This window comes from Aplidium turbinatum, chromosome 2 (genome assembly GCF_918807975.1).
Source record: "Aplidium turbinatum chromosome 2, kaAplTurb1.1, whole genome shotgun sequence".
NCBI lineage: Eukaryota > Metazoa > Chordata > Ascidiacea > Aplousobranchia > Polyclinidae > Aplidium > Aplidium turbinatum.
The window spans coordinates 21,786,261-21,924,804 of NC_137473.1; the positions used below are offsets into that span (position 1 = coordinate 21,786,261).

Sequence of the window (138,544 nt, forward strand, 5' to 3'; positions counted from 1 at the left end):
GCCCGATATCGTAGGGGAGTGGAGTTGCGAGCCGCCTTCTCGCGGGACGCGAAGGGAACGGTCCGTCGGATTGTTAAAGGAAAAAACTGCGACCGTCACTGCGAAATTCCCCCTCAAGAAATTGAGGAGAGATTTCGACGTGACATGACCGCTCCTAAAGCTGGGAGTTGCTCGCGGATGCCTGAGTGGATGAACGCCCACCGTTACGAGTATGGCAATGTAAACCTCTCCCTCATCGATGGCGGTGAAGGTCCCATTAAGGCCCGGGAGGTGGAGGCGGTCCTCCAGTCGCTTGATGTCGGTTCCGCCCCTGGTTCTGACGGATTGTCCTACGGTTTCTGGAAGACCCTGGACCCAAGAGGGGGACTCTTGGCCAGCCTTTTCGAGACCTGCCGGATCAACCGTCGTGTACCGGACCAGTGGAGAACCAGCAGGATCACACTCATATGCAAAGACCCTGAGGGTGATCTGCACGACGTCAGCAACTGGCGGCCCATCTCCATCTGCCGAAACATATATAAGATTTACGCCGCCGTATTGGCCCGACGCCTGCAGCGATGGGCGGTGGAGGGGAATGTTATCAGCCGAGAGCAAAAGGGATTCATGCCCACGGAGGGCGTCTACGAGCATGTGTTCATGCTCGACACCATCCTCTCGGATGCACAGTCACGCAAAAGGCCTGTGTCGGTTGCGTTTCTGGACATTCGAAACGCCTTTGGCAGTGTCCGGCACGAATGCATAGCCGAGGTCCTGCGTCATTTCGACGCCCCCACAGACCTTATTGAGTGCATCTCCGACATATACGTCGCTAACACCGGCACCGTCCGCTGTGGCAATGGTGAAACCGACCGTATCCCTGTGGGGCGGGGAGTCCGTCAGGGCTGCCCGTTGTCTGGGTTGCTATTCAATTTGGTCATCGAGGTGCTCCTCAGGGGCGTCCGTGACAAAACGGATTGCGGCTACAACCTTCCTGCTAAAGAAGACGTCAAAGTACGTTGTATGGCATATGCGGACGACATCTGTCTCGTTTCTTCCGATCGCGAGCAGATGATCTCCCTCTTATCTACTACTGATCCCTTCTCTTCCTGGTCCGGGCTACGGTTCAACCCACGCAAGTGTGGCACCTTATCCTATAGGAAAGCGTCGGCGTCCCGTCTGCGGGTCGACCCGGAACCTTTTTCCCTAGCCGGGGAAGAAATCCGAGTCATTCCCAAAGGCGAAACGTACAAATATCTTGGCGCTCGAACCGGTTACGCCTCGGATGCGTCCCTTACCCAACCTTTCATCTCCACCCTGGAGAAACACATTTCCTCTTTAATGAAATCTTTCCTTACTCCAAGCCAGAAACTTCTGGCACTTAATTCTATCATTCTTTCGTCCGCGTCATACCATCTGCGAGTGTGGCGCTTCAGACAGTATGAGCTTCTGAAGCTCGATCGACTGGTATTGCAGTGTTTGAAGGTGGCGTGGCGTCTTCCCAGGTGGGCGTGCAGCGCTTTCTTTTACTGTAAGCCTGCATTGGGGGGCTTTGGTGTGTTGAATCTGTGTCGCGAAAGCGACACGCTTTCGATAGCCCAGGCCTTCAAGATGCTGACGTCTCCTGACGACCGTGTTTCTGCCATCGCTTTCGGGCAGCTTAGGCGTTGTGCCAGTCTGAGGTTCGGCACTCCAGATCCTACCCCGTGCCAGCTAGCCAGTTACTTGAATAAGGACCCTCCCCCTGAAGGTGCCCGTTCTCGACCGTGCCCAACAGGCGAAAGCTTGTGGGCCGCGTCCCGGCGGCTACCCGTCGTCTAAATGTACGTTGGTCCGCACGCCCGGATGGCGGTCTCGAGTTGACCCCGGGGAGCTCCAAAATCACCCCTCCCCTAAGAAAAAAAGTGGTTCCGACCCTCCACCAACACAATGACTTGTGGTGGAGGAGACAGTGGGAATCCAAACCTGACCAAGGCAAGAAGGTCAGTGCCCACTGTCTGTCCGGATTTTCGAACTCTTGAACTCGGCGACCGGAGCTCCTGGATCACGCGAACCGTGCATTTGCTTATAAAGCCCGCCTAAACCTACTTCCCTTGAAATCAAAACCAAGCCATGGCCACCCATATAAACCTGCCATATGTCGCGCGTGTGGGAAAGCGGAAGAGACTTTCCCGCATATATTGAACCACTGCCCTACCGTGATGCCTGTTGTCACGGAACGACACAATTCAGTATTGTGCGAGATCGTGAAGCATGTACTTGCCGAATGGCAACCCTTGCTTACCATAGATAGTACGGTTTCACAACACGTGGCAGCGGGCGGTGCTGATCTGCGCCCTGACATTGTCCTGCAACGCCCTGACGGTGTCACGGTTGTATGTGACGTCACTTGTCCGTTCGATTACGGCGCGGATTCCCTTCGAAAAGCCGCCGACAGGAAACACGACAAGTACGGCGAGTTATGTGTAAACATATTGGAAGACAGGAAGCGCCCTTGCAGGGACGTCCTGTCACTTCCGTTCGTCGTAGGCTCCCTCGGGAGCTATGCTCCGTTGAGCTCTCGGGCTTTGGCGGCCTTGGGTGTTCCTGCTCGTGGGTAGCAGAGGTGGCTAGAAAAGTGGCCTCCCTCAAAACCCGCCAGTAATTGTATGACGTCATAGTATGTTAAATCCATTGTTTCATTATCAATTTACCTGTAAACAATTGTTGTTTCATCAGCATGCTGCAGCTCAATGAAGAATACAATCATCATCAATAAAATAAAATAGCAATATATGAATTAAGTATATATTGCATATCGTGAATGGACTCATATCATCTATCAATGACGTAATATCATTAACAACACTGGATCTGTATTTTCATATTTCAATATATTAGATTATCACACACTACCTTCTCCCGATATGCTGCTCTTTCCCGCTCGGATCAACCTCGCGTTGCTCTTAACTCATCGATAAACATGATTTCCTGATCAACTCGATGCAACCTCCAAAGTTTCATCCCACTATTCTATATTTTTCCTGGTAACGTAGCCTAGTCATATCTACGCTTCGATCGCTAGTCCCCCGACCCATCTGGGCGAACCTGCCTCAACGTCTGGCCAGTGCACATCCGTGCTCGTTGGTTCAACGTCAACACTTTTTCGGTAGGTAAAGCATACAATATATTCCCACTTACCATCTTTTTTTTTGCACCAATTAATTGAGCCTTTGCTCCAGATTTTATATAATTTTCGTCTCCCACGAGTATTCAAATCGTCCTTGTAGCTAAGCTTCTCTTCCTCGTGGGAGACCCCAAAGTTTATCCGCTCTGCCTACGGGCAGACCGGGTATAGGAGTTAAACGTACCTGTGTTACGGTCACGTGATGGAGACGTGGGCGCTGCCTGGCTTTATAAAACTTCTGTCGCCCGGCCTGTCGTGAGCTGACCTTTTTGCGTTTGCAGAAAGCAAAGCCCGTCTCCCTGGCCCGTTCCGCCATTCTAACTTTTGCGGACGAGTCGCACAAAATTCTAGATCCACACTTTCCTTCCACAGGTACCTAGATTCCCCAGCCTGGCCCCCGCGACCTAAGCTGGTGGGCTTCCTTCCGGGTGCATCGCCACCTCATAATCACGCCGCTCCCCGCCTCCACGGGGCGTGGCAGGCCGGTTTTTTAAAGTCTCTGACCTGGCTATGTTTATTGTGTTCTTCTCGCCGTGTCAATTATTTTGTACTCGTGCGTCGTTGATCAAAATAAAACAGTTCATCATCAAAGTGTCCCACGACACCGAAAAAGACCCAGGTCAATCCACCTCGAGACGGGGCGTTCAAGACCGATGTACCCCGAGGCCGGGCGCCTAGACAACCCAGGAAACAGGGACGCTTGAGAGAAGCAACGAACTCTTCTGCCAAAGATCAGAGGCCGCTTTCCTTGCGAGACAGGCCGAGAAGTCCAGACCGCGTTTTGCTGCATCCAAACCAAGCAAAACGTATGTGTCAGATTCGTCGCTGACCAACCAAAAGATCGCCTGTCCTGTATGCCGAGCAACAGGCTGGCACAAACCTGGTTGCAATGCAAGAGAAAAATTCCGGGAAAACAGTAAGAAGAGAAAGAACCCTCCCACGAGCGACGACGGCTTTACCACCGTGGGCAAAGGAGGGAAACACAACCCAAAAACCTCCATGCGCAGCATCTTCTCATCAGATGCTGAGATATTGGATAAGCCCATGTCCAACACAGAGTCCAAGACATCGACTCCAAAAGAACCCTTGCTCAAACGGAGATGGGTTTCCCAAGCAGCATCTCCCAGGACGACGAATCCCAGAGACCACGACGCATCCCACGCCAGCTCCAAGGATGCGCCGGTCTCAGTTGACAAAGACAACTTGTCAACTGACTCGGAGTCCGTTTCTTCGAGAGAGATCGCCAACATCCACAAACCACAAAGACTCTCCCTCTATGGAAAGATTTCCATCATCAACTCTCTCTTGGTACCGGTCACTTTGTATCTCAGTAGAGTGCTGACGCCAACGAAACAACACATCAAAGAACTAAACAAAATTCTATTCGGCTTCCTCTGGCATCCTTCGCCATTTGAACAGCTCCAGAGAAGCAAGACATTTCCTCCTGTCAAAGACGGAGGCATCAACATGGTGGACATCCAATCAAAATTCCAAACTGGTCGCATAGACAGAATTAGGCACCTCTTCCCACTAGAAGACGCCACCGAAATCTGGCACGAATGGGCCATGTTCAATTTGAGCTAGAGAATGAGACACAATAATCCTCATCTGTTCTCCAACAGCATTCCGCATGCCCCAATTCTAAACGAAATGTATGCGGATATCTTCAAGTCATTTTGCAAACTTAAAGGCTTGAAACACGACTGGGAAAATACTTCCTACAAAAACATCTATATCAATCAGAAAACGCAAAATGAAAAGAAGATTGACAAGATTGACCAAAACGGAAAGAAAATTCCTTGGAATGAGATCCTCTTGAAAAACAAGGAAATCAAACTCCTCTTTCCACCTCACTTATCCTCGATGTCCTTTCGGATTGCACATGGAGGATACAAATGGGGAGATTTTAATAGATCAATACATTCCGACAGAATAACAAATTGCAAATTCTGCAGAAAACCAGAAGACAATGTGGCCCACGTCCTCACCAAGTGCTCATTTGCGCTAGAAATATGGGAACGCCTGAAACAACAATATCTTGACCTAACCAACGAAGACATGGAAATAACAAAGAACATGATCCTCCACAACCAAATCCCTAACGGACAGAAGAACAACCCGATTCTTTTGACCATGATGAATGTCGCCAAACACACCATCATCCAAAAGAAGATATCTCTGGACATAGGCGACACATACATACAGGACACAAAACGGTCCACCATTCAAGCCCTCTGGGTCATCATGACAAAAACGAAAGACATAACACAAAAGCATAACATTCCTTTGTCATCTGACATTTCTACTCCTTCTAAACCTCTTCCTACGGTCAGAAGAAAGAAGAAACAGTCGAGATCCACTTTTCAACCGCCTCTCAGTCGTCCTCGGTGGTAGGGATGACTGATTGCAGCGTTGGGTCTCACTAGCACAGTACGGTCGTAGATCATCTTTGAAGAAGCTTAGACAGCCAAGGGCATAACAACCCACCTTTAACCCGTCCCTCTCACTCATCTGCAACGGCCTGATGCCGGAAGAGTGATTGCAGTGGGAGATCTTTAACCGTCCCTCTCCTTTGTCCCACTCGCCCTAGGATGACAGGATTGCAGCGGTCCATTCCAAGATGACTCTGGGGTCAGCGAAAGCTACCCTTCCTCTGGCCGCTCCTCTCTGGCATCTCCGCCAAATGAGATGTCAGACTGCAGTGACCCGTTTTTTCTACAAACAGGTGCACTTTTTCAAGCGGGCAACAAGAAGATACACACACACAAACAAATTCAAATAAAATAAAAATTAATTCTCCACCAAAACGCGCTAGTTCTCATGCTTGACCTGCCATCTCCTAGACTGCTCCAAGATCAGCAAGAGGAAAGTCGAGACAGGCAGATCAGCTTGAGGCAGCCAATAACCAAACATTTACATCCACAGATTACCATCTACCGCGGTGGGTCCCTTCGGTCGTAGTGAGTCCCTCGCCTCCCTGGTATCTTTCATGTAAGTATGGTGTGCCTGCTGAGTGTTTGGGTGTGTGGACGGCTCCCGGAGCGGACGCACTAATGATGAGACAGGAAACAAATCCATTCCATATGGAAAATTGTAAACCTGCAAGATGTAGTGGTATCCATCTTGAACTCTAAGCGTTGCGCGAAAAAAAAATCTCGAATGTACCCTCTGCTTCTTGTTGTGAGCACCTTCATAAGTTTCTTTATAGAAGGCGGCTTCCTTTCAAAGCGTATGGGAAGGAGCTACAAGCTGTGCGTGCCAAGAGCCTGCGGCAGCACATATTCAACGTAACATTCTCTGCTTCTGAGAAAGCAAACAAATCCTTGCTGATGAAACAGCTGGCGCTAGACCATAAGACGCCGGTAAAGTACAAACATAAGGATATGACCTACACGATTAGAGCATCGCGACCAATGCCACCATGCGACGTCATCACCCTATATCCAGTGCCAGGCGAGTGGTCATTGGATTTAGTAAACGAATTTGCTTGCCAAGTAGAATGGAGAAAGGTCTACTCAATGACCGAAGGTAGACATAAGCAGCACCCCACCATGTGCAACGAGTTTCTGCACATGTACCTGCAGAACACTCAGCTCGCTAACATCCCTGAAAAGGTGGAGATCTTTGGTGAATGGATCTCCATCACCAAGCCTGGGTAGGGAAATTTGCCACTCTGCCTGATCTGCAAAGTCCGGGGCCATCTAACGTCAAAGTGCCCCAAGAAACCAAAGAAAACCCAGGCCGATCCACCTCGAGACCGGGCGTCCAAGCCGACCAGAAATTGGGCGCTTGCAAGATCGAATCGCTCTCGGGACAGAAGCGCCGAACTCTTCGTCCAAAGGTTGGAGGCCGCTTTCCTCGCGAGAGGCGAGAAAGTCAGGCCCCGTTTTTTCTCACCTAAAGCAAAGAAAAATTACGAATCAAAGTCGTCACCCACCAGGCAACAGATCATCTGCTCTGTATGCCGGTCATCAGGCTTTCACAAGCCTGATTGCGGAGCTGTACGACCAAAGTTCCGGAAAAACAAAAGGAAGAGTAAGAACCCCACCTTGAGCGATGAAGGCTTTACCATCGTGGGCCGCGAAGGGAAACACAACCTTAAAACCCCGTGCTAAGCAGCCTTTCTTCAGCTGCTGAAAAGTTAGATTAACACATTTTCAACGCATTGGAGTCCAAGACAACGACTCCAAACGGATCCTCGAACAAGCGGAGGTCGGTTTCTCAACCAGTATCTCCCATGGCGACGACACCAAAAGACCACGACGCATCCCACGCCAGCCCAAAGGATGCACCGGTATCAGTTGACCAAGACAACCTGTCAACTGACTCGGAGTCCGCTTCTTCGAGAGAGTCTCCGCGGGCTGGACTGCCCGGCACCTCTCCTCACCACCGAAATGTCTTCAGTTCGATGGATGAGCTCACGGACTCGGACGACGGCCCCATTGTCCACACGGCCTAGTCTACCTTTTACTGTAAACTTTAATCTGCTTTTTTCTCTATCTATAATCATGTTCGCAGGTACGGAGAGTGACCATTCGGACGCCGGACTGGGCAATCTCAAGGTTGGTTGAATGAGCATCAACCGAATATCCAAGAAATATCCTCTTAACAAAGATTCTGCCCCTGGATCCGATGGTCTCGGTGCACTATTCTACCAAAAATGCTGGCATTTCTTGAAACACGACAATTTGGAAAAGCTTACAAATTGCTATTTGAGGAAAACTATGATTCGTTCCATGAGAGAAGCAAAAGTGAAGAAGCTAATCTTTAAAAAAGGTGAAAAAGAAAAGCTCAAAACTGGAGACCGATCTCTCTCCTCAACATAGACTACAAGATGTTGAGTAAAATCCTCTCCAACAGACTCACACCCATGATCACCAACCTGATTTGTCCAAATCAGAAATGTGGATTGCCAAACCGCAGAATAGAGCATGTCACAATGAACAAGGAGCCCTGGTAAAATCACAAGGTACTGGTACTGTACTGGTACTGGTATCCTTGTACTGGCTCCAAGGCTCCTATCCAGGGCTCCTTGTACTGGTACTGTACAAGGAGCCCTGGTAGCATCACAAACACAACACAGGGACTAGTATAATATTATGATAACTGACTTCGAAAAAGCTTTCGATAGAGTAAGTCACCCTTTTCTCTATGGAATTTTGAAAAAACTCGGTGTGAAACCAATGATGATGAACTACCTGTCTTTGGTTTATAACAAAACAAAAAGCAAGATAGAAATAAATGGAGCTTAACCAAACGAATCAACATCAAAAGAGGCATTCGACAGGAATGCCCCATCAGCATGCACTGTTTCATAATCTGTGCTGATGTGCTCACCAGTCGCATAGAAAAAAAACAAACTTATCAAAGGTTTTTGCTTTTCCAAGCTAATACAACAATATGCGGACGACACCACATTTATAACAAGAGACATTCCATCTCTCAAAGAACTAGCCTTGCACCAGACCATGTCCGGCCAGAAATTCAACCGGAGAAAGACCCAGATCCTGGCGTCCAAACCTGATCTGACCCACCTGGCGTCCGAACCTGATCTGACCCACCAAGCTCAATTGCTTTTTCTTGAAGCTGCGATCTTGAACAGCATCAAGATTCTGGGCATTTGGTTAGGAATTAACAAAACAGAACAATAAAAGTTTCAAACAAGCCGCATCGACAGAATTCTCCATCTCCTTCGTATAGAAGGCGCCACCAAAATTTGGCACAAAGGGGCCATGTTTAATGTGAGTTACAGATGGAGGCACATCAACCCTCTCTTGTTTTCCAACAGCGTTCCGCATGCCCCAAACAAAATCTTTTTTCGTCCCCGAATAAATGCTTTATAATTACAATACAAAGATACAAAGCGCAATATCTTGTGCAAAACAAGCTATATTTGCAGGTGTAGGCTACACTTTCCCTGTTTTATTAGTAGCCTACATTATAAGACAGTGGTCGTCCGACTGGCACACATCCAAAACTCAATTGGCCCACGTTAAAAAATTCAACTGGCACAAAGGGAAAACCTTCGATTACTATCGTGTTTGTCACAGAACCCCCACTCACAAAAATTTACATAAAAACAGTGCTGTAACGTTCCTGTGGCACAACAATGAACAAGAAACACAACAACTATCATTGTTTCTTTTTCGGCTATTTTAATTTTATTATTATTTATTAGCATCAGACCAATAGGTCCATGTTTACTACCAAACATGCAAAAAACAAAAAATACAATTGACGAAACGTCGAAATAAAAGCAGATTGTCCCTTTATTCATATTATGGTGGTTCAGCTTAATTTACACAAGTAGAACGCATCATGTTATTTAACTAAATGCCTGGTGAACAGCCCCATTCAATTTTCAATCACAAAAACCCAGTTAACAGATCATGCTGTTGGGGAGAATTGTCAACGAGTAAACTGCAAATGGCAGTATTGAATGCGGAAGAAATTGACTGCACTCAACATTTTGTTTGATTAACTGGCCTACTTGGAGTTCGAATACAGCATGGTGATATGAAAATGTAGAATGATGCATGAATACACTTCAGCAAGAAATCAATTTGCCTAAAAAGCGAGGAACCTTTGTAGAGCCCTTTAAATTTGCAGAACCTCATCTCTCATATTTCGCGAAACCAAGCACTGATCTATATAGGCCTACAGTATATGCTTCTCTTAGACTGGTCACCGATTCTGTTCAGTTGTAAGCTCTTTTGTTTCCAAAAAAAATGTTGGCTTTCCATGCGCTTTGCTCTTTGTCAAATAAGGATTGATTAAACTCACCATCTTCGAGATGGTGCTTATCTGGGATGCTATAAACAGAACTTCCTTTATTTTTGTTTTGCTCATTTTGTGTAATTTTTTGGCTGAGACAGGCCTAGATGGAAACTTTTACTTTGCTTATTGCCTTAGCGAATAGCGAAGTTATTCTTAACTCTATTTTACAACACCCCTAGAAGAGTCGATAGAGGCACATTTCACTGAATACAGTAAATTTGTGGCTGAAATTTAGAGAAGTCTAAGTGCTTCACAGTAGATAAACCTACTAAACGTAGGAAAAAGTCTCATGTCATAATCTTTGTTTGCTGAAATGCGTAATTTATGCATTGAGCATAAAGATTTTTTTTTTTTGCTTTTTGCGTTATAGCCTACATACGAAGGTCTACGACAAATAGAAACGCAACAAACGAGTGCAGTTCCGCATTGCAACATTTTAGTAAGCCTAATTGTCATTTTATGAAAAACGTAAAAAAAAGTAATAAAAAAACAGAAAATATAAAAAAATTGCTTATTTTGTGATGCTTGATGAAAATATTTCTACAAGTATGTGGCCAAACATGCATAAATTATCTTGTGCCGGAAGTGCTGACAAACGTATCTTCACGGTCCAAAGCGCACTCCAACGGGAGGGGGGTCTCCGACACAGCATAGGCTGTTGCTTAAAAAGTCTGTGCTGATGAAGCCACGCTTGGCTGCACACTTGCAGGTAACCATCCTCCAGTTGCGACAGTGCTTGTAGCGACGGAGCACACGAAGGAAGGCAGGATCTTCAACGAAATCGGCTTGGCTTGATGCGGAAGAAAATGAGTCGTCGTCACAAAGAACACACGAGCGTCTAGTAGAGTCTGCCTGGGAATATAATACCTGATGTAGCGAAGAATTTCCACGTTACTGTTGTATTTCTAAACGTTTATGTTTTATGTGGAGTGACTAGTCCTGTCTTGTATCCTATTACACGTTCAAAACGTTGCGCCGTGTGCTACACTACGTTGCGTTCGGATGAAGAAACAATGTGCGATGAAGTTTAGTCTTCATGGTGGAACTTTTTATTGAAAAAAGAATGCAAGTGTAGCTTCATTCTGATTTTATCTCGAATCATTATTTATACATGACCACTTATTCGGGACTTCAGGTAAAAAAACATCAAGAAAATAATTAATCAACATAGAGTGTGTAAGCAGCAGGTCAAACAAAACAGCAAATACCACAACATATTGCTTTTGCGTAATGACACACATGACCATACTAGTAGAGATGACCGGCTATGTCACATTTTGAAGCCTTAAAATACCGGGCCGACTGTTTCGTAGCAGTTCGGCAGACAAAACACATTACTTTTGCCTTATGAGTATGTAGACATGAATCGCAGGTTTGTGGACGTTGACTCAATGTAAAGAAAGTTTGTAAATTGAGAGCTGAAACATTGCGCAGCTGGACATTTTGCTTGATGGGAGTGAACCATGAAGTAAGCTCATACGCAGTTAGTCACAGCATAGGCAAGTCTAGCAGCTAGAGTGAAAAGGAAAACAATAAAGTCGCACAATATGTGCACTTGTGCAGTTAGTTTTCATGTGATATTCTCAAGCAACATAGCACAGAAAAGTAATGCACGGTACCGAAATTATGCAGCTGATTACTGAGCAAATCAAGCTTCTGATATGCAATGGCTACAGGCGAAGTTGTATCTTCACTTCAGCATACTTTTTAATTGCTACTGTAGCCTACTTTAACTTTGTAGTCAGTTGACGAAAGGAAAGCAGGTCAACTTCATGTTTGCAAAACTAAACCAGATGAACCAATCGTTTTCTGTCAGCAAAATATTGTAACTCTTTGACTAATGTATGAATCGTAATGCATGTCTTAGCATGTAGGATAGCCTATACAGTATACAATTATACATGACCACGAATCGGTCATGATCTGAAGTTCACATGTTCAAGTAGATGATGGACTTGTTGTTTCATTGCATTTTATAGGAATTAAGTTACAGAATGCCTAACAAATGCGTTGCGTTTGGTTGCAAATCAGGCTACTTTACTTATGTTACCAATATTTCTAAGTTTGCTTTTCCTCTGGATATAGTGTAGTTTTGCTGGCGCAATGGATAAACTTTGTTAACCGATCTAACTGGAAGCCTACAAAAAGTCTATTTTGTGTATGAAACATTTTGAAGAGAAATTTAGAAGTTATGGTAAAAGAAATAACCTCAAGTGGAAGCTAAATCCAGTTCCGACAGTTCACTCAATTCAAGCATTAAAACGCCATCACTCCATCAGCTTTACCAACTCCAGCACCTCCACGAAAAGCACCCAAAATTCATATAAAACAACTTGATGAACTGGTAGACTTTTCGCAGAAAAACAGAATATCTTATTTTCAGTGACATAACTGAGGCACACTGCCCAGATGGTTTCCAGTAGGCTATACTGTCGGGAATAAAACTTTTTGATTTTTTACAACATTATTTCTGACAAGTTGTCTGGCTTTCCAAAGGTTGCTGAAGCTGTTAGTAGATCGAAATTTGCATGTGCAAAAATATTTGTTGAAAAGGGATATTCAATTTTGGAAAGAGGATCTAGCTGCAAATGATCCATGCATTTCAAGCTTTAAAAAGTTTCAGGAAGATGTGGATGAAGTTGCCAATGAAATGTTTAACGCAACATTATCTTCTAATAGTGCAGAAGTTGGCTTTACAATAGCCGGTTATATTGCAAAAAAACTTGTTAAACGCTCCAAATGTGCAAAAGTTTACTTACAGCTAATTCTGCAGCTAAAGCTCCTTTGTACTTTCAGCTTTTGTCAAGGGGGGCTTCAATGTGTCTTCTCAGCCACTTTCTGATTTTGTTTATAGTGCTTTTGCTGCTTTAGATGTTGTTGAAGAAAAGGTACGCAAATGTGGATTGCCTTGTCGAAAAGCTATGTAGTAGCCTATGTTTTCAAAAAATATTTTTTCTCCGGTGTAAAGTTTGCATGTGACACACTGGTGGTCTGGGGCAACCACTTTGCATCGAAAATTGTTGTTAATATTTATTATAATAATTACCAAAAGATTATAAATGAGTCAAAAAGAAAGGATAACATTGTAGCATTTAAGCAAAGGCAAAAGTAGTTTAAGATTCTATTGTAGTTATGGGATGTCTTTTTTCCGTCACCACGATCACTATCGTCTTTGTAGTTCCCCCCCACTTCATTGAATAAAACATATATCATTATTTTCGCATGTCCTTACACTATTTCTGTTGTAAAAAAATAGTCTGTGCTGTTTGTTATTGCTTATTTTGAGATGTTTGTTCACTTACAAATTATTAATTTGCACCATTCGTTATGTAGTTTGGTAATGCAATATGTCTAAATGTAAGGTCAGGCACCTGTTAAATGCATTAAAAACGCCTAACAAGTCTGAAAAATATCTGCCTTGTTATACCCCATGCCAGTAAGAGCAGTTTCTTTGTTCGTCAAAATTTCAAATATTTTTCTATCGGCCCGTTGTAAAAAGGCCTTCATATGTGACATAGCCGGCCATATCTACTAGGTAGCCATGTGACACAGTAGGGGAGACTGGGGTTAGTTGGAAAGCGGGGTTAGTTGAAAAATCAGCATTTTTGCAACTCCCGAAAACTTTTTAAAATATTTACTGCCACCATGTGATGTAGTTTGTCAAAACACACAATCCATGTTAGTTTCGATTTGCTGAGTCCAGGTATGCCTGCTTGAGCGAACATTTTTTATTTTTTTAGCTATGAAGTAAAATTTTTGGCTCTTTGAGAAACATCTTATGCGTCCATGGCGTTAAAGATAGACACACGTTTTTTGGTGTGTGTTAGCTGTAGTTGTTCCACAATACTGAGAAATAAATAAATTTTGGTCAAATGAACCATGCTTGAATATTTTAGGAAAATTGTTAGTCATGTCCTGATGGGGCTAGTTGGAAAATTGTAGATGGGGTTAGTTGGAAAATGTTTTGAATACTTTTGAATTTTTAAATTGTGCTTTTGAAAGTAGTATAAGCTCTAATATACTTGTTTTTAGCACATTGTAAGGTTTTAGTTTGAACTTTGAATAACTTGGAAAGTAGCCTACAAAGGACATAGAGTAAATAAATTAAAAAAATTATTTTTTTTCAATGGCGTCCTTGAAAAAGGCTCATGGCCTACTAGAGTCCATGGCCTCCAGGATGAGAAACCCTGGTTTAAAGTAATTGGTTGTTGAATTTATTGCTTTTTTACTTGAAAGAAAGTAATTTATTTGCTTACAACGACATGTAAATGTTAACCTCATGACGTTTTCCAACTAACCCCATGATGTTTTCCAACTAACCCCAGACATGGGGTTAGTTGGAAAATCGTTGTATGTTTGTTTATTTTAAATTTCCATTAAAAGCTGAATTGACTCAATACGTATTTTTGGTTGTAAGATACAGGACACCATAGGTGATAATTTAAGCCGCTTCAAGTTGTCAGGTTATGCACCAGTTGTTTTAAATTTCACTTTAAAAGAAAAACTTTCCAACTAACCCCAGTCTCCCCTAATACTCTTTTCATACAGATTGTAGACAAACCAATAAAAGTCGCAACACCTTCCTCTTTTCTCCTCTCTAATTTATAAATCAATGGTAGTTTCTAACTTAAATCCTGATTGGCATGAAGCAAGAAGAGATACACAAAAAACAACCATAGTAGCCTACAGCTCAAATTTAGTGAAATTTTTATCTTTGAAAAGCTGCTCATTTTGGTCGTGTGAAAATGTCATGCAAAAAACTTCTTACGCAGTCAGTCAAAATAAAGTAAGTTCAAAAAAACTTCAAGAAAACTTTCACGCACAACTAATAAAGACATGAAATATCTAATAATTTTAAAAGTTTATAACAGTTAAAACCTTAATGTTTTTTAGATATTTAGAAAAGCATCCCCAACAAATTTGTTATTTAGATTGAGAAATCAGTCATATCACCAAGCGAAATAACACGATATAAGCTGAATTAAATTTTTTTCTTTATTAAAGACATAGGCAAAAATTTCAATGCCAAAATCGCAGAGTCGTTTTTGTTTGAGCAACGTTCACAAAGATAAAATTTTTAAAATTTATTTCCTTTCCAAAAAGGGTAGGCTAACTGGTTGTGACAGTTGAAAAATCTCTCGGCAAATTCATTGCTTCCATGGTACGCAAAGACGTTCTGTACTGACGCCACAGTAATCGCTAAAATTAAGAAGAGGGGTTTGAATGCAAATTTAAGAAAAGTTATACCGAAGGTCTTAGAATATACTGTTGTATCCTAAAACCATGGCTAAAGTTATAATTGAAATTATCCTTCCCCCTACTAAAATACAAACATGTATGTCAATATGAATAAGGACTTCATGTGAAAAATTATAAAGTTCTAAATGAGAAACAGAGTCAACATAATTATGGGTTCAAACCCATTATGATCACCAAACTGCCAATATGACGATGATAATTTGAAATCCGGGAAAAAATGTTGGCTGGAAATGGGTGACTGGGACATAATTAGAGAAGGACATGTCAAAAATGAAACCACGATTAGACAGTGGGAAGGCCTTTTATCCTGGTCCTTCTCAGTTTTGATTTAGACCACACTAAAAGAGCCTGGTTTACAGAAGTGGACCTTCGTTTTGACTTCTCGTGGTGCGTGAACCAACTATGGTTGAATGGACAACCATCAGCTAACTTCTTGTAACGCAGTGCTCTTGGAAAAGCAAGAAATTTGTCGACGTATTTACTAAATTCCTCATAATCCGTATCTCCTAACGATTTTTTTACAAGTATACGTTTATGCGTCGGAATAGCCAAAGAACCTAATGATGGCGAAAACGAGACATCGGAGTCATTGTTTGAAGGATCACAAAACGTCTGATTATTTGATTTGTTTGGCGATTTGAGTTTAGTTACTGGGTTAACAGTTGCGTGGTTAGGTGGGTAATAACACGTCACAGCAAAGCCACTCCGTTGTTGGGAAACCCATTCATGGATACCTGAAACGCGGGGGTGAGAACCCGCAAGTCGAAAGTCCTGAATCCCGTATGTGACGCCTCTCTTCTGCATGGTGTTTCCTGATTGTTGATTTGTCTGTTCTACGTGCATGTTGTAATATTTTTGGAACGGAAGGCTTAGCCCAATGGTTTGCGGACTCAGTGTGACCAATCCCGGAGGGGGTGCTGGGTGGATAACTGCAGAACCCCCTGCCAAAACGTCGCCTCCTGGAACACCTGATACAGGAAATGTTTTAGGAACTACTGCTTGTGGAGGGGGGTAAGGGTGATTGATTTTGCTGGGGAGGTAGCCTCTGTTGGCAGCCGCGACAACGCTGCTGTATGCGGAGCCAAGGTTCATCATCCCCATGGTCGAAGCAGCTTTAGCTTGAGGAGAGCTGACCAAGTGGGAGCCATTGGATATTTGATTTGGAGAATCTTCGCTTGCTGGAAGCTTGTAAAGAGATCCGTTTGCTTTGGCGCTGACTCGGTTTTGGGGGTATGGCTTCACAGAGGTGGTTTGTGAGGAGGAAGTAGTTTGGTTACCACTGACAGTTGTGGTGGGACATTTGGGGAGGTTAAAAGCGTTGGGTCGGCTCGGTGTGTTACTAGCTTCGCTCGTTAATCGCTTCATGGTAGTTTGCATCTTTATCTTAACAGGAGTCTTGGCACGATCCTGATGGTTACGCGTTGACTGCGAAGTATTGTTTGATGCTTGTTGCTTCATCCTGGACTTAGGCGGCTTGTTGACCACATGAAAATAGACACTGGTAGCCCGTCCTATCGACTTTGAGGCAAGTGATGAGTTTTCAGTGTTAGCGTTATTACTTTTGTTATTAGGATTATTATTGGAAGAGCTGGACGCTTGGCAAATCGGACGACGCACGGGAATGGATGGTTTCTTGATGGTTACTCCGTCAACCTAAAATATATAAAAATATAAATCAAAGGAACAATCAGTTAGGTTAAGTGGATATGGAAACGTATTTCTACGAAGATCTCTTCAAAAAAAACACCCACTGATGGTATCTACAACTCAACTACAATTCACACTACACTACAATTCACCTAGTGCTGCATAAAAAGGTGAGTTTCATACTTGATCCAAGCATCGGGGAGATGAGAAAATAAATTCCTTTCTCTAGGACACCTTTTCTTTAGCAATTATACCCACCCCATTTATTACACCTTGGGTAGAAGTGAGTGATGTTTTTCAACAACCAGCTTATGCCAGGAGTCGAACCAGGATTGCAAAGCAAGCGCCTGATCCGCTACTCCATCCCACCTCTACACATTGTGACGTTAAAAATTGCCTTCTTGCTTAGATTATTTTGCAATTTTTTTGTCACCACTACATGGTCAGCGGTGGGATGGCGCAACGGATAAGGCGTTGGCTTTCCAATTATGCAAACCTGGTTCGACTCCAGCTTCTGCTGGTTGTTGAAAACACCGCTCACCTCTACCTAGAGTGTAATAAATTGGGTGGGCATAATTGTTGCATGAAAGGTGGCCGAGAGAAAGGAACTGGCCACCTTACTCTCCTTTGTGCCGAAGGCTTAGTACAAGCTTAGTAGGCCTACTTGGCTTTCCCAAGATGTGTTCCAAATGTGAAAAAATTGAATAAAACATGGGTACGCATCTTTTTGGGTCACCCTGTACAATGAGAACCTTATCTTCTCATACCCGACACTTGAATTAAGTATAGGACAACCTTTAACATGGTTAAAACATGGTCACCACTAACACTAGCATGCTAAAAGGATAGGCCCGACGCTTGAAAGGTTAAAATAAAGACGATTGGATTTCCCATGATTATTTATGAATTTTTGTGGAAACCAATGTTAAGCAATACCTATTTTATTGCAACAGTTAGGAACAACTTTTCCATTAAGATATACGGTAAACAAAGATAAAATAGTCTTCTACTCGTATCGCATTCCTCGAAAGTGTTTGTTTGTGGGAATCTTTATCCTCCGAAAGAAAAAGCGTCTAGAAGAATAATAATTGCAGAGACTTTAAACCACCTACGCAAGCCTGGTCAACGAAACTAACAAAACGAAATTTTAGTTGGTTGCTGTTGAAGTGGTGCTGTCTATAAATCATTTAATTCGCCAGGTTTTGCTGAATAAAAGGCTATCGTTGTTTAAGTGCACACCAGGAAATGCAAATCATCTTGCTGTTTGAAACTGCAGTTTGTTTGCCAAGAATAAGGAATAAGGAATCTGCTAACAATGTATTTTGTCCCGAGCATTCAGCAGGTCACTTTCAATATGTTTCCTTACGGCATTGTCAGTTTAATTTGCTGTGAGAATCAAATTCAAAGCCATCATGTTCATGCGCGAGCATGATCAGCAATGGAAATCATCTAACAACGAGGGCGATTTAATGTCAATAATTACATTCTGTTTGCTACAACGTTTGGGACATAACAACAATAAAACAAGTATTTCTATAAAAAGAGGTTTCACTGTCGTAGAGTCAATTAAGAAAGTTATAAAATTAATTTTTGTTTTGGGTTAACTTTATTTTCACATGTTTATGACATAATTTCTAAGTAAGCTTTTAATTTTTTTTAAGTAAGACTAAGAGTAATTCAAAGCAAAGAAAGTGCTCTAGATTTAAGGCCTACGAGTTGTAATGTATTTGTTCAATTCGTTTGTTAGTTGTAGAATAAAATCAATAAAGTTACTACCCTGAACCATATACCTTGGGGTGACACCTGGGTGACATTAGATAAATCGCTCACATACCCCCACCATTTGGTGGCACTGCGCAAAAAACTGACATCCTGCGTTGCGCTATTGCTCGGCAGGCTCCAGCTGAGGGCTGACACTTTGCGTATAGCCGCCTTAGCCATTGTCTACTCTTCAGCAGAGTACTGTGCACCTGTTTGGTATTGCAGTGCTCACTACCACAACATCGCCGTTGTTGTCGTGTGAGCCTCTGGGGCCGAAGGTTTATCCTTTTACCACCCCAGATTCACGATGCTCCCGTACTACACTGGGCTAGTAAAGAGCAGCCAGTCTTTGGTTTCATCATCCATGACACGCAGACCTTCCACTGTGTTAGGTGGCTTGAAGATGATACACTCATTGATGATGTGGTCGGTCTTTTCCGCGGCACCACATTCACAGGAGGAGGAAGAGGCCATTCCCCATTGGTGCATGGTTGAGTGGAAAAGCCCAACGCCAGCACGGAGACGGTTGAGGCTCACCCATATCTGTCTTTGTAGTGTCAGGCCAATGGGGCGTGTGTCGGCGTCGGAGATGAACGAATAGAGTCTGGTGGTGCTTGACTTCTATTCAGAATTCCATTTATCGTCCGCCCAAATAGCTACAGAGATGTCTTGTTCATCAGCTTCGTTGATCAGAAGTTGAGCGGCTGGCACGAATGGGTGTCTTGATTTGAGTCAACTGGGGTGCTCGTTTGGGAGAGCAGAGATCTTGTGATGGAGAAGCCAAAGGACTGGTTAGGCTCCAGTGCCCGTCGACCGAGGGACAGAGTGGATTCTTTGCGACGAAGTTCAGCAGGTCAGATGCCAGCGAGAATGGGGAGATTGTCTAATGGTGTGGGACGCAGGCATCCGGTCACTGTGTGCAGGGCGCTGTTTATGGCAGTGTCGATGTTATAGCAGTAAGCTCTGCGGCACCAAACAGGTGCACAGTACTCTGCTGAAGAGTAGACAAAGGCTAAGGCTACTATACGCAAAGTGTCAGCCCTCGCCCCCCAGCTGGAGCCTGCCAAGCGCTTGAGTAGCGCAGCGCGGGATGTGAGTTTCTTGCCCAGTGACTTCAAATGGTGGCGGTATGTGAGCGATCTGTCCAGTGTCACCTCAAGATACCTTGGTTCGGGGCTAAAACATCGATACTGTCATAAACACCCCCCTGCGCACAGCGAGCGGAAGCCTCTCACACTATCAGATAATTTCTCTATTCTTGCTGACATCCACACTTCTGAGCTTCGTCGTGCTGAAGACATTCTGTCTCTCGGTCGACGGGCATTGGAGCCTAACATTTTCTTTACTACAAGGTTTTTACTTCTTCAAACGTGCACCCCATCGACTGAAATCAAGACACCCATTCGTGTCACCTGCTCAACTTCTGACTACCGAATCTGACGAACAAGACATCTCTGTGGCTAATTGGACGAATCATATATGGAATTCTAAATGGAAGACAAGCACCACCAGACTCAATTCGTTCATTCCCAACGCCGACACACGTCCCATCGGCCTTACCGTCTCATCCTTAACCGTTTTCGCACGAGCGTCGAACGTTTTCGTTCAATCATGCACTGATGGGGAATGGCTTCTTCCTCCTCCTGTGAATGTGGTGCCAAGGAACAAACTGCAGACCACATCATCAACGACTGTACCATCTCCAAACCGCCTAACGGAGTGGAAGGTCTGCGCGTCTTGGATGATGAAACCAAAGACTGTCTGCTCTAATAGCCTTCCAGTGTATTCCGGGAATATCTTGAATCTGGGGTGGTAAAAGGATAGACCCTCGCCCCAAAGGCTGGTACGACAAAGAAGAATAGTTATCTTTTTAAAGTCTAAATCGGTTACGGTGGTCAATTTTTCACATTTTTAGTTGGATAATAGTCTGTAGGCTATTTATTCATTTAAAAAGTTGGATCATATCTGATTGCTTGAACGCAAGGGTAAGATAGAGTATTTTTTGATAAGTTGACAATATACGGGACGTGATCATCATCAATACAATAATAAAATAGCCTACTGACCGTGTATGTTTCTTGCTATTGCTTATATGCTATGTTTGATGTTACAAGTCACCCTCTCCTTTTGAGGACTTTATGTGTAGGCCTACGCTAACCAAAATGCTCCCAAACATAAAGCGAGTACTCACATTAAGCGCCTTTCCTACATACAGAGGCACGTCCACCGTTGCTTGCTTGTACATCAGCTCAAACAGACCTACGTCACAATTCTTGTCTCGTTTTCTATCCAAGATTACTGAAATGTTAACATTCAAAATCAAAAGTAACACTTACTACATTCAAAACTTTGTAAGTGAAAATTAATTTCTGTTAACCTCCATCACTGACATATTGCCTTGTGTAGGCAGGCCTATCGATCATATTCGATAGTGAGGAAATCTCTGGTTGATCATTTGAATCTTTATCGTTGAACCTTATTTTGTACCTTAATCCTGGTACTTTCACTTATCAACAGAGGCTTTAAACAACTGCCACAGGTCAGGTCACATAAACAAGTCTCCGTTAAAAATTAAATGATGCCTTGTTGTCTATGAATTGTTCCATTCACTCGGTAAATGCAGAACTGTTCTTGAATTGCGTACGTCAAGCGCACACTTCGGCACTTGAATCAGCATTTCTTGGTCTTTTCGTTTCTTTGTCTGCAAGTTAGGTGCATGTCCAACTGCGCTATGAGGGCCCGTGCAGCGTAGCGTAAGATCGTGTCGAGACGAGTCCCTACTTCATTTTCTATAATAAATTTATAGGCCTAGCCTTTGCCAATTTATTTGGTTTAAAACACCAAATCATAGCATCAATACGTTTTGCCAGTTACTTTGTGGCCTTCAGTAGCCTAACCAGGGATGCCGACTCGAACTTGAAGTAGCTCCAAGAAATCGATTTTAAATTTTCTACTAATTCAGTAACTTTAGAAAACAACTAAAAGCTTCTAGACATCTACATCATCAGAAACACTATCAGCTCAATCAGCAGAGCTACTGCCAAGAGTGAGAATAAAAAGGGAAATTTAATACCGGTATCAAGAAAGTTTTTGTTGTTTTCACATTTCAGATGTTTAATCTTTCCATTTTGCTGAAAGTGGAGTTAAAATTAATGCACATCACGAAACATGAAGATGAGTACGGACTTGCAAATACTTAGCAAACTTCTATAAAAATTGTTCGAGTAAACATTTTTGGAGGGACTAAATAATCTAAAAACTGCGATAAGCTTATTATTTGGCCAAAGAAATATAATCTTGTACTTTTCCAAACATGGTATACCTTTCAGTGTATCTTCTTGTACAGAAGCACATAGCTTGCTTGTCACTGATGTTGACCTGGACATTGTTGGACTGGAATTGACTTCAATCAACCAAGGATTGTAATCTTCATCGATCATGAAGTCTGCGCCGTACAATTCGAACGAGCTCTTCCTACAAGAAGAAATCTCTTCACGAACTACGTACGAAGCAATTAGTGAGAACAAATTGCTTCCGTATGAAACGTTTATCATAAACAGTTTATCCGGTTTTACTGACCAAATAACTGAGATTACAACGACTCGGCAGAACGAGATAATAAAGTAAAATGTGACAGGCAGTCTGTTGTTATTTAACTTCCAATAAAATATTTTAAACTATCGAATTTAATGACTGTGCCCAAAGTTCATAACAAACATTCAATACTCTTCAGATAAGGAAAAGTCAAACGAAAAGGAAATTTGAGTTATCAAGCACCTGTACTCGACAGTATCCTGCGCAGTCTGGCATATGTGGATGATCGCTTTCTTCATCCCAGGAAACACTTTGTCCTCCCACAAGGTATGACAACCCCTATTCCTGTAAATAAACCCAGCACAACAGTGGTAATGACGATTTATTACAAAAATTTTAATCAATTGTTAATTTAAAGGAGTGATTACACCTTTATTCTTGTGAAGTCATCTTACACTTATTATTGTGATATTTTTCTAAAATAGAAGTTAATGATACTTTGCTCATAAAAATTAACGAATAGAAATAGCTAGTGTAGCCATCTTGGCATCGTCAAGCATAAATGAGAAGTTTATTTAATTCGATAAAAGACAATCCTTTTTCTTAAATATCAACGTGTAAAAAATTTTGGACTTAGTTTCACCTGAGATAATTTTTGAAATCGGTATCCGACCACATGTTGTCGTGTGGCAGTAGAGAGCTACGTTTTGGGTCAACTTCAAAGTTCTTTTGTACCGAGTAGTTGCACAGGTGGATGCATCTAACAGACGTAACAAGACGTTTGAAATGAAAAACACAACAAACGAACAAAAAAAGTGAAGTATAAAATGACTAGTAACAAAAGTAGCCTACTAGCCTACAATCTAAATATTTAACAACTGTATCAAGAATGTGCAATTCTTTGGATCGATGAAAAGGTTACATGGTTTTAAAGACCTTTGGTATCAGCCGGCAAGGATTCTGCAAAACGTTTTAAAAATCGAATGTTTCGAGTGAAAAATGATTTCAATATATGCAAAGTAAAACAGCGAGGTAAAATTGATTCACACAAGATGTAATCTAAATTGAACATAAGAATGCGAACAGCATTGACAATTAAGAACGATGTTAATAATAATAATGTTATGGTTTTATTTATAGTGCCTTACAACAGCTAAGGTCTTTTCGCGACAGTGCTCATTTTTAATTTTATATCAGGTTCACGATGTCATCACATTATTACCCGACTTATTCTCACTGCGTTATGCGAGAAAGAACACAATCGGAGGCCTCTGACCTGAATCGATCTCAGATCTACAAAACACCAGAACCGAAGGCGAAACCATTCGGCCACTAAGCTGGTTAAGAGCGGTGTTGTGGGTGGTGTAAAACTTGTGGTAAGTTTTTCTCATTAATTTCATTGCCCAGTGTCTAGCGCCTGTCGGCCTCTGACGTGATTCGTGAAGCTTTGTAAACACTTCTCCAGAACTGTTTTTCGGGTTAATGATTTGATAACGTTGGATGCGTCGCACTAAAGTTACCAGTTACCTTATTATGCTGCTTGTTCATGTTTCTTTTTTTCCAGATAAATACTGTATGTAGCCTATGTCTGGACAAATCGTGTTCGTGATACCACTGATATCACCGGCATAGGGTAAAGACGCACGTGGTTGTCCAGGTTTGTAACTTTGTAGCAATGTAGTTATCTTCATGCAATGTTAAATGAGATGTTCTACTGGTACAAATTAAGCTAAACTATCACAAGATGTATACAGTGACAATCTGCTTTCATTCCGACGTTTCGTCAATCAGATACGACTGACTTCGTTAGGGGGCTAGATCAGGTAGTGACTACCTGTCTAGCATGGAAAAACACAGGACATGTTGCTGAAATCAACTAAACATGCAAAATAAAAATTCAACTTCTAGACAAAATTATCGCGCGCAAAGTTTGAAATAAGTTAGAAAAAAAAGGGGGACTTATATGTTAACGATCAACAAGAAACTTAAATAACAACAAGAGAGGAGAGTGAACAGCATGAGTCATGAATCGAGTTTTGTACGCACTACTGCACAGTTTTACAATCAGCATGAAACCAATTTAAAAAACGTCAAATAAGCACTTACAATAGTTTTTGTAGATAGCAGGAAAAGAGATGCCATCATTGCGATTCATTACATGAGGCTTTTGACTGATGAACCAACTTTCAGAAAACATTCGCTTGTTATAGCCTAATCACTTTCAACTTTTAGAATTTTAGAATTGCTCCAAGTTATTTTATGATCTGAAGTTATGGCATGCATGCAAGGAGCATGCAATGTTGTTACTTGGATTGAGCCTGACTAGAATTTGCACGATTGCTCACATCCTGGGGGAGCAATCAGTCATTATTTAAAACTACATCGGTTAACTTAGAAAAGAAATTTAGTGTTGAAGTGTTAGTTCACAATTAGCAGGAGTAAAAAAAATAGAAATAACAATGGTTGTACACGGAATAGAGCAATGGGCTTACGGAAGCTAAATCTTTCATAATTTAATTGCTAATGTCCGGCATTGTTTATCACCTGTCAAAGAAAGATATCAACTTACGGCTCTAAGTTCTTGAGAGTGAAAGGTCTGGATGAGAAACGAAGGTAACTTTCTTTGTAGATCCACACCGTCACAGGATTCCAGTCGCTTACCAAGAACCACTGTCGGACATCGAACTTTGTTCCATATACCAGTAGTGGACGCTCTATGTATTTCTGCACAACCCATCTGCTGTCTTTGATTAGCGTAGAATCCCCAGAAACCAACTTAAGAATCTCATCAAGTTTATTCATGACGATGATGCCTGCAAAGCTTAACCACGTCACAGGCGAGTAAAGGCTGGTAAAAATAGCCTAGCATACAAATACATCCATGATAAATTGCAAAAAGCGAACGTAACGTGTAGGTTTTATTTATTTGGCCTTTTTATATTATTTTGCATACACCTACAGTATATTAATATACCGTAGTGGCATTGAGTTTTAGAAACTTCTCAAATGCAGGCTAGCAATAATTCACTTGGGTTTTCAAATATGTGAATATGGTAAGCATTTTTCTCTCTTTTGTTTCCGGAAAAGCTTTTCATACATTCCTAATAGAGAAACTTTTTAAAACCGTACATTGTCAAAGACAAGAGACGAAGGAACAAATGAGTATCTAGGCAAATTTAAGGCCCCGTTTTATCACAAAATTTCCTCCATTGCATTGTACCTGCGAGCAGAGGTGGGTAGTAGCGCGCTACTTTTGTATAGCACTGCTGCTGCTAGCCCGCGTACATTTCTGTTGGACTATAGCGGCTGCAGTAGCGACGCTACTTTTTTAATGTAACGGTAAAGAAAAGACGCTACATTTCTTTCAATTGCACTCCGCTATTTACTAGTTTTCAATCTGAAGTGAAAAAATGTCTTTTTTTGAAGATTTTTTTTGGAAACAATGCGATAAAAAATTGAAGGAGAAATCATTCGACTATTGCGGGAAACATCAAGCCACGCTGATACCCACAAGAGTGACACAAACTCTCAGGAAAGAGCATTTTTGAATAGTTGAGTAATCGAATCAATTTTAGAATAGCTTCTATCCTATAATAGTTTCGAATTTTTTTGTGAAAAAAAGTGATTTTAAACACCAAATAAAGTCAAAGTATCACTTGGAGCCTAAATTCTGCCCCTTAAAACTTGAAATAAATGCTGAGCAGTGTTCATAGCTTTCCAAATGTTTTTCTGTTAAACGTTGTCTCAGTTTTTGATGGTGGTTACCTCTGCAGTGGAAACTAATAATGTGGACAGTGGAGACTCACGCAATGCGGTAGCTGCTCTAATACCTTAGCGATTTAGCGAAACAACGTGACATCCACTGACAAGATTTTATCTGCTCTCATTGATAAAATACAGTTATTCAAAAGAGGTGAAACTAACCAACAGACAACGGTTTTCGTACTTATTTACCATTTTCAAACGTTAAAACAATAAAGAAAAAACAGATTTTGCTATCTAGAGTCACGCAAGAAAAATGCAGATTAATTTTAGTGTTGATGTGTTAGTGAACCAAATGATTACATTCACCAATGACTACCGCAGCCGTGTTGACCAGACAGACCAAATAGACAAATACTATAAGTTACGTTACATCATACTAATTATTATTGACTTTAATAAATTAAACTAACAATGTTATATTAAATTACCGAAAAGTCGTGCGTTGGACAATGTTACTTGTTTTACTTGCGGTTCTCCCAAAACTTCTGTTTCAACATTTTAAAAACAAACTTAGTTTTTATCTGAAGCCTCTTAACAAATATTTCTAACCAAAACTTCGTACTTTTCTTGCAAAATCAAAAAGTTAGGATTATAAGTTTTCCTGACGCCACCTTAAAGTTGCAAAGTGTGAAGGATCGCCTCAAATCCGGTATTATTTTTTTTGTTTTTCTTTTACTATCTTGGAAATACAGAATGACCTTAAGTCAAGCACCGAATTGTCGATTTACACGACATTTCTTTTGCCAGGCTGCAAAAGTCACGCATGAACCATAGGCGTTCAAAAATAAATTTTAATTTGCTTTTTACTATTCGCAAAATATTCTAAATGCAATTTAAAAAGAATGAAAACATTTCAATTTATATGAAATGATAATCACAAGTTGATTAGAGGTGAAGAATGTGAATGTTCATTATTTGAGGGTAGCGCTAGCTGTCAGCTACTTTCAAAATTTTGATCTTAAAATTTAGCCAAAATATGCCAAATTCCATCAACTAAATGCAATGAAATTATTGCTGAGTGAAGAGATTCCAGGTTATATAGAGCCGAAATCTCTGGCAAAAACTAACTGAATTCGATTATAGCAGTTCTGCGGGGAGACCTCAAAACTGGCTCCTACGATGACAATCAGCGTGGGTGCGCTTTTGCAATGTGCAACCTATTTGCTGCGCTGCTTGCTCTCAGTCCGTCACTAAAAACATTGCTATGCCCAGACAGCAAATCAAACATTTTCTTTTGATTCAACGTCTGCAAAGTGCAAACCTTAAAAACGGTTGCTTTGCTGTCTGGATGGTTTTATTTATTGTCGCTCGACAACATCTGAAGTCTTTTAGCGACAGGGCTCATTTATAAATTTAATTTATATCAGGGTACGATGTCATCGCATCATTTCCTGACTTATTGTCACATCGTTATGCAAGAAAGAACACAATCAGCAGGGTTGGAAGTCGTTAGTCAAAAAGCAATGACTATTTCGCTATTCCATAGTGCCCAAAAAGCAATGATTTTCCGCTATCGATACTTAAAAAAAGCAATTAATAACAATTACTAAAAATTGACTGGCCAAAAACAAGCAACCCGCAAACTCAAAAAAAAACAAGCCCAAACTTACGGGAAAACCGCAAGGTTAGCAACACTGTTTACAACTCTCCCTGGTATGGTTTTTCTGAACTGTGTTGCCGCAAAATTTTCCTTAATCCTTTAAAGTTCGAAAACCGGAAGGGGACTAGGTCGGATAGTAATCCGAAATCTAAATCTCGTAAATTCGTTTTGACGACGAAGTAAGTAAACAACAAAAGATAATTCAGCGGTTCTCCTGAATATCGATTAGTGAAAAAAAATAATGATTTCGTTGCTTGCATAAAAAAACACTGAATAACGCGCATTCAATATTTATTTTTAAAAGGAATGGGTATAAGCATTCGATATTCAGAAAGCAACGAATAACGCTATCGAATAGTGACCACTAATCGTTACTTCCAACCGTGACAATCAGTACCGTTTTTAAAGTCTTCAGTTTGACCCGAACTGGAATCGAATTAAGATCTACCGGTATGAGAGCCGAAAACAAAACCATTTGGCCACTGAACAGTTTCACTCCAACAATGATAAATAACGTAAATGTGACGTGAAAAAAATGAGATTACACACTGAATCCTATTTTTAGAAATGAAAACAATGAAACCACTCCATCCGCCCCGATAGCTCAATTGGTTAGCACGTCACTTCTGGAACGAAGAAACTTCAAGATCAAGCGGCGCTGGTTCGACTCTCGGGGTGTGCGCTTGAGCAACGCACGTTAAGGACTGCTCTCCATTCAGCGGCATCTAATGGATGGAATAGTTCCCCGGCAACAAGACTTCAACAATCGGAAACTTCACTCTGTCAATCTCGGTGACCGGGCCTGCGTCAGTGATGCGAAGCCTCTACAAGTATGCGAAACTGCCAGGATTAAGCTCTGCAAGAAGCTTTCCAGTCCGAGGATAAAGATTCAATCAATCAATCAATCAAATAACGTAAATGTGACTTGAAAAAAATGAGATTACACACTGAATCCTATTTTTAGATTCAAATTATTCAAATAGTTTAAGGATTCGAACCCACTATTCTAAATTGCCCATTTCTAGTCCAACACTAGTCACGACTCTGAGGATGAATTTTTGGGTGTATTGGTGCCATCTCATCAAACGTCTCTACGAAAAAACAAGTCAATTGTGGAGGTTTGTCTTTAGACAGAAGCGAGCCCCTGAGCTTTCCCAGTGTCGATTTAAAACGTCTTTTCATTACGTACAACTCCTCATTCGTTTCAGTGCTGCGGTGGAGACCCCTTTCTCTGTTGGAAAAGACGTGTTAAAGCCCAAGGGAAAGACTCATGGACTCGCATTTCTAAATGCTCGTGTTTCAAAAAGACGCATAAAACTAAATTTCACCAAGAACGTGTTTGGTGTAAAAAAAAGTTAAAATGGCAGTGTAAACGAATAATACCATTCATTTACATGGTCATTTTGGCGTTACAAGGTAATTGAAAATTGCTTCTTAATGTCACTTCAGACAAAAGCAGCAGGGAAAAGTAGAGGTAGCGCGAGCTACTTTTGTCGTAGTAGCGGTAGAGAGTAGCGCACTACTTTTGTTGACTGGTAGCGGTAGCGGGTAGCGCGCTATTTTAATGCAAGTGGCGGTAGCGGGTAGCGCGCTATTTTGGTGCAAGTAGCTGTAGAGGGTAGCGCGCTAATTTAAAAGTAGCGGGTTTCCACCTCAGCCTACGAAGTCACGTACCTCTGCCTCGAGACTTTGCTCCCGGTTTTATAATCCACGTGTTCTTGCAACCCTCAATGATAAACTGTGGATTCCTCTCTTTGATTATGGAGAGCGCGTCTTCACATTGCTTTAGATAAGATCCGCTTTGGCTAATCGTTGCTCCTTCACTATACATCGCAAATCAACAACATCAACTTAGGGAGCAATTACGGAAAATAAACAGTAATCTGACTTGTTAGTTCAACAAAAACAAAAGCATATCTCCATTAGCTGCCGTGAGGTATTTCAGAGGATATGAAAAACATCCACTGTTTTTGTCATAGCACATGCACTCGTCATAGCACATGACTAGGGAACTGCGTTCCGAAAGCTAGTGCAATTTGCTATTGCTACAGCGAACTCGCAGCAGCAGGCTAAAACAGATCGTTAAAATCTGCACTGTGAAGTAAGCAACGATCATGCTGCTAAAGGCGAAACTCAATCAATTGCATTGGCTACCTCTGTTTGGTAAGAGTTACAAATTGGTGAAAAAATATTCACTTATTTGTGATTATGCACTGACGAGTGTGATAATCTTTTAAACACGTTTTGCCGCGCTCGCAGTGCCGTTAAGAGCATAGCTTGGGAACCACTATCAATGAGATCGTGGTTCCCTAATTCAAGACACTTATAAAAAAAAAATTGCACCATATTCAAAAAATAAGCGGTGATTTCTTAAATACCCTGGCCTCTTGAAAAGGTTTTGGATCCCTATGCCGGGCCCGGGTTCAAAAGCACCCCTGAACCCCTCCAACGCTACTGCTGGCTACTCGAATTTCTGTCTTTTCACCATGTAAAGTATTTGCATTCACATTTTCAGCTTTGTCCAAACTTTGTTGCGCTGTGCTTGAAACAAAATATTCAAATAAACTGCTTCTTTGCTAGATTAGAGGTAAAAAAAACTTAAAGCTTCGAATTCTTACAACTAGCTGAAATAATTTATATAAAATAAAACAATTTTTCAACACATGAAATGTAGGTCGACTTCCCCAACATAGAAACTCAACTGTATCATTTTGTGTGAAAACTGCTACATCTACTTTTTCATTCTAAACTGACAAAGGCCTTTGTACTTATGATCAGACCTTGCTACTGAACATCAACAAAATGTGTACGGTAAACTTCCATTGCTCAACAAGTGGAACAAAAACGTTTGAGCTAAATTTTATCCCCCACAACAACCTTACATCAGATGTTTTTGTACGTGGAGATGTCACCACATGAGCCTGGTAAAAATTATGGTAGACTTGGGAAAATTTAAAAACTTTAACTTTGTTTATGGATTCACAAGTTTACCTAACCCCAAAACTGATGGTTTCATGAAATTGGTGTTCGAACAGATTTTTGTATCAGCAAGACATTTTATTAAGTTGATCAGAAGGGCATTACGACTCCTTAACATCGCACAACATTAATTACAATATCTATACTAAAATCCGATGGTGTTTATACAACACCGAAAAATTTGTTCCCTTTGTGGAACAATGGCAGGATGCTATAACCTTTTTATTTCGAACCTACCTGAAGCCAAAAGCTATTTTGACTTCATCACATACCTATCAAAAACAATTACCAAGAATGAATGAATTTGAAAAGATGATAGACTACGTTATGTCGGCTGCCATATTTTAATTAGACTCCTCGCGAAAGGCCTCATTAAACTACTGCACGATTGAATAAAGTTGGTCAAAGGTTTAACTCACTGAACAAGTTTGCCATAGTGGAAGATAAGTTGATCCCAGCTTTCATCTGAAACATGAATAACAGTTTCATCTTGATCAATATCTTCATGGTTTCGTTCCGCTCCAAATTGCTTGCACACCTGGATCGCCATTTGAAGGATGGAGACAGGAATGACATGGGAGCCTCCTGGATATTAAATGGTGTAGTAAGTAAAGTCAATGATTCCCGTGGAAGAAAATAATAGGAGTCATGTGTGAAAGAAAGGTAACAGAAAAGTTGAAAGGGAATACTCAGGGATTCATAGTACAGGGATGACTAACTCGGCTGGATATCTGACAAGCAGAGTGTAAAAGTGTTGCCAAATATTTTTTTAATTTTTTAGAAAAACTAATTTTTTGGCATTTTTAAAGAGTAGTGGTCGCCCAAAGCTTGTCCGTATAAAACTAACCTGAAGTTTAAAGTTGCACGAGATTGAGTTAAAGTAGTTTGTAATTGTGTTACTTTGCAATAAGAATGTGTTGAATTTATGTACAAAACTTAAATAAAACTTGCAGGTTTAAAAAAATATATTACTAACCATTTCAGAACAAAAAGAATTTGAGAAAATTAAAATACACCTCAGGAATAAAATGATTAATGTTTTAAGTGTTGAAGCCGGTACTTATTTTTCAAGTAATATGTTTTATGCACAAGAAAGGTTAAATTTGCAACAAATATAGCATTTTGATAAGTGAACAATAAAGTTGCTTTAGATTAGCTTTAAAATAGTTATTTACGGCACGTTTTGGGCAGCTACTACTTTAAAAATGCCAAAATAATATTTTTTCTAAAAATTTAAAAAATATCTGGCAACAGTTTTACACTTCGCTTGTCAGATATCCAGACGAGTTGGCAATCCCCATACTATGAATTCCAGGGGAAACTTTATAAAACAATGGTAAAACCAGCAATGTTGAATTAGATGCAGGCGGTAGCCCTGATGAAAACACACGAAGGGAAAATGCAAGTGGCAAAAATAAAAATGTCACGATGGTCTCTGAGGTTGACAAAGAAGGATAAAGTAAGAATTGAAATCATCAGAGAACGAATGCAAGTTGGAGAGACGAAGATTATGTCAAAAGAAGAATAAGACAATTGGTAATTGGTAAAAGAAAGCGAGAAAGGCCGAAAAAAAGTGAATAGAGAGATTGTGAAAGAATATGGAAATAGTGGGAGTGAAAGAGGAAGATGCTGCTGACAGGGTGATATGAAGGACTGCAATCTGCACCGGCTACCACACTTGAAGTGGGAATAAAGCCAGAAGAAGTAAGTAAAGACAGTTTAATTAACGACAATGAATATTGATCAACAAAAATCAAACTCCAAAGAAACTCCAGTATTTGCATGTTTAATTTCGCAGTATGGAAGTTGCTATACCCTTATTCCCGATGAAGCTTTCCTTCCAAATATCAAACCAGAATCAAAAATATTTTGCTGATTATTTCATTGCAACCAAACGTTTCTGATGTTTGCAGGGAGATTTGCATTCTTCGGAAGCGATTTGTGCAACAACTAGTTAAAATTCCATCTAATTAGGAAGTGTTGTAGCCAAAAAGTGCAACTGGTTGAATGCCGACAAAGTAAGCTACGGATAATTGAAGCAGCACTGCACTGATTTAATGTCATATACAGGCCCGTAGCAAGGGGGGGTTCTCAGGGTTCCCGGGAACCCCTCCTTAAGCAGGAAAGGTCCACATTTTGGAGAAGGTGTAGTCAGGGCCGGATTTAGCTGATGGGGGGCCCGGGGCACTTTTAGATCGGGGGCCCCCGGGCAAAAAATTTTTCAAGCCTACGGCGCGAAAAACCACCTCTACGTCTACAGTAGCTTCAGTCCAGTATTGCACAGCATTTTGCAGAAACTTTAAAGGCCATAAGGAAAAAAATAACACAAAATCACATTTTTTTTCCACATAGGGGGGCCCTTCAAAAGTCGGGGGCCCGGGGCAACTGCCCCCTCTGCCCCCCCCTAAATCCGGGCCTGGGTGTAGTGTACATACGATCACAGGATCAGCTAAAACCTTTCAGATAGTTCTAAATAAGAGGTTTCTGGAAGATAAATGGAAGATTGAAAACATTTTCGTCCTGGACGCGTTAATGACGAAAAATAAAAGGATTGAAAATGATTGATGTAAAATAGTAAAGTCTTAAAATTTGATCATTTCTGCAATGCTGCGTCATAATGCCTTGTTGCGCTACCGAATGTGACGTAAGTTGTTTAACTCGTATTTTCTCGGTTACAGAGTTTACGTAATAGTTATTCATTCTTGCATTTCCTTGTGGATAATTTTATTGATAAAATCTTATAAATATGAATACAGTTCTCGTGATAAAGGATAGTTGACGTGAGAACAGGCAACGGAATTGTGGACGTGTATTGGTTTGGTGGATAGTGTGAGATACTTTAAGCTGAATTACAGTGAAATTCGCTGAAGCTTAGCCTACATGTATTTTCTCCCATTGACCATTTCTTTAATAAAAAGATTCCATAGACCATTGCAATTGATGTCCATTATGTGAACCAATAAAAATCTTTTTGGACCACTAAACATTCCAGGTGGACCACCAGTGGCGCAAATTGTTAGTATATTGCAAATTGTGCAGAAGCTTACATGACCTTAAAAGGGCATCTGCCCCCCGCTTCCGGTGCCCCTGTCGGTTCCACTGTAGATTCAAATTATCTGGTCATGTGAACAGGCATAACTGTGTGTATTGGGCTGATGAAAACCCTAATTTAACCATAAAGACCCAACTTAACCAGCCTGGTGTTACAGTTTGGGGCGCATAATCTAGCAAAGGTGTTGGAGGACCTTTTTTTTAATGGAAGTGTGAATGGAGAAAATTATTTGGAAATGCTTCGTGAGGTAGTAGTGCCACAACTCCACCCCAAACTTAACTTTTCTGAACTCTTCTTTCAGCAAGATGGGGTACCTCCATATTATGCCTTAAGAGTAAGAGATTATCTTAAGGAAGTCTTTCCACAGCGTTGGCTTGGAAGAAGAGGTAGAGAAGAGGTGTTGTAAAGAACAAGGTGTATGAGAAGAACCCCAAAACAATAAATGAATTAAAAGATTACATTAATGACGCATTCAAAGACATTGATGAAGATCGCAATTTGTGCCGCACTGTGTGTCAGAGTGTTTTGGACAGATGTGAAGAATGTTACTATGTTGGTGGAGGACATTTTGAGCACTTAAGAGATTAAACAGTTTCTGTGTAAGAAATAACAAGCATTCTTGAAATTTAAAAGTACCCACATGAAAACAAAATTTACGTTTAGATCCAAACCCTACTTTTTATAACTGTAAGCCTACTTTTGGCCAACCCTGTATATTATGTACTGCCGCTTGTTATGTTTTTGATTGCTTGCTTGTGGACACGCCAAGAAGAAAGTATTTTCAAAGGTTCATATTTTTGGATTTGGGAACCCCCCCTTGGAAATGTCTGGCTAAGGGCCTGCATTTGTACAATAGTTGTATGCCTACAGTTTGTGACCTTAGATAGCCCATAAAATAATATTCGTCGACATTTATTTTTATCGTAGAGTAACAGTTAATTACCATAACTACACCTTAAAATAGCCTGGCGCAAAAAACATTGAAAGAACCATCCATGAAAATTTCCTGCGTACGCCACTGTTGGCACGGTAGAAATACAAACAGATATAAAACGGTTAACTCCGCGTTGACGCTATTGCCCACCTGGAGGAGGAAGCTGCCCGTTTTCCAATTCTTCAGCGTCTTGGCAACTGGCATTGTCTACATGTCTCGCCACAGCAATCTTGAGAATCGCGCTGGCAGCGCTCAACCGGAAGTCGTCTGCAAGAGATTTGTGATTACTCGTAAGAAAACTGCATTATTAAACATACAATTACAAAGGTTGCATAACTGACATATTTTGTTTGGCTGAGGTTATGACGACCGATGAAATTACTAAATGTTACAGGTAATTAAAAAATACAAAGAAATCTTTTTTGTTTGATTTTGACAAATTTACGCTAAAATAGCAAAAACACTTTTTCGATCCCACTGTAAAGCAATTTCATTTTCTCCACTGTAATAAAGTAGTCGATGTTTACCAACCGATAAAATCCAACTTGTCTTCGTCGTTGCTGAGTCTGTAACATCGCGGAAAAAAAGTGTCTGAGTGACCTTCACTGAAGCACGACATCATGCGAAGGTTTATACACAGACCAACCTGCAAACAAAAATGTAAAAAAGACATTGAGCAGTTGAGCTTGATATTTGAATTTTTTTATCGTTTGAAATGCTTATAGATCCAGGATAATAATCCAGGATAATAAGATCCGGGCACTGATACTGTCTGCTTTGTAAAGCACTGAGGAGCAACGTATATCTGCGATGAATAGAACGCTATATAAAGACACACGCCAGTATTATTTAATGCGATATCCTCTATTTTTCTTCACTAACGCAATTTGACAATGGTTTTTGTGGCAATCGAATTTAGCAAACACGTATTTTTTTTGTGTAAATAAAAAGTAAAACGGTAAGTGGCCAGCATTAAAGTCTATGAATGTTTCTCTTGCTTTCAGGTATGCTTTTCTTGATTGTAAGCCTAATAAAGCTTCTGGGAACACAATTAGGCTATTGTAAACCCAGGCTAACCCCTCGTTTGAATAAACGGTCAGGTTTTCGCTGGCGGCTAGCCTAATTTTTAGTAGGCAACAGTTTCCACCGTTTGTTTTTGGAGACAGCTTGCTAACATGAGCAAATTGCTTCAGTTTTATGTTGAACCGTTTATAAAACAAAATTTATTTCATTTTGAAAAAAAAATGTCTTCTTTGTTTTTGTGTAATTCGTAGGGATTCGGTTTCCTTATATACCGGTACTTGAAAGAAAATTGGAATGCTAATGCATGAAAATCGAGCAACGCAGAAAGCGTCAAATAAGTAAAAAATTGCACAGCTTGCGTAAAAAGTGTTTGTTTAAGATATGCTGACTGCTTTCACTTAGAGATGTTTCAAACAAGACACAACGTATTTCAAAATATTGTTTCGTTTGATAGTTACAGGGTTTGTAGAGATTTTACTTATTTTTGATCCGTCTTTTTCTGTCGAAGAGTAAAGATAAATCACTATAACGAGTTTTAAATATTCTTTTACTACCAAATGCAAACTAACCATGGCTACCTGGAGATGCGGTCTGATTTGTCACATTTTGCAGATTTTTATCACCGCTAATGCTAGTGTTTGACTGGTATTTTCTGAGATGCTTTTACTTTTTGCTGTCTCTTAATGATATAAAAGCTTTTTGTTGTTTTGGGGAAGCAGTAGCAAATGAGCAAAAATAAGTTGAAAAACGCTCAATCAGACTGTTATTGAAAAATTAACAGTCTGATTAAAATCCTTAAAATCAAATTGTTTTTGTTTTTCAACATCTGATGATGTTACAACCTATTGTGTCATCTGGGGATAACAGTAAAGAAATCGAAAAAATGTAATTTTTAGAAAAATTTATTTAAACAGTCGTCCAAAGTTGGCAAAATCTGGAAATTTTTGCAAAATGTGACAAATCAGGCCGTATCTTTAGGCAGCCATGATCTAACGAAAAGGTGATGTAAATGTAAAAGGTGATGTCACTGAAGGTTATTCGATCGTCTCGTAGTCCTCATCATTATCACAATTACAGGCCTACGTTTTGTGAACTGCCATTGGCCTATTTTCGTTTCTGCCGTAACGCAAATGTAGATTACCATAGTTTAACATTATCTCGTGCAATTTTTTTTCCAAACTCTCCCATGAAAATTTTCCGCGCACGCCGTTGTTGTCATCACAATAACTTCAGTGCCCACAAAAACGCAAAAGGCACAGCATGGGCTAAGAAAAAAAAAAAAACAAAAAAAAAAAACGACAAAACGCCAATGTGATGACGTGCTAGACTAGAGAATGGAGTAAATAATCTGAATAAGTATGGTTTTGGCTTAAAAAAGGCAAGACAAAAATAATTTACAAAAAGTGAAGAAAGTAAAAAATTGTTTAGAAAAGCCATTAGTTAAGAACCTTACCTTGGTGGTAAAGTTGGCTTTTGCATAATGATTCACCATCTGATCCTTTTGAAGAAACCTCCAATCAATAGAAGCAGTTCTGGTAGTCCATTGAAAAGTTGGAACTTCGTTCCGAACCATCCTTCCCTGGATGGAAGCAACAAACCAGTGGAGAAATTGACAAATTTAAATAAATTTTAAAAATTAAGTTGAAGCTTGAAATTAAGTTCAAAAGTTTCCAATTTTTATTATTTCCAACAAGGGCGATCTCAAGCAAATTATCTGTCAAATGTGTTCAGTCCAAGTTTGCTCAGAGTTGCATGAAAAGCAATGCTACGAGAATTGTGTGCACTTTGTTTGGTTGCTTCCAATTTCAGATGAATTGATGAATCGGCAGCAAGTTTGACTTTGCTTTGGCATTTGGTTACTACAGAAAAGTGACGTTCGACGAATGACCATGATGGATAGTTGACAAATATTAAAATAAATAACTGTAGCAGCAAATTGCCAGTGAGGAGCATAAATCAGCTGTATTCATGACGGATGCTATTTATCCCATCCAGCAACAGATGTTTATTATTTAGCAAAGACTTTATACTGTGAAGAAAGGGGCGTACTTCCCGGCTATCAGCACAAGGCTGAGCACTCACTGGTATAGCAAGCAGTTGCGATTCGCTAACCATAACGGTATAGCTTCCACGCTAGCCATTCAGACCATCCAATCAACAATATGTTTTTCGGCAGCCGATTTGTAGCAAGAATTGACAGCGATAGACACGTGTTTCGCCCATGAGACTGGGCTCATCAGTATCGCACCGTAGTGTTAAACTGTTTTATTCGCATCAACAGCGCATGGGTACAAATAATTGACACGGCGAGAGAGCACAAACAAACATAGCCAGGTCGAAGACTTTCAGAAACCGGCCTGCCACACCCCGCGGCGGCGGGGAGCGGCGTGATTTAGGGGTGACGATGCACCCGGAGGGGTAAGTCCACCAGCTTAGGTCGCGGGAGCCAGGCTGGGGAGTCGAGGTACCTGTGGAGAGAGAGTGTGGATCGAAAACGTTACATGACCCGTCCGCAAATTTAGAATGGCGGAGCGGGCCAGGGAGACAGGCTCTTTCTGCATTGCCCAGAAAGATGGCCTGCGACGGGCCGGGCGACCCGTCGCGTGTGGATGCTGGAACCGGCAGTAATTGACCGCCGGGCGGCGCCCATGTCTCCCTCATGTGTTGAACTGTTTTATTCGCATCAGTGGCTCACGGTACAAAAGATTGACACGGTGAGAAAGTACAAACAAACATAGCCAGGTCGAAGACTTTCAGAAACCGGCCTGCCACACCCCGCGGCGGCGGGGAGCGGCGTGATTTATGGGGTGACGATGCACCCGGAGGGTTAAGTCCACCAGCTTAGGTCGCGAGGGCCAGGCTGGGGAGTCGAGGTACCTGTGGAGAGAGAGTGTGGATCGAAACACTATATGGCCCGTCCGCAAATTTAGAATGGCGGAGCGGGCCAGGGAGACAGGCTCTTTCTGCATAGCCCAGAATGAAGCCCTGCGACGGACCGGGCGACCCGTCGCGTGTGGACGCTGGAACCGGCAGTAATTGACCGCCGGGCAGCGCCCACGTCTCCTTCACGCGTCCTCGCGCAGGTACTTTGACTCTTATACCCGGTCTGCCAGTAGGCAGAGCGGATAAAATTGGGGTCTCCCACGAGGAAGAGAGTCGAACCATTTAAGGATAATTTGGCTCTCGTGGCAGACGAATATTCAATAAAAATGTAGAGCAGAGGCTCGATGAATCAATATACTGTAATAAAAAAAAAATATATATATATAGGTTGGAGTGTAATTAATACTCACTGGAGAAGAGTAAGCTTTCATTCGGCGAGCACGGATGTGCACTGGCCAGACGTTGAGGCAGGTTCGCCCAGCTGGGTCGGGGAGGCTAGCGATCGAAACCAGAGGCACTGATAGGCTACATTATCGGTAAAAATAGAAAATTGGGGTAGAAGTTTTGAGGCTGCATCGAGTTGATCAGGGGATTGTGTTGATCAATGCATTGAAAGCGGAGCGATGTTGATCAGAGCGGGCAAGAACAGCGTTACAAGGCGAAAGCAGCGTATGACAGTTCGAAACAATTGATTGATTAGTACATAGAGAATAGGCTGGCGCAAAATCTCGAAAAAAAAAATTGTTTTCTTTTAAATTTTTCGTCAGTTTGGAATATTGTTCCTTTTGGTAAATGTATCTCCTACACCAAATTTCACAAAAAAATATTAACGTTTGACCCTGGTTCACCTGGTTTGAATTTTTTCAAAATATCGAGTTTTCGCTTATCCCTGAAACTGCTCACTCGCTATCTTCTAATGCACTCTAGCATCTTAATGGGCACAATAAGAGGCAGTAACACAAACTTGTAGCAAGCAAAGTGGTTTAATTAGTAACTTCATGAACACTGACACGTGTATTACTCTCAAAATGTCGAATTCTACCACATTTCAGACATGATTTTCTTTGTGCACCCTTCACGTAGTAAATATCTACTGCTTTCAGTTTTTTGAATCATTTGACGATGTTTATCGATTTTCATAGGCCAACAAAACTTTTCTTTATATAAAGGCAGGACATGTGAGAGTCATTTCAAGGTATTTCGAGGCCCCTGATTCTGAAAATGCACTAATTTTTCTCGAATTAACTTTAGTTTTTGAGTTACAGCAAAAATATTTTTTTCGCAATTTTGAGCCCCTCTTGTTTTAACGTCGTGTCGTTTACTACATAGACAAAACTGAAAGTAATCCCAGGCACATTTCTGAGTTGTATAAACGCTATTTGGAACCAATCACGTTGATTACAACCCAAACAAACAGCTATTTAACGTTTACTGGCCTAGTAACAATCAAAATATGATGTGAAGTAAGCCTGAGGATACAAGATGTAGAATATATAACTTGTGTTTTGCATTAATATATTTTGTTTTTTGTTTGTTTATATTTATCCTGCATTGCGGGAAAGCGGACTTGAGCGCTATGCATCGGTGTACGCCTTCCGACAATGTCTGTTTCCGGTTGTCTACTTTACTTATGACTTAAATTTGGTACTACCCATTACTCGAAATCGATCACTGGGTAGAGGCAATTATCGTAAAGTTTCTTGCCTAGAGAAACAACAGCAAGTGCGGGTGGCTGGAGTCGAACATGCAGGCTTTCGACTGTGAGCCCAACGCGCTAACCACTCGCCATTGCTGCCGATTGTTGACTTCAACAGTCATTGTTGACTTTGTTGTTGACTTCAACAGTCTCAGACTTACTAAGTAAGCTACTAAGTACAAACAAAATGCATACATTGTTTTGCTTACCGTAACAAACTAGACAAATAAGCAAAACAAGGCTATCGATGAACAAACGCAAGTCTTGGCCTACTGAGCAACACCTATCAAGGTACGAAGGCCATTTATATAATTACAGAATACAAAGTTATGTTCTTCAGTAAAGTAGCTGCTTAGAATTTTATCCTTGCTGCGGAAGAACGTAATCTTGGCCTTGGAGTCAAGAATGCCATGTTGATCGAGATGAGGAGCCAAGATTGCAGCTACCACTTTTGATAACTAAATCTTTAACTACTACAGTAGGTGGTAGTAATGGTTTTGAGAAAAAAACTTGACCTTGCTCCAAAACATTACTAAAGGTATTGAGGTTACTCTCAGTCATGCCCGTTTTCCTATTGTTTCAAGAAAATCTCCACTTGAAACTAGAGAGGGCAAACAAAAAACAGAAACAGCAACGTCCAATCGTCCATGCAATGACTGCCTTGCACACTCCATGTAAACATGATGTTCCAATTTCCTTCGAACATCCTCACCGTGCAGAAGTATCAATTTTCATGGTGATACCACGGCTCTCTTTATGCCATGGCACTCTGAACTTCTTAGCCTTGAGCCCAGAAACGGGTTTGAGTGCAATGTTTGCATACTTTAGGAGGAACCCAGGACTTATCTTGATCACCCAGCTTCATGTCAAAGTAATAATAATAATGCTTGTTTTTATGTAGCGCTGTATCTATCGCAGAATGCGTTGGTCCTCTGCGTTGCCTCATGCAGCAAAATATATCTGGTTTGTTTGTACAGCATCCTACTTGTCAAAGGCATATTTTATTAGCCTATATGCAATTTATTTAGCCTATAGACCAGAAAAAAACTTCTTGCAGCAAAAACTTGGCCTTAGCAAAGGCTTAGAATAAAAATTCATTTGTACAAGTATCCAGTTCAGTAGGACTACCTTTTCAATATAAAGCTGCATTCATAAGCACATGACTTTCGGGATATTTTTCTTGTGATGTAGGCCTACTGATTCACAACTGTTTTCATTGTGTATTTATGTCTCTCTTACGTTAAACACAGTTCATTTCAACCTTTGCTTGCGTTTTGAACTTTCGTGCAATATGAACCAATTGAACTAGACAAGTGCAATTATGACATCATAATGGTAAACAGGGCTGAAAATAAGTAATTTGCTAATTGAAAGCTTTTGAGAAATGATTTTAAAAATATTTTCATTGTCGAATATCTCGAAAACTAGAGCCAATTCGAAAAAACTAAGTGCATTTTCGGAATCAGGGGCCCTGAAATACTCTAAAATGACTCTCATGTTTTGTGCCAAAAGTTTTTTGTTGGTCTATGTTATAGATTCACTGATTGCGAAAAGACTGTAAAATTATCTAAAATGACAATAAAAGCATGCACTATTAGTGACTCTCAGACTTGGAGTAGGGTGAAGATGTTCCATATGGAAGTTAACAGAGGAACTGACGTCAAAATCACGTAATCAAATTTTGAGAAATCCTCTCTTGAGATACTTCTAAACTACTTCGAAATTTACTAATTTTTCAGAAAAATTCAGAATTTCTCCTTGGGTGAACCAGGGTCAAAGGTCAAAACCCAACAAAAATTTTTGGTTTACAAATATCAGTGAGCAAAATGGAACATTATTCCAAACTGACAAAAATTTTAAAGAATATCAAGGAAAATGAGCCACCCTAATAGAGAATCTAGTGATGATTGAAATTGCTTAATTGCTATTAAACCAGTCTCAAGTCACAATGTTCATGAGGTATTTTATTTCCTTCCTTTTTACTTTAGAATGATTGTTTTTGAAGAGACTGGAGTATCATATAAAAGAAATGGCGCAGGTTTATAGAAATAAGGTGATGACATAAGGTGATCAATTTTAAGCCAATATTGTTATAAGGTTATAACGTCTAAACGGTTTGCTGTCTTGCGCGCTCGGATACTTACTGCAACGTTATTAGGGAATAAGTTTCTGATCGCTGATGTCGTCTTTTCTATGACGTAGCCCCTCCACAAGTGAGCCCGGCGTTCCAAGCTTTCCAGACGCGGAAGGATCCTTCGATTGAGAGGGAAGCCACTTTTCTAGCCACCTCTGCTACCCCACGAGCAGGAACGCCCAAGGCCGTCAGAGCTCGAGAGCTCGTCGGGGCATAGCTCCCAAGGGAGCCTACGACAAACGGAAGTGACAGGACGTCCTTGCAAGGGCGCTTCCTGTCTTCCTTTATGTTGACACATAACTCGCCGTACTTGTCGTGTTTCCTGTCGGCGGCTTTTCGAAGAGAATCCGCGCCGTTGTCGAACGGACATGTGACGTCACATACGACCGTGACACCGTCAGGGCGTTGCAAGACGATGTCAGGACGCAGATCGGCACCGCCCGCTTCCACGTGCTGTGGAACCGTACTATCTATAGAAAGCCCGGGTTGCCATTCGGCAGGCACGTGCCCCACGATCTCCCTCAATACTGAATTGTGTCGTTCCGTAACGACAGTCATCACGGTAGGGCAGTGATTCAATATGTGGGGGAGAGTCTCTTCCGCTTTCCAACACGCACGACACATGAAAGGTAGGTAACGGCGGCCATGACTTGGTTTTGTTCAAGTGGCATTAGATTCAATCTAGCTTTGTACGCAAATACTCGGTCCGCGTGATCCAGGAGCTCCGGGCGCCGGGTCCAGGAATTTGAAAATCCGGACAGGCAGTGGGCACTGACCGTCTTGCCTTGGTCAGGTTTGGATTCCCACTGTCTCCTCCACCACAAGTCATTGTGTTGATGGAGGGTCGGCACCACTTTTTTCCTTATAGGAGGGGTGATTGTGGAGCTTCCCGCGGCCAACTTAAGGCCGCCATCCGGGCGGGCGGACCAACGTACGTTCAGGCGACGGGTGGCCGCCGGGACACGGCCCCACAGGCTCTCGCCTGTAGGGCACGGTCTAGGACGGGCGCCGTCAGGAGGGGGGTCACTATTCAGATAACTGGCCAGTTGGTCAGTCGTGGGATCTGGAGTGCTGAACCTCAGACAGGCATGACGCCTAAGCTGCCCGAGAGCGACGGCAGAGACAATGCTGTCAGGTGACGTCAGCATCTTGAAAGCATGAGCTAGCGAAAGCGTGTCACTTTCGCGACACAAGTTCGTGTTGCCCAAACCTCCCAATGCAGGCTTACAGTAAAAGAACGCGCTGCAGGCCCACTTGGGAAGACGCCACGCCACCTTCAAACACCGCAAAACCAGTCGGTCAAGCTTCAGAAGCTCATACTGTCTAAAGCGCCGCACTCGCAGATGGTATGACGCGGACGGGAGAATGATGGAAGTGAGTGCCAGGAGTTTCTGGCTTGGGGTAAGAAAGGATTTCATCAATAAGGAAATGTGCTTCTCCAGAATGGAGATGAAGGGTTGGGTTAGGGATGCGTCCGAGGCGTAACCGGTTCGAGCGCCGAGGTATTTATACGTCTCGCCTTTGGGGATGACTCGAATTTCCTCCCCGGCAAGAGAGAAAGGTTTCGGGTCGACCCGCAGACGGGACGCCGACACTTTCCCATAGGAAAGGGTGCCACACTTGCGTGGGTTGAACCGTAGCCCGGACCAGGAAGAGAAGGGTTCAGTAGCAGATAGAAGAGAGATCATCTGCTCGCGATCGGAAGAAACGAGACAGATGTCGTCCGCATAAGCCATACAACGCACTTTGATGTCGTCTTCTTTGGCAGGAAGGTTGTAGCCGCAATCCGTTTTGTCACGGACGCCCCTGAGGAGCACCTCGATGATCAAATTGAATAGCAGCCCCGACAACGGGCAGCCCTGACGGACTCCCCGCCCCACAGGGATACGATCGGTTTCACCATTGCCGCAGCGGACGGTGCAGGTGTTGTCGACGTATATGTCGGAGATGCACTCAATAAGGTCTGTGGGGGCGTCGAAATGACGCAGGACCTCGGCTATGCATTCGTGCCGGACACTGCCAAAGGCGTTTCAAATGTCCAGAAACGCAACTGACACAGGCCTTTTGCGTGACTGTGCATCCGAGAGGATGGTGTCGAGCATGAACACATGCTCATAGACGCCCTCTGTGGGCATGAATCCCTTTTGCTCTCGGCTGATAACATTCCCCTCCACCGCCCATCGCTGCAGGCGCCGGGCCAATACGGCGGCGTAGATTTTATAAATGTTTCGGCAGATGGAGATGGGCCGCCAGTTGCTGACGTCGTGCAGGTCACCCTCAGGTTCTTTACATATGAGTGTGATCCTGCTGGTTCTCCACTGGTCCGGTACACGACGGTTGATCCGGCAGGTCTCGAAAAGGCTGGCCAAGAGTCCCCCTCTTGGGTCCAGGGTCTTCCAGAAACCGTAGGACAATCCGTCAGAACCAGGGGCGGAACCGACATCAAGCGACTGGAGGACCGCCTCCACCTCCCGGGCCGTAATGGGTCCTTCACCGTCATCGACGGGGAAGAGGTTTACACCATCATGCTCGTAACGGTGAGAGTTCATCCACTCGGGCATCTGCGAGCAACTCCCAGCTTCAGGAGCGGTCATGTCGCGTCGAAATCTCTCCTCAATTTCTTGAGGTGGGATTTCGCAACGACGGTCACTGTTTTTGCCTTCAACGATCCGGCGGACCGTTCCCTTCGCGTCCCGCGAGAAGGCGGCTCGCAACCCCACGCCCTTACGATATCAGGCTCCGTTCCCGCGCGAACCCCCGCCGCCCGACCGAGGAGAACCCCCGTTCGAACGACGGCGAGCCGCGCGAGCCCGGGCGCCACGATTGAAGCGTGGTTTGCGAGGACGTGTCCTCTTGGGCGGCGAAGTGCCAACGGTCCACTCTTCCAATTCAATGCAGAACTGGTCGAAATTTATGCCACCCGCTAAAGTAAGGTTCACTAAACTGCAAAGAGTCCGCCTGGAGCTCTTCGTCTTACTTTCCCTGACAAGTTCAACAGGGTCTTGGATGGATCGTTGAGTGTTGGGTGTGGTGGACATCCCTGGGGTAGTCTGCGGGAGTCCGGAGTCAATCGTGGCTTGGTTGCATGCCATGGCGTCACTTCGGGGTCGAGTCAAGGTTTGGAAAGGGATAGTTGACAGGAAATTAGAGTGGGTGGTTTGGGTAGGTGGGGTAAAAGGCTGGGCTTCAGCAGACAGCGTCGAGGTACAAGGTTGTATTAGAGGGATGGAAACAGGATTAAAGGGTAAGGAGGAGTGAGATGGGTAGCGTTGGAGAGACTTGGAAGAAGAAGTCTGCATGTGCGGCTTGGAAGAGCTGATTGAGTCCCCAGCTTCAGCTCCGGTGGAAGCCGGCAGAGGCAGAGAAGAAGAAGAAGAGGGACGCGAAGCCGGCTTGGATAAACCGAGCGAGTCCACTGCCACGGCTCCGGTGGAGGTCGGCTTGCGCAGAGGTACATGTAGAAAAGGGTTCGCGCTAACAGTAAGGCCGTAACAGTCCGTGGTCGGGCTATCGGGCGAAGAATTGGAGGAAGAGGAAAGAGATTCGCTGTTCGACGAGTCAGACGAGTCGGAAGAGTCCCCACTTTCCGACCCAAGTCCGGCCGAAGACAGACGAGGAAGAAACAACACATCTAGGTCAGGCAAGCTGTCAGTGTCAGCAGGGCTGAGCGAAGTCTTGCCTGGATGAGATAGAACAGTACGGAAAAGTTCAGGCATAAAGTCAGGCGGGGGGGGGGGCAAAGTGGAAGTGCTGTCTAGGCCTTGGCGCCAGAAGACTTGAGAACGGATGACAGAGGAAGGAGGAAGAGGGGATGACCCCTCGACCGATGCGCCTGCAATTGAGGGCCGGCGCCTTCCACGCCTGACAACAGAGGCGTAGGAAAGCCCAGGCTTGGTCATCATAGGGGGTCTGGTTTGGCTCTCCGAGGGTGTCGGGTCATTGCTCGGCCAGGGAAGGCAGGTTGGCAATTGAAGGCCCTCGGGGCAGGATTGCCAGTGCTCTTGGGCCCCACCCAGCTTGTAAGCTCGAGGGAGAACACGGCAGCACCTGCTGCAGGTGATCAGGAACTCGGCGCGCGAACCTTGAAATGCTCGCATATGGTCCTGATACGCCTGCACATCTCGGTAAGGTTGAGATGCCCTCCTGCAAGTGGAGAAAGGACAGAGAAGGGGGAATAGATTTGGGAGGGTGAGGTGAATAGGGCAGACGGACTGCAGTCTATTTGACCTCGGAAAGGGGGGCTCGAAATGGGTAGAGTAGCCACGATGTGGAGCGGAATTGCGGATCAGACACTCGCCACCGTGACGAAGTGACGAGTTCGCAAAAAGCAGTGAGTCTACCGGGGAGGCTTCACCATCTGGGTTGAGTGAGTGACCACTCACAGGAACCTGCTTCCTCGTCGGCCAGCCTAAGCTAGTGGACTGAGAAGGTGGGAAGGAGAAACCAACACCGGCCAGGTTATCTCTAGAAGTCTTCAAACCTGTACGACTTGAAAAGCGAGACATGGTTTAAATAAAATAGTTCTAAAAAGCTGGTTATTACAAATTGTTTAAAGTTTAAAGCGACGTTTCTATGTATGGGGCGCTGTTTGAAAAAACACAATTTAGCAATTTTGCAACACCAATTTAGCAATTTTGCAACACATTTAGCTATATTGCAACAATTTAGCTAAATTGCAAAAATACGATTTAGTTATATTGCAGCAATTTAGCTAAATTGCAAAATACGATTTAGCTAAATTGCAACAATTTAGCTAAATTGCAAAATACGATTTAGCTAAATTGCAACAATTTAGCTAAATTGCAAAATACGATTTAGCTAAATTGCAACAATTTAGGTAAATTGCAAATACGATTTAGCTAAATTGCAACAATTTAGCTAAATTGCAAAATACGATTTAGCTAAATTGCAACAATTTAGCTAAATTGCAAAATACGATTTAGCTAAATTGCAACAATTTAGCTAAATTGCAAAATACGATTTAGCTAAATTGCAACAATTTAGCTAAATTGCAAAATACGATTTAGCTATATTGCAACAATTTAGCTATATTGCAGCAATTTAGCTAAATCGTATTTTTGCAATTTAGGGTGCAAGTATAGAATCCGACACCCTGGTCAACATGACGTCACAAAACGGACGCAACTACTACATAGGGGGTGAAAAAAAGGATCCTGAAAAGCGGCGGAATGAAAGTGATAAAGCGGAATGGACATGGATTTTTTGACAATTTTACTGTGTTTTTACAATAAAAACTTTAAACCAACGTCGAGTGTTGAATATAACTACCTAGAATGACATAAAATTTACCACATAGCATAAATTCAACTAAAAATTTACCCAATTAAACTTTAAAAATAAAAATATGAAACGTTTGCAACTAAATGTGTTGTAGCTATCTAATTTCTGCTCGCATTTTAATTTTTACAATAAAAGTACCAATCTAACGCAACTGCAAAGAGTATGTCTTGCTTTATGCACCTGGAAAGTTTCAGGTTTATATCTTATCTACAAAACGGGCAATCGTCGTTCAAACGTAGCCGCTCGGCGACACTTTTTTCCAATGCATTGTAAAGGCGAATCGATCCTTATTCAGTAGGCTATACGCCACCCCCTGTTTGCTGTGATCGGTAAATAGTGCTTCAACTAAACTTGCTGTATTTTTGGCTGTCTTCCCTCGCCAATTTTTGTAGGCTATCCTGCATTGAATTCGTGTGTCAGTTGTTGATGGTGCTATTGAGAGGTGTCGCTTGTGGGCTACAGCTTTAATGTAAAATTTCCAAATTCATTTAGCCTATTTATTTCTCTTAAATGTAGCCTATGATTATTCCTAACGAGGACACTATGTTGTGTCGAAAACGTTGGATTTAGTAGTTTTTTCTTGTTGTTTTTGTGTGTGTTTAATCGAAAATATTAAATCCGATAACGTTACTGGTATAGCCTATGTATCTGGTACAACAAGTCAAGCTCTCTATACCAAGGCTCAAACATAACATCTTGTTAAAACATAATCAAATTAATCATCTGACCAAGAACTTTTTATTATTAACTTTTGCATTCACCACATGCCTAGCAGAGGAGAACGAAGTCACTTTTTTTTACTCCGGCTCCGCTCCTGCTCCGAAAGGATTTACTCCAGCTCCAACTCCGAAATTCATTTTGAAGTGAAATAAGCGTGAAGCTACTTTTTTCAAGCAATTTTTAAATAACACAAAAAGCCCAAACACACCTGGGCTTTTTTAAAAAAGCCCGGGTTTTTTTGAACCTTGCTTTTACTACCCTATGCCCCCCCACCTGAAGAGGAGAATAACCAACTTTCAGGCTTTTATTCAATTTAGGGTGCTATCAACAGAACATTTTTGCATGTAAAGCATTGGACTGTTTCGGTACCCCTAACAAGGACTTTTTTGTAGCCCTAAAAAGAGCCCTTCTCCTTTACAATGCATTGAAAAAAAAGCTTCACTGGGCGGTTAAGTTTAAACGACGATTGCTCGTTTGGTAGATGAGATATAAACCTGAAACTTTTCAGGTAAATAAAGCAAGACATAGCCTACTCTTTCAATTTGTAAAGGATTAATGATTTTCTTGTAAAAATTGAATTGCTGAGAATTGATGCAAATTGGTGAAGTTTAAGTTATTACAAGATAAAGATGGTACTTATTTTGTGCTACTGTTTAATTGAAGCAAGACATACTCTTTGCAGTTGCGTTAGATTGGTACTTTTATTGTAAAAATTAAAATGCGAGCAGAAATTAGATAGCTACAACACATTTAGTTGCAAACGTTTCATATTTTTATTTTTAAAGTTTAATTGGGTAAATTTTTAGTTGAATTTATGCTATGTGGTAAATTTTATGTCATTCTAGGTAGTTATATTCAACACTCGACGTTGGTTTAAAGTTTTTATTGTAAAAACACAGTAAAATTGTCAAAAAATCCATGTCTATTCCGCTTTATCACCTTCATTCCGCCGCTTTTCAGGATCCTTTTTTTCACCCCCTATGTAGTAGTTGCGTCCGTTTTGTGACGTCATGTTGACCAGGGTGTCGGATTCTATACTTGCACCCTAAATTGCAAAAATACGATTTAGCTAAATTGCTGCAATATAGCTAAATTGTTGCAATATAGCTAAATCGTATTTTGCGATTTAGCTAAATTGTTGCAATTTAGCTAAATCGTATTTTGCAATTTAGCTAAATTGTTGCAATTTAGCTAAATCGTATTTTGCAATTTAGCTAAATTGTTGCAATTTAGCTAAATCGTATTTTGCAATTTAGCTAAATTGTTGCAATTTAGCTAAATCGTATTTGCAATTTACCTAAATTGTTGCAATTTAGCTAAATCGTATTTTGCAATTTAGCTAAATTGTTGCAATTTAGCTAAATCGTATTTTGCAATTTAGCTAAATTGTTGCAATTTAGCTAAATCGTATTTTGCAATTTAGCTAAATTGTTGCAATTTAGCTAAATCGTATTTTGCAATTTAGCTAAATTGCTGCAATATAGCTAAATCGTATTTTTGCAATTTAGTTAAATTGTTGCAATATAGCTAAATGTGTTGCAAAATTGCTAAATTGGTGTTGCAAAATTGCTAAATTGTGTTTTTCCAAACGGCGCCCCATATCTATGTTTTGGAGAGTTAACTAACAATTTAAATAACAAGTGACAGATTGCAATCGAATTGAGGTTTGAATCAGAGATTTGCTAAAGAATTGACAAAAAAAAAAAAAACAATTTACGTTGATTCTATGTTAATGAATAATACTAAAATGGAAATGTCGGTTAAAGTTGAAAAGAAAACAAAGTTTGATTACGAATTAGTGAGACAGATTGAAATTGAAAAAGGATAATTAATGCTTTAAGAGCAATTGTTTGAATTTTCGATTGTGATGTCACGATTAAACTTTATGCCAGCTGGCAGAGTGTCGATACGAGATACTTTACGGCTAAAATACAGGACAACAATAAAATATACAAGTCAAAAGGTCGCAAAATTGGTAGAAAACAATCAGTTTAGTTCAAGGATGAAAGATTCCGGATAAAAAGAAAATATGCACAACGTTTAATTTAAGATTAAGAAGAAATAAATAAATTTATATTGAAAGATCACTAGCAACACTAGGATTTTCGAAGAATTAATGCTAAAAGGCTATGATAAAGAAAATGGTCAAAATGGGTGAAAATTTGGGTAAAATAGATGGGTCAATTAGCTTCTTTTTACAGAAATTTAGAAAGCACACAAGCTGGTTACACAATATAACTAAAATTATTCGAATTGATAAAAACTGACAATATTGATGCAAAGATGTTCAAAAATTAGGCTAGGATTTTTTGGTTTTTAAGTGTTGCAACTGGAATTGAATTTATTTATGAAAATTACTATAAAACAACAAAACACAAATAATTACAGTTTTTAAAGTCTTTTTTGATCTTCTTTCTTCTTAAACCAAAAATTAGTGTGATCTTCGGGGTAAAGATGGGGGTAACAAGCACGGGCTGGAATTGCGAATCCCGGTGCTTGATAGGGGTAGGAAAGGTTAGCTAGGGTAAAGATTGGGTATTAAAGTACTCCGTGTTGATTGGGTAGGGTACTAAAGACTTGAGGTTGACGAATTTCCTTTCTTTAAATTATCGAATGGTTCGAGACTGAGTAGGTCACCGTACTTTTCACTGGCAGCTAGCAAATTTACTGTTTCTAAAACTGATAATTTTCTTTTTGCTGAGAATTCGTAATTTCAACTTTCCTGACCAAGTTTTGATTTCGTTTCACTGCACCAGCAGGCGCCAGGGCAGAGGACATTGTGAAGAAAGGGGCGTTCTTCCCGGCTATCAGCACAAAGCTGAGCACTCACTAGTACAGCGAGCAGTTGCGATTCGCTAACCATAACGGTATAGCTTCCACGCTAGCCATTCAGACCATCCAATCAACAATATGTTTCTCAGCAGCCGATTTGTAGCAAGAATTGACAGCGATAGACACGTGTTTCGCCCATGAGGCTGGGCTCATCAGTATCGCACCGTATTCTAGCCACAAATTTATTCGACCACCGCTTTACCAGTCAGTTTAACTCTTATCTTACAAACTTAAAAACGTTTTGGCAAAGTCAATTATGCTGCTGATTTCAGCTCAACAGAGTGCATTTGCTACTCCACTGCATTTTTAAAGTTTAGAAGAATGGAAGTTTATAGACTTTTGGACAATGTATGTAATTCAGTAGGTTATTGAACCCACGCTTAAATTCAGAGGTGACCATTCTGTCAACTCACTAACCAATTCAGTTGAAGCGGCGACCAGTCGAAAGTCCACAAAATACCCCAACAACAATAAATTTACGGAACAATCCAAGTTTGCAGCACCATCAAGTGTTTCTCAAATGAACTACAGTAGCTGAAATTCTCAAAACGCTATGACTGGACTATCCCAACCAGCAAAACTAGTTCTTTTTACATTGATTTATCGTCTGCAGACGTTGAATCAATGTACAAAGGACCAGCTTTGCTGACTGGTATGGTACTTACCATTATGCCATAACAATCGTTTGGTTCGTTTTCTTCATTTTCATGAGAATCAAACGAGGGTCGAGGGCTCGCGCCGATCCCACTGTCTTTAGGTGTGTCGTCGTCTGCAGATGATTTAAATAAAAAAAATCTTGGGCACTGTTGACTCCAAGCCTATAAGGACAAGCCTAAATTCAATGCATCCCTTTTATTCAGTCTATTATCTTACTGTGAGATATAATTTAACATCAGATGGTGTAGTTGAAAAATATAATTTTTAATATCGTTCCAATGACGTTTTCGAATTTCTTGAATAACAATTGCAATCATATTTACGTCATACACAACAACAAAATTGATATGTGTTTTTGTTCGTTTAAATTCAATTCCGCAATGGGGAAAAAAAAACAAAAACGGAAACCCGTGGAGTAATGGTAGTAAACTTTTTCGGGGGGCTATGACGTTTACGGTGTAGAGTTGTCACTTAATGAGACAGCTCTACAAAAAGTAGGTTTTATTATTTTTATCATCCCCAATTGTAGATTTAGAAAAGTTACAAAAGACATATTTAAAGTAAAAAGTAAAAACGGTAAAATTAATAGAATAATCGACGAAATGAATCAAAATTTTTACGTGATAAGCATCCCAAATACTGCGCCTTCTCGTGGCCAATAGTATATTGCTGTTACATTGAAATCACCGGCTGACAAACGTCACAGTAATGTACCGTCATAGTCATCATCATCGTCATCCACATCTGATGAATCTCCTGATGGTTTGTTAACTCCCTTTAGTCTGAGAGGCAGTTTGAATTCTTTTTCCACCCATCCCCTTTCTCGGAGTGCTTTTCTTATGAGAGGATACGGGCCATGTATAGAGAAGATCTTTTTGTTCTGCCACCAAGAAACGAAGAACCGTAATTAAAGGGTGATAACAATAGTGCTATACACATCTATATTCAAATTTTTTCAAGCTGCGCTAATCCCTGCGGAGGCGATAATCACTGCCTATATGTGTACAATACTCAGTGACGATCGGTGAGGGAAAGCAAGGAAAGCAGTGCTTACCTGAGCGAAAACTATGCAAAATATAATGACTGAATTCTAGGTTTAACTTCTTATTATTTTTATCAAGTCTATTTTAACTTGAAAATTACTGTGTTCATGACTAGAATTACTCGTAACGCTTGTGAGTAGTCTAAGTCCTCACCAAACCGCATTTCTTGCCTATAAATGCCAATTAACGCAAACGCTTTTGTTAGAAACCATCACTGAAGCTCCAGGGAAATCAACTTTCAAAATTGCTTACCCTACATTGAAAAACGCCTTCGTTTTATCCAATCCTCAATCGTTTTGCAAAACGACACCAGCTGCTTAGCCAATCAGATGTGTTATCTGGTGTTATGGTTAAAGTTGCTTTCCCAGTGACGTCATGCGTATCTCATAGCGGCTGCTTTTGGTTTCAGGCGAAAGGAATACAGCCTCTACGCATGAGTGATTTTCGGGCTTGTAACTATAGGCTACTGAGTACGCTGAAAATAAAGCTGGTTCTCTTACCAAAAAAAAAACATAGATTCTACAATAAGACATGCAATTCCAAAGGGTACATTAACCAACCAGTACTGAAACAGTACAAGTGTTTTTTATATTCTTTGGGTCAATAGACTGACATCACAAGTTCAGAGCAAACATACTTGTGTTCTTCAAGAATGGACTAGCTTAATTTATAGGCTAATTATTTGCTCTTTACTAGTGCACCAGTCCAATGCATGTCGTAAATGCTTACAGATGACATTGACAATAAATTTTTGTGCTCAGTCTAAAAAAGCAGCCAACATTCTAGACTAGTCCCAGTTTGATTGATTGATTGAATCTTTATCCTCGGACTGGGAAAGTCCGAAAATTTTGTTTTGGAAATGCTCTCAGAGCGCACCAAATTGGAAGTGTTTTTCAAAATTTTCTGGGGGAGGCCCCCCAGACCCCCCGCTGGAAGTGTTGCCTTCGGCAACACGCCTTCGGGCTTCGCCCGACGGTTACGCCCCTCGTGCCTACTACCTTGCTGAAACATATTTCCAAGTTGCTTTCCCAATGGTTTAAGCCACCGAACGTCACTGACAATACTATATAGGCTACAATACATAGCCTAACAGCTCTAAAGAAGGAGTGGAATCTTGCTCAATTGAAAAATTCACTGACTGAGAAGCCACCGTTGTGACAAAGCTTTCACTATGAAAGCGTTGGCTTTGCCTGTGGTAAACTATCCAGAGGATTTTATTTTTATGGCATCTGACATATTCCGTGTGTCTGTATCACGCCGATATGTATTAGAATTGGACTTCAGCAAGTTTAATGTTTTCGGCAAATGACTCTGTTACTGTGAGCGACAAATATTTTATTAAATTACATTAAATTTACATTATTTTGTCTTGTAACTTTCAAGCCATCTGTTTAATGATACATGGCAAATCCAAGTGTGAAAGTCTCTCTACATTGTATCGAATTGTAACCCCAAATGCCTGTGATACGTACCACCAAAATGTCAAAAGTTTGCAATTCCTTTTAAAAAATATTTTGTTAAATTTAAAAAGTTTAAAACCTTTTTATCACATAGTTATTTTTGTTGATTTGTTTGTTACAAGAGCACGACATCATAAAGCGCCAAACCATTAAAGCATATGTCATTTTGTACCTTTACAGCTTTCTCTGCCAGCATCTTGGCTTTCTGCAATCGGTCAAAGTTCGCGTATGGATCGTTCCCCCCTCTCTTTCGCATCCCACCACCATACACTCCTGATGACGCCATAGATTGTGTCATGGTTGATGGGAAATAGGTTTTAGCCCGTGGAGGCAAAGGCGGGGGTAAGGGAGAAGTAATTGGTTCCATGTTAGTATCTGAATTCATTAAACACATTAAGCTTTGAAACGCCAACATGTAATCGATCTGCACTCAGCTCAGAGATAAGTGCAGAGTTTGTTTTTCTGGCATCTGATTGCATCTTTTTTCAAAATATAATCCACTTTACTTTAGCTTCAAAAAAGTAATCCGCTCATGTTATTCTCCGTACCACCAATTAATTGAATTAATATTTTCATCAAGGTAAGAAGTTTTTTCTATGGCTCAATTCTGATATAAACTACTTGATTGTTGTTAAGAGTGTAGCTTATTATTGGTTAGTTTGCAGTTTCAATGTTCAATAATACCAAAATTATTCCATTTATTCACAAGTCAGTAATGTCAGTCGAGCAAAAAATGCAAATAAAACAAGTGTACCAATAGCACTCCACAGGCTATAGCAGCCCTATGCTAGTGTGGCCAGCAGCATCCTGCGAGTTCGACATTATAAAGCATTCACTTTGAATAACATCAAGTAAGCTCAACAGAAAAAACTAAGAAAAATTTATTATTTTTATAGACAAACTATAAGCAATCTATTCCTGAAAACACTAAACTACTTTAAAACATAAGCAGACGAAATTTAATAACTTGGCATTTGACATGATAAAAGAAACAAAAACAACAAGTTTTTTTGCTTTTTATCCAGCCTTCGTCAAACCTTTGAAAACAACTAATTCTACATTAACCCATTAAATGCGTAACTAATTTTTGCGACTTGCTTTACTGTGCGTATTCAATTTGGCGACTCCCATTCTTTTAGTCGCATTGTTACTTTGTAGAGTGTTGGGGAGTTCCCTGCCATCAGCGCAATAACTCTTTGCTTCATTATGTGTTTTCGATTATTACAAAGAAATCAATATTGGACTATTGTTATATTATGTAATCGCATTAATGCTGCATTAATACTACCATGCCGTAGTTGCCATTGGGAACAATGTTCCTCGGATTCTTCACGTACTGTAATAGCCGTCCAGACAAAGAAGAAAAGCACAAAGCGAAGTTAAACTCCCCCATGAAAGGCAATGGTACCAGTCGACTATTGTCCTTTTCGCACATGAGAGCGGCTAACTCAAACGACAATTGTCGCGATGCAGACTTAACAGGTTAGAATTAGATACAAAATAGTAGAGAATATACAGGATTACACAGAAAACCGCCCAAACATTTGAGGTAGCTGCTTTAAGTTGCTCAAATACGAAATAATAGAGAAAAGATTACACAAAAATAAAAACGAATCGAGCATTTAAAAAGAATTTTTTTATAGTGGGCTACTCAGGAAAGACAAGTTTTTTGTGTAATCTTTTCTCTATCATTTCCTATTTACTGCAGAATTAGTTTCTTTCAAAGACTTGAGAAGAGCTAGATGTATAGCCGAAAACATCTGCTATGTTTGCTTATTTTATCGTTGCCAAGTTCATGCTGAGTTGCGTCTGCTTATCATGGAAAAAAGTAACCTTTCTAGCAGTAAAGTTATTTGCAACATTTCGCTTGATAAAAAAGTGTGGTGATGCTATGGCATCATAATGGCTAAAAAAACTATTTCAATAAATATAATAAAAATGATCGTAAACATTGGTAGTTTTCTTCTTCTGGCTTTATCCCCACTTCAAGTGGAGTCGCCCGGTGCAGATTGTAGTCCTCCACATTTCTCTGTCAACTGCATCTTCTTCTTTCACTCCCACTATTTCCATATGTTCTGCCACACAGTCACTCTATCTTCTTTTTGGCCTGCCTCCCTTTCTTTTACCTTCCAATTGTCTCATTCTTCTTCCGACATAATCTTTGTCTCTTCTTACCACGTGACCCAACCATTCAAGGCGTATCTCTCTCAACCTATCTTTCAGTTCCCCGACTTGCATTTTTTTTCTGATCATTTTATTTTCACTCAGTCCACTTTAATCAACCACAGAGACTATCGCAGCATTTTTATCTCAGCCACCCAGCATTTTCCCCATGTATGTCTTCGTCAGGGCATTGCTGCTGGTGACTGGGCTACATATTTTTTCCATGCGTGTCACCTCGAAATCAGTTAACATATTGAAATTGTACAGCTTTTAAAAACATTGAGGCTGCTGAACGTCACAATGTTGAGAATTTTATTGAAACGTTTAGAACTTACCCATGAGTTCCAAGACGCTAGATTGTCTGCGAATGGAGTTCTTCGGAAGCTTTGAACGTTTCTTCAAAATGTTATGGTCACCTGCAAGCAACACAACAATAACTGGGCGATAATTTTTTCTTAGTTTCTTGAATGTTAAGCCCAATTTTCTTTTAGTATTTGGAGTTTTGATTTCAAAACTGTAATCAGTTTCGTTTTTGACGTATTATGGTGTACCCCCTCCTTCTGTGAGGTTGAATTTTAGCTACTTTTCATATAGCCTACTGTAACAAGACCAGATTGCATTTAAAGTTTATTAAAGTATGTTATTTGCAAAATATCAACATTATTGTGTATCTAATAATGATATCTTAAGCAATTCAAGACATTCAAAGACAAACTCAAGAAATGTGCAAAAATATCAGGTACGTCTTGGACGTAATCAAAAAATCCTCATCGCCTCAATAAAAAAATTCTCTTATTCATCAAGCTTTACATCATCAAAAAATTCTCTCTTGGAAAGCTTTTTCTATTATAGAGGTTCAGGGCAGTTTTTTTTGCAGGTTTCAACTACAGTATAAGCGTTCATGATTCTGATCCAAAAATCATTATGGTGACAGTTGTGTATAATTAATGTAAAGGAAACAAATCAATAGTTTTTTTTTCAAGTCTAAACCTTAAACCATTTGACTATTTAATGATTGCTTTCTGTGTTAGGTAGATCGCCCATTTGAGGAAGTGTTATAGTACCAGATCGCCTTTTCCAATTAGTTTTTCCCACTTTTAATGCAAAGGTAATCAATCATAGTTACAGAAAAGTGGATTTACTTTGACTTAAAATTAGCAAGATATTTCTTTCCTCATTCAGTTGCTGTTCCTAAATTTAGCGACTTGCCAGAACTAACAAAAGGATATCTCGACAAACAAAAAAGGCCAACAAATCCTGAAACTGATAAATATTCCAAGTAAGTAGCCAAAAACTACATCAACTGAACACCATTGGGTGCTTGGAACAGATATGCTAGATATTAAATTATAAAATAAAATCACGGGGGCAAGCAACAGCATGAACTTGTAGGCCCAATTTTTAGCTACTTTTACAATCTTGATTCCAACGCAAACTTAAAGTACATTCTTTATTTTTAAACCACGTTGATTACTTTTCAAAGAATCTTGCTGGACATAAATTGAGGGTAAACGTGGCAGGCTAACAGTTTTTTCCAAGATATCAGCGTAATGAAAAAAGATACTGTACCAGGGAAACTAAAATACCCCCATGATGGCTAATTACTGCTCAAGCAGCAAAAACACTGCCGCGATTTTATACATTAGCCAAAGTCTCATAAAATAAAGATTTATGATATTGCATAATATGCTAGCATAGAGTAGGCTATAAGTCAGTGGTTCTCAACCTTTTTGTCTTGGCGGATTCCTTTTGGTGCCTTCGAAAGAGTCGTGGACCCCTATACAATTCCAACTGGATTTTTGATATATCGTGTTTCCTAACGGAAACAAATGTTCCATAAGTTTTGAAACGACTCAGAAGAGTTTGCTGAGCTCGCGACGCACTTATGAAGATTGATGACATAGAGATAGTTCTGTTTTGAGCTATATGTTGGCACACATACTGTATAGGATCAAAAATCAGTAATCTATAGCCTAATTATGCCGATTTAATGTTTTCTATTAATTTTATCAAAAGTAGTAGAATTTTTGCGACCATGAGAAACAATTTTCCCTTTTTTCACTTGTAATCAATATTTTGTTGCAATCACAATCATGGAAAAACTTTGCGTGCTGATATACTGGCGACTATAACGTTTGCATTTCTAAGTCAAACATTGATCAATAATCTGCTGTTTCTAAAAAATTAAGTTGGACATACTTAGCCTTATAAACGATTTAACTCTTTTTTATAAATTTATATTAGTTAGGAAACCAAACCTTTGTGCGACACCTTTTGAAACTTCAAACAACTCACTTAGGAGTTGCAACCCACAGTTTGAGAATCACAGTAATACACAAATAAGGTACTGCCATTTTTTTAAATGTCGTGATGTATCAATCATGCTGCAAGCTCAGAAACTTTTGCGGGCCACTTGAAAACGATTCGAGAACCCCGGTTGAGAACCACTGGTAGGCCTAAAGACCTTATCTACTGCTATTTTTTACAAATTTCATGCGTTTATGATGTCTTTGAATGGTAGGCTATACATTGTTCAAAATATTTCTAGCACAACTACTTTAATGTTTTGAAAAATAAAACACACTTTAAAAACGTTTTCAAAAACTCTGTTTTTACTTTGCTTTTTAGGTTAATGAAAAGTACACAAAGTCTGGCGTTACAGCAGAAATTATAGCCCACTATATCTTGAAAACCAGGGCTGCTGGAAAAATTTAAATTATTGTGTTTTGTAATCAGTGCTCCAAAGATACCACAAAGTAGGTTTAACATTTCAAATATTAACTTATGTGCTGACCAATATTATAAACAGCCTCTGCACATCGTTTGAGTTGTAAAAAGAAGGCAATCCGATCACAACACTAGAACGGCCGAAAAAAAAGTATACCTGTAACGCCCGCTGGTGTCGAAATCGACACTTTTCACAAAAACATACGAAAAATTAACAGTAAGGGTTCGTTTTATTTTACAGTGATAAAATATCTGAAGCACTTATTACTTTTGTCACCTATTTGCGCTGCTCATTTTTTGGTTTTAGACGAAAGTTATGACCAGGGAGGTTATGACGTAGGCTACCAGGTTTTGATCAGTTCGAAGCTTGATTGTATCTGTATCTTGACTCTGTACGATGATCTAAAAATTCAACAGCGTGAAGACATCATTATCATAAAAATAGCACAAAGTTTTCTTATTCAGGAGAAAAAAATCAAACAAACCAACAAACACTTTACGCAGTGCAGCCTTTGCACTCTGTGACTTTCCAGTCACCATTATCACATTTCCCACAAGTTGATTTTCGACAGTGGCGGCATATGGTAACTGTATTGTTTTTGCAACAATGTCCAGCACATTTTTTGCGTTTTCTAGATGCTCTTCTTCTCTCTGCGGTGTTGGCTTTCGTTTCAGCACATGAGCAGTTCTCAAGTTCTCAATGAGCTGGAAGATAAAATCACGTCGGCTAATGTCGCTGCCGGAACGTTTTTCTAAAAATAATAATCCAAGAGTTCAAAGCTGCAATATCTAGCATATTTGTCCAAACTGCAATAGGTCATCTTTCTCTTGCTGCATATGTGGTGTATTTTCTTGCTATTTGGTCAAGCACATCAACTGCTACTTTGTTCTCGCTATAATATCACAGAGGGTTTCTTTTTCTCTGTTGCATCGATACTGGGCTGTCACGCATAGTGAAAAGAACATTTGCATTTTTCTTTTTTTGCACTGATAGTTTACAAGCATGCAGCTGTTCATTGAATTGTAGAAGGATTTGCTGGAAAATCTTTCTCCTCCACCCTTGGACATCTCCTTTGTCAGTTCTTTACTGTTAGCTTGAACAGTTCCAACAATTGTTATATTTCTTTCCTGTAGCAAACCAGCAAGATTCACCCTAGTAAAAAACTTAACTGTTGTGACGTTGTACCCGCCTTGTTTGTGTAAATTGGTGGTGATCCTCAGCACTACATCCTCGGGGAGAAGCCTTCCATTTCGTTGCTCTCTTTCAATAGCTCCGAGGTATGATAAGTACGGTACGGTATTGCATAGCCTACGTATTTGGAATGAACCTCGGCTAACACCCAGAATTTCATGCTAAACTTGTCTGGTTTGTTTGGCATGAACACGATAAAAGGACATCTGTTTTTTATTGGAAGTATCTGAAAACTCAGTACGATGACCTAAATTGAAGCCGAGATGGACAATTACCATGAGAAAGGCTATAAATAGCGTAAGTGTGAAAACTATTGAATCAGTTTTTTCATGCAGGAAATCTTTTTTACTTTACAAATCTTGTTAAATTTGTATGCGGTGTCGATTTCGACACCTAGGCCGTTGGAGGTATATCCGCACATTGTAGATAACATAAAAAGATTTTTTAGAAAAATAATACTAAACTATAAACTGTAAGTATAATTGGGAAGCTACTAAAAGTTTGAAAACGTTACGATAACAAGGCCCAAAATAGTGGCGCACTAAATTTCTAAAAGTGTCGATTTCGACACCTCGGCCGTTCTAGTGATAATACTCAGTTGCTGAACGTTCATGATCAGATGTGATCCTCCCATCGATTTTCAGCAACTCTTATCAGAACGGATTGGCATCTTTTACCAACCTAGCCAGCCTACACGAAAATATTGGATAAAATAAAGTGGAGATAATGGAATTTTTGAACAAATCCCATAACTTAGCTCAAAGGAATGACAGTCTAAAGTCGTATTAGCCTAACTAGCAATAATATGACTTATTTGGCATTATGAAGTGACCAAGTAACCATAAAATTATGTTTTGCTAAAAGCTACATTCGCTTTAATCAAGTATGCATATTTGTATAATGTATATAGCCTACACTCTTTAGGAACGGAAGTTACAACATTCTGAACAAGTGAAGGCTACTCTTTTTCGTACGAGCTAAAATATTACGTAACAAACATACTTGTGCATGGGCGGCTCTGTGTGAGTCGGTGTTTAGCCAGATTAACCTGAACAAGAAGCGAAGTAATAAATGACAGTCAACAAGAGCCTTGTTGATTATCCAGTTTAATTCTGCACTTTTGACAAGGATATCAAACAGGGAAGTTACTGATCGCCATGTTGGTTCTGAGAGTGGAGTACGACAGAAGCGTACAGGAACAGGATCCGAACCGTATTCGCCCAGATTTTAAATTTTTTCAACGGATTCGGATCTAATCTAGATATCGTTGTTTTGATAGAAGCCGGATCTAGATCGAATCTAGATCTTAAATTAGTGTCACTTCTTCAAATTTTAATCACAAAAACGTAAATTTCGAATAAATTTCTAGCAACATTTCCAAACCCGGAGAAAGTTTTGAACCATGGCATTTGTTTTGTGGGTGTTTCTGCGTAAAGCGAAACTACATAACTTGCTTTGCCTAGCAAATGCCATGCCTTAAATATTTTGTAAACATCAAAAACATTTTTACAAGGAAAATTAATTTGAATCTGAGATAACTAGAAATTGCAGGATTCGGATTTCAAAAGGCAAAAGCCGGATCGGATCAGGATTATAAAAAACTTGGATCGATAGCTACAACTTTGGAGTGTGATGCCTTTGGAGTGTGCCAAATCTTATGTCGTCTACATTTCCAGACAAAAAGCTATTTTTAGTCAAATAGATCAAAATTAAGCCAATGCTTTCCAGTCTAGTCTCAACTAAAATTTGTAAAAGCTGTAAAAATGAATTTAAAGTGATTATTATCAACTCATTAATCAGGTGTAAGCCTGAATACCATCAGAATAACTTATCAAAGTAATGATAATGCTTGCATTTGATAAAGGTTTGATAAACTTAGACCAATTATACCTGTAGAAATGATAACTTAAAAAGAAATTACAAATGTAGAACATCACACTCATAATAAATTGACTCATCCTGTCATGCTGCATTAAATAAACTGATGATTTTACACAAAAGTAGCTAATTTGGTGAATTAACACATTGTCAAGTAGCAGCTTGATTGCTTTGAACTGCTTAAAATTCTAAACACTATTGCAGTGATAAGTTGAAAATTTGAAGTTAAAAAGAAGTGTTTTTAGAATTTGTTTTTTTTTTGCAAATTTTGAAATTGATTTGACAAACAAGTATTAATTTACTTTTAAGCAAGCCAAGAATCGGTTTTGGGCTAAAAAACACCTGGCAACACTTGTTCAAAGAGAGGGTAAACATTAGAACATGATTTAACCCAGAAGAAAAAGAAGCATAAGCTGTGAGGAAAAAAATTCCTTGCTGCTTATTCTTCTTTTTCTGATCATGTTCTAATGTTTGTCTACTCTGAGAAGGTAGGCTACTCTGAGAATGCCGCAATCGCCTTCACACCCTGCCTCTACATCAATCGGTCTAACGTGTCCTCTCTTGTCAAGTCCACCTTGCTGCTTTCCTCTTCACCTTCCTTTTTCCACATTTTTTTGGGTCTTCCTTGTTTTCTACGACCTTCCACTCGCAATTCCAGCGTTCTTTTCAAAACATAATTGATTGATTGATTGATTGAATCTTTATCCTCGGACTGAGAAAGCTTCTTGCAGAGCTTAATCCTGGCAGTGTCGCATACTTGTAGAGGGTTTGAATCACTGACGCAGGCCCGGTCACCGAGATTGACAGAGTGAAGTTTCCGATTGTTGAAGTCTTGTTGCTGAGGAATTATTCCATCCACTAGATGCCGCTGAATGGAGAGCAGTCCTTAACGTGCGTTGCTCAAGCGCACACCCCAAGAGTCGAACCAGCACCGCTGTTGATCTTGAAGTTTCTTCGTTCCAGAAATGACGCTTCATCATCTTCATCTCTTCTCAAAACATGCCCAGCCATACCAACTCATTTCATTCGTCTTCGCCAACATCAACATTCTCATTCAACCCAAGCAAGTTCATAAGTTCTGCGGTAGGCTATTCCTTTTGTCCATCAGCTTCACACCACACATTGCACTCACCATCGCTCTTTCAGTTCTTTTTAAAATCACCAATTCATTTTCCTGTAAGCACCATGTCTCACTTCAGTACAACATTGCAGATCTCACCTAACAAGTATAAATATTTCCTCTCATTTTCAACGGAAATCTTCTACCACACAATAACTCTCCACTAGGGTGCGGTGAAAAATTAAAATTTTAGAATTTCAACAAAAAGTATGTCTTAAATGGTGGCCCTACACCTAAAAACATGTCTGATGGTGTTTTGGAGTTGTTGCACCCCTAACTGTCCGTGCAACCTTGGAAAGTTGTATGCGAAGGCCCCAAAATTAGAAAAAATAGCATAACTCATGATCCATATGTCGTAGAAAGTTAATTTTTGGCTCTGTGGAATCAGAAACACCATGTTTTTATTTGTTCCAAGAGAACTTTTAACTCTAAGAGCAATAGAATTTAAGTTACGCGTAAAAATCGAATTTCAGGCCCAAGAGAACGAGAAAAGTTCAGAACAGAAATCAGAGTAAACGAAGAGAACTTTTTTCAGCTGATTGATGCGATTTATTTTGATGGCAGAAAGGATTTAACTCTAACCTTGGTAAAAGAACAAATCGGAAAAACTTCAATGTCTACAAAATTGGAAGAACACTACGTTGTTGTTGTGGGTGAGCCAGAGGAAGTTTATTTGACACGCTTTACAATAAGCAATAGTAAAGGAGAAATACTTGCTGAAAATTTGTATAATGTCTTGTCAGGAACTGATCTGGAGCATAAACTAAAAATTATTGATTTTGATGGAACTGCTGTGAACACTGGCGATATCAATGGCTTTATTGTAAACCTGTAGAGACACCTCCAACGCCCATTGCAATGGGTAATTTGTTTACTTCATTGCAATGAACTGCCATTACGACATGTTTTCTCCTTACCAGATGGTTGCACAAAAAGTCCTGACAGCTTTTCAGGTGCAATTGGAAAAGAAATTGGCGGTTCAGTTTCCGAATGGCTTATTGCAGAGTTTCAGCCACTTCCATATTCCACATTCCCGACTTTACCAAATGACGTTACTGATGATCTAAGTTCAGACCAATTCTACGCTTATAGAATTTGTTGGTGCATCATTTTAGGAGAAGTGGATGAGGATTTGAGATTTATGGAAGTAGGACCTATCGTGCACTCTCGGTGGTTAACTCTTGGATGTAGAATTCTTTGAAGATAATTATGTTTCAACTTCAACACCATACAAGAACCTTAAAGTTTTGGCTGAATTTTGTTTGAAAGTATATTTTTCCTCTTGGTTTGACATCAAACTGAACAACAAGATTTCTGATGGCAAGAATTTCTTCAGAATGTTGCAGCGTGTTATCAAATTTTCAAATCAGCAAGTAAAAGATGAGGTCTTGAAAACTCTTCAAAGAAATGCTAATGTTGGCCACCACGAAAACATCTTGCTTGCAATGTTGTATGACGAGGATGATGATATTCGAAGACTGGGTGTAAATAAAATACGAGCATTACGAAATGGTTCTACTTCTGGAAAAGGTTCTGGATGGCATCGAGAAGAAGAAGATGTGATTGTTGAAGATGTTGATAATTCCAACTAAGCAATTCGAAAATTTGTTTTACCAAAACTTAATGTCAAGGCAAAGTCATATCATGAACTTACTGATTTGGTACTCGAAAGCATCACAGAGCCACCTGCTGTCAAGGACTTAAGTGATGCTGATTTAAACGTGCTGTATGACAAACCTTTGAGTTTAAAGCATCCTTGTCACAATCAAAGAGTAGAGACACATGTCAAGCTTGTTACTGAAGCTGCAGGAGCAGTAGCTGGTTTTGAAAAACGAGATGGCATGATACGCCAGCGAAATCAAATCAAGAAAAGTTTCATACTAAGCATTAATTTACTGTCGACAAACTCTCTTAGAAAAAAAAATTGACAACACATCGTATAGTGTTTACTGATGCACTGCCTATGATTGTGTAATGTATTGCTTATGATTAATGTCCCACACGTTGATTAGTCAAGTGACAACATTTAAAGAGCTTAGCTTAAGTACCGGTAATTAGCCTAAACTACAGAGTTTCTTGTCCCAAAGTATTTGAGCGCATCATACACAATTTTGCATCATTGTTTTGTAGGCTACAATACCAGTATACTATAAGCCAGTGCTCCATTATCAAAATTTGAAGTGTAAGCTCAACAGTCAAGCACTGACAAATGACAGAAATGAAAATTTTTCTTGTTTAAATTTTGTCATTGGTTTGTCCAAACTTGTCAATTTTGTGATATTTTTTTCCACAATGTCTCAAATTTAGATATTTGAGCATAACTTAAATTCTATTGCTCTTAGAGCTAAAAGTTCTCTTGGAACAAATAAAAACATGGTGTTTCTGATTCCACAGAGCCAAAAATTAACTTTCTACGACATATGGATCATGAGTTATGCTATTTTTTATGATTTTGGGCCCCCCGCATACAACTTTCCAAGGTTGCACGGACAGTTAGGGGTGCAACAACTCCAAAACACCATCAGACATGTTTTTAGGTGTAGGGCCACCATTTAAGACATACTTTTTGTTGAAATTCTAAAATTTTAATTTTTCACCGCACCCTACTCTCCACACTCTCTGAATTTCACTCAACTAAACCTTATTCTTGCAGTCACTGCCGCTTCACAACCACCACTGGCATTCAATCCATCTTCTAGATAGCAAAATGCATTCACTCATTCAACCTCGTCATTCAGCTTTTCAACAGGACCAACCATTCCTTGTTCAATCTTCTTGCATCTTTCACATTCAAAACAATCTCCGTATCTGAATGTCACTCTCTTCATCTTTGCACATCTGCCATGCACCCACTTCCTGCATTTCGTACACATAACATAATTTTCTCTTACTCTTTTTCCACATACGCCACAAGGGTTGATGTTGCTCATTGTGGTTTCCCTTTCCGTTCCACTTATTACAATCTTTGTCTTTTCGATGTTGACACGCATACCTTTACATTGAATCGAATCCTTACACTTCTCAATTTTTTTCTCAGATGTTCCATTGTGTCACTCAACAACCATTAATACTTAACAATAATAGGTACTTGGTACTCATCAATCATTAGTACAATGTTAAAAGCCTACATTTTGCAACCTATCGTAGGCCTTCTTTCGTTTGTGCTTGGAATAAAAGTTGGTCACCAATCACCATAGCTCTGTTTAACAAAGCATCATGCAAATTTACTTTTTAAGCCCATCCCATGAAAATTTTCTGTGTAAGCTAACTGTTTCTAACATATAACAAATCGAAATTAATGTAACTTGTGTTCTTCTGGTGACTATAGGCTACTAGGTTAACTCCTGATGTTAAAGATGGTACCTAGCTTTTATTACCGACATTTCGTCAGTCAGCACGACTGACTTTATCAAGGGGGCTAGAACAGGTAGGCTAAACACAACCTGTTCAGCAACGATGGCACAACACAAAAACATACTGACGAAATGAATAAAGTAGCAAGAATCAGAGTTAAAAAAACGCAAAAAGATAACCGCTTGTTTAACTGAATGCAGTGAATGCCTAAAACTAGTAGGCTACTTTCAAGCAGCGTAAATTTATCTATATTTAAGGCCAAGGTCAGGAAAATCGAAATTACTTGGTTTCGAAAGGAAACGAAACTGTATGATTTTTGAGTTAAAATGAAGAGAAGCATATCAAAACTTTGAAGTATTTATGTCTCCAACAGCTCAGCCTAAATATTGTAGTTTCAAAGCAAATGCAAAAAGGAAATAGCTTTTCTAGGACTAGCCTACAGTCTTAAATTACCACTGGACTTACCTTGGACCGTTTGGGAGTTTGTTCATCGAAGGAGGCTAGTTGATTATCTTCATACTGCAACACAAACAAGCGTCACAAACTTGTATCAACTTTTGAATCATTCAATCTTCTCTCCATTTGAGAAATAAACAACCATGGCATGTAGCCTACGATGAGTACGATGTGCCAAAATATACAAGGGAGAAAAACTCCCAAAAATCAACACCAACCAACAAAACAGAAATAGCCTACTATACCTAATGTTGAGTTAACATCATGATAAAGGGATTAATTATAATGTTCCAGTCCGCAGCCTGTCAACTGTTTAATGTAAATTGATAATGGTGTCATAAAATTTTTAAAATAATGCTAACTTACTTGGCAGCAATAGAACATGTGTTAACGTCTGCTGGTAGGCTACATTTTGCATGTTGTGGTTTCTGTCATTATGTCAAGCACAATTCTAATGATCGTAGTGCGATATTTACACCTAATTCACGCAAATCATAGGACTTTTCAATACAAATCTATTTTGAAAGTATTTACAATATCATATTTTCTTTGAAAAATAAACAATATCATGTCGCCGACAACTCGAACCGAAAATGAAAGTCACAAAATGACAGATGGCCTACAAGTATTTCCGAACGTAAAAAGCGCCTAAATTATGAAGTAATTGACCTTGCGCCACGTTCTTCAAAGAATTGGCAAGTAACCTATTTTGTTATGGGGAGGGACTTAGACCAAAATTTTTGCTCAAATCCCCTCAAAATGTGGAGACATGCAAAAACACCAAAAAATCTTACTTTTAGCGCTAAAAAATAACGTTTAAGCCTACTCCTTTGAACATGGTGTTAAAATTTTGGATGTTTTTAATTTTTTTGCTATTTGTGCTACTATAGCCTTCCACAGACCACTTTTCTGATATACTGTAATAAAAAAATGCCTATTGCTTCGCTGAAATCTTCTAGTTTCACATTAATTTTTAATGCTATTCTTTTAAGGCAGACTTGCAAATTTAGGCTATTGTATAGGCTAAGTGTGAAATTAGGGGTGGCTGTGTCTTTTTTCAACCTAAAAGTATTGCAGGATTTTGGAACGTATGAGGATGTAGGCTATCTGTGGCGTAACGCAGGCTGCTTTCCGTAGGCTGTAGACTACAATTTGTCTGTAATACAGGTATTGACAATTTCTGCTTGATTAAAATTTACATAGCTGTCGACTTCTTTTGAGAATCAAATGGCCCATCCAACGATTTGAGAACTTAAAGATCTTTGTGGCGTCTTAAGTCTTGATTTCTTATATAGGGTAGGCTACGGAATGTAATGAAGCCTAGTACGCTACTGGTAGTCTAACAGTTTTCTGCAAATATTCTTGGATATTTTAAACGCCAATTAATACACAAAGATGCTTCTTTTAGTAGACTATACGCTTTTTATGGATGATCCAAACAGCAAACTATTAGTATTTTCTTCAGAGATTTAAAAAATAAAGCTTCGGTTGTTCTCTGGCCCCTCCACGAATTAGTTCATATAGTTAATAAGTCAATAGCCTACTTCTAAAATCAATACTGTAGGCACAGTTTTCAGATTTTTTCTGTCTATGTAGTCTAAGCATAATATGTTTGGGATTCTTCAGCACATCATGCAGTAGGCTATCTGTACTTGGATTTTGGAATGCAGGTTTCAGTTTAAAGTCAGTCTATGTGGTATCTTCATCCATTCGTCCCTTCTTTAACTGATGAAACCATGGTTTCATCAGTTAACGCCTGCAGGCGTTTGTCCACGCAGCAAGGGTCCGGCAGTTTTTGCAGCTCTTCGGCCATGCTTTCCGGTTGTTGGAGTTAATTCTATACAGATTCTTTGCAATGATGTCTTCTATCACCAACTCTAGCCATTTTTAGTTTGGTTTCCCAAAATTTCTTGTGGATAAAATTTTTTTGCCGTTACTAATGCCTTGTCATCAGGCATAGCCTACGTTCCACACGCTCACAGCATCGCAAACGGTGGCTTGTAAGTCCTCTCCTAATTTAGACAATGCGTCAACAATCACTAGCCAGTTTTTACCCATGAATTGTATTGCGGAGTCTACATGTTTTTTCGGGCATCATCCACGGTGATCGTCCATTTTAAAAAGTTTATTCTGGAACTCCGCACAATTCGAACGCTGTTTGCTTTGTTCTTGTATGTTTGCATCTAGACCGGGCCAATAGACAGCAGTGCGGGCGAGTTACTCATCTTTTTCATGTCAAAATATCCAAGATACAATAATTCAAGAACTGATCTTTGTAGGCTTTGGGGAATCACTAGTCTCGATTCATATAACAAACATTTATGCTCCACTGGCAATGGTCAGCAATTTTCTAAAAACTTTTTGATTTTTAGGATATGTTTCTGACCATCCCTCACGCGTATATCTCATGGCTGTAGATGTAGCTGGGTTTTTCACCGATTCTTTGCGAACAGATTCTGAATCAGCTAGCTTGAGCTGGAAGCTGATCACTTTGATGGTATTGACAATATTGATGTCATCTTCCTCATTTTCGTTGTCAAACTCATCAACGTGACTACTAGGCTCAGGGCATCAGTGTTACCATGTTTTGAGGTTTTTCTATACTTGATAGTGTAGCTGTAGACTGTAGCCTATAGTCCAAGAATTAGTGCTCATCTTGCTAAACGATTAGCAGCTAAAAGAGGCGTGGCTTTAGTGGAACTGAACAATGCCAAGAGTGACTCGTGGTCGGTGACCAAAATACACTTGCGAGCATATAAGTAACCTACTGGTGAAAAATACGGAGGGCAAATACAATCGACAATGTTTCCTTTTGAATGTGACTGTAGCCTATTTTCTTTGGGTGGTAGATAAAATTTTGAAATAATAGCGATTGGCTGCGCACTGCCATTGGGGAGGCGATGGAATAACACAGCTCCAATTCCAACTCCAGATGCATCACATGCTATTCCAGTTGGAAGTGAAGGGTAAAAGTGAGCTAATACCATGTCTGTGCTTAACATTTCCCTAAGAGTAGTGAAAGCTACTTTTTGCTTTTCTCCCAACTTCATTCAGTATCCTTCATAGTCAACTGGTAAAGGGGTTCTGTGATAGTAGCAAGGTTAGGTAAGAACTTACTATAAAACTGAACGAATCTCATCAATGATTTGAGAGTTGAAATGTCATTTGGTTGAGGCATGCCGAGTACAGCATCGACTTTGTGTCCTTTGGAAATGACTTGGTGGGATAGGGTATGACCCAAATACTCGACACTATTCTGTGCAAACGCACATGTTTCTAACCAGCAACGCAGGCCTTTGTCTCGTCTCTGCAACAATTGACGTAAATTATGCAATGTTCTTGAGCATTATCATGTCATCGCAGAGCACTGGCAAGTATGTCATCCAAATATACAGCAACATCTTTCAGGCCTGAGGTTAACTGGGATATGATCTCCTGGAACTACCCTGCGGGGCTAAACTAATGCCGAAGGACAAGGGCATTCGCAGTATAGCACTCCTTTGTGAGTGCTAAGTGCTAGTCGATTTTGGCTTTCTGGGCTGAGAGGTGTAAGTTTGTATGCGTCGGCCAAATCTATTTTTGTGAAACCATAGCTTCACCCTAGCTTATGCAGCAATTATTCAGATACTGGCATTGGCTATCTGTGGGTCTCAAGTTGTGGCTTGACAGTGACTGAGTAATCCTCACAAACTCTAAGAGAAGGTGCAATTGTCCAGGCAATAACGTTTTTCTTATAGGTATCACAGGTGTGCCATAACCATTGAATTGTACAGGTTTCCACACACTTCGAGCAATACCTTGCTCATAAGCATGAGAAAAACCTTTCTGTATGGCAAATGGCACTGGACGTGGTTTACAAAAAATGAGTAGTCTACACTCTACAGCATCAGACTTAAACTAAATGTCAAGTTCAACATCTTTTAAAAACAGTCTAATTTACTTTTAAATACATCAGGGAACTGGTCGCACAGTTGTTTACATGCACTTTGTAACAGAGATGTACGTATACGCCGCATACTTGCGTCGTAGACTTTTTGTTTGCGCTAACGCTTGCGGCCACATTTTTTTGTATAGTTTGCGCTTGAGGCTACGCCGTAAAGTTTTCGCGTTTTTTTTAGCGCTTTTATAGCATAGCGTCAACGCATACTTTTTAATGTATTTTTTTCTCTACAGCACGCCAATACCTTCCAGCGCTGCAGTTGAAAGAATGTTTTCAATGGGCAAAGACATATTGGAACTAAAACACAGCAAAATGTCAGATGAACACTTTCAGATGCGTGTGTTTCTTCGTGGAAATTCAAAATAAAACTTGTTTGTTTCGAGTGGTTTATACCGTGTAAATGTTTTGCACCCAGCAAACAAAATTAGTTTACGCTAGTGTATGCGCTGACGTTGACGCCGCCAACTTTTTTTACAAGTTGCGTTGACGCATACGGCGTATGGTTTTTCGAACGTTTGCGTTAACGTTGACGGCGTCAATATTTTTTGTATGCGCGTACATCACTGCTTTGTACACTAGTCACCATCAGTACATTTATGCACAGATTGTGTTGTCAAGTTACAAACTTGCTTGGGGTATACAGTACTGTATATACTCTACAGATATTCCCAGTCGAGTAATTGCATTGCTACCCAACCAGTTCAATTTTGGCAGTTTAGTAGCTTAACTACAAAATTAACATCATAAGTACAAGCTTGAGTAGAGTTATTGTGAGAAATAGACGCCAGTTTTGGTTTGAAAACATCAAGAACAGGTAAATAATGCCCAGAGGCTTATTCATACCGTTTTTCAACCATTTGAAGTGTTGGTTTACCCAATTTAAGCCAGCTAGTTTTTGATAAAAACCTATTCAAAAAATCCTTTTAGAAACGAAATCGAATTGAGTCTTTAATGTATTTTTCTTGTGAAAAGTTGCATGTAATTTTTTACCGCGTTTAAATTTTTACTTTGTATCAAACAACTTTAAAAAAAACTCGCTGAGCCACATGTTGTTTTATGGCAATACACAGCGCTAGGAGCTTTATCGGAAGCAAGCATGTGGCAACTTATGGGTAACAAAAGCAATAAAATGTAAGAAACAACCAAGTTTGCTGTTTAACCGGTGCAAGCGTGATTATAATTCATGTTTTAAAATCTAAAGTGTGGGAAAAGTTTTGCCCTTGGTCTGAAAGTTATTTGAATAACTTTTGGACGTCACACAAATTTGAAATTTACCGCTGCTGATAAATAGATAAATTAAGAATAGAAAAAATTAATAAATTGGTTGCTTGGTTTGAATCTTGAACCTCCGACTGAGAAAGCCTCTGATAGGTTATTCCTAGCAGTTTCGCATACTTGTCGAGGTTTTGAACCCCCGACGTAGGGCCGGTTACCAAGATTGGCAGAATGAAGTATCCGATTGTCAAAATGCTGTTGTCTATCAATTATTTCATCCACTAGGTGCTGCTGAATGGAGAGCATTTCTTAAAATGCGTTGCTCAAGCGCACACCCCGAGAGTCGAAACAGCGCCGCTTGATCTTGAGGTTTCTTCCTGTATATAGTCGGGCGTTTGACTAGCTAAGTAAAATGGGCAGATTTTTTTCTTACTGCACACAACTTCTTTTCAACGTGTCTTTGCTGCCTCTCCAGAAAGTCCAGTCCGAGGTTTTCGACCATCCTGGTGCTGGCCGTGCTCACCCTGGGGTGGAAAGTGAACTCGGCTTCATTGCATAATGTCTGTCGCTTTGTTGCTTTCACCTGTTCGTTAACAGTAAAGTGATCAATTGTGACCAACATCTGGCTGTTACATTTACTGAAAGCTATACGTTGTAAAATTTAATATTTTTAGTTTTAGCTCTACATTCTTTTGAAGCTTCAATTCTTGCTTGTTTAACTTTTCTTGTCCCTTACATTATTATTCTCATCCTCCTTGTTTTTTATTACTATTGGTTTGGGTAGCCGCTTTAACGTGTTAGCTCTCAGTAAGACCCAATGACACCGTCAACCCATCAGAACGTTTAAGTGGCTACCATCCAATTGTGACATTTCTAACACTCAACCAGAGAGTTGATCCTTGCTTTGAACTTTGTTTGGTAATTACAGAAGAAAAAAATAGTTATTGTTTGGGTGTGAATCGAAATGTATACCCTAGCCCAGGGGTGGGCAAACTACAGCCCGCTGGCCGCATGCGCCCCGCGAGACCATTTTATGCGGCCCGCTGGCACTTGCAGAAACTCCTACTCATCACTTATTGTTTTAATTAACCCTTTGAGGACCATAAACTTTTGAGACATGTTTTATTGAAATATTGATGATTTTTACTACAAGTTTATCACTTTAAAGAGGTATTTGAAAAAAAATTATTTTTTTTTTATTTCAAATAGAAGTTACGCTGTGGTACATATGTGTACGATTGGTCCTGAATGGTAATGTGTTTAGCATCATTGCTGGTATGGTTTTACACAGTGGCGGCTGGTGCTGTTTGTGAGCAGTGGGGCTGCAATGAATAGTGGAGGGGGGGCGAAGCCTGCCACTGAGTTCGCCGAAGGCGAACGACTTCGCAGGGGGGTCTGGGGGGTCTCCTCCCAGAAAATTTTGAAAAGTCGCATTAAATTTGGTGCGTTCTGAGCATGTTTTTACCCCAAGTTTTGAAAAAATGCTTTCAAACTTTGTTGAAAAGTTGATATTCCTAAGCTGTATTTTAAAAAACCTAACAGTATTGCTTTGGTGACAAACTTTACTAGTATTGAGCTTAGTCTTGACTAGCCTAGCCGTTGCATACAAGGTTCAAGTGATTTTGAGATGCCCTAGGCTGGACTAGCACTTCCTATAACCTGTTAAATACCCTAACTCTACAGCTAACACTTCTACATTCATGGCTCATCGCTACTCTGCGAAATAAAAACAAACTTTAAAAAGTTTGTAAAGTTATTTGGTTAGGTGGGACTGTTTTCAGAGGCTCACACGGCGACGACGACGAAAATTATAATTGCTTGTATAGACAGTATTGACATAATTCGCGCCAAATTATTGAAAAATTTTCAACCGGAAGTAATGCTATCAGTTAAATTTACCTTTGCATGTAGGTCTAAAATACATTCCTAAAATATTACGTGTTATTTACATTAAAATTTCACAACAACAGTCTTAATTTTTATGTTTTTCCCGAATCACCATATCCCTCCATTAGACTAGTAGAATTTACCCTTCAGGACCTTTGGTACACATGTGTACTACAAAAGTTTAGCATTGTCTAGCAACATTTAAAAAAAAAAATTTTATGGTTCTACTGATGGGATAAGTCAGATTAATCACTAAACATTGATGTAGAATAAAAATTATATTTTTTTTACATTTTTTTCTTGTCTTCTTGATCTTTCAAAGTTTACCGCTTCAAACCCTGACGAATTCACCAAACAAAACCAGTTAAAACAAAGCTTAAAATACAATTTCCAAAATTTTTTTATTTATAAATAGATTATCAATTTAAGAAGCGTTTAGAGACAAATACTTTTTGATAACTACAAGAAAATGATTAGACATCGTGGAAAAAGTTTATGGTAAACATATGTACCAACGGTCCTCAAAGGGTTAAACAGGTTACATGACAAAATATTATTCCCTTTACGAGTGTGTTTTTTTCTTCACTTTCAGTGCGTATACACACAACACACGTCAGTCACGCATGTATTGCAACATGCTCTCACGCATTGTTTGATTCAATTGTTTGATCATAAAATACAAATACGGTAGCGGCTACCGTAAGCAAGGCCTATGAGAGGGGGGTACTACGGAGGGTAAGGCATACCCTTGAGGGCCCAGGCCTGTGTTTGTTGGGGGGCCCGAAATTGTAATTTTATAGTTTACGCGCAAAAATGTTTGGTTAAAACCATCCTAAACAACTAAATTCAAGCATAAAAGTTGTTATTCTTTAGCCTTGGGGGGGCCCGTAATGTAGCAAAAGTGCCCGAAAAGGTAATTGAGTGCATTGCGAGCAAATTAGGGGCCCAAAGTGGTGATTTAATGTTTTACGTGCAAAAATGTTCTGCAAAAGCACCCTAAATTAAGTCATAAAAGTTGGTTATTTTCCTGTCCGGGGGAGGGATGCATAGTGTAGAAAAAGCAGGTTTGAGAAAAAGCCGGGTATTTTTTTTTTTGTGTTTTTGAAAACTATTTGAAAAAGGTGGTTTCACGCTTATTTCGCTTCAAAATGAATTTAGGAGTTGGAGCAGGAGCCGGAGTCAATACTTTCGGAGCAATGGCGGAGCTTGAGCAAAAAAAATGACTTTGTTCACCTCTGCTAGACATGTGGTGAATGCAAAAGTTGATGACGAAAGGTTATTGGTCAGATGATTAATTTGGTTAGGTTTTAACAAGCTTGTACCAGATACATGTAACACTCAGTAACGTTAACGGATTTAACATGTTTTATTAAACACACAAAAAAACAAGAAAAAAACATTAAATCCAACGTTTTCGACACCACATAGTGTCCTAATGAGGAATAATTGTCGTCGTCAATCTCCGTTTGCATTGCATGTCCCACCTCCCAATACCGTGATGGTCTATGACACCCTTCCACATACGATGGTCTCTGCCAACTCTGGCAGGAAATCCTAGATAGGCCAGCCCAGACACAGGTCTTGCTACCGGAACCCAATGTCACCACAGTTCATTGGGAGACAATCATAATAGATCCGCCAATGTGTGAAATCGGGCTGGGGGCTTTCAACTCTATCAAGCCTGCACCCCGTTACCCGTGATATCATCGCCATTGGGATTTGTTTGGTTAAGGTCCGAATTGAGACAAAGGCCATTCGCTTGTGTGGTTGTTTAAGGTGGTCGTGACTACGCGAGGGCTACGCACACACTTTTGGCCAGCTCCATGTCTACTGCGGTTCAATAAGATCGAAACGTGCAGCTTCAGGGGAGCTGGTTGCAACGGGCTGCCGGGTGTTCTGTTTATCGAGGCCCACCTTACATGATGCCTGCCCATCAGACACTGCCCTCTTCCGCCAAAAAATGCCGTTGGGGACTTTTACGTGTGTCTATTACCCCCAGGAGTTGCTAGAAATGAGCCTAGTTTTTAGCCTGGGTTCACCTCTAGTCTACACCGCGTTGAGGCATCTCCATAGAGATGGGGGCTGAACAAAGTCAGCTCCCTAGACACTCCGATTTCGTGGAGGCTACATCTAAGTAGAGGCTACACACTCCGAACCAACTGTAGGCTACATCTAAGAGATATAGATAAAAGAATTTGAAAATTTTTCGTTGAAGCTGTACAAGCGACACATCTCAACAGCACCATCAACAACAATACTGACACACGAATTCAATGCAAGATAGGGCTACACAAATTGACTTGGGACAGATCAAATGATATGCACAAAACACTAAATAATAGTTTTATTGCAGCCTAATACTACTATTGCGCACAGATGTCCAATTCTGCTATAAAATGTTGTATGGTGTGCAATACACACATCAGGCGTTTTGCCCATGACAAAGGGGGCCCGGAGTGAGTGGGGCCCGGAAAGACTTTTCGTACCCCTAGTGAAAATTTCTCTCAGAGGCCCTGACCGTAGGCCTACCAGTACTTCTACTACTTTCCTCCTACGACCTACATCTACATACATATGCGAACAAGCATTTTCTTGTTTAAAAATAAACAAGTCGAAGAACAGGTCTTTGTTGACAGACACCAACTTGCATGATGTTATGAGGATATTTATCAGCAAACTTGCTCCCAATTTGCAGAAGATTGTGAAAAACTGTGAACAGTTGCACAAGTCTCATTAACTTTTGTGATGATGATTGCATAGCTTTAAACGTAACTGAGTGTGAAATACAAAAATTGTGTTTAATATGAATATGCGTTTATTTACAGAGCGGATAAATTTTCCTACTTTGTAATGAGAGTGTGCGGCCCCCCGGCTGCAACATTTTTTCAAATGTGGCCCTCAGTACAAAAAGTTTGCCCACCCCTGCCCTAGCCTAACCTTCTAGGCCACGCTGGCTGTGGCGGAATGTTGACTTAATTTACTTTCTTTCAAAACTGTTTACGTTTTTTCTGTTCTACTTCTATTTTTGATCGGTTGAAACGATGTTCTACTTGTGCTTCTGATTGGTTGATTACGTCGAAGCTTTACTGGCTCTCACAAAAGTTTTTATGTTAAAGTGGCTACCGTTTAAATTAACTCGAGTCAGAGCTTCCAAATTATAAAGCGAATAAATTTATATTTGAAAGCTGTGGTTTTAAAAAGCTTGTTGCTTATGTGCTCTTTTGTTATTTCACAATTAGACGCAATTATTGGTTATTATGACTTTCATATTTTTTTCATTTTCAAGTTAAGTTGTCCAAAGTTGAGTTTTGGGTCATTCACTAAGATTTTTAAACTTAGCAAAGTATGGTAATTTTCAAATTTTGTTTCATTATAACCGAAAACTTTTTTATCTTATTTCATTTCGAGATCGCAGCAATTTGATTTCGTTATTCGCTTGAAAAAAATGCTAATGCATGAGAATCGTAGGCTGCATTGCAGAAAGCGTCATGAAGCAAAAATGTGAGGGCTTAAGAAAAAACTCTTCGTTTAAGATATAGGCCTAATGACTGACTATTTTCACCTAGGGATGTTTCAAACAAGACACAACCTATTTCAAAACATTAGCTAATATGAACTTAAAAAATTTGCAATAAAAAATAGAAACACCAGTTAATATTTGGCTTTCAACAATGAGAAAACTTTGAAAATCTTAACTAACCAGTTTAGTTTATCTTTGTATTTGACCGCCTTTGAACTTATGAAGGTGATAACCACCAACGATGAGACTTTGTCGTCCTGACAGATTAGTTAAACACAGTGACGCAGCATGACCATTTTTTGGGTTAACAATGACTCTAACACTGATTAAATTTCTTAAACCTTGTTTAATGCAAAATTCGTAGTAACAAATCGAAAGCCATTGCTGCCAAAAGCTTCACATTTCTTGTATCCAGTCTCCAGACTTACACCAGGAAGTGAAGGATGCAGATTAGCTCAGTTGGTTAGCGCGTGACTTCGTGAACAAAGAAGCTGAAGAATCAAGATCAAGCAGTGCTGGTTCCACTCTCTTTAGATTTGGTAAATTTCAATATGAATCGAGATACGTTGTAATGTGTGAATGCTCTAGCCTGCTGAAAGGCTACAACAAATTCAGCTATAGCCTACTAACTTTCAAGAAATAAATTATTGAAATCCTTCTGTGGTCGTGAATAGAAAAATTTGAAATGCTAGGCCAACTTAAACTTTAAACAAAACCTCTACCCCAATCCAATTTTAATTTGATGAATTTAATTACATACAAAGTGCGCATCTTGATAAAAAAAATATTGCTCCAAAAAATGCCTAAAAGTGACCAAAACAAGACTACATTTTTCAAAATTTCTAGGGGGCAAGCCCCTACACCCCCTCCCCGTTTAATTTGTTTGGGCTTTAAGTTTTGCATTGCATTGTTCATTTATGTTAGAAATTTTACTTTGTTAAAACTCTGATCTTTTCCCATTTTTTTTTTCTAAATTCCTTTGCATTGTCGGCATAGCCTATTAACTATTTTTTCCATGAAATCTTAAAAGTTGTTTAATCTTTGCTAAAATGATGAATGTAAATTTTTTCCCCACACTGAAAGAGTTTGCCGCCCTAAACGCTTTCTGGTACTATTTTTAAGAGCAATTACTAAACATAGGCCCACAATCGATGCTCACACAACCCTGTTTGTAACAGCTCCTGTGAGTTTTTAACGCGGTTGCGTTGATCTCAACCGAACGAAAGTTAATTGATTGAAGCTTCAACTTTACCATCATAATCTGCGTAGCCTAGTCAGTTTAAAAACAAATTTTCAAATTTCGAAGCAGTCTCTTTGAAATATTTTCTTTCAAATTAAATTTCTTGGTGAAAAATTTTGCTTCAGTCAAAATGCTTCGTTTCAAGCGGTCTTGCAAGTTATATCAAGAACAGCAATTTCATTGGAATAAAATTAGACTGGGTTACTTACGTGAAGATTTGACCCCTGATGATTTTTCGCCTCTGCCACAAATGGCTGCGCTTGTTCGCAAAGGGACGGAGAAGTCGAATGCTCATGGGACGCAGCCAGCACTTCCGGCATGTTCTTTACCAATGTGCTCTTCCACCTACAATAATCAACTTCTCAATATTTCTAGTTCCAGCTGCACTACCAGCTGATGTAAACAATACGTTCACGCATCAAGTAAAACAGCGAGAAATAAAATCGCTTTTGTGAGAGATCGGGTCTAGGAGCTTAAATAACTTTCTACAATACCCAATGAAAGTCGAGTAGTTTTAAAAGGCAATCGAAATGGAATCCCTTTTTGTACGTCAATTTAACGCTTGATAACGTTTCGTCAACATGACCACGCTTGTTTTTGTTTGCTGTCGGCCACTTGACACTGCCAAGCGATCTGGTAACCAAGGACGCGCTCACTCGCTTCTCTCTTTTACCTTTTTTCTTTCTCGCTACTGACCGCCGCGCTGGTCTTCTTCATGATGATTTTGACAAACTTTTGACACTGTTCTGACAAGTCCCACGGGTAGATCCTAGGGCGTTCATATTTTGATGTGATACATTTTTGATTGGTTCAATAAAATAACAAAGTAACAAATAAATTATTGTTCAAAAATTCATTTCAATGTAATGAACATACTGCTAAAAATCCATTGTTACAAACAATTAAACATAACAATAAGCATTGTGATGTTTAAACACGTTTCATTGAATTTCACAAACTTTAAACATTAAAAGAATGAATTCGACTCTTGTGTGTGACGTCTGTGTGTAATGGACTGATGTAAAATAAGCATAGCAGTGATTCTTTTCAAGAAATGTCATTGAAACAGTGAAAGCTTCGTTCTGGTCTATGAGTTGTATTCACAACCACAATGATTGTCACAAGCACAATGGAATAAAGAGATAATCGCTGTTACAATCATCCGCAAATTGATTTTAAGTTCCAATCATTATGTGATTTACACGAGTGATAACAGAAACAAAGAAAAAATAAATAAAGTAACACTGCAATTTGAATTGGGTGATAACTGAGCCAGAACCTAGTAGGAAGCCAGAGGCAAAGCCTCTGAAATTTCTTTCCAATCTACAGGCAAAAATTTCCAAACTTTTATTGCTGAAAGCCTTAAAACTTATAGGTGACCTAACTTGTAAACATTCACCGCGCCCTATAGTAGGGTGCATCAAACCTCCCTCGTGAAAAAATTGTCTCATGGCAGTACATTAAAATTGTAGTAGCCTACTCCTAGAAAATATCAATTGTGTAAAACATTATAAAATTTGGATGAACTCCACTGGGCCCACATCGAGCTTGAAAAAACGAAAGGAAGAGTCATTCCACATAAAAACAGCCAATCTGAAGATATCTCGAATATGATACCTCTCAAATTTTGCTGAGAAATTGTCATACTAGGTCTACGCCTTGGGGTACCAAACGTGGATCTCAAGTACCAAACGTGGATCTTAGCTTTGTCCATAGCGGTAATTTGAATTTCGAGTACCACCCTCGTTTTTGACTTGTGGTTGTGGGAGCAGCATATAGCAACTTTTTGCCATTTTCAGAGCTTCATAACTTCTATTGTAAATGTAATGAAAGACTAAAAATGGTGTGTTAGTTTATTATAAACCCAGTATTTTATTATTAAAAATGCATGGAGAATCAGCAGAGCCTTATTTAAGGCATATGCATTTCGCTCTACAACTGTAGAGCATCATTCGTGCCTAAAAAGCAAACATACGAAAGCCTTACCTAAAAAACAATTACTAAATAAATACCCGGTACCGTAATTAGTTTTGGCCGGTATCGTAGTTAGGCTAATGCAGATTTTTCTCCTATGTTTAGAGCTCAATTGACCATGTCGGCAGGGGCGCCGGAAGCGGGGGGGGGGGGGGGGCAGGGGGGGCGAATGCCCCCCCCTGCCCTCAAATTTTCTGCAGATGGAGGGGCAGGGGGGGCAATGGTGCCCTTTTAAAGTCATGTAAGCTACTGCACATTTTGCAATATAACAATTTCTGCTATTCGCTTTTAGCCTAATTATAATCTTTCATTTTTGCCTCAAAATAATATTTACGGCAAAAAATTTTTGCAACACAGTAAAACTCGTTTTTTTTTTTCGACAGCCATCGTGGCCTAACGGGAGCTCCTTCTCGGCGGCCAAATCTGCGTGCTTGGAGCCCAAAATACAAAATAAAAATAACGATAGCACAAGTAAATAGAATTAAACTTGCAACAATGCTAAAATGATCACTTAGCGTTGTTGAAGTCTGGGCCTGGGCGACGTCCTACAATAGAATCGCTGCACCACGCAATAACTGCTTTATCGGGATTGTAATCCAGTACTATTCAAACGACACTCGCACGAGTGTCTCCAATGTGGCTGATTTTATAAAAGTTCGCTACTCCCCTACAATTCTTTTTAGCAACGAAAAACAACGTTCGACATGTGTTGACGATGACGGCAAGGTAATAAAATAAGTATTTCAATGATTAAAACATTACTTGTAGGCTTTAACTGCCCTTTATCAGAACTGACGATGCACTAGCAAGTGCGAAATATTTTTTCTGTTAAATCTACTGACATCTGATCCTGTTGCCTTAGCAATTGAGGTTTTAGCTATTTCAATGATGTACATTACTAAAAGACATTACTAAAAGAAGCATAATTTTTGCAAAATATGATCAAAAAATGTTTTCCCATTGATGTCAACTAACTTTGTTCTCCTTTTTAACAACGGTTCAATGTCCGACAACATCGAATCGACATAAAAACGACAATATTGCCAGCCGATGTAAATTAGCAATTCGGATTAAGACTTTGTTAAAATAAACGTCGGGAATTACAAACAAGACTTACAGCGCTGGCGCAGATGGATATTCCATCAATAACAAATATTCCCCACACAATGCAACAGTGGCGATTATGACACGCTGATCTAACTTTGCATCACTCTTTGATACTGCATGTTTTCGACAGTTAATCCACGATCATTGTATTGCGAAATTAAATAATTGGCTAGGAGAGACCGGCGGCCAAACTTGGCCGATTCAGGAGGTAGCACCGGTGGTTCATTCAAGCACTACTTAGCGGCCATGGCCGCAGGCTGCTTTAAGGCTTAACAGTAGGTTACATCATTATAAAATAGCATGATGCCCTTCTTTGTATACCGGACACTTGTAGGCTATCATTACTCAATACATAGTGAGCTGATAGATTAGCATTATCGCTATGTCTTATCTTAAAACTTGAAAAAAAATTGGCCTTTTAGTAAACAAAAGTGCCCTTTTTTCGTAATCTTTCCCCCCCCAGTCAAAAATCGTTCCGGCACCCCTGCATGTCGGCATTTTATTTCATATGGTCGTCCAACTGTCTGTTGCAGAGTAACACAATACTAAAGTATTTTATTCACGGCTATAGACGATGGACACTTTCATCATTGTCACCTGCATTACAAGGAGCACATGTAGGCCTACATGATGAGCAAGGTATGCATTTTTTTGAATAACCTTTGACTAAATAGCAACCTCCCGAACATAATTTCTTGAAAATCACATCGCTCGTGCAACAATATTAAAAACTTCGTTTGTTCATCAGTAGGCCTAATCTTGGATTCTGCTTTTGTCGTGAAAGCCTCTGAGACCGAAGGTCTATCCTTCTATCACCCCAGATTTCCAGACTACACTGGAAGGCTACTGGAGAGCTGTCAGTCTTTGGTTTCATCATTCAAGAACTTCCTATCCGTTAGGTGGCTTGAAGATGGTACAGTCATTGGTACATTCACAGGAAGAGGAAGAAGCCATTCCCCATTGGTGATTCAAAGTTGATGATGGGCTACAAAAAACAAAGTATTTGGAACACAAGCGTCAACCAAGTGGGAATGATTTAACTCTACTAGCCTACTTTAAGAAGTTGCAATTTAACATCAAGTTAATACAGCATCTTAGATACCCATCTTAGCATCCCCGGAAGAATTTTCCGCCGCCCTCCAGCACATAAAGCCAGGTAAAGCCCCGGGCCCTGACCAGTGACCACCTATGCCCGGAGTTGATACTCCATGCTGCTGCCTCCTTAGTCCTGGTTAAAAGACTTCCTTTCCTGTTGTTTGCGCCACCTGAGAATTCCCAGAATCTGGAAAAGAGCCCTTGTGATTGCAGTTCCTAAGCCGAAGAAGCCCTCAGGGGACCCGAAGAGCTATCGTCCAATCTCACTGCTCTGCATCCCCTTCAAGATCCTCGAGAGACTCATCTACGCCCGTGTCGAACCAATAATAGATCCGCAGCTCCCCTGTGAACAAGCTGGTTTCCGACACGGACGATTAACCGTAGATCAGGTCACACTTATGACCCAAGACATTGAGGACAGCTTCTCGGCTAAGAAGAAGGCTGGGGCCGTGTTTGTTGATCTCACGGCTGCCTATGATACCGTATGGCATAGCGGCCTTACCTGCAAGTTACTCCGTCTGCTCCCTGACAGACACATGGTCCATATGATGATGGAACTTGTGCAAAACCGCAGTTTTACCCTCACAACCGGTAGCGGTCGTCGAAGCAGACTACGCCGACTTAAAAACGGCGTCCCACAGGGCTCAGTCTTGGCTCCTCTCCTGTTCAACATATACACCTACGACTTGCCCCCCATCATCTCCAGGAAATATGCTTACGCAGACGACCTGGCACTCCTGCACTTAGTAGGAAACTGGCAGTCAGTGGAGAGGAACCTCAGCCAAGACATGCAAACACTATCAGCATACCTTCAGAAATGGAAGATACAACTCAGCAAGTCAAAGACAGCGTCGGCGGCCTTCCACCTTAACAACCCGGAGGCACAGCGTGAGGTAAACATCAACATTGATGGGGAACGCCTTCCCTACTGTGCCGAACCTACATACCTCGGCATAACCCTGGACAGGTCACTCACGTACCGCTGGCACTTGAAGTCACTGCGCAAAAAACTATCTGCACGCGTCGCACTTTTGAGGCGATTGGCGGGTTCCGGCTGGGGAGCTGGTGCTAAAACTCTTCGTACAGCTACCCTGACCCTTGTTCATTCCACCGCTGAGTACTGCGCGCCGGTCTGGTGTCGTAGTTCTCACACCCACCAGATTGATACAGCCATCAACGACGCACTGCGTACTGTGACTGGATGCCTGCGTCCCACTCCAATGGGCTGCCTACCCATCTTAGCAGGCATCCAACACGCTGAGCTACGCCCTAAAGGAGCCACGATTTCTCTCACTCGCCACGCTTTGGACCCCGACCATCTCCTCCATGCAACATTCGGGCGAGCATCACCTATAAAGCAGCGGTTGAAATCAAGACGCCCCTTTGTGCCTGCCGCACAACAACTACTTAAGAACGCAGAAGAACTTGGTTTAAGTGCGGCACACTGGACGAACCACATGTGGAATACGCAGTGGCAAAATCACACCTCCACGCTCCGTGACTTCATACCCGACGCCGATCCCCGCCCACCTGGGGTGTCCCTCACAAGGCTTGCCTGGGTCAGGCTTAACCGCCTGCAAACTGGCGTCGGCCGCTTTCGTTCGGACATGCACAAGTGGGGCCTGGCTCCTTCATCAGAATGCGAGTGTGGTGCCACGGAACAGACCGCAGACCATGTCATCCACCACTGCCTAACCCACCGGCCTCCACATGGTGCGCATGGTCTGAAGGTCCTGGACGACGAGACTGCTGAGTGGCTGAAGATTTCCTGCCCTCCAATCTAGCCTGGAAAGATCGCTCATACGCCATCATCATCATCATCAGCAATGGTAGGCTATATAGGCGGCACAGATGAAGAAAACATTGTTCTTCAAAGAAATTTGAAGTAAAACCATTTGTCTTAACCATTGAGTACTGAATTGAGTTAGGCAATTAGGCATGTCCCCTCAATGTTCATGTTGCATTGAACTAATCTGCAAACCTTTTAAGTACCACTAATCAGTGGTCATGCACAAGATGTAAAATAGCCCAATTTTTGTTTTATGCTGTGTAACTTACAAAATGCATAATAGAGTAGGCCTACTGCGCTCAGATATTAACAACATCTTGCTTTGTTTGTGTAACATATTTCCATTGCATTGATTTCATTTTCGAGTTAAACTTCTCAAATGAAATAAATGAGTTCTTTGGCCGATTTGCTTCAAAGACCTCTAGGTTATAGCGATTCTATCATGTTTCAGCAGAAGCAATCAAATTTTGTTTTCAACAAACTTTATTTATCGTAAAATTGTAGTTCAGTGCGATCCCGATTAGTTTTGTACGTGGCTATTTGTTGATTTGTTTGCGATTGATTTGCTTCCGATGACGATGCTGGTTCAAATGACTGAAGCATAATTTGTAACTGCTGAAAAAATTATCTTATAATGATGGTTAACAACAGAAAATGAACGGTTGAAACGCTGTATCAACAAGGGTGTAAAACTGTAAAATTATTGCAAAAGTTATTATCACCATTGAACTACTTTGTTCTGGCACAGAGTAAAAGTAAATCAATTCCTCCAACAAGAATTGTGATGTATTCTTATCCTAAAACCCAAAAAATTATTTTTGTAGGCTGTTCTGCAAGAAAAACCAACCAAATACCGCGTGCAATAAAATATTTGTGGATAGTGAATTGCATTCTCAGCGCATAGCCTACATTGCTTACGAAACCAAACAAAGTTTACTAATATCATAACTTCGGTTAGGTTCACTGAACAACCTAGCAGCTCTGATCTTGAAAACAATTACAAGCCTACATTTTTTAACTTTTCATAAGCCCAGATTTATTTCTGCTGAGAAGTAACATATGGTTACCATGGCTCTGCTCTCCGCATCATTAAAAATTTCTGTGTAGCTTATGCTACTAACTTAAAATGTGTTTTTTCCAAGGTTTATGGCATAGCCTGCTTGCGAGTAAAATGCTCAGTAGGCTACTCCACATTCGTGACTATATTGTACAACAGGAACTGTAGCGTAACTTCAATACAATTCATCCTTGAAAATCTGTTTGTCGAATTCATGAAACCCTGGCAGAATTTCGCAGGGTTTCAGGGTCTTTATTTTCCTCTTTTATGAGTTTTTTTCGTGTTGTGCGTATCTTATGACTATGACTATTGCAAAATTGCATAGGCTATAGTCCTTTCCATGATCGCCAACGTCTGTATCAGATCAGGCACATAATCATCATCATAGTCCTGTAGTAATGCAAATATTGTAGGTTAGATTAGAAAAACAAAAATGCCCCAAGGTTTACTGGATAATGGATAAAATTTAAAAAATGTTCGCCCAAAAATTGCCTTCTCTGCGTTATGTAGATTACAGTTCTAAGCGAGATTCACTCTACCCATTTATGCAGCGATAAAGAACTGTTCTATGTTTTTCGGCCCCAGAGGCTCACACGACGTTGACGAATGGACAACAAGCTGATGAATTTAATGAAGTTAAATGAAGGTGTAATCAAAGTTACAGAAGGCTGGAAAGAGTAGGCTACTCGCAAGCTTAAGTTTTTATAGGAACTATGAATTAAAACAAAAAGATTTATTATTGTAGGGATGGAACGCTCCAACAACTCCGCTTCACCAGCTCAATTATTATACAAACGAAATTTATTCTACCGTGTGCTATGTTGCAAAGTATTCTCTAGCTGTTGGTAGTTTATTAACAAATGTATCAAATGATATTATCGATAAGTTTGAAGTCCTATGGAAATATCATCGTATGTCTGATGTGTAGTTGCGGGCATGTGAAACAAATTTAGACAAGTTGTAGCCTACAACAATGACATTTTGGATGAGTTGGTAGGCTACTTTTGAAATAAAGGTTATCCAGAAAACTTGAGCTGCAATCCGGAACGCATCACCCCATGATGTTTAGGCTACTCAAGGAAATCATTGATTGCAACTTTCAAAACACATTTCCAAATATTTTTGTTGTTTGCAAATTTGATACGTAAACCAATAGCCTACCTCCAACGGTTGCGAGCTGAAAACGTGGTTTTAGCACCCTGAAATTTGTAAGAATTGTTTACGCTTCACCATGACTCAAAACCGAATGACTCCAACTCCACCATGACTCAAAACCGTTTAAGCATGTTGTGCATCAAATTTGACCTTGATTATTATTTGATGCTGTGATTCGTAACTTTGCATTGCAAAAGGTTCGAAATGGATTGAATGCTTTGTTGAGCTATTTTTATTGCCTGCATTGTGTGTTTACAATTTTTCCTCCATCTACTGTAGGCTACAGGCTACTAAAATTACCACCTATAACAATTTCGATCCACAACATGACCGGAACCAATGCAGACGCAGTGACACACTCTTGTCAAGTCGGCTCTTCCCAAATCCAAAGCGGCTCTTCCAGGATTCCACACAACAAACAGATAAGAATTCATCAGCAAACATATAACGTTACTGAAACTTTTTCTAGAGAAAATTTTAAGCAACAATGGTAATTTTTCTGCAAGTGTAGTCGAGTGATTTTTGTTGATTTTCATACTGAAAAAAGTTTTTTTCATATAAATATATACGTTGTTTAAATTCGAAACTTTAAAGGAATTCAATTTCACACTGAAGAAAGTAAGCAAGTTCAGCTAAAGACACATGATCCAACCCATGATGCAAATTCGTTACTTGTATTTTTGCTGAAAAATGTTTTTTTGAGACCCACTTTTCGTATTGTTTCCCGACCAGTCATGAGTTCTCTCGGAGGCCCTGGCACCATATATTAGGCCTAGATCTTTAAAACTTTTTTTAAAACTTATTTTGGTCTCAAGCACGTTTTAACCTTTGCGTTTTGTTGCTTTTACCTTTTTCTAGAAATCTGCTATGTTGAAGTAGGGATTGTAGATCATAGGGATGCGAAATTTCATCCGCTTTTGGCTTATCAGCAACACTAGAAGGGTTACGTTTTTATCTAATTTACAAAATATTTTACTTTTTATGGGTTATATAAGAAGAGTTAAGTTGGTTTTAAAGTAATGAAAGGTTTTTAGTTGAAAGCAAGCCTGCAATAAAGCGTAAAAAAAATGTCAAATTGGCAATTGACTCTTCTAATGTTGAAGGGACAACGGAGTTGCGCGTCCCGTAATGTACCGTCCCTAGTTGAAGTGTATTGCTTTCGCTGGGATAATCAGAAATGAAAACAACTAAACTGTAGATTAACAATGCAAGTTTGTTTCTGTTTTGTTGCTAGTATAGCATATATCTCAGTCTAAGGTGCGGTATATCAAATGTTTCGAACGACGTCAGGAGTGGTTGCTTGACTCGAAGACCGTCATGGTCACTTTGCAGCTTCCAGCTGTGGTTAACTTGAAGCATTTGCTTAGGCCTAACTTAAACGATGCAGTGTACATTTATCACATTCTTTTATTATTTGTGGTCGTTTTATGCGTAGCCTACTGTTTCATTTAATGTTTTGCTGTTACGATATTGCACAACAAAATAAACCAATTACCGGTAATCAACCATTGTCCATCAATGTTCAAAAAAAAGATGAACATCCTAATAAAATAGAGCTAAATATCATGACATTTAAGAAGACAAGTTAACAAAGACCTTAGAAAACTATTTCAATCTCTTTGCAGTCGAGTGTGGCACGAGGGTTTCATTAAGTTTACTTTAACTACTATTGCCAATTATATTTATTGTTTTGTCAACCAAAACAAGACTGCAGAACTGTTTGCTGACTCTTAGCGCTCGACAGACACTATAGGCCACGTCGTGGTCTGTTTTATCAAAAATGTTTGATGGTGTTTCAAACAAATACTTGCGCGTTAAAAAAATTGTTTGGGCTATACACTTATACAGCCAGATCATCATCTTGCCACGGAGCTGACGATCAGTTGTTTCAGAAAGAAATTGAAAAAAAGTATTTTATTTAAATCAGGGGTGACGAACCTTTTTGCGGTCGCGGGCCACTTTGTCAACTACACATGAGTTATCGGGCCACACAACTTTTTAATCGTAACCTACTTTGAAATCTTTTAGAAGCGACTCAAGATTTTATTCATGAAAAGTAACAAACGGCAGATGAAAGTAATAAAACCCACACAGTTGAAATTATCTTACGCAGAATCGACACATAGCCTACAACAGTAAAAATTAAAAACAAAACAACTTAGGCTAGTTGAGCAAAAAGGAGAGCAACAGTAGCCTACTTGCACTGATAACGAAGGCAGTTTAATTTTCGAAGCGTTTGCTTTCATATGGGTATGATTTCTTTTTTTTTGGCTCTATCCTTTTTGCTCAAGTTGACTAAATGTTTCGACCATTAGGCTATGCTCCGAAACAACAGATCAGTTAATGAAATTTCTTTTTCAAACAACAAACAAAAGCCCATGCGAATCATACAGCTGAAGCTATCTAATGCAGCGTTGAAACATAAAATATTAAAAAATAGCATTGAATCATTGAATTTTTTTGCTTAGTGAGATTTTTGGAACGTTTTTTGCTTGAATAAGCGTTCAATATTAGGTCGAACAGACGATGTGGCAACTCTCAACTGCATAAGAAAGCTTAAATAGCAAAGGAAGGGTGTACCAGTGAAGGCATGAAATAGCTTTGAGATGTCTTTTATGCATGAACGATTGTCAAATTGTTTTGCGGGCCGCACGAAATTCTTTGACGGGCCACATGTGGCCCGCAGGTTTGTCACCTTTGATTTAAATGGATATCCTTCTCACTTTTTCAATAAAGTCTTAAACACCTTCATGGCTGATGAACCAAAGGACACTCCTGAAGAAGTAGATTTTAGTTATTTTATTAGTATACCGTAGGCTACCCTTTTTTGGAAAAGATTTAACAAGTTTTGTAAAAATCCTAGCTAAGCATAACTTATAAAAAAGAAATTTTCATGTGACATTCATCCTGTAGGCCTATATACGGTAAAACATTTAAAGTGCACCAGTATTTTCAACTGATGTCGCCTACTCCCTTTGCTCTTTCTTCGAATGTTGTGTCTAAATTTACTTGTTTGCGAGACGCAAACCAGACATACTTTGGTATGTCAACCAGACATTTGTTGACAAGGGCCGGGGAGCGATTTTTTTCCCACAAACTTTTTGTCTCATTTGCATATTTCTGTAAGTGTAGCCATTAGCCTACTGGTTACCGCCCGGAACTGTTTTTACCGATTTTCGCCCTCCAGGTCCAAACCTAAACATTGAACTTGAAAAAAAAATGTAGACCTAGCCTGGACACACCTAGTCTAGTTTATAAAAGTTGATTCTGGTCACTAGTGTAAAAGTAAGGTTTTCCGAATTGATTAAGAATTAACCCTAAACTTACTTTTTTTGAAAAGCTTTTGTGCACTACAAAAAGTAATGTAAAGAAAAAAATTGACTTCGATGAGCGTCGAACCGATGTCCTCACGAATATAAGGCAAAAGAGGAAACCACTGAACCAAACACGCCAACTAAAAATGTTTGCATTCACACGGAAAAATACAAACTCTATGCAAAGTAACAAAAAGTTCGTGGGAAAAAATTTCGCGGCCGGGGAGCACTTAAACCCAAACTTAACAACCAAAAGTGCAATTAAAAAGCACATCGCCTCTTGTGAAACGTGCACTGACAATGTCTCGATCGACCAATTTAAAATCATCTCGAGGCAGATCTGATTTTCAGACTAAGATCATGGAAGCCTCAAGAATCAAACGTAGCAATCCATCTCTCAACCGGCAGTTATTCGCCTGTGGCTCATCGTTCCTTATGTGTGTGTTCTAATTGTTTGTCAAATACCTGTGGTTTACACCTCATGTGATCTGTTTCCCACCGTATAATTTACTCGTAATCATTCTTGTATCATTTGTTCAGTTTGTGCTTTTCAGGCTAGAATGTCGTCACAGTTATACAGTAGAACTCGGTTAATCCGGATCTTCGCCTAATCCGAATGAAACTGGAAGTAGGCTACAAATGATTTGTAATCTTTTTCTTGAGAAACAGCTTCGGATTATCCGGATTATTTAATCCGGATCTTCGCCTATTCCGGACAAAACTTGCGCTTTCTTTATCGCTTTATCCGGATTTTCCTGACAGTTTTGCCATTTTATGCTGAAACGTAACGTGGCTTATTGCGAGAAATTTCTTATCCATTGTTCCGTTAATGTGACGCAATTAATTATTGCGGATTTCTTCTTTTCATGAACAGTAATCCCTCTTAACGCAAAATTCGTGCGCAAATGCCCAAACTCGTACTGTAACTTGAAAAGATGTCGGTGGAATTTTCGGCGGTATGTCGGTGATGTTTTTCCAATAGAAGACTTTGTTTGATTTTTTGTAAGTTTTCCAAAGAAACTCGTCTTCCGTAACTGTTTTCAAAGGTTTTGAGTGACTACAGATTATTCCGACACGCATGTCTGAAGATATAACTTTTGCCAGTGTGTTCTTGCGTTAAACGCAGAGTCTACAAATACATTCGTTTTACATGCATTTCAAAAGAATTCTATCGCTAATATGGTGATCGCGCGTCTCAGAATTGACAGATGACCACACTAATGCGTTCAATTTCGGTAATTTTTACCGATACCCTTCTATCTAGGTAACGCCAGGCTTGATAGAACCGTCATCGGTTAATCCGGATCTTCGCCTAATCCGGATGGAATCGCCGGTCAAATCGAATCCGGATTAACCGAGTTCTACTGTAGTGCAAAGTCAAATTTATCTTACGATTTTTCATTTTATATATATTGCAGATTTAATTCCTGATGAGGACACACGTAATACGTATGTGTCGAAAACGTTTGAGTAATTATGTTATAACTTATATTTTTTTTGTGCAATACGTTATGTTAAACCCGCTAAGGTTACTTTGTTTTGCTTGTCCATGGAGCTAAACAAACTTTGGGTAAATAAATTCAACAGGGGGAGAGAGCAATTAGAGCATTTCAAAAATCGATTTTATTGACAGAAAGCGATCGAGTGAAATCATAATTGCATGTCAGTGGCAAAGTCGTAATCGTCGGCTGATTCAGACGTCAAATTCATCGATGAGAGGAGAGAGTCGCCAAGCTTGTCCGATAATTTGTCTGAAAAAATTTATTGTCAGTCTAGGAATTGGATAAGTTAATAATTGTGAGCCTCGCAAGAACGAGGCCATGCAGTTTGTGTCTGCGAGGCTGCAAATCACCAAGTAGCCTAATGTTGTCGACCAACTAAATATAACGATGTCAATAACCAGCTTTCCTATTGCATTTCTTTCCAATGGTCTTTATGATAACTTTTCGTGATACATATGATAACATTTTAAAACAATGAAAACTATCAATACTACAAAAAAGTGCTCAATGCTAAGCAAAAAAGCAAAGCAGAGCAAATTAAATCAAATATAGTAATAACTATGATAACATTTTTATGTTTACTTCGGTTCAGCTTCGACCTGAAAGCTTAGCTATTAAAAGTGGGTTTAAAGTTAGAGGTAAGCGGACGATCATGTCATAACGCATGGAAGAATATCATGCACAAACACTAAATTGGAAGAGATTCTAAATTTTGTGGGGCACCTTGCCAAACAATGGCGTAATTTCAATTGAGGCGCATAATACGTCACTGTTAATTGAATAAAATATTGTAAAGTCTCTCTCATAGTTTGTCGACATCACCTGCTCGTTTTCGCTTCTTTTTGTTCTGTTTCATCAATCGCTTCACGTCACGGTTTGCCTGAATGTTTCGTCCCTCTGTCGTGACATCATCCAACCCTTCAATGGAGACTTGTACAGCGTCATCTAGCGGCTTGTTGGACTTTACCTTCCTCGGTTTCATCTCGATTGTGAACTGGCCGAGCTGTGATGCAGGTGGAAGCACACATAAGGGAGGACACAAAATTGGTTGGCGTAATGCTGACAATGCCGTCATACAATGTAAGTTATCTAATACGTAGATTCGCCTTATTGGTAACATTTTTGTAGCCCAAAAAATTACCTTTTTGGAATTTTATACATTTATATCAGCATCGCACTTCAAGCATTGCAAGCACAAGGGTCAATAGGGTCAAGCTGGAGTTCTGAGTGTGCAAAAAAAACGCATGTGTATATTTTACATCTCGTATGAGAAGATTGTAAATATTTTCTTCAGACGGAAGTAGAGGTATCACACAATTACACAAATGAGAACAACGTAATTGACCTGACCAGCGCACACAGTTAATTACCATTCGCATACGCCTTGGTGGGGTAACAAGCAAAGAATTTTCACCTCTGCCTGTTTAAAATTTGTCAGTTTTTACGATTACAAGCTCACATGGAATTGAAGGAAGAAGTCACTTAGGGTCCGTGGTATTGTAATTGACAAACATCGCGTCTTTACCATTTTCTTTATTATTCTGAGACAAGAGGGCAGTATAGGCCAGGGGTTGGCAACCTTTTTCATGCGCGGGTCAAATGAAGTAATGATAATGCGGAGGCGGCCAGCAACAATGCTCATTCAATAATATGATATAACTTAAATAACATGATACTATCACAAGATGCATACGGTGATAATCTGCTTTTATTCAGACGTTTCGTCAATCAAACATTTAACTCAATCAGATAAACTTAACGTCCAAGTATCTGAATTCGTATTTGTTCAATATAAAACCTATTCTCGCATCAGACGCATCTAACCTATAACCACTGAGATACAGTTCCAATGCATGCACATTGCACAGTCAAAGGCGCCGGAACGATTTTTGATTGGGGGGGGGCAGGATTATGAAAAAAGGGCACTTTTTGTTGCTGAAAAGCCAATTTTTTTAAGTTTTAAGATAAGATATAGCGATGATGCTTATCCATCAGCTCATCATCGAAAAATGATACAAGTGTCCGGTATTCAAAGAACAATGGCAAGGAAGAGCATCATGCTATGTTATAATGATGTAAGCTAACCTACTGTGATGCAGAATTTTGTGTCGTGAATATTATTTTGAGGCAGAAATGAAAGATTATAATTAGGCTAAAAGCGAATAGCTGAAATTGTTATATCGTATTGCAAAATGTGCAACCTTAAAAGGGCACCATTGCCCCTCCTGCCCCCCATCCACAGAAAATTTGAGGGCAGGGGGTTGTTTAAATGTTGAATGGAAGCTGCTCTAAGTTGAAGTGCATCACTTGACCAATCCTGTATTAGAGTTTTCGATTGGTTAGAACAGGGGTGTGCAACGTGCGGCCCGCGGGCCAAATGTGGCCCGCGAAGAAAAATTATGTGGCCCGCGAAGATGTGCCAATTTTGAATTGTGTACGGTCCGCGAAACATGTTTATACGGTAATTTAGTTTAGTCTGGTACGTTTGAACAATTCATTGTAGAGTGGAATATTGTAGGTTTCGCACCTTCTGTTAACCATTTTAGAAGTCTCTCACCGGCCATCGCCAATCCATTGTATTTAATTTTCTATTCTGATGTCTCTGGACTTATTAATATTCAATTGAGCACTGAGAATATGTCCTTATAATGTTTGTAATGTAGGCTATTGTATTGAGTTTAAAGTTAACCGTTGTTATTGCGTTCATAAACGTAGTTGCACTGATGAGAATTTAATATTCGAAAACGCGTTCTGCAACACTGTTTTTTGCACTCTGTAATGCCAGATGCAGATTTATCTGTAGCTTTCCATCACGCATTGAAGCGGTGATCTGATCATGAAATTTTCTACGGTTCGAGAAAAAGTTTTTTCTGCCTATAAAACGTTGAATGGTAGTTTAATCAATTATTTCAAAAAATGTATGGTTACATAAAAGGCATTATGAACAAAGTACGACTTTGGAAAGCTCACATACAGACAGGACATCTTTTCCACTTTCCAACTTTGAGAGACTATGGAATGCATTCGGAGAAGAAAACTAAATTTGAAAAATTGTTGTATGAATTTTTGGCTCGTTTCAAGGACTTCAAATCTCATGAACATTTGTTTGATATATTCTCTTCGCCATTCAACACGGACATTGACAAAGCACCAGCTGATATCCAACTTGAACTGATTGATCTTCAAGAGAAAAAGGATTTGAAAGCAAAGTATTTAAAAATGAATCTTGGCGATTTTTACCGAAAACATTTCAACTAAGACGACTTTCCACATTTCAAAAATCCATGGCTTCAAAAATGGCACTTTTTGGCTCAACGTATTTGTGCGAACATTTTTTTCTGAAACGGGCGTCATGAAATCTCCCTATTGATCGGTTCTGACAGACCAACACTTGGAAAATGGACTTCGAATTGCGATGACTTCCATTAAAGTAAATTTGGAAAAAGCCGTCAGGAAAAGAAGCCAGCTGCAAACTTCTCACAGAGCTCGTTTAAAGACAGTGTGACAATAAATTTGAATAGCAGTTTTCTTCAGAAATTTATGCGTCCTAACTTATTATTTCTGGAAGGAGATAACCCCTAATATAAGAATAACATGAATAACAAGAAAAACTACTCTTTTGTGCCTGCAACTACTAGAAATCATATGTTAAATAAACGTGCGGCCCGCGGTTTCACCCAATTATTTATATCTGGCCCTCCTGTAACAAAGGTTGCACACCCCTGGGTTAGAAGCTTGAATCAAGTAGTGCGGGTATTTCTGGCTGGTAGGAAGCATACTTACAAGCCATTTAAAAACTTTTGCTTTCTTAAAAAGCAACACATAAGTATAAGTTTCGAATCCTGGTCTCAATCTCAGTCATCGTTTGCACGCGTTTCAAAGGGAGATATCGTCAAACCTAAGATTTGGGAGTCGCCTAGAAAAAGGCTTAAAAAAGCCCTGTACTAGAACACGCAGCACTATGACCGCGTAGGTGCATTGGAATAATGACGTAAAATGTTTAAAAAATAACCTCCTGTGATTGATCCATTTCATCATCACTTTCTGCATCGTCCTCATCACTTTCTGCATCACCCTCATCACTTTCGGCATTGCCCTCATCACTTTTTGCATCTTCCTTATCATTTGAAGCACAGCTCGCTTCTGTGTCCATGACAAAAGGTCCTATAAAATAATGGCAGCTCATATTACAACCTAGAAGAGACAGACACGAGTCGCCAGCTGTGCAGTAGCGACCCCGACGGAGGATCGACACCACATGAACTTGAAAGATGCTTCTATTAATTTCTCAAACCGATTTGCAAGGAATGTAAAGTCAGCCAATCTGATTAAATCAAGATCCAATATTAAACAACCTTTGAAACCGGCATCATGTATAATACCTGATGATTTATATAAAATGGAGCTGTTCTGAGACGGATTTCCTTCGACGACTTTCAGTGATTGCAAGTTATCGGCGTCCAGTTTATCCTGCAATACGACAAAGGTTGAAGAAATAACGGCTTGATCGTTCTCTACACTTTCAAATCCGTATCGATAGCTCATGGCTTCACAAATAATAAAGTGGTAAGAAGCAACAACAGCGCAGCTCTCAGAATGTGCAAATAAGCAGAACATTTCGTGTTACGTAGTTTGGTGAAATAGTTAGAAGGCAACACCGCGATTATACAAACATATTAATTATAATTTTTTTTCATTTTACTATTGGAACTCACCCAGTCGAACTCAGTAGACATCGATTGCACGATCTTGGCGTTGAGATGGCTAGTTCCTTTCTTTTCGGGAGGACGAGTGTAGTAGGTTATCTTACCACTACAAAAGTGATTGGTTAGTTAGCGAGAATTGGTTGAACCACTAGCACCTGTTGTTACCTTACAAACTATATTATTCTAAACTTACCTATTCCAGTCTTGTAACACACATTTAGCAGCGGCAGTGATGTTGGGTACACCGCCCTTCCGCAGCTTTCCTTTACGATGAGCCAGCAACTCCAAAAATTCATTTGTGTCGTTGTAGTTACCAAGGTTGTACCGCATCATCATCTTTGGTAAAAAAAGAAAAGAATGAAATTCAAATTTTCAAAGCGAGCAACTACTTAGTTGGGTGACCATTTAGACTTTAGACCAACATGTAATTGTATTTAGGTAACCCTGAATATAAGTAGCCTAAGTGTACCTGTTCCTTGCTGCACCTGCTCAGCATGGCCGCAACAGGAGGTACAGGATCGTCTAGTGTTTCAACCTGAAAAATATGTTATCGACAATTAGTAAGAATTGCAAATGAACCAACATCAGAAATTCAAATGGCGCAGACTAATATAGTTGCAGAATAAGGAGAAACAACGCGCGCTGCCAGCAATGCGATAAAGAGTGTCACCCTATCAGTATTTTTTGTAACTCTTCATGAATCGTTTTTCCACGATATGCTGTAGTAAAGTGTCTGTTGAAAAAAATAAAAAGGGGGCATTTTCTCAGTTAAATAGTGGTTTTTCAATAAGTCAATTTTCCCTAAAACAAGGTTTAGCAGGACGTAACGTGCAGCTTCCACGCAAACATCGTATATTCGAAAGGGAACAAGGAGAGTACTTGAATGTGCACACTGGTTTTCACGATTATGAAAACAACAACCTACTTTAACACAATTCCTAAGGATGATCGCTGAGGTGTTGTTGCTGGTTGCCATGACTATACCAGGACAATCGATAATCTTTATATGTTTGTTCAAGCTCACTTCTTGGACTGTCCTGCAACACAAGGTGGTGTTATTCCACGCACACTGGTACAGCATGAGACGCTAAGTAAACTCACTTAGTGATTCCGGGCATGGCACCGACGCCGCATGCTCTGCTGCGCTTCAGACTGTTGATGACGCTGCTCTTGCCAACGTTCGGATAGCCTGAGAAAAGCAAACACGTCAAATATCTGATTGGCCGAATTAAAGCTTAGATTCCGCAATTCAATAGTACGCTAAATACAGTTCGAGCTCGGTGTCAAATCGTACTTTGTAACGCGGTTATCGGTCAATTGCTCCAATGTGAACTTGGTTAGGAATGCGTTTCTCTTACTCCAATATGTTTTATTCGCAACTTTCACATGCAACATAATGCACAGTGTTCTGATGCGTTCGCTCGTGGAACAGTTTAATTCAGTAAAGCAATATGATCATTGGTGACACAAATTCCCAAAGAAACACGAAAGAAGTAGACAAAACAACAACAGCTGAGCTAACCCACCGACGACTCCAACAGTGATGGTGGTTTCCACATCGTTCCGACGGGAGTAGTTGGATAACAACTTGAGAAGACTGTCAGCGCCGACACATTGACTGGTGTTTGACAAGATTTCTTGATGAATCCGCTTTAGGGGGACTTTGTGACGAGTCTGGAAACAAATTGGGCTGGAAACCATTCGTGATGAAGAGCAAGTCAAACCATTATGTAATCAATGAAAATATACAACCCAGACAGCAAATCAGACGCTTTTCACATTGATTCAACGACGTGATAAAGCAATAGATTAATTATCAATAGAATAGAATATCACCGAAACATTTATCAACAACAGTTCTAGAAGAATGCCAAACTCAAAGAGGATAAGAACTCACCAGATTGGTTTGTGATTGAGTAGACGCTTTGAAAGCAACGGTAGGAAACTCATTACGCAAATACTTCAACCATTCCTCGACGTTTTCCTTTGGAACTAAATCTACGCACATGCGATTGATCGTGTCAGAAAATTCCTTTCAAACGCTGGCACGCGGTTTCGTGTACATTTTTTAGCACTATTGTAACCTACGAAATGGGAAAAACATGAACCAAACAGCATCAAGCTATGGCCGCCAGTGCTTGATTGATTTTATTTTTGGCAAACTACAAGAATGTGATTTGAAACACGGTGATTGTCGCTATTGTAAAGGATGACGACGATCAAATCAGCGAACCGTGTGCCAGGACGCAGAACAAGACACGACAAATTGTTATAGTATGAAGATCAGAACTTGTTCGGAAATATAAAAACATGTCGATCATAAACTCCTCTCGCAAGCAGTCACGTGACAAAGATCTATGTGTCATAGTCACCTATTTTGTTAAGCATTAAAATAATCCGTTTGGCACCGGACTCCAAAACGATCTTTTCCATCTCGAAACATCGGCATCCTAGTGGATCCCTTGCATCCAAGACCTCCACTACAACGTCAGAGCTCTCAACCACCTGAAACAATTACTCCTATTTTCAGAATGACAGCAAAGTTACCGCTGAACTAGAGAGTTCAAGCTAATCCAGTGGAGACTGGGCTGGAGATGAAAGCTTGAAAGTATTGCGACAAGTGCGGACCAAATTTCAACAATTAAATAATAAAATTTAATTGTTGAAAATTAAATTAACTCATTGTTTGGGATACTACGCACTACGCAGTAATATATAAGATGGACAAAAATACGTAGGGAAAATGATAACACCAGAAAACGACATCGAAACATATAATACAAAATACAATTCAAAACTGTAGCCGAATAGGGAACTAGCCGAATCGGACTGTAGCCGAATAGGGAAATAGCCGAATCGGACTAGCCGAAACGGGCCATTCCGAGTTTTCTGTCACGTTTTCATTACTAAAAATATTAAACAATATAACAAAGGGCTAAGACAAAGCTTACCTTTCTGAATTCCTTGTAGTAAGCCTTCCGGGACAATTCCTTGGTGCTGCTTGAGAGAAGCTGATCGGTTTTCTGGCTGGGGGCACTCTCCTGAGAACAACCAATGCAGTGATTAAAAACAAATATTATAAAGTATATTCCAAAATACATGTCACGAAATCCTGCAGAACAGAACTGCCAACTTGGCGCTAGTCAACCGACCGCGAACGAACTGTCATGGGGTCATTTTAGAACAGGGTATTAGCAAGACTATCTGACATGAATTCTACAGGGTGGTCCAAAGAAGTGAGGACTAAATTTCACATTAAATTCAAACACTGTTTCTGGAAAATTATACTTACACCCATGGGGAATACTTTAAATGAGATCATTGAAACACACTGTCATAAGGGGCTATCACCTGCTAAGATTTTCAAGGTTTTAAAAGGGATTGTGAGTCGATTTAGTGTACAAGGCAGTAAAAAGGTTCAAAGAGACTGGTAGCTACTTGTCAACAGTCAAAAGCACCCCAGAGACGAGAGGTCCACAAGAACCAAAAAATTAATTAAGAACATTAGAGTAAAGTTGCAATGGAATTCTGGAAGGAGCAGCAGAAAACTTGCTAAAGAGGCCCATGTTAGCCGTTCAACCGTCCAGAAGGTGCTGGTAGGGATCTCAAGGTCAAGCCCTACAAAACTACCAAACAACAACTTCTATTTGATGCCATAAAGAAGAAGAGGTTCGAAAGATCTATCAAAGATTTTTTTAAATAAGCTTCTTGATGGCACGCAGCAACAAGTTCTCTGGACTGATGAGAAATTATTCACCGTTCAAGATGGTTCAAGCCATATAGAGCAGCCAAAATGATCGGATTTGGATTAAATCTTTACTGTTGAACGCCGAACTTCATGAAATATCAAAGTGAAATATCAAATTTGAAATGAAATATCAAAGTTTGTTTAGTAGTCATATTTTTCATTTGACATGCAACCAGACTTCAAACTAATTACGGCCAAGACAGAGTTAAACTTATATACATCATGAATAGACTAACACTGCCAAACTGAAGTTTTGTTTCGAAATACCACTGTTTTAAACAATTGAAAACTTTTTGAACCACTCAATTTAGTTAAAAAATAGTATATTTAGCAATCTTGTTTTCATATGACTCCCAAGTAAACTTTAGGTCAATCACACTCAACAAACCAAATTTTCAGGACGTTTAATTGAACTATCAAGACAAATTAAAACTCAAAATATCATAGACAACCAAGAAATAAAAGTTCATTCTACAAATACGTAAAAAACAAGGCTATAAAACTAAGCTTTTATAAGCTAAGAAATAAAGCTTAAGCAATGGAAACAATTTCGAAAAGGACCCATCACATGCGGAAATGAAAGTTCCACCATCAGAGTCCCTTCCCTCAGGAGTAAACGCCCCCTGAGCATAGTCAAAACCTTGAATCAACTCCGAACCGGTGTCGACCGTACTAAATCTGCAATGGCAAAGTGGGGCTACAACACGAGCCCAGTTACATGCATCTGTGGCACTAAGACCTTAGGAGGACCATCTTCTTGAGTGCCACCAGCTTACCACCCAGTGCAGCATTCATTTTTGTTTTAACAAAATTCAGTTTAACATATAAGATTTTTTCTTCTATAAATCAAAGTAATAGAACACTAAGTCAACAAACTTCAACAGGACAAACCTGCTTCCTTTGTTAACAAACTTCAATCCCCATTACCAGCAACTAAGTTATTAGTAAAAAACGATTTGAAAACAATTAGCAGGTACAAACAACTTACACTAACATGAATTTTACTGGGATAGTCATTGATTTTAATTTTTAAAAGCGTTTTTGAGCTGTTTAGTCAATAAAAACTCGCCTCAGTAATGTATCAAAAGATAAATAAAACTCTTTGAAAAGTTATTTCACTCTGTTGGTTATATCGGCCTATGATGCTGTCGAGGGTGACTGTGGGAGCTAGTAATGTTTTAGCGCTAAACTAAGTGCCAATATCCATGAAAACTGGCATCATGCTTCATTGATTTCATTTGTTAACAATATCCTGCTCCACCGATCAGTGCCGCTCTGATTGGTCGAATTGTTGGTGAAGTTTCAGCATAGGGGATTTATTATGGTACCTTTTGGAAATTTAAGTCTTGGGAACAGGTCGGCCACGTCAGAATGTCCTGATCCGTCACAAACAGACGATACAATATTGTGATTTGAGATAGTGACTTAACCGAGCACAATTTGTTAATGAAACCGTGTCATAGCCTTGCCCAAAAATAACTTTTTACAAATTCATTTATGGTATTAAGAAAATCTATCCTTGCCAAGCAGTCTAAAACAAAACTAACTACACCAACACTGAAGATGTACAATTGTACATACAACTACAAAACTTTTTAATATGAGGTTGACAAGCCAACCTCCTAAAACACACATGATACCTTCGCTTCAAAAGCTTTTTGCCGCTTCATTGCATTTTCCTGAAGACTCTCCAGACTCCTCCGTTTGTTGACCTCATTCCTTCGAGCTTCTTTTTGTCGTTGTTTTTCCTCCTCCGCCTACACACAACATCACTCAACATCCAATACTGTGACTGCATGGCTTGCTTTCATCACATTTCATAAAAACAAGAACATTTCTAGTAGAAAGTGCATGTCCCTAGGGCCTAGGCTAATACACAAAAGCCATTGTTAACTCAATAAAATGTCGTTCAATCAGCCATCTTTGACTGTCGGGTCATGTGAATTGCTAGTGCAATGACAAGATCTGGTAACATTGACCTGAAAACATATTGAAGAATTGCATGTTCTCCAGTGTAATAATCATATACCTGAATGTCATTGATATATATCGTGCTTTGTTTCTTCTTCATGTTCTTTATACATATTGTAGTATTAAAATAGCAAACAAAACTGTAATTCGCTGTAGATCAACTTTTTGGTTCAACAGTCAGCACATGCACAAGAAGTAGACTGAGTATATATTAATATACTAATCACTGACCCTTTGCTTCCGCATTTCCGCTTCGTGGAGGATTTCCTCTTTGAAAGGGATTGAATTTGGAACTCCTGCATCCTTCTTGGTATTTCTTGATTTCCCCTCTCCTTTCTTAGCAAGTTTTTTAACTTTCTTGTTATGGGCAGCAACCTTAAAATGGAAACAAGATCGTAACCAACGAATTTAGAAATTAATGAGGTCAGTGATTTTAAGGTAAGTTTGTCCAGAAAGGTGGTTGACCAGTGAGAAAATCCTATTTATTGTTGGAACACAAAGTTTGAGAATGTTTTGCGAATTTTGAGAAAGAAAACAGGTTACCAATTTCCATTACCATTCATCAAGCTCAGGGTGCGTTGTACAGTATCATCGTTTGCACAGACTACACATTTCACGATAGTTCACATGAACTGTAGATTTGTTTTACAAGACGTTTTGAGTTGTCATTGTTCGCAATCAGCAACTCGATACTTTCTTTTTGCTAAGTGGTTTGGGTCACTTTTTAAGTCTCAAGATCAGTATCGCCGATTTTGGTCAATTTTTAAGTATATATGTAGTTTCAGTAGGTAGCCTAAGCTATTGGCAAGATTTGACAGACAATATCACTGAGATTTGTCAAACGCTTTGCAAACAGTCTATAGCTTTATGCCACTTGGTCGACGAAAAAACAAAGAAGCTTGGAGGCATCAGGCATGTACACCATTTTTGGCTTTCCTTGCTTGCATTTGTTTTCCCAGAGTATCTAACTGTCTAAGTTAGTGGATCTGTTGTCCTGATGTCTTGCTATATGACCTGCCCATGACCATTTTCTTTAAAATTATCACAATATCCTGTAATTGTGTTTAATTTTGAATCCATTGAGCAGTTTTTTGTCTCGCCATGTTAAACCCATCATAATATATTACTAAGAATTTAAGACAAAAAAAAAAATTGAGAAACTTAAAATACACGTCAGGAATACAAAGCATCATGTTTTAAGTGTTGAAACCAGTAATATTTTTTTAAGTATTACATGGCAACTCTACTTGTCGGATATCACAGCTGAGTTGACGACCCCCTGCTTCTATGAATCCCTGCCCCAGGTAAAAATCTGACGCTGTTTACACTGAATCAACGTATGCAGACGTTGGGCAATGTAATGAGGTATCTTATGCAAGTTTTTGCCTACACTTCCTAAGAATCACTGTTTTGGAAATAAATTTGTTTTTACCAAAATACAACAATTTTTCATTGACGTTTTGTTAGCTGACTCATCACATCAAGTGCGAGAGTAAATTACTTTGATCATTTGTCTTAATTGTTTATGTCAGAAACATGTGTTCTTGAATTCAAAAGATGTACAAACCACTATTACAGAAAATACAAGACCATAGCAATTTGCCACTTCCAAGACAAACACATATTGATAAATACAACGAAGAAATACTATTGATATAAATGAAAGAAGTTAATCCCAAATGCACCAATCCCCTACTTTAAACACAGTACAAACTAAGGTTAATTAAACTTGTACACTGTAAGTACTGTACTAGCAAATCAAACAAAATCTGTCAAAAACTGAATTTAAAATGAAACCAAGACAAAGGAATTTTGTATCAAAATTAAACGTTATTTAAAAAAACTTGTTTTATCATTTAAACACATCCAAGTCCTAATAACAGATAGTGTTTTGAAAACCATGGCGTTTGCAACTAAGTTCAATGCCATAGTTATATTAGTTATCATTAACATACAGCAACACAAGCTGCATTGTTGTTGAAGGCTGCACTGGTGGCTCTACGCCAGAAAACTTGGGGGGAGGGGGGCTTGATGAATGTTGTTGATTGTCAAAGAGATAAAAATTCAGAAATACTTTTTCAAAATATTTTTCATGACCTAACAGGGATCAAACCAACCCACTACCAATTGATCTGCAAACACTTGACTCCAGCCACTAAGCCATTGAGTGACCAAGAAACGCCAACTTGCCAATTTAGTCTGTTTAAACATTCCAAAGAAATTCTTGCATCCGATTACAACTAACACCATCTTATAAAACCATTTTGACTCACTGAAGCCCCGGGGTAAATGAGATAGGAAAACGACAATTGAACTTACATTTTTTCTTATTCTGTACTTCTTGCTGCAAGTCATTCGCTTACTGGCTTTTCGCAACTCTGTTGACATAAAAAAGTGAAAATTAAGCATTCAATTGTCCATCGCCACGGTCTACAGCTTTATGCCAAGATCCCTAGGCCGCAAGCAAGGCACAAATGAGGGGTCTATTACTATTCGGCGAGTCCGATTCGGCTAATCTGATTCGGCGAGTTCCCTATTCGGCGAGAGCCTTTTTTGGCGAGTGCCCTATTTGGCAAGTTTTTGAAATTTTTTCAGTTCAGTTGAGTTGTTTTTATTTCTGACCATCATATGAAAAACAATACACGTCAACATGTAGCAAAGGTAGAAGCGACAAAACGTTAAAACGTGCTTGAATCCGTCTTGTCAGTTCAGTTGTTTTTATTTTTGATCATGATATCAAAAACAATTCACGTCAACATAGCAAAGGTGCAGAAAAAGGTAGAAGCGACAAAACGCGAACGTTAAAACATGCTTGTGACCGAAGTAAGTTATTAAGCTGAAAGAAATTTGGCATGGTCGCAACACCTTCAGAAAAATTTAAAAAATGAAGGGAAAATGAAAAAAAGAAAATGTTACAAAAAAAAATCCTGTTTAATGTCTATAAGTTAGTACTTTTGAATAGTTAAGATCATTAGCTTGGATCAACAAATGTGTGGCCTACAGCTTGGATTGAAAGAAAATTATCGGGTACCGTAGCCTACTTATCCCAACCAGCAGAAATTGCCGTTTTTACATCGTTTTAACGTCATTAAACGTTGAAATCGCGTAGAAAAGAGAACTTTGCTGACTAGGATACGTTAAAACTGGGAAACATTCACAGAAGCCCTTCGATTTGTTCCAAGAACCCATTTAGCCTAACAGTTCATTTGTACATTGATTCAACGTCTGAATACATTATCTTAAAAATGCAACGTATCCAAGGGCTTCTGTGAATGTTTCTCAGTTTCAACGCAGGCCTTAATACTCGTGTTTTTTACCGGCAGCCATCGTGGCCTACCGAGAGCTCCTTCTCGGCGGCCAAATTTGCGTGCTTGGAGGCCAAAATACAATAACGATAGCACAAGTAAATAGCATTAAACCTGCAACAATGTTGAAATGATCACTTAGCGTTGTTGAAGTCTGGGCGACGTCCTGCAATAGAAGCGTTGTACCACGCATTATATGTTTTATCGGGATTGTAATCCGGTATTGCGGAACCATCTAACGACCCTAAATTATTTTAACTGCTTGCAGCTCAGTAAATTGTTTCAACTGCATACCGCCTTTCATAAAACCTGACCATTTATTCCGTTATGATGTCACCATTGAGGGTGTAAAGTCACTAACCCACAGCGTTCTCAACTATGAAGACACATGTTTTACCCACGGATGTCAACTAACCTAGTTCTCCTTTTTAACAACGATTCAATGTCCGACAACATTGAATCGATATAAAAACGACAATATTGCCAGCCGATGTAAATTAACACTTCGGATTAACACTTCGTTAAAATAAACATCGGGAATTGCAAACAAGACTTACAGCGCTGGTGATCGCAGCTGGATATATTCAATACAACAGTAGTGACTATGATGCGCTGACCTAATTCTGCGTCACTCTTTGATACTACATATTTTCGACATTTAATCCACCATCATTCTTTTGCGAAATTAAATAATTGGCTAGAAGAAACCGGCGGCCAAACTTGGTCGACGGAGGAGGTAGTACAGGCGGTCATTCAAGCACTACTTAGCGGCCATGGCCGCCGGCTGCTTTAAGGCTTGCAACGTATCCCAGTCATCAAAGTTCTCTTTTCTACACGATTTCAACGTTTAGCGACGTTAAAGCGATAGGCCACACATTTGGTTAGCCTTCTCATTCTGTTACTACAATGTAAAAATGAACTGTTAGGCTAACTGGCTTCTTAGAACAAATTTTTGCTGGAAGGAATAAGTAGGCTACGGTACCCGATAATTTCCTTTCAATCCAAGCTGCAGGCCACACATTTGTTGATCCAAACTAATCATTTTAACTATTCAAAAGTACTAACTTATAGATATAATGATTTTTTTTGTAACATTTTATTTTTTTAATTTTCCCTTCACATCTTAAATTTTTCTGAAGGTGTTGCAACCGTGCCAAATTTCTTTCAACTCAATAACTTACTTCGGTCACAAGCACGTTTTTAACGTTGGCGTTTTGTCGCTTCTACCTTAAAAAACAACTGAACTGACATGACAAATTCAAGCACGTTTTAGTATTCGCGGTTTGTCGCTTCTACCTTTGCCATGTCGACGTGTATTGTTTTTGATATGATGGTCAGAAATAAAAACAACTGAACTGACATGACGAATTTTAATTTAATAGTTCAAACATTTTATTTTTATTCCTTTCTGCACGTTCAGCGACGTTACAACGATGTGAAAACAGCTAGGCTACAGTACCCAATAATTCCCTTTCAAAAATAAAATTTCAAAAACTTGCCAAATAGGGCACTCCCCGAAAAAGGCTCTCGCCGAATCGGACTAGCCGAATCGGACTCGCCGAAACGGGCCATTCCGACAAATGAGACAAGGCGGGAATAACGCATGACCCGAATAACGCAAAGCTCGAATGCTGCAATGTATGAATGACGCAATGCCCGAATGTAGCAATGCATGACTGACACGAGATTTGATTATTTCGTAATAAAATTATTCGTTCTTTTGAATGCGGTAGTAATTTCATTTGCCACGGTAGCAATGTCAAGTTTCATTTTTTATACAAACAAAAATACAAGAATTAATTTTTTGCACTTAACAAAAAAAATGAGACTTTGTTATTTCTCACTAAAACTCATTATTTTTTTAATACGGTAGTAATTCCATTTGCCACGCAAACAAATTTTTCCACTTTCTTTCCACGAAATGAAGATAAAGCTGCCATTAATTCATTTGTTGCTTTTTAATCTTAATGGACACATCTGCAGGGAACTCTTACTAATCAGAAACGATTGGCAAACTCGAAGTGACAGGCTAAGTCTGGCTTCCAGCAGTTAATCTCGTTCCTCGCTGCTTCAGGAACAACACAAAAGGTCAGTTGTAACACTATTTCGTTTTCGAAGACCGATAAGGTTTGGACTCGCCGTCAAACACGTTTTGTGATTAAAACTATACTTCATATATCTTGATCAAGCACTTCTGCAAGCATGCTCAATTTGCGCTTGACAACTTTTTTCTGCGTTATGACATTCTCCTGCATTTTCTAATCTTTTCAAACGCATAACAAAACCCGATTGCCACAATTTCTAAATGGAAGACAACAATTTTTTGTCAAAATAAAACAAAACTTAGTGAAAAAAATTTTAACATAAAAGCAGTAATTAACTCACCAAAATCACTATTCAAAAAAACAATTAATTTTAGTGAGAAATAGCAAAGTCTCATCTTTATTTCGTTCTATTTATTATATATATTTATTTATTAAGTGCAAAAACAGTTTTTATATATATATATATTTGTTTGTATAAAAAATTACAATTGAAATTGCTGAAAAATCTTAGTATGAAATAATGAAAGCTCGTGTCATTTATGCATAGCGACATTCGGGCTTTGGGGCATTCATACCTTGCTGCCTAGGGATCGCGTCATTCGGACCGCAGCATAAAGTCGTGCATCTCAATTGTCACATCATAAATACAAGCAATAAAATGGGTCTGCTACTATTCGGCGAGTCCGATTCGGCGAGTCCGATTCGACTAGTCCGATTCGACGAGTGCCCTATTCGGCGAGAGCCCTTTTCGGCGAGTGCCCTATTCGGCGAGGTTTTGAAATTTTTGAAAGGAAATTATCGGGTACCGTAGCGTAATTATAATTGCCGTTTTTACATCGTTTTAACGTCGCTAAACGTTGAAATCGTGCAGAAAGGAATAAAAAGAAAATGTTTGAACTATTAAATTAAGATTCGTCATGTCAGTTCAGTTGTTTTTATTTCTGACCATCATATGAAAAACAATACACGTCAACATAGCAAAGCTAGAAGCGACAAAACGCGAACGTTAAAACGTGCTTGAATTCGTCATGTCAGTTCAGTTGTTTTTCTTTCTGATCATGATATCAAAAACAATACGTCAACATAGCAAAGGTGTAGAAAAAGGTAGAAGCGACAAAACGCGAACGTTAAAACGTGCTTGTGACCGAAGTAAGTTATTGAGTTGAAAGAAATTTGGCAGGGTCGCAACACTTTCAGAAAAATTTAAGATATGAAGGAAAAATAAAACAAAGAAAATGTTACAAAAAAAAATAAAATAGATCATGTTAATGTCTATAAGTTAGTACTTTTGAATAGTTAAAATGATTAGTTTGGACCAACAAATGTGTGGCCTACAGCTTGGATTGAAAGGAAATTATCGGGTATCGTAGCCTAGTTATCCCGACCAGCAAAAATTGTTCCAAGAACACAGTTCATGTTTACATTGTAGTAACAGAATGAAAAGGCTAAACAAATGTGTGGCCTATCGTGTTAACGTCGCTAAACGTTGAAATCGTGTAGAAAAGGGAGCTTTTGCTGACTAGGATACTTTGAAACTGAGAAACATTCACAGAAGCCCTACGATTTGTTCCAAGAACCCATTTAGCATAACATTTCATTTGTACATTGATTCAACGTCTGAATACATTATCTTAAAAATGCAACGTATCGTAGGGCTTCTGTGAATGTTTCTCAGTTTCAACGTATCCTAGTCAGCAAAAGCACCCTTTTCTACACGATTTCAACGTTTAGCGACGTTAAAACGATAGGCCACACATTTGGTTAGCCTTTTCATTCTGTTACTACAATGTAAAAATGAACTGTTAGGCTAACTGGGTTCTTGGAACAAATTTTTGCTGGTCAGTATAACTAGGCTACGGTAGCCTACCCGATAATTTCCTTTCAATCTAAGCTGTAGGAGTGTAGGTCACACATTTGTTGATCCAAACTAATCATTTTAACCATAGGCGCCTAAGCCGTGGGGGCCAGGCCTCCACGCATATTTCCGCGTGGGAGCAACTTTTTATGCGGCATTGATACATAAAACAATAGATGAACTAGCGATCGGCAGCAGGAAAACATTTTTAAATACAAACCGCAACAGCTTCGCAGTAAATAATCACTAGAACGAGTAGCGATGCTACAATCCCACCCCAGACAAAAAAATCTGTCATTTTTACGTTGATTTAACGTCTGCAGACGTTGAATCAATGTAAAAATGACTGATTTTGCTGCCTGTGACATAGCAAAAATCTACCATTTTGCGTCGATTCAATGTCATCAGATGTTGAATGCACCCAAAAACAACATAATTTGCTACGTTGACGCAGCGTGCGTTTAGCTTAATGCGCTTGCAAACAGACTCGATGTCGCTTTCGAAAGTCGAAACCTCTGCAGAGAATTGTCGCGGCAGTGAATCGCTTGCTGTGAAAATGAACTTAAAGTCTCGGCCCGAGGTTACCACTAACCAACGTAACAAGGGCTGGTACAAACCGCACTGCCCACAGTCGCACACGCGGCATAATCAACACAACAACGGACTCGCGCAAACTGCATGGCGCACACACGTCCGTTGCCATAGAAACCCGATCAAAGGCGGGGAATATGCGCATCTTTTGTTTCATCTGCAACACGAAAACGGGCGTATTACAGCGAATTGGAACTTGAAAGCTGGTCAGCCATAAGTTGCGATATTGTAGTGAAAAGGGAGCAATGTCAAGTCGAAAACTTAATCAAACGTCTCTATAACTATTTTTCAAGGGCTGTTTACGGATGTCAGCAACTTTTAAATTTATTAAAGGTGACGTGCTGTTGAATTGATGTAAACATGAATGATTTTGCTTTCAACAGGTATATTTTCAAGCGTATGATCAAGTTAGTATTTTCATTCCATTTACAGTATACCTTTTAGTAAACCTTTTCGTCTCTTGTTTCATGCTAATAAATCTAGTTCGTTGCTAAACTTTATGTTGCGCTTAGCTTAAAGAGTCGCAGTCCATCAACCGCTAGCCAACGCAGACGCATAGCATGTGTTTTGGTCGAGCTTTGTTTATAATAATTAACGGTAGGTCGAACGTAGCGATAACTCCGAGTGTGGCAATAAAAGCAATCCTAGTGTGACGACATAATTACGTCATCCATCTGCGTGACATTTCGCTGAATTTACGTTGCTGCTGATGAAACACGCTTTCGCCCCCACGGCCAAAAAAATAGTTAGACGCCTATGATTTTAACTATTCAAAAGTACTAACTTATAGACATAAACATTATTTTTTTTGTAACATTTTCTTTGTTTTATTTTTCCTTCACATCTTAAATTTTTTTGAAGGTGATGCAACCTTGCCAAATTTCTTTCAACTCAATAACTTACTTCGGTCTCAAGCACGTTTTAACGTTCGCGTTTTGTCGCTTCTACCTTTTTCTACACCTTTGCTATGTTGACGTGAATTGTCGCTTCTACCTTTGCTATGTTGACGTGTATTGTTTTTCATATGATGGTCAGAAATAAAAACAACTGAACTGACATGACGAATTTTAATTTAATAGTTCAAACATTTTATTTTTATTCCTTTCTGCACGATTTCAACGTTTAGCGACGTTAAAACGATGTAAAAACGGCAATGCAATTAGGCTACGGTACCCGATAATTTCCTTTTAAAAATTTCAAAAACTCGCCGAATAGGGCACTCGCCGAAAAGGGCTCTCGCCGAATAGGGCACTCGCCGAATCGGACTAGTCGAATCGGACTCGCCGAATCGGACTCGCCGAAACGGGCCATTCCGCAATAAAATACATTAAATATGTAGGCAAACAGTGCCCAATTTATTCAATAAATGTATAATTCACAATACTGTGTCCTCAATATATAGTAATGAAACAATAATTTAAAACCTACCAGAGGCCTGATGCGGACTGAGTCCCACCCTCAAAAGTAAAAACAACAAACCATTTTTTATTCTTTATTACTAGCTGAACATCATGTTGCTAAATGGGCTAAATCATTTGTTACACTACGGGACAAATGACAATTTTTTTTTATTTGACTTCATTATTAAATTCTAATGTAAAATCATTTTTGAAATCTGGTGGTGATGAACTTTGCTTTAATAAACGTTTTTCCACAAAAAGATCAATTTTGGTAATTGTTTTAACTAAAATTGTGATGTTACACTACGGGACACCTGAAACAACCAACAATTTACCCATTTTTCTGCGATCAGCATTTCTTCCTCAATTAGCTTTTAACATTAAATTTTTTGGCGGTAAATGTGTGTATGGATTTATTTGTGTCATAGGCGATTATCTAAGAAGTTTGAAATAATTTAAACTGAATCTCTACAATGTTTAGTATGTTACACTACAGGATGTTACACTACGGAACACAATTTCCTTGCATTACTTAATTCAAAACATACGAACGAATTCAAGAATAAAACGAAAAATTTACAGCAACTTATGTATCAAATAACATTCTGTGTTAGTCAGTGTGTATGCAGTTGCATCATGTATGCACTTGCAAAGGCCGGAATGGCCCGTTTCGGTGAGTCCGATTCGATGAGTCCGATTCGGTGAGTCCGATCCCTTAACGGGTGATTTTTTCAATTTTTTTTTTTAATTATTGGGTAACGTAGCTTAATTATCATTGCCGTTTTAGGGTTAGGGGTTTGGGGTTAGGGGTTAGAGGTTAGGAACTCACCGAATCGGACTCACCAAATTGGACTCACCGAATAGTAGCAGACCCTGCAAAGGCATGTATCACATTCTGATATTTGCTTCCAGGTAAATTGTTAATAAAATCCTTCCAGCACCTGCCATCAGCTCAGGCTCAGCTTTTAGCCAAAATATCCTTTAGGTTTATCACTCCAATATCATCATTCATCATCCTCTGGATATCGATAGCGATTAGGCCCACACGATGTTAGATACTCAACTCGTATCTATCCTTCAGATTTAAGGTGTGTCAAAACCTTCCCTACACTGAAATTTTTGTCATAAATTACCGCAACCCAAAAGTTTTCAATTTCGTCATCTTCGTCTCTTTCTTTTTGAAAATCAGTAGTTTGATGATTTGTTGACAACAGATAATTTTGAATTGGTTCTTGCTGTTCCAATGTTATTTGATGTTTTTTTAAATTCCATCCAAGTCAGGTTCTTTGGTTTTTTCTATATATGAAGAGCTTATTTCCAAAACCGCTTACATCCACTCAGGGCCTCTGAGAAAATTTTTTACTAGGGGTACGAAGAGTCATTCCGGGCCCCCTTCTCACTTCGGACCCTCTTTGGCTTTGGCAAAACGCGTGATGTTTGCTTAGGCATATTGCACACTATACAACATTTTACTGCAGAATTGGACATCTGTGCGCAATAATAGTACAGGCTGCAATAAAACTATTATTTAGTGTTTTGTGTTGTGCATATCATGTGATCTGTCCCTCGCTAATTTGTGTATCCTGCATTGAATTCCTGTGTCAGTTGTTGATGGTGCTGTTGAAAGGTGTCGCTTGTGGACTACAGCTTTAACGTAAAATTTTCAAATTCATTTATTTTTTTCTCTTAGATGTAGCCTATAGTTATTTCTGATGAGGACACTATGTGGTGTCGAAAACGTTGTATTTATATAGTAGTTTTTTTTCTTTTTTTGTGTGTTTAATAGAAAACGTTAAATCTGTTAATGTTACTGAGTGTTAGGTATGCGCATAGGCGTCGAAATAGGGTGGGCAGGGTGGGCGACGCCCACCCTGCCGTGAAACGAGGGTGGGCAAAATATGTTTCGCCCACCCTGTTTTCATGACATGTATGAAGTGTTTGTTACAATTATTTCCGTTTTTCTTAAACGCTGGATTATCCAACCAACAGCAGCGCAACTTTTTGTTTTACGCTATGTCTCTCGCTAAGTATCCGACAGAACAAAGCAACAACGCTGCGTGGCAATAAGGGGGTACTCACTACACTGTTGTTGTTACGGCAACTGCCACAGCTGGCAATTCCTAGTGAGAGAAAGCCACGTTTGATCTTTTTCCGAATGGTCTCACTTTCGTTACATCACAATCAAACTTGAGTTCCCGGTCAGCGTAAGGGAATGTGAATATGACATCATAATGAACATGACAATAAAATAACCGATACAAACTAAAGACGTACTGAAACAATTGCTTTTACAAATCAAAATGCGGCAAATCCGAAGGCGCCGCTTTAAAGATAACAGGTCACGAGTCACGCGCTTTTTAGGTCCCAAAGGAAAACATAAGAGAAGTTTGTTTAGTTTAGCAGCGCATAAGATCGCAAGGTGCAAGAAAGAAAACATCCAACCTATTAAAGCTTAGCCTAATTGCTGCAGCGACGCTAAACGCAGTCTTTGTGAGAAAGACTAACCAGTAAACCACACTCTTCGAAATTAGCGTCGGCAATTGCCGAGGTGATTGTAAGGACCACAAGATTACAAGAAAAAATTAATTTTCTTAGACTACACCAGACTAGGATGTTGATTCAATCTTGCTATTGCTGGATGTTTTATTTGGGTTACTTCCTACTTCGCCGGCGCTTAGACACGTGCCCACTGCCCAGCTGAGAGAATCTTTTATAGAAATATCACCCTATTTGCATTGATTTCTACGTCAAATTAATGTAAGCTGAAGCATCTACTCCTTGTTGCGCCTCGCTTTCTGTTATCTTGTCTAGCTGATACAGCTCTGATGATACCGATTCTGTCTAGTTTATCACACAGACTTTGTTGCTCGCAGTAAATCGAGGCAGTCTTCTCGCAGGGAGCTCTTGATATGTTACCTGTACCTGGTTGAGCAATTAACGTTATTTTATGATAATTCAACGGTACTAGATGTCGAATTAATGTAAAACAAGCGTAAATTTCTTATTGGGCATTGTTGTTACGCAATATAACCCGCCGAGAAAATTAAATCGATTTGTGCTGACTCGAACGTTGAATCAACCCAAAATTAACTTACTTTCCTCCTTCCCGTGAGTTTTTTAACGTGAATTACCGTAACAGCGTGCGTATGCGTTGCTCGCTTTATCACTACTTTTGGTATTATTACATCACAACAAATCAAACAATGCGTTCGTGATAGACTACTCTAGTATATTTTTCGCTTCTCGTTTTAGTATAATCTTTTCCTAGTACGGTCGGTAAGTGTTCACAGCAATTGCCGATGCCGAGGCAACTTCAACTTTTGCCGTTTGGCCTAAGCAACGTTTTTGCCGAAGTAAAAATATGCTAATTTCGAAGACTGAACCATTGCGAATTTGCAAACATATACAAAACACATTCAATGAAATCTGTTTGAAAACTCTCGCCCACCCAGAATTCCTCTTTTCTAAGAAAAAATCGACGCCTATGGGTATGCGTGCAGTATCTGGTAGGCTACAACAAGTCAAGCTCTCTACCAAAGCTCAAATATATAAGATCTTGTTAAAACATAATCAAATTAATCATCTGACCAATAAACTGTCTTAATTAACTTTTGCATTCACCACATGCCTAGCAGAGGTAAACGAAGTCACTTTTTTTACTCCGGCTGCGCTCCTGCTTCGACAGTAGGCTATTCATTCCGGCTCCTGCCCCGAAGTTCATTTTGAAGTGAAATAAGCGTAAAACTACTGTTTTCAAATAGTTTATAAAAAACAAAAAAAATCCCAAAAATACCAGGGCTTTTAAAAAAAAAGAACGGGCTTTTCTCAACCCTGCTTTGCTACACTATGCCCCCTCCCCGGACAAGAGAATAACCAACTTTTATGATTTAATTTAAGGTGCTTTTAACAAAATGCTTTTCCATGCAAAGCATTAAATCACCACTTTGGGCCCCTAATTTGCGCGCAATTAATTTAATTACCTTTCCGGGCCCTTTTTCTACATTACGCCCATTTTTTACCCTATCTGCCCCTGAAGTAGGCATTGCTGTCTAAAACTTGAAAATATGGTTAATTTACTGATTCTGATTCAATTAAAATCATTTTAAGTTGTTAACTAAAATTCTTATCTAGAGTGCGAATGTAAATATTCCATTGAAGGTCATGTTACACTACGGGACATAAAAAATAGTTACACTACGGGACACAATTATTTCTCATTATTCAAGGCAGTAGTTTTTATCAAATCTGTTAACATTGTTACACAAAAACATAAGTGGTATGCTTGTTACACTGCAAAAAAAAATTTTTCTCTAACCGACTTGTATTTTGAAATATAAAGAAATTTGTGAAAAAAATCAACATTTTGTTACACTACGGGACATCAGAATTAGGTTGATTTTGGGAACCATAATGTGATGCTATGATATAATATCAGTGCAAGTTAAAAGAAGCTGCAAACACATTAGTTTGTGTCACTGTAAAGTGTAGCCCAAAAAATATTTAAATTTACTCAAAAATTAACCGCTAAATCACTTGGCGAAAACAAGGCATTTTGTGCACCACACTCAACCACATTTTCTCATTGGTAAATAAGGCTAAAAATTTGTGTTCAGAATGTAGAAATTTGAAAAATAAAGTACGCAGTGTGAAACTGTAAAGCAACACCATTCCAAAAATGTATTATATAACAGGTACCCATTTGACAACTTTCAAAAATTTAACAACTTTTCTCTTCCATATGATTTTGCCCAAGTAGTAATTTTTGGAAAAGAAAGTTTTCAAAACAACTGTTTTCATAACTCAGGGGTGAAAGGGTTAAAAGCAGTATGTGTCTATCGAGCTTCATTGTGTATTATTGAAAGTTTGCTCAAATAATGCATGACAAACAAACAGCTCAGGAGTGATACAGTTCTAAGCGAATTAATCATCACAATAACCACTGACATCCACAAAAGATGAAACTTTTAAACTTCAGACAGTATACTTACTTGGTCGCCTCATCTTGCAATGAATCCAGTTGAAAAAATAACCTAAACTGGATTAAATTAATTGAAGTTTATTGGTGTTGACTGTAAAATCAAGGATAGTGTCAGCGCAACATGCAGACAAAATTTGAAAAAGGCAACAAAAATAAGCTATATATTAGATTAGTCTAAATTTTAACATCAATGGTGAGGGCAGGGGCACATTTGTCATAAAAAAAGGTTTCATGTATTGTTAAAGACAAAAACTTTCTTGATTTCGTTAGTAAGGGGGAGGCCGGGGGGGAGGGTAATTTTAATTTCAACTTTAACCCTGATTTTAGGATACAACACAACATTCTAAGACCTCTGAAAAACAATTTTGAAACTTCCGTCCAAACAACCTCCTCCTCTGAAAATTACGTTTCACGTTACATTGACCTATATTGCATTGACGCCAATTTCAGTTTATGGCATTCAAAGTTAAAATATTACTTGCTGCTGTATGCTACAAAAACATGTTAGTAATGTTGCAGGGTAGCCGCAAACAGTTTTTCTGGTTTTGGTTTCATCGTAAAACACAAGAAAGGATCATTTTGATTTGTGCGCATGACTATGTGCTAGTGTGCACTGTGCAAGCACAAAAGCGTATTGAAAATATTAAAAAAATAGAGAATATGCTCCCACCATGGCGATCTGTATACACAGGCCTTGACAACGTATGAACTGGAGGGCTGACTGAAGGCCGATGTATTTTCAATTTTGAAGTTTAAGCTAAATTCACTTTATATTCCTTTTAAATGATAATTTAAACAATTTAAATTGCCAAAGTGTGATCACTGAATCCCAAATCACTGCAAAACTCCTAAAATTATGTTGACAAAATGACAATCTTTTCCGAAATACTGGTGTTGCCAGACGCTTTTTGGATTTCCAGTACAAGTGCCAAAATCTATTCCATTATTTGAATGGTAAAAACAGCACAAAAGTAACTCAAACTCTCACAAAATATAGACAAAGACTCTATTTATCAACATACTCAAACTATCAACTTATATCATACTCGCGATTTTGGCTACTAACAGATCGGCCTTCAGTCAAATTTTAAGCTGCACGTTGCCATGGCCTGTGTATAAAGGTCGCCATGGCTCCCACATTAAATTGATCCAAGAGTATTCTATAGCTTTTGCCACACAAGTATGGCTTCCTAAGTACACCTATCATTCTTACAAAAGCAGAACTTTAAACCTTCTTAGATAAGATGTAGGCTAGATATGTAGGCTAGTCACGAGTGCAACCTAATTCGTACCCGGAAAAGATCGAGAGAAAAAATTAAAAAAAGTCAAACTCGCTGATCGAAGTTTCCGCAAACAAACAAACTGAAAAGATCGAAAGAAAAAAATAGAACATTGTTGATCGCAGTTTCTGTTCTTCCGCAGTTTCCGCAAAAGTTTTAAAATTTCCGGTATCCGGTAATGATCCTAAGAGTTTGCCGAAATCGCTGATCGCAGTTTCCGCAAACATTTTAAAAGGGTTAGAGTCAATCGAAGCTTCCGCAAATATTTTAAAGGAAGTGGCTGCATTTACGGCGCTGTGAATACAGCCGTTCCATGCCTTTTTTTTAATCTTTACGTTGTTTTTACTGCGCATGTGTGCTGTTGCTGGAAAAAAAGTGCGTATATAACTTCTAAATTCAACTGTTTTTGCCAAGTGAATCAGAGGCGCATGCGATGTTTGTCTGGCTTGTACTCGCAAGGATATGAGTTCGATTCCACCGAAAAGTAATTTTTTTTTTTGAACTTAATTCTAACCCGAAGTGACTCAATCGTTAGGCTACGCATTTTTGTGCCCGTTCAGTTTAGTTCGTTTTTAGTTCTGACCATCACAACGAAAAAACAGTATATGACAAACATAACAGAAGTATAGAAAATGGTAGAAGGGACAAAACGCGAACGTTGTAGCGTGTATGATAGCAAAGCAGGACAATCAGTTTAAAATAAATTATGGCACGATCGTAACACCTAAAAATTTTACATTCCATGTCTTTTTAGAAAAAGGTAGAAGCGACAAAACGCGGAGGTTATAGTGTGCATGATACCAAAGCAGGACAATCAGTTTGAAATATGGCACGGTCGTAACCGTGGCATTTTCGTAACACCTTAACAATTTTTTTCAATTTAAAACAAAGAGAAAAAAAAGTCTAGTGAGTTTTTTTTTTAACAATTAAAATTAGTAATAAAAAAATTTTAAACTTATAAAATTTTTAGGGGTTACGATCGTGCCATAGGAAACTGATTGTCCTGCTTTGCTATCATACAAGCTATATATAACGTCTGCGTTTTGTCGCTTCTACCTTTTTCTATGGCAGTGGCTATTTGACCGGCGCCGGTCTTTGAATCTGAAACACTATTTGACCGGTCATGACGTCACTCTATAGGCACTTCTTTCTTTTTCTCTTTAGCCAGGGCTGCGATTTTTGCCTTTTTCGGTGACGAGGTCACTCGACACGCGCCATCACTATTCGAAAAACGCCGTGCCTTACAAAAAAATAAAAAAAAACGAAAAAAAAAGGAAAATAAAAAAGTAAAAAAAAAACTGAGAGAAGACTAAACGTCGTCAGGTCGAGGAACAATCGGGCCATCGGGGGACGGGGCATCACGTGATGCAATCATAAGAGTGCTGACTTACGTAAACTTTCTTGCGCCAGGTATATACTTCAAAGCAAGGTCTAAATGTGACGCTTCACATGAGAAACTCCCAAGGCGTCAGCGCCGCCATTTTGAACACTGCGGGAGAATGCTTTGATCGAAGTTCCAACGCCTGGCATCAAACATTTCGCCACACACGTTTTGTGCTATTCGACACAACGGGTTTCTTTTATAGATAAAATAACCGAAGTAGGCTACTTTAATTGTCAACGTGTTTGCAAGTTTGTATTTATGTCTGACTTATGCACTTGTTGTTCCAAGCTTGCAGAAATGTTTTGCAATGTGAATAAGGAATAGTAGACAGATAAACACGGTTGCAACTTGACTTCCATCCACTAAAAGGGTTTCTGTGATTACGTAATGAGCGATTTTGCATTTGCATTCACAAAAGCACACAACCCAGCTGGCAAAACCTGTCGTTTTTACATTGATTCAACGTCTGCAGACGTTAAATCGAAAAAACGAGAAGCGAAAAATATACTAGAGTAGTCTATCAGTCACGACCGCACTGTTCGATTTGTAGTGATGTTCCAAAAGTAGCGATATGCACGCTGTTACGTTAAATAACTCAGGGGGAAAAGTAAGTTAATTTTGGGTTGATTCAACGTTCGAGTCAGCACAAATCTATTTAATTTTCCTGGCGTGTTACATTGCGTACCCAGACAGCAAAAATCATCATTTTTACATTGATTCAACGTCTACAGACATGAAGTCAATGCAAAAATAACGAATATTGCTGCCTGCGTAACAATGCCCAAGAAGAAATTTATGTTTGTTTTACATTAATTCGACATCTAGCGACTTTGAATTATCACAAAATAGCGTTAATTGTTCAACCAGGTACCGGTAACAAATTAATATCTCACTGCGAGATGATTGCCTCGATTTACGTTTACACTAACATAATTTCGGCACAATTGAGATACTGCGAGCAAACACGAGTCTGTTTAATAAAAAACTAGCTGTCAGAATCGGAATCATAAGACGCTGTATGGGAGGATGAAGCAGAAGCTGTCGCATCGTCACTGGAATACTTGAAGACGCAAAACTGCCCGTTCATGAACGCGCAATGCTATATGATCAGAAGCATTATTTTTCTTTTCTTCCGAAGAACCGTTTATCTAATTTCGTATTACTTTTTTAACTTGACCCGGTAGCTTTTCTAATTCCGATTTGTTTTCGTCATAAAATTCTTTACAAATTTTGCAAAATACCACACTAACTTTTCAATCTGTTTGATAATCTATAGCAGGTAAATTCCACTTTTTAACTGTATCTTCTTTCACGATGATTTATATTTGCAACGACACCGGTAAACAATAAGCATTCGAAGAAAGAATAAGATTTGCATAACAATTAAGCCAGTATTCATAAGGTGGCAAACTTTTTACAGTTCACAAGAGCACTGTCAGCGCATAAAATAGCTTGCGTGATGCTCTGGGCTACCGCCGTGTGACACGCGATGAAGAAGCGCATAAAATTTCGTTTGATTAAACATTAAAGCATACGGCAATTATCGCAGCAATCTAAGGTGTGTTGATTTGGCGACGGCAATGTTTTTGCCGTCGTAGATGGAATCACTCAACCAGCGTGCGATTAAAAACTTAAAGTAAGTGATTCTGATACCACACAACTTGTGCGGTAACTCGCGGCCAAACGCTTATAATCTGACTCTTGTGACGTCATATTACTATTCGACAAACAAGCGTAGAATTTTTGGTCGTTCGACAAGAAAAAATCGCAGCCCTGTTCATAGCAAAAGACGAGAAGAGTGCGTATATAACTTGTAAATTCGACGATTATCTTCAACTGATTGGATGACGCGTAGGTTGCGCCTCCGGTTGGTGTTCTAGAGGGAATGAGTTCGATACTACGCGGAAGCGTTTTTTTTTTAATTTTTAATTAAATTTTGACCCGAAGTGACTCAATCTTTAGGCTGCTGCATTTTTGTAGTCAATTTTTATTTTCAGAAGCCTACAGCCCAATTTTTTATTTCTTTTCAACAGTAATAAAGTCAGAGTTTTTTAATTTTCTTGAATTTGAGAATTTCTCTGGATAATTTTCCGTTCGTCATAAGAGGATGTGACCGCGTTTTCCGAACGACGCATTACATTTTTGCGATGTGACCGTGTTTGCCGAACGATGCATTACATTTTTGCGTCGTTCAGCAAACACGGTCACATCCTCTTATGACGAACAGACATTTTTCTTTCTCCATCCTATTACTATTATTATGACTGCTCAGTGCTCATCCACATCAATATTGGAACTGGCAAATTCAATCCACAACACTTTTCATTAGGCTGTCATTGTGTGCTTCTCTCTGTTTTTGTTTTATTTTTTGCTATTTGTTTATTGGGTTTTGTGGCCGTGCTAACTACTGTTTAGCATACTACATGATTTTTCATTCAGGCATGTTTTAAACCTTTCAAGGTTTTGCCACCTTTTCCCGTTCGTTAACGTGCTGGTAGGTTTATATCGATTTTTGTAGTTAGTATCTTATTCGTCCCGGACGCGTTAATGACGAAAAATAAAATGATTGATTGATTGAAAATTAAAAAAACTTTGACTTTATTACTCATAGTTGAAAAGACATAAAAAAATGGGCTGTAGGCTACTGAAAAGAAAACTTGACTACAAAAATGCAGCAGCCTAAAGATTGAGTCACTTCGGGTCAAAATTTAGTTAAAAATTAAAAAAAAAACGTTTCCGCGTAGTATCGAACTCATTCCCTCTGGAACACCAACCAGAAACGTAACAAACTAAACTGAACGGCCACAAAAATACGTAGCCTAACAATCAAAAAAAAAACTTTCGGTGGAATTGAACTCATATCCTTGCGAGTACGAGCCAGGAAAACATCGTAAGCGCCTCTGATTCTTTGGCAAAAACAGTTGAATTTAGAAGTTATATACGCATTTTTTTCCAGCAACAGCACGCATGCGCAGTAAAAGCAACGTAAAGATTTAAAAAAAGGCATGGAACGGCTGTATTTACGGCGCCGTAATGCAGCCACTTCCTATTATAAAAGGGTTAGGGTTGATTGGAGTTTCCGCAAACATTTTAAAATTTCCGGTAATGATCCTAAGAGTTTTTGTTTGTTTGCGGGAACTCCAATCAGCGACTTCGGCTTTTTTAATCTTTTCTCTCGATCTTTTCAGGGTACGAACTAGGTTGCATCCACTGTAGAGTTAGGGTATTCAACAGGTTATATTTAAGTTAGAAAGTGCTAGGGCGTCTCAAAATCACTTGAACCTTGTGTGCAACGGCTAGGCTAGTCAAGATTAAGCTCAATAACGGTACTAGTAAAGTTTGTCTCCAAAGCAATACTGTTAGTTTATTTTTTAAATACAGCTTAGGAATACATCAACTTTTCAAAAAAGTTTGAATGCATTTTTTCAAAATTTGGGGTGAAAACATGCTCAGAAATCAGAATGCACCAAATTTAAATTTTCTGGGGGCCCCTCGCGAACTCGTTTGCAGCCCTACTGCTCACAAACAGCACCAGCCGCCACAGGTAGCATAGGCTACATTTTAATAAAGTTTGAAAATTAATTCGGATCTGAGATATCTAGAAATTATCGGATCCGGATCTCAGATTCTTAGTGATTTACACATGTCCATACCACAGCGTTGCCAGATTCCACGCATATCCACACAATAGTATTGCGACAAAAAAGATTTTGGCAGATTTGCTGGGTTATCCGGGAGAAACTCGATCGGACAGTGTTAATATAAAATCAGAACATTTAAGAACTAATAATAAACATATTGTATTTATAGTCTAGCACTTGATTGATGGTGGTGGGATGGCACAACGGATAAGGCGTTGGCTTACCAATTATGCAAACCTGGTTCGACTTCAGGCTTCAGCTAGTTGTTGAAAAGCACCGCTCACCTCTACCCAGGGTGTAATAAACTTGGGTGGGCGTAATTGCTGCAGTAAAGGCAGCCGAGAGAAAGGAGCTGGCCACCCTACTCTCCTTAGTGCCGAAGGCTTAGTATAATGAGAACCTTATCTTCTCATTCCCCAAAGCTCAGTATCTGAGAATGGGACCTTTACCTTTACTTGATTGATACTACATTAAATCAGGGATATCTTAACTCAGGGTCGTTGACAGGGTTTTTCGGGCCCGGTACCAATCTATTTTCTGGCCCCCCTTTATCGACAATGTTATGAATATAAAGGTTGTGTACAAACTACGTTAACGTGCTGGTAGGTCAGGGATATCTAGAGAAGGGGATATGAAGGCTTTTAATACGTCTGACAGAAGAAGGGCTTCTGTTTATCGTAAATAATCTCTGTTTACCGTAAAATGACCATTAGCACCGATAGTAGTTTTAATAAATTTTGTTATAACCTGCATTGCGCTATTATCATCAAGCCTGGATACTCACTGCATGCTCATGGTTGCTTGTTAATTCAGCTAACTGTGTAGCCTACTTGCTTTACATCTGGCCAACTGCACAGGCTTTGTTAAGAAAAACAGTTTACAGGTAACTTTTCAACTGTCTTTGTGAGCAAGTATTTTTTGAATATGCTCTATACGTAACATTTGCTAACTGTCTTCTGTAGCTTATTGCATCAGCTGCACTACAAAACTTTATGTAGGCTGCAGTTGCCGAGTGGTTAGCGCGTTGGGCTCGCAGTCGAGAGCCTGCATGTTCGACTCCAGCCACTCGCACTTACTGTTGTTTCTCTGGGCAAGAAACTTTACGATAATTGCCTCTACCCAGTGATCGATTTCGAGTAGGCCTAATGGGTAGTACAAAATTTCAGTAATAAGTAGAGTAGACAACCGGAAACAGACATTGCCTTCGGCTGCAGCGTGGGTCAGGTGTACGTCGGAAGGCGTACACCGATGCATAGCGCTCAAATCCGCTTTCCCGCAATGCAGGGTAAAGATATGAAAAACAAACAAACAAACAAATGTAATTTTGAAAAGAACCGCATGTTTCACGCGCTTCAAACTACCGCCCTGGTAGTGTCATAAGAATAAGGCAATCGCTGTGAGCCTTCGCATCCCCTTCTTTAGATATCCCTGTGGTAGGTTTATATCGATTTTTGTAGATAAGTATCTTTTTCGTCCCGGACGCGTTAATGACGAAAAATAAAATGATTGATTGATTGATGTCATTTAAGCATAATCGTTTAACAAATCTTGCGCAATCTTAAAACTTTCCTAACCGCAAACCTTGCTATCTCTATCTAGTGGTTGCTTTTTTGAACTTTTATTTGTCACATGGCGCTAGAGTATAAGTAAAAAAACGAAAAGCTAAAACAAACATGTGATGAAAACATATGGAAAAACTGTTGCACAAACCCGGTTGAAATCAATAAAAAGCTTCCTATAACACACGTCCAGCCACTAACCTCAACAAAAGAAGACACAAGACTTAAGCAATGGAAACAACAACTCGAAAATGATCTATCATACACTGAAATGAAAGTCCCACCATCAGAGTCCCTCTCCCCAGGAGCAAACGCTCCTTGGGCAAATGGTGGAGTGGGGCTCCTTGAAAAACCTTAAATCGACTCCGACCGGTGTTGGACGCACTAAGTCTGCAATGGTGGAGTGGGGCTAGGACATGGGCCCAGTTGCATGTAGCCTACCTGTGGCACAGAGCCCCAAACAGCGGACCACCTTCTTGTTTGCCCTCGGCTTGCCACGTGGTGTAGGCCTAGTAGGTGGAACCTGTCAGTGTATAACTCCGTTGCGGAAGAATGTGTCAATCTGTGGTGTAACAACGAACTTTAGAAGACTCGATAGAAGAAGAAGAGTAGGCTATTACTTTTCGATTCCATTGATGTTTCACTGGTCATTCTAGGGCAAGACTCACCATAAGAGAATTTACTGCAAAGTTAATGCAGACGGTCAGAAAGTTTTCAATTTGATTTGGGAAAAGTTTTTGGGCCTAGGTCAAACATTTGCTGATTGCTTCAATCTGAAAAGCGGTTTTGGTCTAATTTTTAGTGCAGAAATAGGGATAGCAAATCTTCTTATCTGTGCCATTTCAGTTTTTGAGTTTAAACAAGTAGCCTATTAGCCTGTCTATTTTGAAATTCTTGTTTTGAGTTATTTCACTAAATATTTGTGGTTAAGGTTGATAATGTTTGAAGTCGCGGGAATCTTTTAAATCTGGGTCCCTTAAATATTCCGGGTCCGGGTCTAAAAGTACCACCTAGACCCCCTGTCAACACCCCTGTCTTGACCTGACACTACGGGATGTGAAACTCGAAATCTGCCCGTCCAACTGAAGGGCTAACTATGTTGTCTGCATTGTATTGAACAGTGCCTTGTTACTGCATGAGAATGTTTGTTTTGCACTGGCTGTTTTCACTTGATCGTTTTATTAAAATGGTATTTGTTATGTTTTGACAAAAGCATTAATATTTCATAAGTTCATTGCCTATTACACAAAAAATCTACATGATGAACGAACAAAAATAAACGACTGCTGCCGTACTGTGCATTAGCCTAACTTGGCTAGCATGTAGGCTACACAAAACAAAAATAATGCACATCAATATCATTGGACAATTAGATATTATAACTACAAATTGTAAGCACAATCAAGTGATGGCATAAATTCAAATATTCGCAGTCTTGCGTGAACCACCACTCGTAAGCTTGCGAACTTCTCGAGCCATCTTCGCGGGTTCCTCGCGCCTGAGAGCGTTTAAACGTTTTAGTTTATTTTAGGCTAATAGCCTACGAATAACAATACGAAGTTTTTACAATCAATTCAAAGTTATAGTGGCCTATGGCCTATGGGATAACCTTCATCGGCCTACAAGCCGAATGACGTCTCTGCGACATTTTTAACAGCTCGAACAAACGCAGAGCGTGGGTTTGGTAAGGTGAACATTTTCATAGAATACCCTAAACGTTTAAACCAGTGACGGTCTTAGGGTATTTCCGGCCCTGTGCGGAATGTGCTTTGCGAGCCCCAATGAAAATGATCCAATTCAGTAGCGTAGCTAAGTATTTTGAAAGGGGAGGGGGGTTGACGTGTTCGCGGAAGGCTACACCCAGCGGAGTGGGGTCTGGGGGGCTTCCCCTAAAAAATTTTGAAAAATTACTTTGAATTTGGTGCATTCTAAGAGCACGTTCAACAAAAATTTGGGTATGAATATTAACTGTAAAGTGGTGCTGTCCAGTGGCATAGCAAAAGGATAAGATCATGTTTTCTTTGGCATTTTTCGGAAATAAAGCTAAGTCTCCATGTTTTCTTGTTGCTAATTCCTAAAGCCGCAACTGACTTTAAGGATACCGGTACTTACTTGTGAATCGAATTGAATTTTTTTCATTGGAAATGACAAAAATTACTGCATTTTCTGAGTAAATTGCGTCCCCCTAATTTGCGGGTCCTGTGCAATCGCACGGTTTGCACACCTCAAAGACCGGCACTGGTTTGAACGCTCCCAGGCGCGAGGAACCCGCGAAGATGGCTCAAACGTTTCGCAAGCTTACGAGTAGTGGTTCACGCAAGACTGCGAATAGGCTTAGGCTATTTGAAATTATGCCATCACTTGATTGTGGTTACAATTTGTAGTTATAATATCTAATTGTCCAATGATATTGATGTGCATTATTCACTGTTGGGCGCGATAACTCATTTTTCAGTTAAGCGATAACGATAATCGATAAACGAAACATGCCTAAAGCGATAACGATAAATCAAAAAAAGTTAAGCGATAACGATAAACGATAAATTATCGCCGATACGGTAACGATAGTTTTTTTTTTTCTTGATTAACACTGCCCCATCCCATGCATCACAAACTGTTTTCATCAACATGCCGAAAAATCAAACATAATATAGCCTACTGTAAAGTACCTACTGTAAAGGGACAAAACTTTTTGTAAGTTATGCATAAATAGAATCGCAGTAGCGGCAGTGGGTATCGAATCTTCAACCTCTTGATCCAGAATCAAACCACTGAGGTAACCGCCGTGCTTATAATTATACCTTGAGTTACCAGTTGGATGCTTTTATCAATTGAGTTACACTGTCGCTAACGTGCAGTAGGCAAAATAATTAAATCAAATGAAAACACCATAACAAATTCCAAACTTTGCATTTTGCTTTCTGCTGGGCTGTTTACAGCAAAGTCAGCAATAATTGAAAAAATTCCAAAAAACGCAAAATGCTTAAAAATTGATCAGTAGCCTAATCTTAAGCGTTATTGGTACGGTAGTAAAAATGTGCATAATGTGAAATCCATCAAGCTTATCAAATTAGTCGTGTTTGTTTAAGAACAATAACATAATTATCGTAATTTACTGATAATTTCAGATAATTTTTTTTGTTTTCTTTGTGAACAGTGAACACCATCATTAAAGCAATGGCAGAACGCTGAGTTGTTGAGATAAGAATTACAATGTAGGCACTGTATTAGTGGGAATAAAAATATTCGATTGAGGTAGGCTATGTCGCATGGGTAGGCTATGTAGGCTTAATGAGAAAGGTTATACTGTATTTAGCATAATTTTACCACGCAACTCGATGCGCCTATTGTCATGCAAAAACTACTACAAGATGCAACAAATGTGATGTCGGTCTGCATGTCAAATGCTTCAAGCAATATCATATTCCGCAATGACTTGTTTCAGTGATGTTGTGTTACTTTGCTAATTTTCATCTTCATATTTTTTGAACTTTCATTTCAATAAAATGCTCGATGACAATAATGACATTGGTCACAGCGGTAAACCATAATCTCTTCGTGGGAAAATTGTAACATAAGATTCCCAAATCCGTTCGTCTGCATGCAATGACCGAACAAGAAACACGCCTTTGAAACGTCTATTCAAATTGTATTTCTGTAAAATTAGCCCGCGGCTACCGAAAACGAGGGGGTGCAACGCCGTACACCACTAAAAACTGTCACTACAGAACAGATTCATTGGATAAAAGACGGAACTTTTGTCCAGCCAGCAAGCACTAAGCCAGGCCCGTAATTATACATTTTAACTTGGGGGGGGCTCAAAAGCTGTTGCGAAGTAAAAGGCTATGCACATAACATTTGTAGTTGCAATTAGTCTAATTTGCGGTTTTTCGGGCAAAGGCACGGCATATGTTATAAAGTCACAAAGTGCTAGATAGCAGTAATTTCGAATAATTGGGATAATTCCAGCCAAAACATGGGTAATTCCAGCCCAAATGATTGCAGAATAGAATAGATGCAATCAGTGGCGTAGCCAAGAATTTGTAAAGGGGGGTTTTTGACGACCCAGCAGCGGGGGGTCTGGGGGGCCTCCCCCAGAAAATTTTGAAAAATTGCTTTGAATTTGGTGCATTCTGAGAGCATTTTCAACAAAAATGTGGGTATGAATATTCCTGCAAAATTGTGCTGTCCGGTGGCATAGCCAAAGAATAAGATCATGTTTTCTTCGGCATTTTTCGGAAATAAAGCTAAGTCACTATGTTTTCTTGTTGCTAAATCCTGGCTGAGATGTTTGAATGTTTGGTATTGACAAAACTCGCTCTTTTAATGCAGTTTTGCTTAAAATTAGGCAATTTCTTTTTAGACTGAAAGCATCACACCCCAACCCCCCCCCTTTTGGCTACGCCACTGGATGCAATATTGTTAACACACAACTTTGTCAGGAATGACCCTCGTGACTTTGTTTGGTACAGGTCTCCACCAAACCAATTTATCCCCTTTGGGGTGTAAAATTCGGCAGTAAACGTCAAAAAACACTAACAGCTATCCAAGCTGATACCAATGTTGATTTATTTGTTTTTAAGAGATATTCGTTGACAATATTTCCAAAACCAGCATCTTACTCCATTGTAATTGGTTGTACCTGAGATGCCTTGCCAAAAAAACTCACCCAAATTTAAAAATCATTATCGTGCAATCTGTCTGGAATAACCCTATAACTATTACCCCACCAGTACATAACAACTACAAAATTACAAGCAAGATAATTGTACAAAGTGACATATGAGAATCAAAAAAAATTAAATATAGAAAGTCTTGGGTCTGGGATTACCGTAGGCTACTCATTTGGAATTGGAAAACCAAATGTAGCTTGCCTGGCAGAGTTTTTACTTTGAGCTTGGGGGGGCATTGCCTCCCCAAGTCCCCCCGGCAATTACGGGCCTGCACTAAGCCAACAGTTAAATGTGCGGCCAACTTTCAAGCAACCATTTCACGAGTGAATCAGAAAAATTTGTGATAACTCAAAGGCACGTCAGCAGTTAGTGTGACGCAATAATGAAAGACAATTATGAAGTCATTCAAACAGATGTTCACGAGGCTGATGCAATATTTCCTGTTTAAACAGGTTTCAAACTGAAACAGGTTTAAACAGGTTTGACACAAATCTATGAACGATGGTGCAATTTTGGCACATTTTCTAGCAACTTCCATGACGTAATATTCAGTAGACCTGAACGGTTTTTATATGACGTTTGATTAGGTGAACAATTGTCTGGAACATTGTGACCCCTAGTTATGACAGTCTGTCATGGCATAACTAAAAAAGAATTGACGACAATTGTGAGCCAATGAATAAAAACACATGATACACAAATTGTTTGAATCACTCACGTTTAAGTTAATACGTAACTACAAAGGGCATGCGAAGAATGAACAACAATACGAATAATACACGACGATACAAGAATTGGTACCATGGGTACACGCAAAAATGACGCTATATACAATTGTTGCGATAATAACCGACTGTTCCGGGCTCAGACAAGGGTCGGCCACCGCAGACAAACCCAGGCTCAAACCCTAACACTTAGGTGTTCTTTACGGGGGCGAGCCACAAAATATCCCTCAACACGTAGTCTACTTTCCCTTTCCCCGTACTCTCATCATAGTTGCAGACGGCAACTTTGGCTCTACGAACCACAGGCTTCCCTTTCCTAATTTGTGGAACTACCTCATGCACTCTCTCAAGTTGATACTTCCCACGTTTACCAATGTCTTGGAGAGAACCCACCACTACAAGTTGACCAGGCTCCAAATTCTCGGCCATTTTTTGCCATTTTTTCCGGCCCTGAAGCCCTGGCAAGTAAAAATCGATCCATTTACTCCAAAACTGCTGAGAAAGTGACAAATTGAACCGATAATCCCTTCTTAGTTGGTCACGATCATGTGGTTGCCCAACAGCACAGTATGGGTCTAAGTATGGGGTCAAAAGTGAGGCAGGGGTGATGACAGTAAAATCTCTAGGGTCATCACTCAAAGGTACCAAAGGGCGTTCGTTCACGATCCGAACGGCACTGCTGGTGTACGTAAGCAATTCAATAAAATTAGGCTTACGTATTGAAGCGTCCAAAATGTGAAAAAATGCAATTTTAAATTGTTTTACCATTTCTTCCCAGGCGCCACCTTGCGCCGGAGCATACGGAGGTATAAATTCCCAGTTTATCTCCTTCTGTCTCAGGGCGTTGTGAAATTCAGCTGATTTTATCAACTCGGGTAGCTTCTTAGATGCCGCCTGAAAGGTGCTTCCATTATCGGAATAGATAGCATTAACCTGCCCACGTAAATCTGTAAATCTTGTAAAGGCAAGTAAAAAATCACTCAGCGACAATGACGTAACCAGCTCAACATGAATAGCGCGAGATGCCATACATGTGAACAAGAGTCCCCAAGCTTTTTTGTGACTTCTACCTTCAACAAAAGTTAAAGGTCCAAGATAGTCTAAGTCGCAATCAAAAAAGGGTTTCCTATGCGCAGTTGTGCGAGACAAAGGTAAATCAGACATGAGCTGCCTTATAGGTCGAGCTTTCTCAATCGCGCATACACCACAGTCATTAAGATACCTCTTCACGGAAGCATTACCATTAGCGATCCAAAACTTCTGTCGCGTAGACAACAAAGTGTGCTGTACTCCACAGTGCGCATTTCCATTATGATGCGACAGTACAACAAGCCTAGTGAAGGGGTGCTTCGAAGGCAAAACAATCGGATGCTTTGCTTCAAGAGAGATCTCGGGAGAATTACTTAAGCGCCCTTCAATGCGGATTACACCAGCGTCATCTACACAAGGTCTGTACTTTTTAAGTGAACGCAATTCTTTCAAGCGTTCCTTCTCACGTTGCGAAGCGCCAACACTACCCCGCTTTATCACTTCCTCAAGGGCATCCGGCGATCCTTTGGTCATTAAATGTACCACATCGCCATACACGCTTTTCTGAACAAACTTCACAGTCAAGTCTAGGGCTCTATTAAGATAAGAGGCGTCCAGTTTTGGCTTCACAAAGCTACGCTTTCTCGTTTTACAGCACAAAAATTCAACAAAAGCAACCAAATAAGCGATTCTCTTTTTCATAACATACAAAGAAGGTGCGGCCTCGATCAATCCGTGAAGGCCACCCTGTCCAACGTCAAGCGACTCCTCTTCGTCACGAAGATATAGGCTATGGACAGGTACTGAAGTGGCATTTTCTACAGATGGAATTTCTTCACACTGATAGAGAAGACTAGAACCATTCAACCACAACTCTCGAAATTCTTTCTTTGTAATAAGATTTGGCCGTGTGCCAACATTAGCTGGGTTCATATCAGTAGGGCAAAAACGCCAATCCTGGGCTCCAGACAACAATAAAATATGCTCAATTCGACGCGTAATTTTATTTATTTATTTGCAATCAGACTCAAAGTCCATAGAATTTAAATTTTTTAACAGTCATCACACAAAATATCAGACTAACACAACATCAAGCAGGCTACATCAAACAACGTACAAAATACTGTTGTAGTTAGTTGTATAGGTAGTTGTAGTTGTAGTTGTAGGTAGTTGTAGTGTAGTTAGTTGTATACTGTTGTAGTTAGTTGTAGTTATATTCAAACGTAAATCAGGGTTTTTAACCCACTGCAACACAGTACGAGAATCACACCAAAAATACTTAAGGCAGTCGGGCATCTTCAATGCCTCGTAGGCCTGCTTCACGAGTCTTGCTGTATTTAAAGCGGCAACAAGCTCTTTCCTAGCTATTGGCCAAGAAAACTGATTTTTTACAACAATGGTAGATTTACCCAGAACGAAAGACACACTCGGAACTCCGTTAACCAATCTACGTAAGTAAACAACAGAAGAGAAAGCTTGATTCGAAGCATCACTAAACCCATGCAATTGATATGACACAACATCATTCGGACTACACACACCAGAGTTTGCAAAATACTATCTCGGTAACGAAAAATCCTTAAGCAGGTCCAAAGAGCGAAGCCACGACTCCCACTCTTTAACAAAGCTATCGGGGACCTCGGTGTCCCAATCAAACTTATCTATTGCCAATTGCTGAAGTATCAGGCGTGCTTTTAGAAAAAATGGCGCTCCAAAGCCTAGCGGATCAAAATTTTGTCCAAGCTGACTGAGCATACTTCGGCGTGTGTGTTTAGCTAAGGGCTTTAAAGAACATGCGATACGCATCTCGTCAGACTCGGTTTGCCACACACAACCCAATGTCTTCGCTGATGGCAAAGTCATATTTTCAGTCTGAAAGTCAATGTCACGAATCAAAGGTGAAAGTATCCCTAGGTGAAAGCATCTCATTATCCAAATTTGACAAGACAATCATAGCCTCCTTGTTAGCACTCCACTTAACAAGTTTAAACCCACGGCTATCAAACAAAGCAATTGATTCATGAGTGATTTGCTGAGCTTCCTCTAAGCTATCAGCCGAAAATATAAAATCATCCATGTACATATTATTTGCAATATTGCAGAGAGTCAATTCACCAGCACTGCTGGGATTCTGCTCGATCATTTTCTTTATAGCCAAGCAAGCGATATATGGGCTACTCTTTATTCCCCAAGGGTGTACACAAAAACGAAATGGTACCATCTTACCACTTTCAAGGTCATCATCTTCAAACCACAATATACGAAACAAATCCCTTTGCGACTCAGGTAACATTATTTGAAAGAAGCATTTAGTCACATCAGCCATGAGACCAAATCTACCAAGCCGAAATTTAGCCAAGACATCTACCAGAGGGTTTAACAAGTCAGGACCCGAAAACATTACATCGTTAACACAAGTTCCTCGAAATTCAGACTTGCCATCGTAAACAATGCGCTTTTTTAATTGTGACGTCACAAAGTATGGTAAATACCATTCAAATCCCTTGACATTTCCTGCTTCACCAGCACGCTCGATATAGCCATTAGATTTAAGATCTTTCATGGTGTCAGTAAGGAAATCACGAAGTTCAGGTTGTTTTAAAGCTTTCTTTCTTAAAGTAGCAGCTCTATCTGACGCCAACACAAAATTGTTAGGTAGATCAATATCTTCCTTCAACGGAACAGATATCTCAAATCGACCATCTTTCAACTCAATATTCGGTTCGACTTCTCTAGCCAAAATATCATTGCGAGACAATTCACAGGTTTCATTTTGCAAAGTCAAATCCTGAATGACTTTATTCAGGTCTGCTATTTCCATATCACGAGACTCAAGTTTACGCTGAAAGCCAGAGATGACATCCGACTCTGAAGACGTCTGCACTCTGCACACTTTAGCAACGCTTTCAACTAAGGGTGACTTACCACCACAAGCCAACCAACCGAGAGGAGTGAGTAAAGCATGCGGTTCACTACGATTTTCACCAACACGTTCTTCTTTTGTCCACATCAAATAAGCGTTATCATTGCCAATCAGTACATCTACAGTACTACAATCATTCAAATGAAACATATTCACGTCATGAAAATGACGGAAACCACTTAAATCTTGTTTATGGGGTAAAGTTTTAACATCGTCAGCCCAAGCTGGGTTAACCACCGAGGTTATATCACAAAACAGTTCATCAGTCTCTAACGATTGGATGTTGAGTTTAACAAGGTCAGCACAAGTAGGTTTCTGACCAGCCAGAGTATCCATTTTGAATTTTTCGATTCGATTTGCCAGTCATTGGATTCAAAACACGAGCAGCAGTAACGCGGTTAAAAGCTGCTTTAACATTTCCAATCTTAACATTACGCACAGGAACTCTGGCACCAGCATCATCTTTGCCGATCGAATCCAGAAAATCACGTGACGTCACATAAAAATCATGCAGAAGAAAATAGTGTTTCCTATCGTTGTTAGGCCCACACTGACGACAGTTGTTTGCATGATTACAGTCCCTAGCCATATGCTGGCGCAAACAATTCAGGCATTTGCCAGCTTTCACAATAACATCTCTCCGATCTTTAGGTGTCAAGCGCAAAAATTCTTTACAGTTAGACAAAAAATGATATTCAACTTGACCACGTGACGAACAACAAATACATGCCGGCAGGTCTTTACGTCTAGCCTCACCACCGCGCGGTGCGCCAACAGCAGTCGAGTACTGCGAACTTCCTGACATGACATTATCATGGGGTTTTACAGACGTCTGCCTAACCGGACATGAAGGCAATTTTCCTTTGCCAAACTTTTTAAAATGCTGCGACTCACCAGAATCGCCCATTAGCATAATGCTAAAATCAGTCGACTTGCGCGTTTCTTCCCGTACTACAAAATCAAACAAACTCTGAAAAGTAGGTTCCTCAGTGCTACCATACTGATCACCTAAAAAGTCAAGATAACGCTGCTTAGCGTCAAACGGGAGTCGCTTAGCCAAATCCAAAACAAAACGTCCTTCCAATTTGTCGCGCTGACCATATAAGCTTGCGCGTAAAGCAGACACTGCGACAATTCATCTTTAAACTCTTTCAAATCACTGGAAGAGATTGAATTCAATTTGCTACCATAGCGATACTTTCTAATTTCCGGTTCGGCAAAAAGACCTCCACGAACTCCAAAACGCTGGGACAAGCGAGCTAACGACATTTCTATCCTGTCTTTCTCTGACAAGCCAGGGGTGTCCGAAACCAAATTAGCAATCGTTTGCGCAGCTGTTCTAACACAAGCTGCTTGTAACAAAGTCAAACGAGTTCCCTTAAAGGGCGAAGCTGCCATTAAGGACGTAACACGATTTTTAAAGAAGACAAATGGCATATTATTACCATCGTAACCAATCAAGGCCGCCTTATCGAAAAACGTCCTACTATTTTGGTATTCAAAAAAGCTATCCTGTTGTTGAGAACTCGATTTAGCGAGAGAAGACAAGCTATATCCCTTAAGGGGCTGAGGAGGCTCAGTCACATGCACAGCCCGATCACGATCCTCACACACGTTAAAATCAGAAGACGCGATACGCCTCTCACAACCACCCAAATTACGTGTAGCTGGGCGATCAAAAACTAGCGGCGCAGAAAACTTTGAAGGGGGCAAAGCATTACTGCTATCAGCGGCCCCGTGACCTGTACGCTCTGAGGGAGGAGTTCGGTTGTAATTCACAGACTTTGGCTCTACAGCCTTCGGAAGACTCTTAGCCGCGGCCCCGAGACCTCCTGAAACAGCTGGAAAACATGTGGATTGTACTGGTCCACTTACGGATTGAACAGGCGTCTGGAAAAGGTTATGTAAATTAAACTGCGATTGATGTTCATTTCTGGAATGCCTAGAAGAGCCCTTCCTAGAGCTACGCCGGGAGCCCAACTCAGAACGATATTCAGCTAAAACTACCTCTTTACGTTGTTCGGCCCTCAACTGAGCGTCTTTGAGTGCGAACTCAGCAGCTCTAGCTTCGGCTCTCGCGGCGGCCTCAGCAGCTCTCGCTTCGGCCTCAGCTCTCGCGGCAACCTCTGCTCGTGTGGCCTCAGCAGCTCTCGCGGCAGCCTCAGCTCGTGCGGCCTCAGCTCTCGCGGCAGCCTCAGCTCGTATGGCCTCAGCTCTTGCGATGGCCTCAGCAGCTCTTGCTTCGGCCTCAGCTTGGATCTGGAGCTCCTCTCGTCTTAACTGTAGGTTAATTTGTGCAACTATCCGTGACGAGCTCTCAGACATCCTAGTGCTTACATTTGAGGCGCTATCCTCAGGATGTATGTCAGCATCCAACATTTCGGAGTACTCACTTTCTTTTTGTTCGAAGTTATTTTTTAACGAGTTAAATTCGGGATCTACCCTATCACGAAGTTCTGCCAAGATTGCAGAGTTAACAATTTTACTCAAAAGAGCATGGAAATGCCTTAATTCCTCTTCTAAAGTAGATAAGTTAGATCGAAAAATTAACAGTTCCTGCTTATCACTCAAAGAACCTAGGGCTACAGAAAGTTCCCCAATTTGAGTCAAAATATCTCGTCTAAGATGCCGGGCCTCTCGAACTGACTTAGCCTCATCGTTACTGGGTCCCTCCCCGGAATGGCCTGCCCGACCGCAAAGAACATCATCAGGCTTAAACTCAGTCGAGTCGACGGCGGTCGAGTCCCTGTCGCCACCGAGTGTAGACATATTAAATGTTGGGGCTAAATTTACCAATTAAAAAATTAAGTTACACAAACACACAAAATATTACAGTAGTTATAAAAAACTTAACTGCAAAGACCGTAAAAAATGTAAAAAGAATTTAAGTGCACGATACCGTAGCTGTGCGAGTATGAAGTCCTAAAGTCCACAAAACTTGCTTGGATTCTTCCACTTGAATCTTCAAGCACAGATGGATTGCCTTTAATCTTCTTTCTTGCCAATGATTGTCAAAGTTATTTTTCTTCAGTACCAAACTGAGAAGAAATGTCTTTACTTTTCTTTGCTTCTGTAAGAGTGTAGACTACCAACCAACAAAATCTTCTTTTATTATTTCTTGTACTTCTAAGTAGTTCTTCTGCACTAGCTGACAACAAACACGTCTTTTATTTTTTTTTATGCTTCTAAGTGCTTCTGTGCCAAACACTAGACAGAGAATCGTCTTTTATTTTTTATGGTCACAGCGGTAAACCATAATCTCTTCGTGGGAAAATTGTAACATAAGATTCCCAAATCCGTTCGTCTGCATGCAATGACCGAACAAGAAACACGCCTTTGAAACGTCTATTCAAATTGTATTTCTGTAAAATTAGCCCGCGGCTACCGAAAACGAGGGGGTGCAACGCCGTACACCACTAAAAACTGTCACTACAGAACAGATTAATTGGATAAAAGACGGAACTTTTGTCCAGCTAGCAAGCACTAAGCCAACAGTTAAATGTGCGGCCAACTTTCAAGCAACCATTTCACGAATGAATCAAAAAAAATTGTGATAACTCAAAGGCACGTCAGCAGTTAGTGTGACGCAATAATGAAAGACAATTATGAAGTCATTCAAACAGATGTTCACGAGGCTGATGCAATATTTCCTGTTTAAACAGGTTTCAAACTGAAACAGGTTTAAACAGGTTTGACACAAATCTATGAACGATGGTGCAATTTTGGCACATTTTCTAGCAACTTCCATGACGTAATATTCAGTAGACTTGAACGGTTTTTATATGACGTTTGATTAGGTGAACAATTGTCTGGAACAGACATGACAAGACATGAACAAGACATTTCCCATTTATCACTTTGAGCGATAAGTAAAATGTAATAACGCTTAAGCATTACGCACAAGAAACTTGTAAAATTTGATAACATTCTACTAGTTTAGTAACTTCATAGTGCTTCATTTTGTATAAAAAAACATTAACATTTTTCTTTGAAAATGTAAAACGTAGCATCCACAATTTTGAAAACTTTTATAGTTGGTATTGAAATTTGGGCAGAATATTAAGTTTCGATTCAGTATTTGCAGAATATAATTGCTAAATGTAAAATTATGCATTTGGCGATTTGAGCCTAAGCTTATTACAGATATTCATTAGAATATAACCTACCTACACACTATAACCTAGCCTATATCCTGCTGGGTTCTGGTGAGCTTATGAGGTTTTTGTTTTTTCTCTAAATCCTACTAAAGTAGCTTTTTTTTAATATTTTGGAAAAATATCCAGTTATTGAATAAATCAATTTTATCATGAGTTATGCTATGCTCACGAAACTTAACTTTCGGGAGGAGTCCAAAATCAAAAGCGAATCCGCAGAAGTAAGTTACCGTACTGTTCCAATCAATGAACCAACAAAAGATAACAAACACTTCAGAACACAAACAATAAGTTAATCCTTCCGACCTAGAATACGTTTTGAACATTCTCGGCGATTCGCAATGGCAATTTATAGTTTAATGCGAAGGCTGCGCCTGGCAAATATATCAATGACTGCTTCATACTCGAGTACAATATCCTTGTTTATATACATCTGAGCTAGACCATCCAAACGTAGCTCGGTCATGGTCGTAAGGTAATAATTTTTCAGGTACTTAAGTGAACTGAAAAAGCCGCTCATTGGAGGCAGTTGTACCTGGAAGCGTAGCAAAGATTCGAAGTAATTTATGAATAATAATCGGCTAAGTGAAAGTGCTGAGCAGCTTGACACGCTTCCACAAGAGTCGCAGGTCGTTTATCCACAGAAACTACAAGCCAATTTGCTCTCCATCTTTGCAATTCAATAGTATAGCT

At 39.7% G+C, this 138,544-nt stretch overlaps 2 protein-coding genes across 4 annotated transcripts; both read right to left on the reverse strand.

Annotated features, from left to right (window-relative positions):
• Positions 1-9,169: 9,169 nt before the first annotated feature.
• On the reverse strand, positions 9,170-79,696 carry LOC145765717 (tubulin tyrosine ligase 3-like). Of its 3 annotated transcripts, none has more exons than XM_082577538.1 (21): positions 79,565-79,696; positions 79,101-79,236; positions 72,678-72,827; positions 67,099-67,152; positions 61,284-61,329; positions 56,698-56,778; positions 54,372-54,574; positions 52,411-52,576; positions 51,705-51,808; positions 36,927-37,052; positions 34,982-35,096; positions 34,601-34,717; positions 30,884-31,049; positions 29,160-29,308; positions 24,690-24,933; positions 22,764-22,880; positions 22,364-22,465; positions 21,909-22,060; positions 20,778-20,884; positions 15,913-16,831; positions 9,170-10,767 (listed from the first exon to the last, which is right to left on the reverse strand). In XM_082577538.1, exons 1-21 carry the CDS (start codon positions 79,606-79,608, stop codon positions 10,523-10,525), a joined length of 3,543 nt encoding a protein of 1,180 aa, XP_082433664.1. In that variant the 5' UTR covers positions 79,609-79,696; the 3' UTR covers positions 9,170-10,522. The 3 variants fall into 3 exon arrangements, with proteins under 3 accessions (XP_082433664.1, XP_082433666.1, XP_082433665.1); XM_082577539.1 differs by having other exon boundaries at positions 10,624-10,771; XM_082577540.1 differs by lacking the exons at positions 72,678-72,827; positions 79,101-79,236; positions 79,565-79,696 and adding an exon at positions 70,207-70,345 and having other exon boundaries at positions 9,171-10,767.
• A 12,292-nt stretch (positions 79,697-91,988) lies between these two features.
• On the reverse strand, positions 91,989-116,576 carry LOC145764653 (guanine nucleotide-binding protein-like 3 homolog). The gene is made up of 17 exons (XM_082576294.1): positions 116,494-116,576; positions 104,629-104,687; positions 102,541-102,684; positions 101,979-102,095; positions 99,542-99,631; positions 98,963-99,095; positions 98,488-98,588; positions 98,117-98,264; positions 97,692-97,779; positions 97,516-97,627; positions 97,060-97,125; positions 96,784-96,926; positions 96,600-96,696; positions 96,267-96,354; positions 95,897-96,048; positions 92,707-92,887; positions 91,989-92,133 (listed from the first exon to the last, which is right to left on the reverse strand). The coding sequence occupies exons 1-17, from the start codon at positions 116,504-116,506 to the stop codon at positions 92,033-92,035; spliced, it is 1,833 nt and encodes a 610-aa protein (XP_082432420.1). The 5' UTR covers positions 116,507-116,576; the 3' UTR covers positions 91,989-92,032.
• Between the last annotated feature and the right edge of the window lie 21,968 nt (positions 116,577-138,544).

Coding starts and splice junctions, on each gene's coding strand:
- LOC145765717 (XM_082577538.1), bottom strand. CDS start 79,608: ATGAAGAAGACCAGCGCGGCGGTCAGTAGCGAGAAAGAAAAAAG. Junction 72,828..79,100: donor ATCAGGGGTCAAATCTTCAC/GTAAGTAACCCA, acceptor GTTAACGAACAG/GTGAAAGCAACAAAGCGACA. Junction 37,053..51,704: donor ACGATTGTTATGGCATAATG/GTAAGTACCATA, acceptor GCTTCCATCCAG/GGAAGGATGGTTCGGAACGA.
- LOC145764653 (XM_082576294.1), bottom strand. Junction 96,927..97,059: donor GCAGGTGCAGCAAGGAACAG/GTACACTTAGGC, acceptor TTTTTACCAAAG/ATGATGATGCGGTACAACCT. Junction 96,049..96,266: donor CATTTTATATAAATCATCAG/GTATTATACATG, acceptor ATTATTTTATAG/GACCTTTTGTCATGGACACA.